General features: G+C 43.0%; 4 protein-coding genes across 7 annotated transcripts; all 4 read right to left on the reverse strand.

Moving 5' to 3' along the window:
• Positions 1-5,947: 5,947 nt before the first annotated feature.
• On the reverse strand, positions 5,948-43,834 carry LOC106601927 (transcription factor MafG). Of its 3 annotated transcripts, none has more exons than XM_045715684.1 (3): positions 43,620-43,834; positions 13,455-13,527; positions 5,948-13,119 (listed from the first exon to the last, which is right to left on the reverse strand). In XM_045715684.1, exons 2-3 carry the CDS (start codon positions 13,488-13,490, stop codon positions 12,664-12,666), a joined length of 492 nt encoding a protein of 163 aa, XP_045571640.1. In that variant the 5' UTR covers positions 13,491-13,527; positions 43,620-43,834; the 3' UTR covers positions 5,948-12,663. The 3 variants fall into 3 exon arrangements, with proteins under 3 accessions (XP_045571640.1, XP_045571639.1, XP_045571638.1); XM_045715683.1 differs by lacking the exon at positions 43,620-43,834 and adding an exon at positions 42,963-43,574; XM_045715682.1 differs by lacking the exon at positions 43,620-43,834 and adding an exon at positions 34,542-35,163.
• Positions 43,835-49,216: 5,382 nt separating this feature from the next.
• LOC106601844 (pyrroline-5-carboxylate reductase 1, mitochondrial) lies at positions 49,217-60,024 on the reverse strand. Of its 2 annotated transcripts, XR_006769262.1 has the most exons (9): positions 59,874-60,024; positions 59,430-59,515; positions 58,419-58,489; positions 57,981-58,160; positions 53,439-53,660; positions 52,755-52,847; positions 51,947-52,110; positions 50,004-51,156; positions 49,217-49,923 (listed from the first exon to the last, which is right to left on the reverse strand). XR_006769262.1 is itself a non-coding variant. In XM_014194249.2 (8 exons), exons 2-8 carry the CDS (start codon positions 59,494-59,496, stop codon positions 50,991-50,993), a joined length of 963 nt encoding a protein of 320 aa, XP_014049724.2. In that variant the 5' UTR covers positions 59,497-59,515; positions 59,874-60,024; the 3' UTR covers positions 49,217-50,990. The 2 variants fall into 2 exon arrangements, 1 of the variants encoding a protein (XP_014049724.2); XM_014194249.2 differs by having other exon boundaries at positions 49,217-51,156.
• Positions 60,025-60,731: 707 nt separating this feature from the next.
• LOC106601897 (myeloid-associated differentiation marker-like protein 2) lies at positions 60,732-65,711 on the reverse strand. Its single transcript, XM_014194327.2, has one exon. It carries the CDS (start codon positions 64,451-64,453, stop codon positions 63,530-63,532), a length of 924 nt encoding a protein of 307 aa, XP_014049802.1. The 5' UTR covers positions 64,454-65,711; the 3' UTR covers positions 60,732-63,529.
• A 927-nt stretch (positions 65,712-66,638) lies between these two features.
• LOC106601896 (palmitoleoyl-protein carboxylesterase notum1a) lies at positions 66,639-94,009 on the reverse strand. The gene is made up of 10 exons (XM_045715685.1): positions 93,293-94,009; positions 79,957-80,105; positions 72,906-72,966; positions 72,749-72,807; positions 71,910-72,012; positions 71,413-71,604; positions 70,627-70,724; positions 70,327-70,474; positions 69,938-69,985; positions 66,639-69,566 (listed from the first exon to the last, which is right to left on the reverse strand). Exons 1-10 carry the CDS (start codon positions 93,616-93,618, stop codon positions 69,260-69,262), a joined length of 1,491 nt encoding a protein of 496 aa, XP_045571641.1. The 5' UTR covers positions 93,619-94,009; the 3' UTR covers positions 66,639-69,259.
• Between the last annotated feature and the right edge of the window lie 50,170 nt (positions 94,010-144,179).

The raw sequence follows: 144,179 nt of genomic DNA on the forward strand, positions 1-144,179 counted from the left end.
ATATCTACTTTGTGCATGACACAAGTAATTTTTCCAACAATTGTTTACAGACAGATTATTTCACTTTTAATTCACTGTATCACAATTCCAGTGGGTCAGAAGTTTACATACACTAAGTTGACTGTGCCTTTTAAACAGCTTGGAAAATTCCAGAAAATGATGTCATGGCTTTAGAAGCTTCTGATAGGCTAATTGACATCATTTGAGTCAATTGGAGGTGTACCTGTGGATGTATTTCAAGCCAACCTTCAAACTCAGTGCCTCTTTGCTTGACATCATGGGAAAAATCAAAAGAAATCAGCCAAGACCTCAGAAGGAAATTGTAGACCTCCACCTGAAGGTACCACATTCATCTGTACAAACAATAGTACACAAGTATAAACACCATGGGACCACACAGCCATCATACCACTCAGGAAGGAGATGCGTTTTGTCTCCTAGAGATGAATGTACTTCGGTGCAAATCAGTCCCAGAACAACAGCAAAGGACATTACATTTTAGCAGACGCTCTTATCCAGAGCGACTTACAGTAGTGAATGCATACATTTAATTTCATACATTTCTTTCCCCGTACTGGTCCCGCGTGGGAATCGAACCCACAACCCTGGCATTGCAAACACCATGCTCTACCAACTGAGCCACACGGGACCTTGTGAAGATGCTCGAGGAAACAGGTGAAAAAGTATCTATGTCCACAGTAAAACGAGTCCTATATCAGGAGTCTTGGGGATAAAAACTGTTGAGAAGCCTTTTGGTCCTAGACTTGGCACTCCAGTACCGCTTGCCATGCGGTAGTAGAGAGAACAGTCTATGACTAGGGGGGCTGGGGTCTTTGACAATTTTTAGGGCCTTCCTCTGACACCACCTGGTGTAGAGGTCCTGGATGGCAGGCAGCTTAGCCCCAGTGATGTACTGGGCCGTACGCACTCCCTCTGAAGTGCCTTGCAGTCAGAGGCCGAGCAATTGCCGAACCAGGCAGTGATGCAACCAGTCAGGATGCTCTCGATGTTGCAGCTGTCGAACCTTTTGAGGATCTCAGGACCCATGACAAATCTTTTTAGTTTCCTGAGGGGGAATAGGCTTTGTCGTGCCCTCTCCACGACTGTCTTGGTGTGTTTGGACCATTCTAGTTTGTTGTTGATGTGGACACCAAGGAATTTGAAGCTCTCAACCTGCTCCACTACAGCCCCGTCGATGAGAATGGGGGCGTGCTCGGTCCTCCTTTTCCTGTGGTCCACAATCAACTCCTTAATCTTGGTTATGTGGTGGGATAGGTTGCTATTCTGGCACCACCCGGCCAGGTCTCTGACCTCCTCCCTATAGGCTGTCTCGTCGTTGTCGGTGATCAAGCCTACCACTGTTGTGTCATCAGCAAACTTAATGATGGTGTTGGCCATGCAGTCGTGGGTGAACAGGGAGTATAGGAGGGGACTGAGCACGCACCCCTGGGGAGCTCCAGTGTTGAGGATCAGCGTGGCAGATGTGTTGCTACCTACCCTCACCACCTGGGGGCGGCCCGTCAGGAAGTCCAGAATCCAGTTGCAGAGGGAGGTGTTTAGTCCCAGGATCCTTAGCTTAGTGATGAGCTTTGAGGGTACTATGGTGTTGAACGCTGAGCTGTAGTCAATGAATAGCATTCTCACATAAGGGTTCCTTTTGTCCAGGTGGGAAAGGGCAGTGTGGATTGCAATAGAGATTGCATCATCTGTGGATCTGTTTGGGCGGTATGGAAATTGGAGTGGGTCTAGGGTTTCTGGGATAATGGTGTTGATGTGATCCATTAGCAACCTTTGAAAGTAATTCATGGCCACAGACGTGAGTGCAACAGGTCAGTAGTCATTTAGGTAGGTTATCTTAGTGTTCTTGGGCACAGGGACTATGGTGGTCTGCTTGAAACATGTTGTTATTACAGATTCAATTAGAGAGTCTCAATCTTAGCACTGTATTGACGCTTTGCCTGTTTGATGGTTCGTCACAGGGCATAGCAGGATTTTTTGTAAGCTTCCGGGTTAGAGTCCCACACCTTGAAAGCGGCAGCTCTACTCTTTAGCTCAGTGCGAATGTTGCCTGTAATCCATGGCTTCTGGTTGGGGTATGTTTGTACAGTCACTGTGGGGACGACGTCCTCGATGCACTTATTGATAAAGCCAGTGACTGATGTGGTGTACTCCTCAATGCCATCGGAAGAATCTCGGAACATGTTCCAGTCTGCGATAGCAAAACAGTCCTGTAGTTTAGCATCTGCTTCCTCTGACCATTTTTCTATAGACCGAGTCACTGGTGCTTCCTGCTTTAATTTTTGCTTGTAAGCAGGAATCAGGAGGATAGAGTTGTGGTCGGATTTACCAAATGGAGGGTGAGGGAGAGCTTTGTACACGTCTCTGTGTGTGGAGTACAGGTGATCTAGAATTTTTTTCCCTCTGGTTGCACATTTGACATGTTGATAGAAATTTGGTAGAACTGATTTAAGTTTCCCTGCAGTTATACACTGAGTATACTAAACATTAGGAACACCTTCCTAATATTGAGTTGCAACCCCCTCCTTTTGCCCTCAGAACAGCCTCAATTCATCGGAGCACTCTACAAGGTGTTAAAAGCGTTCCACAGGGCCCATGTTGACTCCCACAGCTGTGTCAAGTTGGCTAGATGTCCTTTGGGTGGTTAACAATTCTTGGTACGCATGGGAAACTGTTGAGCGTGAAAAAAACAGTAGCATTGCAGTTCTTGACACAAACTGGTGTGCCTGGCACCTACTACCATAGCCAGTTCAAAGGCACTTAAATATTTTGTCTTGGTCATTCACCCTCTGAATGGCACACATACACAATCCATGTCTCAATTGTCTCAAGGCTTAAAAATACTCCTTTAACCTGTCTCCTCCCCTTCATCTACACTGATTGAAGTGTATTTAACAAGTGACATCAATAAGGGATCATAGCTTTCACCTGGTCAGTCTATGTCATGGAAAGAGTGCGTAATATGTTGTACACTCAGTGGGTACTGCTACAACATGCAGTAATTTCCCTCTCTCTCTCTGCACTTCCTATCCATGTCCAGCAGAGGGAGCAAAGCTCCACCATATAATATTGTACACATGCTATCACACTATGTAGGTACTCAGAGTAGAATGACGATTACTTGAACATATTGTGTTTAGTAAGCACATAGAATAATACATAGCTTTGTCCTTGCCTTTATTAACACAACACATTATGAAAACCTAAATGGTCCATATTTTTTGACTGCTGCATTAGAATAGAATAATATATATTTTCCATGATATCCATTTGCAATGATATAGGTATATCTGACACAATACCCAACACATTACACACCGAACACGACAAGCTAGGGAGTAGCACAGCTTCAGCCACAGCCCTCCCTAAAAAAAAAGCCGGTTTGCACAGGCATTCGAACCGGCAACCCACTCTAACCTCAAGGCTACCACCACCCCCAAGAGCAGAACCAGACACCATGGGGCTTGAAGTATTGCTCTGAGGTCTACTGCCTGGACTGCTGATGTTTTGTGCAGCTATCCGTCATGCAGCACATTACCAAAATAAGTGAGTGGATACCAATGAGAGAACATTCAAAGAGTTTGTATCATACATTAAAAATAATGTATGAAATGTATGCATTCACTACTGTAAGTCGCTCTGGATAAGAGCGTCTGCTAAATGACTAAAATGTAAATGTAATTCAATGTACCGGTATACTGAACAGAAATATAAATGCAACATGCAACAATTTCAAACATTTTACTGAGTAACAGTTCACATAAGGAAATCAGTCAATTTAAATAAATGTGTTAGGCCCTAATCTATGGATTTCATATGACTGGGCAGAGGTGCAGCCATGGGTGGGAGCCAGGCCCAGCCAATCCGAATGAGTTTTTCCCCACAAAATGGCTTTATTACCCCCCACCCTCCCCCTCGGACGATGCCACAGGTGAAGCAGCCGGATGTGGAGATCCTGGGCTAGCGTGGTTACACGTGGTCTGCGGTTGTGAGGCCGGTTGGACATACTGCCAAATTCTCTAAAATGACATTGGAGGCAGCTTATGGTAGAGAAATTAACTTTCAATTCTCTGACAAAAGCTCTGGTGGCCCTTCCTGCAGTCAGCGTGCCAATTGCATGCTCCCTCAAGACTGGAGACATCTGTGGCTTTTTATTGTCCCCAGCACAAGGTGCACCTGTGTAATGATCATGCTGTTTAATCAGCTTCTTGATATGCCACTCCTGTCAGGTGGATGGATCATCTTGGCAAAGGAGAAATGCTCACTAAGAGGGATATAAACAAATGTGTGCACAACTTTTCAGAGAAATAAGCTTTTTGTGTGCATGGAACATTTCTGGGATCTTTTATTTCAGCTCATGAAACATGGGACCAACACGTTACATGTTACGTTTATATTTTTGTTCAGTGTAGTTTGCAGTTTATGGACAACCCTAATAATAACTATTTTTAATAGATTTGTCCTCTAAAACGATGACATTTGGAGGAAGTGGCACCATGCTAAGCTTTGGCAGTCGGGCATGGTGGTAAATTAACACCACGGCTGATGGGGATGGTGGTAACATTAATTGTGTGGTCGGCGGCAGCGGGCATCAGGCGGGTTTAGGATCTAGGACAGTGCACCTGCTACACAAGTGTCCTAGATTGCCCACCAGATCACTTTAACCCAACCCGCCAAATTAATCAAGTCTTCAGAGGCCATAAAGCCCGTTTGGGGCAGCCATCAGGGGAGGGGGAGTAAAGCATCTGATGAGGACAGAGAGACCGTCTGGGGAAGCCATCAGGGGAGGGGGAGTTAAGCATCTGATGAGGACAGAGAGACCGTCTGGGGCAGCCATCAGGGGAGGGGGGAAGGGAAGCATCTGATGAGGACAGAGAGACCGTCTGGGACAGCCATCAGGGGAGGGGGGAAGGGAAGCATCTGATGAGGACAGAGAGACCGTCTTGGGCAGCCATCAGGGGCGGGGGAGTGAAGCATCTGATGAAGACAGAGAGACCGTCTGGGGCAGCCATCAGGGGAGGGGGAGTGAAGCATCTGATGAAGACAGAGAGACCGTCTGGGGCAGCCATCAGGGGAGGGGGAGTGAAGCATCTGATGAAGACAGAGAGACCGTCTGGGGCAGCCATCAGGGGAGGGGGAGTGAAGCATCTGATGAGGACAGAGAGACCTGTATGAGCTAATAGGAGGGAATGGTTGTACAAAGAAGCAATGCTGGGTTACACATGACAGTTACAATGTTGGCACAATCTTCCTGTCCCCAACCACACTGTGCTGGTGTGGATATGTACCTTTCACTGTGCTTTCCGTCACAGTTCCCGCAACTACAGCGGATGGATATGTAACCAGGCCAGTGCAGTACCAACAGCTCTGCTCAGTTTGGTTCAGCTCAGTAGCCTAGTGGGAAAAAGGTATTAGTCTAGACAGAACCATTAGTTCTTTGCTAACCATGTTCCCCACATTAAATATGTTCTGAATGTGAGTCAAGGTATAGGCATTCATGTGATGGGTGATGTCTGATGTGATGAACCATGTGTTAATACACTGAGGGGCCCAGGAGGCCCCGAGGGACAGGGGATGACTAACTCACTACTCTTCCTAATCTAGGACAGCTACGCACACCGCACATCCTTCATGACTCTCATGTTTTAGTCGTGTTGGGCCAAAAATATGTCCGCCGAGGTTAGTCAAACTGGGTCGCCCGCCCGATGGCTTTTTTTGGATCACAAAAAAAAGAGGAAATTGTGCCATCTAAATGATCGCCGCCTCCTGAAAACCCACCCTGGACAGCAAAAAGCCTTCCCCGTCAGTTTATTTTTACTAGCATCAAAGTGGGTCAATGACGCCACAGAAAAACATGACGAAACCTCATTTAAACATTTCAACAGTGTCTGAATGGGCCACCACAGGAAGAGAGGGTCACATTTAATAGTCCTTTTCAAAACCTTTTTATTGGTCATATAGAAAATAAAGTAAGCTGTATCAACAAACATACTATATATACACACACATCAATAACTTAGACATTTCAGAGAACCACGGTTAAAACCACAGTCATTATATATGAATACATCATATTACTTATCTACAGATTGCAAAAAAGTACAATAATTTACAAATAGTTACAATTAACTATTCTGTTTTCCATACAAAGTACTGCAATATCTTATTACAACCCATACAGAAAAATAACAAAAACAGATTAATAATAACTTTATATACCATTCAGACACTTCCAACAGCTTTATTTTCAGACTTAATACCTTTGAAACATAGACCTATACTCGAGTGAGAAATACCTGCACAGTCAAATGTTCACCAAGCATCATTTGATTCAAAAAAGCCTACATATCTCTACTAGAGCTAGCAAACCGTCACACAAGTGCTGAGAAGTTCTTCATCCTCTCCAATACAACTCGCTTTTAAACAAAAAGCCATAACCAAGTAAAAATGAGATCAGCTGCAGAACAAATTAATTCCAGTGTTAAGATCAATATCAGATACACGTTCAACAAACAAAGACAAACAAATGGACTTTCAGGAGACAATGAGCAGTAATGATTGAATTAGCAGCATGGTAGGAACCAAACTAACCAAACCACAAATGACAACAGAAATTGCAAGTGGCCCTTATGTTACTCAGGATTGTGTTCCTGGTCACGTCTTCTACTTCAGGACTTAACTTCAGCCCTGTTTTACAGATTGTATAATCACACATCTATAGACTGTATAATGTAGAATATCTGTAGGTTTAGTCTTTAGGACAGGTAATACCAGTCTTCTAATCTATGGAGTGATATTTGTGACAACAGAAATTCAATTTGTGAATACATATTCAGTTTCTGCTGGTTCTAATATCACTCCATAGTCTTCGGGTTTAGGGGTTTTGGTCAGGGGAAGTCTACTGCTTGAGAAGGGTTTAGTCAGGCGTTGGGCTACTTCCCCTAGACTAGAATCCCTTTAGACAGGCATTACAGTGAGTGAACATCTGGGGTGTGTCCAGTGAGGGTGGAACGCTCAACAACGTTGCAGATAAAAATATAAATGAATGGATCTGACACAATTCCCAATTCTATCATGACAGGTAATCATATCTGTTCTACACAATATATTTCTATCTGAACAGTTGTACCCTCTAGCAGTTCCCATGGTTTTCATCTCCTTCACCAACATAAACTAAGGGCCAACTGCAGTTTGGTGTGTGTGGGGTAAAAGAACAACAACGCCACAAAAACCTTCAAAGAATTCCAATCCAAAACACAGGAGCTGTTGGTAAAAAAATCATTAGACCACAGTCACGTGTCACTATTACAACAATATAGACTACTCTTCTAGCTTTACTCTCAAGCCTGTCCACTGAGTTTGCATATGTATAAGGGTCACTTTTTCACGACGGTCAACACTACCTACCTACTATACACCTTAGTGTGTGTGTGTGTGTGTGTGTGTGTGTGTGTGTGTGTGTGTGTGTTATTCCCTCTCCAGAAGAGATACATGTACAGTGAGCACCATAATTCATTGGACAGTGACCATTTTTTGTTATTTTGGTTCTGTACTCTAGCACTTTGTGTTTGAAAGGAAACAATGACAATGAGGGTGAAGTGCAGACTTTTAGCTTTAATTTGAGTGTATTTTCATACATATCGGATTAATCGTTTAGAAATGACAGCACCTTTTGTACATGGTCCCCCCATTTTAAGGTACTACAAGTATTTGTTGAATTGGCTTCACAGATGTGTGCTGTTAGGCAGGTGTATTTATTTGTGTCATTAGTGAATGCAGGAGAGCTGTTGATGAATAGCATTGATTCTACACTTTGCTATTGCTTTTGGAGGTTGTTGTTGGGGTGTGACAACATGAGGAAGACAGCAGTATAGATGCAAATGAAGCTGGCCGTCATAAGGCTCAGAAATGAAAATCAATCAATTATCAACATTGCAAAAACCCTGGGCATGCCCAAGTCAACAGTTTGGTTCATCATTAACAAGACAAAAAACAACCGGTGAACTCAATTATGTCAAAAGACCCGGTAGACTGAGGACGACCACTGTAGTGGATGACCGGAGAATACTCTATGGTGAAGAAATCACCCCTGACAACAGCCCAACAGATCAAAAACACTCTCCTGGAAGTAGGTGTAGATGTGTCAAAGTCTACCATACGTAGAAGACTACACCAGCAGGACTACAGAGGGTACACTACAAGATGCAAACCACTGATAAGCCTGAAGAACAGAAAGGCGAGATTACAGTTTGCTAAAAAGCACCTAAAAGAGCCCCAAGAGTTCTGGAAAAAAAGTATTGTGGACAGATGAGACAAAGATTAACATGTACCAGAGTGATGGAAAGAGGAAAGTGTGAGAAAAAAAAGACATGCCCATGATCCAAAGTATACCACCTCATCCGTGAAACATGGTGGAGGGGGTGTTATGGCTTGGGCCTGTATGGCTGCCAGTGGAACAGGCTCACTTGTCTTCATCGACGATGTGACTGCAGACAGAAGTAGAACAATGAATTCTGAAGTCTACAGAAATATTTTATCTGCTCAGATAAAACCAAATGCCTCCAAACTCATTGGACGGCACTTCATCATGCAACAAGACAATGACCCTAAACATACTGCTAGAGCAACGAAGGGGTTTTTGATGGCCAAAAAGTGGAAAATCCTTGACTGGCCGAGTAAATCACCGCATCTGAATCCAATTGAATATGCATTTAACATGCTGAAGAGGAGACTGAAGGCAATAAGTACCCGAAACAAGCAGGAACTGAAGATGGCTGCAGTACAGGCCTGGCAGAGCATCACCAGGGAAGATACCCAGTGTCTGGTGATGTCGATGTATCGCAGACTGAAGATGGCTACAGTACAGGCCTGGCAGAGCATCACCAGGGAAGATACCCAGCGTCTGGTGATGTCGATGCATCGCAGACTTCAAACAGTCATTGCATACAAAGGATATGTGACCAAATATTAACAATGATTACTTTATTCTACATTATGTTAAACTGTCTAATGTTTTTTGATGCCCGAAAATGGGGTTGACTATGTACAAAAGCTTCTATAATTTCTAAACAGTTCATCCGATATGTATGAAAATACCCTCAAATTAAAGCTAACAGTCTGCACTTCACCCTCATTGTCATCATATCCTTTCAAACTCAAAGTGCTAGAGTACAGAACCAAAATAACAAAAAAATGGTCACTGTCCAATGAATTATGGTGCTCACTGTACGTATGCGAGACAGGTCATAGGTCAGGATGCCTTTTTAACATTGTAAAGACACATTAAGGTTCACTCCACAAGACTGCCACAGCAACAAGAACGACAACACCCATACTGGGGAATGTCAAAAGTCATATATATCCATGGATTATCTTCCAGTCAATGGAAATATCTAAGTGTGTTCAGAAGACATAGTGAGGATGTTTTAGCGTACATACACTATATACTAGGGCTGTGTCTGATGGCACCCTATTCCCTATTTAGTGCACTGCTTTTGATAATGCACGGAAGTGTCCATTTCAGATGCCCCCTGATCTGATGTGAGCTCAGAGGTGTGGGGAATAGCATATTAGACAATGGAATGCAGACCTATTCTCTCCTGTTCAGGTCTACCTACCATACAACTTCATGTGCTCTGGGTTCCTCCTGCCTTCCTTGACTATTCTAGCTATAGGCTAACAGTCTGGATCGTGGATAATTTGGACACATCCAGCTCTCTGCTTCCTAACCTCTTCCTCTCAGCTGCTCTGTTTTAAAAGGATACGTTCAGTAACTCACAACTTAATGCTAGTGGTATCCTGACCCTGATAGAAGTCTATGAGCCAGGAGAAACTGGAATGATTGGGTTTTACATTACTTAAAGGTGATTTGGCATCATTTTTTGAACATTTGCCCCCATCACTCCCATTGATTTTTAGCTGACAGAGGATAAAGTTAGCTGAAGTTTATATTGGCTGTTTAAAGAAATTTCAACCATGGAATACAGTTTCTCCAGGCTCATATAGACTATATTTAGGGCAAGGAACCATCTGACATGAAGTTGTAAAATACCAAACATATCCCTTAATGTCATTACAAAGATACTGTCACCTTTTAAGGTACAACTGCTTCCTTTAACCCCTCTTAAAGGATCAGAAGACAGGGTTGACACTTGGCACGTAAGCAGCATTACTGGCAGCAGGTTCATCTTCCCACATCTTCATTTGGTGTCTGAACAAAAAGCCCTTTTAGAAAAATTTTCAATGAGCAACTATCAACATAAGTGCCATCCCCAACAGCTTCTTCTCAGAGCTGTAATGGTTTATTTTTAGGGCAACCTTGTTTTCTCCTGAGCAGAACAAGCTGGAGGTTAGTGCATGTTTACCCTCACACAAACCATGAACACAACCTGACAGTCAGGAGATGACCTGTTGTTAGTCACCTGTATAAAGCTGCATGCTGAGCCTCCCTTCTCATAGTTAGAATGATAAGTTATTTCTTCAAGGAGAACTTTTACAATGCTTGGATATATGGTAAGAGAGAGTCAAATATTTCGATTTTGCTTAGTCTTAGAAAGATTTAATTGTGAGGCTATTATCCCTTTGCAAATTGCAAGTAGTCCCCTTTGGTAAATGGATAAGAAAATAAAAGTTGAATCTAAATCAGAGGTGATGTCCCACTAGAATTGAAACCAAAGAGAGGTGAGGAGGGTCACTTAACTGGGATTCAAAATGAACCAAGGGCATTATCTTACCCCATAAAAATGAACCAAGGGCATTACCTTAGCATTATCTTACCCTACCTATGCCTGCTCGGTCGACAGTAATAACGTTGACAGTAATAACGATGCAATGACAAAAACATTTGTGAATCACAGCTAGTGGAAGAGATATCACAGATGCCAATATGGATGAAGACAATAGATGATGTTTACACCAGCTATATTATCTCTATTACAGATTCCTATAGAAAATACCACAGCATGACATCTATACAGTGAACAACACTGCCAACTGTCACTTATACACATCACGTCACGCGCTACCCCACACAGTACGCGCCTAGTCACTAGAAAAAGCTACCAGCCTTCAATAGTAAGCCACTTTTGGTACAATTGCAAAAAGGATATCACAGGTTTTTTTGTTTGAAGTTTTCTTTTCCAGTGTTTCTATAAACAATGCCAGATGCTCGTCTATGCATCAATACAAATCAAGAGCTCTAAGTCAACGACTTCTAGAATACACACACGTTGACAATTAAACAGTAAAGCTTGTTGTGTGAATATTATTTTGGAATATGTGACCAGCCAGTTCATGTTATTACATACGCACAAAAAAACTAGCTACAAAACAGTATCAACTTATTTACTCCATGGAGCACAAATTGAGTTTTAAAATGTTTTGAGGATAAAAAATATTGTCCCCCCAAAGCATAATCATCACAAGATCTTGTGAAAACATTCTGGTTCTCAGATACTGGAGAAAGAAACAATCTTGTAATCCTGGAATGGCATTGTCAACTCTAACATCACAGCTATTATTATCATCATCATCATCATCATCCCATACCAAGTAGGCTATGGTATTATTTTGCTGATCAGATTGACTCATTTCACTTACATGAAACTATGTAAGAGACATTTCCTATTTTTCAGTGCATGTGTGTATTATTGCATCTCCTGTTGGTAGAATTTTGTGACAGGCTGAACTGAACCTAAATAAATGCTCAACTTAAACAAAACTAAACAGGAAATTCTGTTACCAACTAAAATCACATGAACTGGTCTGATGGTTGAGTTACTAGTCCTTACTGAAGGTTGCTCACAATACATCAATAACATACAGCGCATTTCCCTCTTCTCATAGTGGTCAGTGCATTCTAACAGGCCCAGGCTTGTTGCTAAGTGCAATCACTCTTTCTCCACTTGTGTTACGGACAGAGGGCTAAGAACTTGACGCATAATGCCAACCGGGTGTGGCTAGACTGTTGGTGGCTAGTAGTTATGAAAGAGTGCATTTCCACATCAAAATCCCGTGTCGGGACGGAAAAGACTCAAAGGGCCATCTGGAGGAAACAAACAAACACTCAAACACTTAGTACCATGTACAAAAACACACAAATCAATCGACAGCTCGACTTCCAACACCAAATGGAGTGACATCAATTATGGATTGGGCTGTGTCGTACGACCTTCCTGGACTCACGTGACGTTTAACCTTTTGGAATCCAGTATGTGAAAATACACTATAGAGGATGTGTATAGTCCAGCGAAGGCTCATTGTAATGGCTGGAATGGAATTCATGAAACAGAGTCAAACATGTGGTTTCCATCTATTCCATTCCAGTCATTACAATGAGCCCGTCCTCCTATAGCTCCTCCGACAAGCCTTCTCTGGTGTATGTATTTCTGCTTGTACAGTGCCAAGGCAGAATGGAAGTATGGTTTATCCTACTAAAGGCTGTCTGATAAGGGTTGATGTGGCCTCTGCTGCTGGCCAATTGAAAGAGTGTTACTAGCTGGTACAAAGGTCTGGGGGGGGTTGTGTTGTGTGTTCTGGCCCAAAAGACAGACAAGGGAACTAATCCTGTGCTCCGTGATGATACACTGACTATAGTACACGTTGCTTCATTAGTCTGATAACTCTCCACGCCACCCAGCCCCGATACTACGACCTGGCTCCCGTCTTGGACTTGATGATGGTGATGACGCTGGTGGCCGTGGCCACCTTCCCAGGGACCAGGGGCCCCATGACCCCCCGACCCCCTGGGGTGAAGGCTACGGCCGGGCTGCGCGCCACAGTCCTGGCGAAGCTCTGCAGGGCCTCGTACTTGGAGCGCAGCGAGTCCAGTTCCACCTTCATGGTGGCGTTCTCTGTGGCCAGCTTGTCCACCTCCAGCTGCAGCGCCGTCTTCTGCTTCTCTAGCTCCTCCTTCTGGGTGACCCGCTTGACGCGGCAGCTGGCGGCGTAGCCACGGTTCTTCAGGGTGCGCCGCCGCTGCTTGAGCTGCAGGATTTCGTCCTTGGTGAGGCCGCGGAGGTGAGCGTTGAGCTCCCGGACAGACATGGTCACCAGTTCGTCGTCCGTGAGGCTGGTCCCATTCTCCCCTGGCTCCTTCTTCACCTGAGAGGGAAGTGAAGGAGGGATGATTTGATTTATTTTGGAGGTAAAAAAAAATTCTGTAAAAAGTACAAAGCCCAGAGGATAACTCATGAAAGCATTATACAGCCGTTATTTTCAATGTGGTGCAAAGAGCAGGGCAAAGGGGGGGATGTGGTCAGGAGAAGGAGGAAGAAGGGGGGACAAAGAGAAGGAGAGGAGGAAGAGGGGTGATGACAAACAAACAATTATAACTAGAGTACAGATGGTAAGAAGAACATACCTTTTCTCCCCACACTGACAGTGTGAGAGAGACAAAGGTTAAGGTAGGGGTCTCTGTACTTCTGTCGTAAGTTTACCTTCAAGGCTTTGTTTCCCTTGTTTGTAGTAGTCATGCCACGAGAGCCGCTTCCAACTACACCACTTGTTGGTCTGTGGAAGAGAAGAGCAATAAGAATCCATATAGCCAGAGGAGAAGAACAGTGAGGTTTCACTGAGAGTTCACATCAAATATAGAAGAACAGGAAAGGTGCTCAAAAAAATTATGTTCCTCAAACTCAAAATCCATTGGAGGAAAAGGTCAGAGAGGAAGGACCTGGGAAATTCCCCAATACGGTTGAGAAGGAATCAAGGAGATAGATTGTGCGGAATAGAGGAAAGGCACATTGTGACGAAGCCATTAGTTTTCAGAGATGGAGCAGAGACTGCAGCTCTTCTGCTAACAGTAACAGGCAGGCCAATCAGTAACAGGCAGGCCAATCAGAAACAGGCAGGCCAATCAGAAACAGGCAGGCCAATCATTTGAGCAACTGTGAACTAAAGGACAGTTGGCATTTGACAGTTTGGCACAACTACAGCAGTAGCGACTGTCACTTTGATTTATTAGAAAACAAAACCCTCAGCGGGGAACTTCCTCAACGAGCAGCCACCAGACAGGAAATACCTCAACTGAAAAAGTCACCATCCTACTGTATGTACCTGATAGGCTTGAAGTCATAAACAGTGCAATGCTTAAAGCACAGCAAAGAGCTGCTGGCAAATGCACGAAAGTGCTGTTTGAATGAATGCTTACGAGCCTGCTGCTGCCTACCACCGCTCTATCAAATCAGACTTAATTATAATAACACACAGAAATACGAGCCTTAGGTCATTAATATGGTCAAATCCAGAAACTATCATTTCGAAAACAAAACGTTTATTCTTTCAGTGAAATACGGAACCATTCCGTATTTTATCTAATGGGTGGCATCCATGAGTCTAAATATTGCTGTTACATTGCACAACATTCAATGTTATGTCATAATTATGTAATATTCTGGCAAACTAATTATGGCCTTTGTTAGGATGAAATGGTCTTCACAAAGTTCGCAACGAGCCAGGTGGCTCAAACTGCTGCATATACCCTGACTCTGCTTGCACAGAACGCAATAAAAGTGACACAATTGCCCTAGTTAAAAGAAATTCATGTTAGCAGGCAATATTAACTAAATATACAGGTTTAAAAATATATACTTGTGTATTGATTTTAAGAAAGGCATTGATGTTTATGGTTAGGAATATTGGTGCAACGGCAGTTCTTTTTTTGCGAATGCGCTTGTTAAATCACCCATTTGGCGAAGTAGGTTGTGATTCAATGACAAATTAATAGGTCCCGCATCCTTTATATGCAACGCAGTACAAGCTAGATAAACTAGTAATATCATCAACCATGTGTAGTTAACAAGTGATTATGTGAAGATTGATTATTTTTTATAAAATAAGTTTAATGCTAGCTAGCACCTTACCTTGGCTCCTTTCTGCACTCGCAGTCTCCTCGTGGAGTGCAATGTAAATCAGCTATAATCGGTGTCCAAAAATGCAGATTACCGATTGTTATGAAAACTTAAAATTGGCCCTAATTAATCGGCCATTCCGATTAATCGGTCAACCTCTAGTAGGGTTGCAAAGGGTCGGAAACTTTCCCGGGAAATATCCGGAAATTTTCCATGGGAAGTTAAGCCCTGGAATTTTGGGAATTTTGCTTAAATTCTTTTTTTTTTTTTTTAAGTCAGCTTATAACAGTGAACCTTTTTTGTGGGATACACATAAGGCAATTCCAGATCTTGTGGCATATTTTGGTTAAACTATCTCCAATTCAATGGAATTGCAACCCTCTGCATGTACAGTGCACTCTTCCATCACATGTACAGCTGATTCTCAAGATCTTGCACACAAATAAGATGCTATTGAGTCCACACCAATACACTGTCTGAGCCAAGGACTACATGCTTTCTGGTAAGTTTTGATTACAATAATGGGTGGGTGAATATATTTTATATGACATACATTATATTTTTGTTAACTAGTAAATAGTAGCCTACAGCAAAGTGTGTTTAAATAATTTCTAACTTGTGAACAATTTCTGCTAGCTAGTTTTTGCTACATTGTGGGTTTTAGCTTGCTTGAGCCTGCTAACTGAGGAGTGTTAATTCACCTGTTTCCATACACGTTTAATTTTTAACCTTTCTGGGACCGGGGGCAGTATTGAGTAGTTTGGATGAATAAGGTGCACTATGTAAACTGAAGGTTACTCAGGCCCAGAAGCTAGGATATGCATATGCATGGTAGTATTGGATAGAAAACACTCTAACGTTTCCAAAACTGTTAAAATAATGTTTGTGAGTATAACAGAACTGATATGGCAGGCGAAAACCAGAGGAAAATCCATCCAGGAAATGCTATTATTTTGAAATGGCTGTTTTTCCATTGAAAGCCTATCCACCATACAAAGACTTATGACCCAGTTCACGATCCCTATGGCTTCCACTACATGTGGCCAGTCTTTAGGCATTGTTTCAGGCTTTTACTCTGAAAAAATGAGGGAGAAACACCACTTTCAATGAGAGGACAGTGGAAATTTCCAGAGATGTGTCCTGCGCATGACCGGTAGCACGCCTTTCTTGTTTTTCCTTTTCTATTGACGAAGCTATTGTCCGGTTGAAATATGATCGATTATTTATGACAAAAACAACCTGAGAATTGATTATAAACATCGTTTGACATGTTTCTACAAACTTTTATGGTACTTTCTTGATTTTTCGTCTGCCTGCTGTGACTGCTCTTTGTGCCAATGGATTACTGAACAAAACGCACCAACAAAACTGAGGTTTTTGGACATAAAGAGGGACTTTATCGAGATAAAAAAACGAACATTTATTGTGTAACATGGAGTCTTGTGAGTGCAACCATATGAAGATCATCAAATTTTATCGCTATTTTGTTACTCCTCTACTTGGCTGGTTACTGTTTGTAATGATTTGTCTGCTGGGCGCTGTTCTCAGATAATCGCATGGTATGCTTTCGCCGTAAAGCCTTTCTGAAATCTGACACAGTGGTTGGATTAACAAGAAGTTTATCTTTAAGCTGATGTATAACATTTGTATCTTTTATGTATGTTTATTATGAGAATTTCTGTTTTGTTGAGTTTCACGCTCTGCAATTTCACCGGATATTATTTGAGACAGTGGATTACTGAACAAAACACTCTAACAAAACTGAGGTTTTTGGATATAAAGAGGGACTTCATCGAACAAAACAAACATTTCTTGGGTAACTGGGAGTCTTGTGTGTGCAACCATATGAAGATCATCAAAGGTAAGTGATTAATTTTATCGCTATTTCTGACTTTTGTTACTCCTTTACTTGGCTGGTAACTGTTTGTAATGTTTTGTGTGCTGGGCGCAGTTCTCAGATAATCGCATGGTATGCTTTCGCAGTAAAGTATTTTTGAAATCTGACACTGTGGTTGGATTAACAAGAAGTTTATCTTTAAGCCCTCATGGAATAGCCTAACACTTGTATGTTTTAGGAATTTTTATTATGAAATTTCTGTTGTTTGAATTTGGCACTCTGCAATTTCACTGGCTAGCGGAACACCTATCCCTAATAGGTTTTAAACAACTCCTTTTGTAAGATAGATAAAACATTTAACTGCTTAACTATTTATCTGTACATGGAATTGTATTGGTTCGTTTTTTTACTCGATTTTTCTAACCTTTACAGGAAAATGCCACAGGCACTATCTGATGTCTGGAGACATTTCACTGCAACTAATATAGAAGGAAAAGCTGAGTACATTTGCAAATACTGTGCCAAATCATATGTGAAGAATGCAACAAAGATGCAGAATCATCTGGCCAAGTGCATAAAGTTCCCTCAGCAATCACAACAAGCAACCTCTTACAAAAGTCCCTCTACTTCTATTCGAGGTGAAAATTATGAATCAGACACCTTATCGATAGCAACAGCTCATGGTCCTCCTGGAATCACAAGTTTTTTTGACTCAATGGAGGAATGTAGTCAGAGAAATGCTGATGAATGTCTTGCTTGAGCTGTGTATGCAACTGGTTCACCTCTGATGCTCACAGGCAATGTGTATTGGAAGAGATTTCTGAATGTTCTTTGCCCAGCATACACCCCTCCAACCAGACATGTTTTATCTACTCATTTGCTGGATGTAGAATTCAACAGAGTTCAGGTGAAGGTCAAGCAAATCATAGAGAAAGCAGACTCTATTGCAATCATCTCTGATGGGTGGTCGAATGTTCGTGGGCAAGGAAAAATTAACTACATCATCTCCACCCCTCAACCAGTATTCTACAAGAGCACAGACACAAGGGACAACAGACACACCGGTCTCTACATTGCAGATGAGCTGAAGGCAGTCATCAATGACCTTGGACCACAGAAGGTATTTGCACTGGGGACAAACAATGCAGCGAACATGAAGGCTGCTTGGTCTAAAGTGGAGGAGTCCTACCCTCACATCACACCCTTTGGCTGTGCTGCTCATGCATTGAATCTACTCAAGGACATCATGGCACTGAAAACAATGGATACACTCTACAAGAGAGCCAAGGAAGTGGTTAGGTATGTGAAGGGTCATCAAGTTATAGCAGCAATCTACCTCACCAAGCGAAGTGAGAAGAATAAGAGCACCACATTGAAGCTGCCCAGTAATACCCGTTGGGGTGGTGTTGTCATCATGTTTGACAGTCTCCTGGAGGGAAAAGAGTCTGCCGATATGGACAGCCCCCATCAAGAGGATCCTCCTGGATGATGCATTTTGGGAAAGAGTGGTAAGCAGCCTGAAACTCCTGAAACCTATAGCAGTAGCCATTCCGCAGATTGAGGGAAACAATGCCATCCTGTCTGATGTTCAGACTATGCTTGCAGATGTAAGAGAATAAATCCGTACTGCCCTGCCCACTTCACTGTTGCTCCAAGCAGAGGAAACTGCAGTTCTGAAATACATCAAAAAGCGTGAAGACTTCTGCCTGAACCGCATACATGCTGCAGCGTACATGTTGGACCCCAAGTATGCTGGCAAGAGCATCCTGTCTGGTGCAGAGATCAACAAGGCCTATGGTGTCATCACTACCATGTCTCGCCACCTTGGCCTGGATGAAGGCAAGGTTCTTGGCAGTCTGGCCAAGTTCACTTCCAAGCAAGGGCTTTGGGATGGAGATGCAATATGGTAGTCGGGCCAACATATCTCATCAGCCACCTGGTGGAAGAGACTTTGTGGATCTGAGGCTCTTTCCCCTGTTGCCACCATCATCCTCCAAATCCCACCAACATCAGCCACCTCAGAGCACAACTGGACCTTGTTTGGGAACACACAAACCAGAGCACGCAACAGATTGACCAATACAAGGGATGAAAAATTGGTGGCCATCCGGGCAAATTTGAGGCTTTTTGAACCTGACAACGAGCCATCCTCAACAAGGTTGGAAAGTGACAATGAAGGTGAGGCCTCAGAGTTTGATTTTCAAGAGGTGGATATTGAGGAGGTCCAGGGAGAAGACATGGAAGCCTGAGAGGAAGACAACCAAAGCTTTAGTCTATAAACTATCATTTTACAGATGTATGTTGAAAACATTTTTGGGAGATGCAATGGATCATTGGGGATCATTCAATATTCCCTTTCTTTTGTTGTTCAGTGAAATCATCCCATGTGAAGAGTCAACTCATTTAATTAAAGTTCAATTCGTAACTAAATTGTTTTTTTTATTTCTATTGAAAGGATTTAATCATATGCAATTATGTCTACTTATGATAAGGTAAAAGGTTTCTGTTTCCATATGATATGGTAAATATATCCAATGCAAAAAACATCATTTAAACGGTATTAATATTAATTCCCATATATTCCTGATAAATCCCATGGAAAGTTTCCACCTATGAATACATCCTAATGTGTAGTATTCCGGAACCCCTTCCAGCTGAGCTGGTCCACAGTCAGTGTGAGCCTTGTCACAGTGTCAGAGGGTAGCAGGACACAAGCTTGTGACTGAGTAGAGCAGTGGCCCTTGACGAACTGCTTTACTCAACACAGAGAAAAAGCTGTGTCAGCGCCACGGCATGCCGAGCACAGCCAACACACACACACACACACACACACACACACACACACACACACACACACACACACACACACACACACACACACACACACACACACACACACACTCTATAAGCTCATTTACACAGGGTGTGTGAGAGTAGCGCTTGGCTGCATGTGTGTGCGTGTAATCGTGATGGCTAACACCTCAGTTTTGCAAATAGCTGTAAATATGTGAGACGAAGCGTGAGAGGATGTGTAGACTACACACAGCAGAGACGATGGAGAAACAGAAAGAGAAACAGAGAGATGAGTAGTCGTACTGAAGTGCGGCCAAGACGTTGCCATGGCAACAACGGGGTGGGGGGCTACAGGTGGAAACGACAGCTCACCTGAGCCAAACGGGATGAGACAGGCCACTTGTTAAAAATGACCTGGATACGACACAATCACACAGGCAGTGGAGGAATGGAACACAGGGTCACATTGTGGCTCGCATTCTTGATGCTTCCCTTTCAAATACCCTCATGGAATAGCCTAACAATGTTTTCTCTCCGCTAGCTAGTAGGCTAACCCCTAACATTCCATTCCACAGTCAGTAGAAATAGATAAGGCGTATTTCCATCTAGTTGTGGCTATAAATAATAGTTCCTCTACTGAGTCCCCACCAGGAAGCCTTCCAAAATACTACAGAGATAATGGGATATAGAAATATGATTAGGGTTGCAAAGGGTCGGAAACTTTCTGGGAAATTTTCCATGGGAAGTTAAGCCCTGGAAATTTTCTTAAATTCTTCAACAACAAAAAGTTAGCTTATAACAGTGAACTTTTTTTGTGGGATACACATAAGGCAATTCTACAGAAAGTTTCCACCTGAATATTCCCCAAAATGTGCAACCCTAAATATGATGCACAGATAGACTAATGGATGATGAGAGACAGTCAAGTAGCCTATAGTCCTAGTCCCACGGGCCCAGGCTACCTTCTCTTTACAGCTGGTGTAGCTTGGCTATACTAGTAGGGTTAGTGATGAGACTTAAAGTGAAAGGCTGCCAAATCTACAATCTGTGTACTTTGCACAGGTAACATTGTTCAAAAGCAGAGAACAGAGCAGAATTGTCTTGAAGGCAACACAAGTGGACAACTCTGTCGGCCTGTTTCCAAGTTGAGGAGAATTTCGTGACACAGCTGTGCAGGGTGACAGGCCAGCACCTCATTCAGCCACACAACTGCAGGGTGACAGGCCAGCACATCGTTCAGCCACACAACTGCAGGGTGACAGGCCAGCACATCGTTCAGACACACAGCTGCAGGGTGACAGGCCAGCACCTCATTGAGCCACACAGCTGCAGGGTGACAGGCCAGCACCTCATTGAGCCACACAGCTGCAGGGTGACAGGCCAGCACCTCATTGAGCCACACAGCTGCAAGTTGGCAGTGAATTTGAAAAATGTATGGAATCATTCCACTAAAACTGGCCGGCTAGCATACAGTGCAGAAAAATTATTCAAATTAATTTTACACAATATCTTATCACAGCACTGGCAAACCATGGTTGACCAACTCCTTGACCAAAATGGCTGACCTTTATCCCCCGTCATAAGAAGGTTCATGTCCATTCTAGTTCCATTGGTCCAAATGACCTTACATGGAAGTGCAAAAAAAGTCCACACGCGCTAGCAGGCGCACACAAAAGACAGCAAGTGATTGGACTGGGACTAGGCGGCAACCTTGCATCTGACAGGTTCACCCTCTAACATTCACAGCAGAGGACGGAGCATTGGGCACCAACGTCCTCCTCACACACAAATGATTTACCTCCCATAAACGACTTCACCTTGTGTGTACGCCAAGAGAACGGAGGCAGAGCCACGGCTCAGGAGAAGGGATGGGGGTGGCGGGGGAGGGGGAGGGACGGATGGGGGACACGGAGTGTCTTTTGTAGGCGCACGCTGCATTTTTATGAATCGCCCTGGAAGAATGCTGACAAAACCAGAGCTGATTGCTTGTTGCTCGTAGAGGAGACATTACACCCACAGGAAATGGAAAGCGCTGAGTGTGGCCGCTCAACCCCAGTGAAAGGAGGAGAAAGAGAGATTGGGGAGGAGAGACAGAGACACTGAGCAGAGAGAGCGAGAGAGAGGTATAAACAGCCTTGTGAAAAATGCACTCTCAACACATTTGGAGGAACTGAAAAGAAGATAAAAACCCTGATCTCAGCAAGGACCGACCAAGGAGCCAATTAGGACAGTTAAAGAAGTTGAACTATCGCATATATCCCAAATGGCACCCTATTCCCCATGTAGTGCACTACTTTTGACTAGGTCACATAGGGCTCAGTTCAAAAGGAGTACACTGTATAGGGAATAAGGTGCTATTTGGAACACCACCAGTCCAACCTTCAAAACACCCATCAAGACTGTCTGCCTCTCCCTAAATCTCATCATCTCTGCATCGTATGATCACTTCTGTGACAGGAGTTCCAATAACTAACTGAATAGCTGGTTTTACTCCACGGGCCGGCAGGCTGCCTGAGATGTGCAGGAGGATTTCCTCTGCCTACGTTCCAACAGCGCCTACAGGAATCACAACCACGCTTTGTGGGTTGTTTGGGATTAGTACCTGTACCTGTCCCTTTAGCTGCAATAGGAGCTATTTTGGGTGCTTGGGCCGCTCTCACACCAGAGAGCAGCATGGACATGAACTGCACACCCTTAGGTAGGACTGACTGTCCGTCCGTCATGCTATCCATATGCTAGTCTTTTATTTTTTTAGCTTGAAGTTCAGATTGCAACTTCTCTATTTTGCGCTCTGATGTCTGGGATTTCACAGTGGTATTAAGCATATTAGTCGCTAGTTTGCTGTGTCGCAATTCGCCCCCCCGAGTAAAAACACAACAAGCTCTAGAACTTGCTTCTTAAAAGTTTTGCCAATATATTGCCTAATGGAATCTAATGTAAGACCATTCGAGACTTTTTGATCAAATTATTAATACGAGATGATTGCCATAAATCAAAAATATTCATTCCTTGCATATTCGTCATCACGTAAGCTACGTATTTCGCCATCGCGTAAGCTACGTATTTCGTCATCACGTAAGCTACGTATTTCGCCATCACGTAAGCTACGTATTTCGTCATCGCGTAAGCTACGTATTTCGTCATCACGTAAGCTACGTATTTCGTCATCGCGTAAGCTACGTATTTTGTCATCACGTAAGCTACGTATTTCGCCATCACGTAAGCTACGTATTTCGCCATCGCGTAAGCTACGTATTTCGTCATCACGTAAGCTAAGTATTTCGTCATCGCGTAAGCTACGTATTTTGTCATCGCGTAAGCTACGTATTTTGTCATCACGTAAGCTACGTATTTCGTCATCGCGTAAGCTACGTATTTTGTCATCGCGTAAGCTACGTATTTTGTCATCACGTAAGCTACGTATTTCGCCATCACGTAAGCTACGTTTTTCGTTACATAAATCTGTGAATCTATTGGAATAAACAGAAATTTAGTCAAAAATGAAAGCATGTTGTGTTCCTTTGCCTAGCTACCGCAGTAAACAACTATCAAGCAGTAGTCCTGCAGTTGCAGTGCATCTACACATACATGACATTCGCTAACCTAGCATGGATCTCAAAGTCACTACTCATCACTGGGTCTCGGATTCACTTTAGATGTCCACACTCACCAAGAATGACATTTGGTAGTTCATTACAGCAGAGATGGTGGCTTTTAGCATAGTTTTAGCATCTCTGTAAAGCGGATAAAAAAGGTATAGCCAGAGCACTGTGTTTACTAAGCTACAGATCCTGCTAACTTTACAGCAGCAAAGGGAGCATGTTGAAGGAGGAAGGAGATGGAGTCACAGATTAAGGTAGAAAAACATTTGTTCATAATAGTCCATTTACACTACTGCTATTGGGTGTATTGGATATATTTAATATAAAAGGTAAGCCAAATATTTTCTAAAATGTATTAGAACAGTTATATAAAAAAGAATGGTCTTCATCCATAAAATCAGCTGTTACACAGTTCTACAATTACAGTTCCAGACCTACTGTAGGTGGCCATGTTGATAAACCTACAGAGGACAGTGAGTGGTGTGAGGGGGGTCGGCCATGTTGATAAACCTACAGAGGACAGTGAGTGGTGTGAGGGGGGTCGGCCATGTTGATAAACCTACAGAGGACAGTGAGTGGTGTGAGGGGGGTCGGCCATGTTGATAAACCTACAAAGGACAGTGAGTGGTGTGAGGGGGGTCGGCCATGTTGATAAACCGACAGAGGACAGTGAGTGGTGTGAGGGGGGGTCGGCCATGTTGATAAACCTACAGAGGACATTGAGTGGTGTGAGGGGGGGTCGGCCATGTTGATAAACCTACAGAGGACAGTGAGTGGTGTGAGGGGGTCGGCCATGTTGATAAACCTACAGAGGACAGTGAGTGGTGTGAGGGGGGTCGGCCAGGTTGATAAACCTACAGAGGACAGTGAGTGGTGTGAGGGGGGTCGGCCATGTTGATAAACCTACAGAGGCCAGTGAGTGGTGTGAGGGGGGTCGGCCATGTTGATAAACCTACAGAGGACAGTGAGTGGTGTGAGGGGGGTCGGCCATGTTGATAAACCTACAGAGGACAGTGAGTGGTGTGAGGGGGGTCGGCCATGTTGATAAACCTACAGAGGACAGTGAGTGGTGTGAGGGGGGGTCGGCCATGTTGATAAACCTACAGAGGACATTGAGTGGTGTGAGGGGGGGTCGGCCATGTTGATAAACCTACAGAGGACAGTGAGTGGTGTGAGGGGGGTCGGCCATGTTGATAAACCTACAGAGGACAGTGAGTGGTGTGAGGGGGTCGGCCAGGTTGATAAACCTACAGAGGACAGTGAGTGGTGTGAGGGGGGTCGGCCATGTTGATAAACCTACAGAGGCCAGTGAGTGGTGTGAGGGGGGTCGGCCATGTTGATAAACCTACAGAGGACAGTGAGTGGTGTGAGGGGGGTCGGCCATGTTGATAAACCGACAGAGGACAGTGAGTGGTGTGAGGGGGTCGGCCATGTTGATAAACCTACAGAGGACAGTGAGTGGTGTGGGGGGGGGGGAGCTATTGGTTACCCTACACAGTATCTAGCCTACACCATGGCCCCCTTGATGAATATTTATCACTGTCATTCCCTGTGTGTGTGTGTACGCGCACGCACGTGTCGCTCAATACGTGTGCACACACCTGTGTTATAGTGAGTAAGCTGTATGTATATATGTTGTGTGTATAACTGTCCGCGGGAAAAAATATATATATGGTCGCCCGAGAGTCGTCTGTTCTATTAACCAAATCGATTGGTAGAAATTGTTAAACGTGTTTTGTTCCAAATATAGGCACATCCTGTATTTTAATCAGATCAACTACAGTATATGCACAGAGCTTGTCTGACGCTTTAAGCGCACTGTTCGACTAAATCATTAAGACACAAATGACTAGAGGGAGTCCGACCGCAATTGATTTGATTGTGCTCAGACTTGCTGCACTGTGTTAAAAAAAAGAAAAAAGGACAGCGTGTGACCAGCACCCATTGTCTCTCTCCTCCACACTGCAGAGACCACTACAGAACATCAGTGTTTATCACCATGTCCATGTTGCTGAAGCTGAATAATTACAGCCATTTCTGACTGAAAAGTTCTGTTACCAAAATCCCTCATTTGTTTAGGGAAAAACATTCCCTATTCCCTCAACCCTTACTCTTTTTACGTGACACAGGTATGCATCGCATGCACGTGATCAATAGGGCTTGACCTATAGCATATCATAATCCCATCAATAAATTGTTTATAAACAAACTCCGAACACGTGACAGCAAAATGGATGCAGAGGACATGACAAAAACTGGAAACGGGAATGTTTACTGGTTGCTTATGAGATAAAAGGGGAAGTCAGATTTGTGGAATAAATGTGACAAGTTGTGGAAATACAAGAGATCAAGAAAAATAAGGTAAGGAGCAAGTGCTGCGTGCATATTAAGTACGCCAAACAGGTGAAGTTATATTACAATATAATTTGTCTGACCATTTGGAATAGAGGTCGACCGATTATGGTTTTTCAACACCTATACTGATTATTGGATGCCCAAAAGGACCGATACCGATTAATCGGACGATTTTTCCCATTTATTTATTTATTAGTAATAATGACAATTGCAACAATATTGAATGAACACTTATTTTAACTTAATATAATACATCAATACTATCTATTTAGCATCAAATAAATAATAAAACGTGTTCAATTTGGTTTAAATAATGCAAAAACAAAGTGTTGGAGAAGAAAGTAAAAGTGCAATATGTGCCATGTAAAAAAGCTAACGTTTAAGTTCCTTGCTCAGAACATATGAAAGCTGGTGGTTCCTTTTAACATGAGTCTTCAATATTCCCAGGTAAGAAGTTTTAGGTTGTAGTTATTATAGGAACTATAGGACTATTTCTCTCTATACGATTTGTATTTCATATACCTTTGACTATTGGATGTTCTTATAGGCACTTTAGTATTGCCAGTGTAACAGTATAGCTTCCGTCCCTCTTCTCGCTCCTACCTGGGCTCGAACCAGGAACACATCGACAACAGCCACCCTCGAAGCAGCGTTACCCATGTAGAGCAAGGGGAACAACCACTCCAAGTCTCAGAGCGAGTGACGTTTGAAACGCTATTAGCACACACCCCGCTAACTAGCTAGCCATTTCACATCGGTTACACCAGCCTAATCTCGGGAGTTGATAGGCTTGAAGTCATAAACAGCGCAATGCTTGAAGAATTGCGGAGAGCTGCTGGCAAACGTACGAAGGTGCTGTTTGAATGAATGCTTACGAGCCTGCTGCTGCCTACTATCGCTCAGTCAGACTGCTCTATCAAATCTTAGACTTAATTATAACATAATAACACACAGAAATACGAGCCTTTGGTCATTAATATGGTAGAATCCGGAAACTATAATTTCAAAAACAAAACGTGTATTATTTCAGTGAAAAACGGAACCGTTCCGTATTTTATCTAACAGGTGCCATCCCTAAGTCTAAATATTCCTGTTACATTGCACAACCTTCAATGTTATGTCATAATTATGTACAATTCTGGCAAATGAATTATGGCCTTTGTTAGGAATAAATGGACTTCACACAGTTCGCAATGAGCCAGGCGGCCCAAACTGCTGTATATACCCTGACTGCTTGCACGGAATGCAAGAGAAGTGACACAATTTTCCTAGTTATAAGAAATTCATGTTAGCAGGCAATATTAACTAAATATGAAGGTTTCAAAATATATACTTGTGTATTGATTTTAAAGAAAGGCATTGATGTTTATGGCTAGGTACATTGGTGCAACGACATTGCTTTTTTCATAAAAGTGCTTGTTAAATCATCACCCGTTTGTCAAGGTAGGCTGTGATTTGATGAGAAATTAACAGGTACCGCATCGATTATATGCAACTAGTAATATCATCAACCATGTGTAGTTAACTAGTGATTATGTTAAGATTGATCGTTTTTTATAAGATAAGTTTAATGCTAGCTAGCAACTTACCTTGGCTTCTTGCTGCCCTCGCGTAACAGGTAGTCAGCCTGCCATGCAGGCTCCTCGTGGAGTGCAATGTAAGGCAGGTGGTTAGAGCTTTGGACTAGTAACCGGAAGGTTGCAAAAACGAATCCCCGAGCTGACAAGGTAAAAATCTGTTGTTCTGCCCCTGAACAAGGCAGTTAACCCCCCGTTCCTAGGCTGTCATTGAAAATAAGAATGTATTCTTAATCTGACTAGTTAAATAAAGGTGTAAATATATATATATATATATATATATATATATATATATATATATATATATATATATATATATATATATTTTAAAAAATGTAAACCTAAAAATAAATGTTAAAAATAACAGCAAATCGGTCTCCAAAAATACCGATTACTGATTGTTATGAAAACTTGAAATCGGCCCTAATTAATTGGCCATTCCGATTAATCGGTCGACCTCTAATTTGGAACAATGTAAACACTAAATAAATAAGCGTACCAAAGAGTCTGTTGTAACGTTGAGTTTTTTTTGTAAAGCCTTTATGACAGTACAGACTAAATGAATGCAATTTACGAAATGGAACGGTTTATTTATTGTTTACGCAAATTATTCAAGGGTCGCTTTAACTTTTTTTGTTACGAAAATGCTTGGATAGCATTTCAAATCATGAATGACTCATATGCTGTGTGATGACATGAACAGATAAATGACTGATTGATACAGTAGCCTATATAAGGCCTATAAGTTATGGTATTTTGAACTAAAGCTCGATGGTTGTTATACAAGGCTGCTATACTAAGCCTACTAATGATAACATGACTTATCAAACCAAATTTTATTGCTCACATACACATGGTTAGCAGATGTTATTGCGACAGCCCGACAGGATGCGCTCAACTGTGCATCTGTAGAAGTTTGTGAGAGTTTTTTACAAGCCAAATTTCTTCAGCCTCTGGGGCCCCACAAGGGTGCGTTCTCAAATTAAACAACTTCTTTGCTCACTTTGAGGACAATACAGTGCCACTGACACGGCCTGCTACCAAAGCCTGTGGGCTCTCCTTCTCCGTGGCCAACGTGAGTAAAACATTTAAACGTGTTAACCCTCAGAAGGCTGCCGGCCCAGAGGACATCCCTAGCCGCGTCCTCAGAGCAAGCACAGACCAGCTGGCTGGTGTGTTTACGCACATAATCAATCCCTATCCCAGTCTGATGTGCCCACATGCTTCAAGATGGCCACCATTGTTCCTGTTCCCAAGAAAAAAAAGGTAACTGAACCTGTTGTGGATAGGGGGCAGTATTTTCACGGCCGGATAAAAAACGTACCCGATTTAATCTGGTTACTACTCTTGCCCAGAAACTAGAATATGCATATACTTAGTCGATTTGGATAGAAAACACTCTAAAGTTTCTAAAACTGTTTGAATGGTGTCTGTGAGTATAACAGAACTCATATGGCAGGCAAAAACCTGAGAAGATTCCATGAAGGAAGTGGCCTGTCTGACAATTTGTAGTCCTTCTGTTGCATCTCTATCGAAATTACAGCATCTGAGCTGTTACGTGACACTTTCTAAGGCTTCCATTGGCTCTCTAAAGCCTTCAGAAAGCGGATTGACGCGTCTCCTGTCTCTGGGCAGATAACAGGAGCAGAGTTTGTCAGTGGTCTGCCTGGGGACAGAGAAACTGGAGATGCGCGTTCACGAGACCTCGCCATTTTTTTCTTTCCCTCTTTGAACACAACATTGTCCGGTTGTAATATTATCGCTATTTTACGAGAAAAAAAGCATAAAAATTGATTTTAAACAGCGTTTGACATGCTTCGAAGTACGGTAATGGAACATTTTGAATTTTTTTGTCACGAAATGCGCTCGCGCGTTACCCTTTGGATAGTGACCTGAACGCACGAACAAAACTGAGGTATTTGGATATAACTATGGATTATTTGGAACCAAAACAACATTTGTTTTTGAAGTAGAAGTCCTGGGAGTGCATTCTGACGAAGAACAGCAAAGGTAATCCAATTTTTCTAATAGTAATTCTGAGTTTAGTGAGCCCCGAAGTTGGCGGGTGTCTGAATAGCTAGCCTGTGATGGCTGAACTATGTACTCAGAATATTGCAAAATGTGCTTCCGCCGAAAAGCTATTTTAAAATCTGACACAGCGATTGCATAAAGTAGTTCTGTATCTATAATTCTTAAAATAATTTTTATGTATTTTGTCAACGTTTATAATGAGTAATTTAGTAAATTCACCGGAAGTTTTCGGTGGGTATGCTAGTTCTGAACATCACATGCTAATGTAAAAAGCTGTTTTTTTATATAAATATGAACTTGATTGAACAAAACATGCATGTATTGTATAACATAATGTCCTAGGAGTGTCATCTGATGAAGATCATCAAAGGTTAGTGCTGCATTTAGCTGTGGTTTGGGTTTTTGTGACATATATGCTTGCTTTGAAAATGGCTGTGTGATTATTTTTGGCTGGGTTCTCTGACATAATCTAATGTTTTGCTTTCGCTGTAAAGCCTTTTTGAAATCGGACAATGTGGTTGGATTAATGAGAGTCTTATCTTTCAAATGGTGTAAAATAGTCATATGTTTGAGAAATTTAAGTTATAGCATTTTTAAGGTTTTTGTATTTCGCGCCACGCTCTACCATTGGATATTTGGCGAGGCGTTCCGCTAGCGGAACGTCTGTCCTCAACAGGTTAAACGACTATCGCCCCATAGCACTCACTTCTGTCATCATGAATTGCTTTGAGAGACTAGTTAAGGACCATATCACCTCCACCCTACCGGATACCCTAGACCCTAGACCCACTCCAAGAGGTCCACAGACGACGCAATCGCCATCAAACTGCCCTATCCCATCTGGACAAGAGGAATACCCATGTAAGAATGCTGTTAATTGACTATAGCTCAGCATTCAACACCATAGTACCCTCCAAGCTCATCGTTAAGCTTGAGGCCCTGGGTCTCGATGTGGATAGGTCTCAACCCCTATCCACATCGACGGGATAGCAGAGTACAGTCTGCACAACACATCACCGGGGGCAAACTACCTGCCCTCCAGGACACCTACAGCACCCGATGTCACAGGAAGGTCAAAAAGATCATCAAGGACAACAACCACCCGAGCCACTGCCTGTTCACCCCGCTATCATCCAGAAGGTGAGGTCAGTACAGGTGCATCAAAGCTGGGAACGAGAGACTGAAAAACGGCTTCTATCTCAAGGCCATCAGACTGTTAAACAGCCATCACTAACAGAGTGGCTGCTGCCAACATACTGACTCAAATCTCTTGCCACTTTAATAAATGGATTTAATAAAGCTATCACTAGTCACTTTAAATAAACCGCACTTTAATGTCTACATATCATACATTACTCATCTCATCTGTATACACTGTATTCTACACCATCTACTGCATCTGGCCTATGCCACACGGCCATGGCTCATCCATATATTTATATGTACATATTCTTATTCATCCCTTTACATTTGTGTGTATAAGGTAGTCGTTGTGAATTTGTTAGATATTACTGCACTGTCTGAACCAGAAGCACAAGCATTTCGCTACACTCGCATTAACATCTGCTAACTATGTGTATGTGACAAAAACAATTTGATTTGAGTTTCCTAAGGACTAGAAGCGAGGCAGCCCTCTGTTGGCGCCATCTTAAATCATTATCATTATAATCATAATAATAACAATAAGGAGATGAAGAAAAAGGAGGGTTATTATTATTAGAAAATGTTGTTTTTCTGAAAATGTGGAAGCGTAAACACTAAATAAGTAATACCAGAGGCTGTTCAAATAATAATAATAAAAAAGTTAAAGGCTTTATTACACAACAGCAAAGATTAAAAACAGACGAATTTGTGAAATTGTTTATCCGACATGTGGTTGTGTGAGGCTTGGTGCTCAGAGAATCTGTATGCTATTAAACAAACACTCAACCAGCCAACAGAAGCAGGATCTGTCTTATTTCTGTAGATATACAAGCTACACACAATAACCCCATAATCACAAAGCAAAAACAGGTTTAGAAATGTTTGCACATTTATTAAAAATAAAAACACCTTATTTACAGAAGTATTCAGACACTTTGCTATGAGACTCGAAATTGAGGTCAGGTGCATCCTGTTTTCATTGATCATCCTTGAGATGTTCCTACCACTTAATTGGAGAACACCTGTGATTGGACAGGATTCGGAAAAGGCACATTTGTGTATATAAGGTACCACAGTTGACAGTGCATGTCAGAGCAAAAACCAAGCCATGGAGTCAAAGTAATTGTCCGTAGAGCTCCGAGACAGGATTGTATCGAGGCACAGATCTGGGGAAGGGTACCAAAACATTTCTGCAGCATTGAAGGTCCCCAAAAACACAGTGGCCCCCATCATTCTTAAAATAGAAGAAGTTTGGAATCACCAAGACTCTTCATAGAGCTGGCCACCTGGCCAAACTGAGCAATCGGGGGAGAAGGGCCTTGGTCAAAGAGGTGACCAAGAACCTGTTGGTCACTCTGATAGAGCTCCAGAGTTCCTCTGTGGAGATGGGAAAACCTTCCAGAAAGACAACCACCTCTGCAGCAGTCCACCAATCAGGCCATTATGGTAGAGTAGCCAGACGGAAGCCACTCCTCAAAAAAAAAGGCACATGACAGCCCGCTTGGAGTTTGCCAATAGGCACCTAAAGGACTCGAGAAACAAGATTCTCTGGTTTGATGAAACCAAGATTGAACTCTTTGGCCTGAATGCCAAGCATCACGTCTGGAGGAAACCTGGCACCACTCATCACCTGGCCAATACCATCCCTACGGTGAAGCACGGTGGTGGCAGCATCATACTGTGGGGATGTTTTTCAGCGGCAGAGACTGGAAACTAGTCAGGATTGAGGGAAAGATGAATGGAGCAAAGTACAGAGAGATCCTTGATGAAAACCTGCTCCAGAGTGCTCAGGACCTCAGACTGGAGCAAAGGTTCACCTTCCAATGCAGGAGTGGCTTTGGGAGAAGTCACTGAATGTCCTTGAGTGGCCCAGCCAGAGCCTGGACTTGAACCCGATCTAACATCTCTGGAAAGACCTGAAAACATCTGTGCAGCGACGGTTGAATGGGAAGCCATTCAACCTGACAGAACTTGAGGATCTGCAGAGAAGAATGGGACAAACTCACCAAATACAGGTGTGCCAAGCTTGTACCCAAGAAGAATCAAGAATGTAGTCGCTGCCAAAGGTGCTTCAACAAAGTACTGAGTAAAGGGTCTGAACACTTATGTAAATGTGATATTTCAGTTTAAAATGTTTAATACATTTGCAAAAATGTCTAAAAACCATTTTTTTTCTTAGTCATTATGGGTAGTGTGTGTAGATAAAAAAATAAAAAATAGAATAAGGCTGTTTGTGTTTCCCCGCTCCTCACTTCTTAACAGCACATGCCTTAATTGTTTTTCTCATCTCCTATCTCCGCCACATTTTCCTCAACACCAATATGCTAGTTGACTTTGCTATTATACACATGGCAACATGGTCTAGGAAAAGGCGCCAATTCACGTTTCAGAACCGCGGACAGCGACCGCTATCCAACGAGGGAGAAAGCGCATTCGTTATACATTTTTTCACATTTTTGTCTTGCACCATTGTTCTTATCTAACCATTTACAATTTCAGCAGCAAATGTCTTAGTGATGGACTGTGCCATCTCCACTGCCTCCACAATGGAGTAGTCCACCCTGACAGGTGTGAATCAGACAGGTGTCTTGTACACCATTAAATTGTTATTTTTTTGCTTCTGCTTGACTAAAGAAATCCCGATGGACCAACAGCCTATAGACCGAACATTCGACTAAATGTGATCAGCCCTAGTTGTGTGTCCATTGAGCAGAGACACACCAAGAGACATGCAGGAGGGTCATTCTTCAAGGATACCTCCATCATCTGCTCTGCTGGCTCAAAATGGTGCTACTTGGGATGGGGGGTTAGGGAGGTGAGGTTGAGTGTTAGGGAGGGGGGGGATTGAGGTGGTGGGGTTGGAGTTAGAGAGGTGGGGATAGGGTTGTGGGGTTGAAGAGGTTGGGGGAAAGCCACGTCCTCCACTTGACAGCAGTGTAACAAGATTATCAGGGCTGTAAGAGCAAACAAAAACCTGCGGCAACCCGCTTTGGAATCCAGATTACAGCAGCACCTCCCTCTCTGAATACTAAGCGACACTGAGGGGGACTATCGTAACGGGGGCGCGGGCTTTGTTCAGATGCTGAGAGAAGACGTTATTCGTAATAGGCCTATACAGACTCAGCCGACGGACTCACCAACACACACACAAAGATATTCACTACGGAAACATGCACTCAGACAAAATGTATTAAAACAAACAGATGACTCACTAAAAACGCACAATGCATGCACACAAACATTCCACGCACACCCACCCACCCAATGATTTAGCCTGTCACTGCTGATTCCTGAAAGGAAGCGTGGTGGCGGTAGGCATCGGCAGCTCCCTAATGAAGTGGATAAACTAGGCTGTGGAGGTGCATGCTGATGAAAGACCAACAACCAGCGGCACAACAGACCAACAGCCAACGAGCGACACAACAGCCAACGAGCGACACAACAGCCAACGAGCGACACAACAGCCAACGAGCGACACAACAGCCAACGAGCGACACAACAGCCAACGAGCGACACAACAGCCAACGAGCGACACAACAGCCAACGAGCGACACAACAGCCAACGAGCGACACAGCAGAGGCAGTAAAGATCTGAGAAATGAACACCTATCTTAAATGGTAGGCTCTCTCACCTAGTTAGGCTAAATAATGATTCTCCACACCTAGGTAATAAGATCACCTGCTATAATTCATGCTTGTAGATACTTAAAAAGGTACTCAGATATGACGTAGATGCACAAAGTAAACAGTGGGTCAATTTCAACAACAAGTAAGAATGTTGAAGCGCAACGCTAAATTTTACTGCTGTTTTGGTCCGGTTGCTACCACACTGTTACAGGGTGAAGTGAACCCGTGCACATACTGTGTGAGAAGTCTTGCATCTTGCAATATCTGTGGTGCTGCTTGTGGCAACGTCATTTCGGTGAGTCTACCTTCAAGATATAATTATATCTCATCTGCTTAAATTCATGCTCAACACTGAAGATAAAATGATATTGCACCAAGCAGCTGAAAAATCATGCTTCTCCGCATCAAGCTTAAAATAAATCTCACCTGCACAAAATCATGCTTCTCTGCATCAAGCTTAAAATAAATCTCACCTGCACAAAATCATGCTTCTCCGCATCAAGCTTAAAAATAAATCTCACCTGCACAAAATCATGCTTCTCCGCATCAAGCTTAAAATAAATCTCACCTGCACAAAATCATGCTTCTCCGCATCAAGCTTAAAATAAATCTCACCTGCACAAAATCATGCTTCTCCGCATCAAGCTTAAAATAAATCTCACCTGCACAAAATCATGCTTCTCCGCATCAAGCTTAAAATAAATCTCACCTGCACAAAATCATGCATTAAGACTAGATGGAATGATCTCACTCGTTTACAACCCCTGCTTCTCCAGTATGTGTACACTAGGCCTAGACCGGGCGGTCTGCTCCACTACATTACTGCTTTTGTTCCTCCCGTACGTCCTCTAAAACACTCACACAATGTATCTGCAGGTTACCACAAGCATCAGGAAGAACTGAGACTATTGCAGCGCGATGCAAGAAGATGCACTAACACAATGTAAACGGGTAGTTGACACTATGCTGCAACAACGTGATAGCTGCCAGACAACAGCAGAGAAGTTTAGCCTCGCGCTTCACGCTCTTAGTTGCTGCAGGAGTCTGTCCGGTACTACTGTTTAGAGAGTCACTGACTTTTCCTTTAAGTATAGTCAACATTACATCCTGATAGGAGTGCCACCAGTTCCACTCCCTCCTTCCTTTGAAGAAAATTATAAGATATTCTGACCTAATCATCCCTCCCTTCAGCTGAGTGAAGTCAATTATCAACCAAGCTGCATGTGTCGAGCGCCATTTAACTGCAAATTAAAAATCTGACTCTGCTGGTAGCTCAGGAAGAGTTACCAGGAGGCTGGCTCAATTTATGCATATAGGAAAGAAAGAGAAAGAGGGGGAGGGAGGGAGAGAGAGGCAACGAGAGAGAGGTGTTATTCAGAGCGTGAAATAAGAGTGACAAAAGAGAGAGGGTAAATCGTTCAGCGGCTTTCAAAGGGAAAATGTGTGAGGCGCTATCAATGGTGGGAAAACATTAAGCCAACACCTTCTCCCATTAAGAGGTTGGAGTGATGATGAGACATTTCCTAACATAACCAGAAATTGTTTGCCGAAATAAAGATGGCACCTTTTACAAGGACTGTCCCTGTAGTAGTGGGCCCTTGTATAATGATATGTCACCTACGCTGCCCTGCTTTCCCATGGGATAGATGACTGGTTGTTTGCAGAGACTACAAGGGGACATTCTTCCTACTGCCTCTGAAGATCTAAATGAGTTCTAGAACCTGAGCTCGTAGTGGTTTATAAAGCGTCTCAGAGTAAGTTCTGCTGATCTAGGATCAGGTCCATCCCAGTCCTTGACCAATGTAGGCTAATCTTATTCATCATGACGTACAAGGTAAAACTGATCCTACAACAGCACTCTTAGTCTGAGCGACTTTATGAATACAGTCTCTGGAGTCCATCAGGCATGAGGCTCACGTGAGTGGGCGAGGACAGACATTTCAGAATCATAGCCAAGATCTAATCTGATTTCCAAGAAGACTGTTTAATAAGATGTATTTGGATAGCTCTCAAAAGGCTGTCAGAGTTTGGGCCTGTGGTATAGACTAATGTTATGTCCCAAATGGCACTCTATACCCTATATAGTGCACTCCTTTTGTCCAGAACCCTATGCAGGGAATAGGGTTCCATTAGGGATGAACCCCATGATTACCAGAAACTGAGAACACGTCATCACACTTCAAATTGAGGAATAAGAAACGGGTGAGTTTCTCCACCTGAAAGAGGAACGACAGTCTTCATACGGAACAAACCTTATCTAGAGTAAAAAGACTTCCTGCATGCTGGTTGTTGCCACAGATTAAAACAAATAAATAGTCAACATGTTATTAAGTCCTAAAGCTTTTTTTACATAGGCTATGCTGTTTTAGCAGAATCAACATGTAGAACAGTTGGAAAAGTAACAGAATGTCAGCCGATATTCTTGTCAGAGGCACTCGGTTGCAATCTGCTGTCCATCATTCAGTGTTGTACTTTAGGCCTACACCCAAGCTACACCACAGGTTAGGCAACATTTTTGTGTGAGGAAGCTGTCAGTTGTTAAGCGTATATGTTGACAGAAAATGGGAAAGCAATTTCAGCACACTCTTAGTACCTGTGATTTGGTGTTTTCTAAAATAAGCCAAACTTGGCTAGGCTTATTTCCAAGTTGAATACAGTGCCGCTGTGGTCTATTGAATCGATATTGTGTCGAGAGCCGCAGTGGGACTCGGAGGAGAGCGAGGACTTCATTGGCCTTCAACGCTCTATATGCCTGGAGGACTTGATTAAAAGGGAATCGCTCTTGATACATCAGCAGCCATAGCCTAACGCTGGCAGAGGGAGGCAAGGAGGATAGCAGGCAGCCCACACACACACACACACACTCTCACTGGTGAAATGTTTCAATCCATGAACTACCATTACTGGATCCTATATGTATTACTGACCTTAGGACTACAATAGAATACAACTGTACTGTCCATATTGAACAACGGAAATGTGTCCAATTTCTCTACAACATGAGAGTAGGATTCTCTGGAACAGGAATAATTCAGTCATTTGTAGTTAATTGGCTCTGTATGGTTAAGAGCTCATCAGTGTCGTCACTGTAAGCAAACAGGAGGCTAGGCCTACTCTGTCTGTCCAATCCACTGCTGCTTTGGTAGATTCATTAAACAAGAAGACAATGTTGTTTGGCTACCACTGTAATGTTATGCTACAAAAATCAATACTCTGCTATTTGTAGGGTTTTCAGTGATTTAGTGGACCATAAAACAACTGACTGCATTGAAAACAATTGTCTCATTGTGTAGATAGTAGCCTATGTACTACGTGCATGCGTACACACGTGGAAAAAGTACTCAATTGTTATACTTGAGTAAAAGTAAAGATACCTTCATAGAAAATGACTCAAGTAAAAGTAACCCAGAAAAATACTACTTGAGTAAAAAAGTATCTGGTTTTAAATGTACTTAAGTACAGTGGTGGAAAAAGTACACAATTGTCATACTTGAGTAAAAGTAAAAAAATAAAATGCTTTACATCAAATTCCTTTTATTTTGTAAACAAGACAGCATAATTCTTATATATTTTTTTTATTTACAGAAAGACTGGGGCACACTGCAGCATCATTTAGAAACACCGTTTTTGTGTTTATTGAGTCTGCCAGATCATAGGCAGTAGGAATGACAATGCATTATTTTGATTGGTGCATGAATTGAACAATAATTCTGTCCTGTCTGAGCATTCTAAATGTAACGAGTGCTTTTTGGTGTCAGGGAAAATGTATGGAGTAAAAAGTACATTATTTTCTTTAGGAATGTAGTGATGTAAAAGTAAATCAAAAATATAAATTGTAAAGTACAGACACCCCAAAATACTACTTAAGTAGTACTTTAAAGTATTTTTACACCACTGCACACACAAGGCTAAACGTCAGCATTCATAATGAGTGTGAAGACTGGTTCAGAGTGGTTGATGTTTATGTAAATGAAGCACACGTTTTTCATATGGTACAAGTAACATTGACAAGTCAAATATTGGAAAAGTAACATTGACAAGTAAAATATTGGAAAAGTAACACTGACAAGTCAAATATTGGAAAAGTAACATTGACAAGTAAAATATTGGAAAAGTAACATTGACAAGTCAAATATTGGAAAAGTAACATTGACAAGTAAAATATTGGAAAAGTAACATTGACAAGTAAAATATTGGGAAAGTAACATTGACAAGTAAAATATTGGAAAAGTAACATTGACAAGTAAAATATTGGAAAAGTAACATTGACAAGTAAAATATTGGGAAAGTAACATTGACAAGTAAAATATTGGAAAAGTAACATTGACAAGTAAAATATTGGAAAAGTAACATTGACAAGTAAAATATTGGAAAAGTAACATTGACAAGTAAAATATTGGAAAAGTAACATTGACAAGTAAAATATTGGAAAAGTAACATTGACAAGTCAAATATTGGAAAAGTAACATTGACAAGTAAAATATTGGAAAAGTAACATTGACAAGTCAAATATTGGAAAAGTAACATTGACAAGTCAAATATTGGAAAAGTAACATTGACAAGTCAAATATTGGGAAAGTAACATTGACAAGTAAAATATTGGAAAAGTAACATTGACAAGTAAAATATTGGGAAAGTAACATTGACAAGTAAAATATTGGAAAAGTAACATTGACAAGTAAAATATTGGAAAAGTAACATTGACAAGTCAAATATTGGAAAAGTAACATTGACAAGTCAAATATTGGAAAAGTAACATTGACAAGTCAAATATTGGGAAAGTAACATTGACAAGTAAAATATTGGAAAAGTAACATTGACAAGTAAAATATTGGGAAAGTAACATTGACAAGTAAAATATTGGAAAAGTAACATTGACAAGTAAAATATTGGAAAAGTAACATTGACAAGTAAAATATTGGGAAAGTAACATTGACAAGTAAAATATTGGGAAAGTAACATTGACAAAGCCTCATTTGATGTCACAGATGTTGCCTACTTAAAACAGGTCAACCAAGTAAAGCACATGAAAGTCAAAATGACAACGCTTTGCCTGCTGTGCCTGGAGGATGAAAGAACAAAGTGCTACTTTTTCACAAGTCCAGAGAGGTAGCCTATATCGCAACACTCAGCAATCATAATCCCCTTCCGACGACGCTTTGCAAAGAGTTTCATCACCAACAGCCCCTCCTTCCATTAAACAGAAAACCCTATATTCTCTCTCTATGTAGCTACAGCTGCACTTACGTTTCCCCATGTAGCTACAGCTGCACTTCCGTTTCCCCATGTAGCTACAGCTGCACTTCCGTTTCCCCATGTAGCTACAGCAGCACTTCCGTTTCCCCATGTAGTGAAAGCAGCACTTCTGTTTCCCCATGTAGTGAAAGCAGCACTTCTGCAGACAAGAAGAAACCCCATAACACATGCTGTGTATTTCCGAAGGGAAATTCATTTCTCCTGATTAGGTATAACTAACTAACTAACTAAATAACTAAATAACTGCTCTGTGTTGAGTCAGCCATACAATACATAGGCATTTGCAGAGGTGTTGGTTCATTGTCTGTGAAGCTGTGCAGCAGTGGATTCTTGCCCAGTGGTTCTTCACGTGGGCTGGGCTGGTCGGCCTGTCCTAAACATTGCCAATGGGTGTTGCTGTCAGTAATAGCCCTCAGACGATGGTGCCGACCCAAACTGTACCGACTCGGATGGAGTATCAACGACGGTCCTTTCCAGCACAGAGCCAGCAACTACGATGGATGTAGCCATAACCAGGCCAGCTCCACTCGGCTCAGTAGAATGACATTTTTTATTTTACCTTTATTTAACTAGGCAAGTCAGTTAAGAACAAATTCTTATTTTCAATGACGGCCTAAGAACAATGGGTTAACTGCCTTGTTCAGGGGCAGAACGACAGATTTTTACCTTGTCAGCTCAGGGATTCGATCTTGCAACCTTCCGGTTACTAGTCCAACGCTCTAACCACTAGGCTACCTGCCACCCCAAATGGGCTTTACAGTCCAGTAGCTGTGTGCACCATCCAGCCACGTTCACCTCTAACAGTGTCCAGCCTTGTTTTATCTTGGCCACCTCTAGAAGGGCCATAAATCTCTGAGCTGATCTCACCTCACCATACCAATCTCATCCTGCCTGCCACCTGCTGTGGCGCTATACAAGGCCCCCTCATCTGTTCTCGTTACCTGCTGTGGCGGGACGGGAGACAAGAATTGAGCTTTATTGCAAATCTGGGTCTCTGACATGGGGCTGTAGCTAACTGCGCAGTATGTCTACCCAAACACGCTTTGCTTGCCTGCACCAACGAGGATGATGAAATAACTTGGAAATCGGAGCAAGAGAGAAACTTCAGAGACTCTACGCAGATCCTATCTGTGTACCCCTCCTCGCCCATTTAGGCTACTCAACAGTTTCCAAGGTGAGGGGGAAGTAGAGCTGGACAATATAGCAAATGAATTTGAATGTATGTTTTTGTGAGATATTACAAATGCCTACATCACACTAATCATTTTTTGATATTTTTTTATGAGCGTTTATGTCCGAATGTTGTCTTTTTGGTCTCGTCTCCTTCGCTCCTTCTGTGCACCTAACCATTTACCCCAGAGATCTGTATATAATGACGAGATGCTCATGTCTCCGTCCATAACAATGGGAGTCGTTGTCCCAAAGACGCGAAAGCAGGTGACAAGCTTAGGTCCAAAATAAACCCATAGAAACGTATTGGCCTTATTTGACAGATTTTGTCAAGTGAAACTTCTCGCGTCGCCTCTTCCTCTCTGTTTACACACACACACACACACACACACACACACACACACACACACACACACACACACACACACACACACACACACACACACACACACACACACAAAACCCCTTCCCCTCCACTCACAACAACAAAGATGAGAGATCACTTATTCCTCTCTGACAAGAGGTTTCAACTTGCCATTTGGTCCAACAAAATTTGTCATAGGGATACCGAAACAAATTGTAATAGAGGAGAAGTTAACCTTTCTAATGATGCCCTTTTTACATCTCAAATACTCAAATTGCACACAGGGCAGACACCAGTAAAACAGGAGTATCAATGAACATTGATTCTGGAAAACGAATGGTCAGTTTGTCACGTGGAACAGATAGCAGCATCTTAGCCAGACCGTTATACTCGCTGTCTAGTCTGTTTTATAAAACGTGCAATAAGCTTAAAAACACTATTATATAAGGAATTGGCAACTCGTTCTCATTCTGAGAAATAAGGTAGGTCACATGATTTCAACATCTAAACAAAGTGGCCAGGCTAGCACGCTGTTCAAACAGTTGGAGATGGACAGAAGGGTGTGTTCATAACTGTTCTGCCTTGTTAGCTAGCAGATAGATCCACGTTGGCTAAACTTGAAATATAAAGATTAGATGGCTACTCCACTAGCACTTGTTTATGAGACCTGTGTTAATGTTCTATAATGCCTGCAACAAATTAGTCATTATTAGTGAATGTGCATTATGCATGGTTCTGGTTAAAATATGTAACAAAAATGGCATTTCCATAGACTGACTTGAAATCCAGATAAGTGATTATTGCAAAAAAGCAAGTTAAATTATTTTGATAAAATAATTAAATTATTAGTGGGTCTTATGGTGGTGGAAGGCTTATATTTTGCCTAGGTATAATTTCACAAGCCCTAAATTCATTAGATTATTCCTGACTGTTTTAAAATGCAGTGTATTTGGTCTTTAAATTGTAACACAAAGCTTAGAGAATTTTATCGATATCGATGTGATTTGTCCACAAGTTTGAAAAGAAATGAAAATAAGGAGATATGATTTTTAGGCCAAACCGCCCAGCCCTACTGAGAAGTAAATAAGTAACTCAGCCTCTGAGCAACAAAAAAGGCAAAAGCATATTTTCACTGCCCACCACTAAAATAGCACCATGGCACTTAAAGTAAAAGCTATTCAAAGTGCACCATTTAGAGTTGCTGGCAACCAATCAAAAAACGTCTACATGTAACACAAATTAACCATCATTACCTAAAATAAGGACATCAGTATTAGATTAGCCTATATGCCACCAAATCATCCCATGTACATCCCATGTCCAAAGCATATAGGCTAACATTATTCAAGCAACATAAAAACATATACAGCAGTGATTGACAGTGCTGGATTATATTTTCTGAAACAAAAGGCATTCACTACAGAACGGCGGGTTTAATCTAAATGTGACCCAGTTTAACATTACTTGACATGGTGAATAGCAAAGCGGGCTGAAAACAGTGGGGATTCTTTATGTATGAAATACATGTTGGTCAATATAATAGATACAGGATATAGCACAAAGAAATCCTATTAAATTACTTTTTTTGAATTGTATTCTTAGAATACTAGATGTTAGAATTGTATGATAGCACACTTGACTGCTTGCTGGTGGATCCTAAAGAGAGCATTACAATACAGAAAGCTGATCTATTTCTCCTCATCAGAATGCATTGCAGCCAGAGAACAAGGCAAATTGAATGATTTATGCTCATCCCCATCATTCCACGAGCAACAAGAGGACTGCAAATCAACACTTGACCATTTCACTAGACATAATGTCTAGGATGACGCCTGACGGCTCGCTGATAAATATCAACCATCCTTCTCCGCCCAGACCTTTGTCCGCTGGTGGGGCCATGTTTCGGGTGGTTTCTTTCTCAGACGTCTAAATACATCATTGTGATGATTCAGCAACGTGATAAAAATACCTAGAATGCGTTTAACTACGAACGTCAAACAAAACGTACAATGTGTAACGCTAGCTATCCTGGTGTGTAAACACTGGACATTGACAGCGGAGGCTTGATAAGACATCGCGCGTGGTTACCAGTGGCTAAATGACTTCGGCAGGTGAACCAGTTTGCTAACCTCTACCGCCATCGAACACGATCGGAAATGCCAAGCAATCGACTGTTGAGCAATGCAAACTTGTAGCTATCAATCACTAAGCTGTGCACACACACACACACACACATATATATATATATATATATATATATATATATACATATAGTATCACAAAATACTGTCGAGTCCTTGTTTTATCGTGCGGATTTATGTCACAAATTAAGCCACCAACCTGATCGCGCTCCGACAACCGTTGCTTCGGCTCGCGCTTCCCTCAGCTCTGCAAGGCACGCTCGCTACGATATGAAGCAGCAGGTTTGAACAGCTCCAGACCTAGTTACAGTATGTGCATGACTAGGCAAACTACAACAAGCTAAATAAACAGTTGGATTGCAGGCTATCCATTTAGCAGAAGCCACCTATATCTGGTTATACATTTTCTTTCTCGACAACCCCCAAGCTGTCACTACTACACTACACCACTGCTTGCGCGTGACTAAATACCAGTATATGTGTAGCAGCCTACAGACTCCCGCCTGCTGAACAAGCAAGGGAATCCCCATACTCAGCTACTTAGGAATTACAAGATACGCTTTTTTGGGGGGGACACATTCTAGGATTCAAAAAAGAATAATGTAACATGTTCGTCTAATTACAAACCATGTCGTCATTCACACACAGAGGCTAACAAGAGTTGAGACGTATACTAGAATAAATTACTTGATAGTGAACTGAGTTCAGCCAGCTGCTGGAAACCTGAGAAATTAGTTTACAGGCTGGCCAGTTAGTTACAGCATAGAAGACACGCATTGAGCAAGCAAAACTCAGCATATCGGAGGTAATGGCATGCACGCACACTCAGCATAACACGTTTCGCTTTTCAACTCACCTTGATGTTTTTCTATAGTTCTTAACGTCCTCTATTGTGTAATAAAAAGGCCAACTTGAATGTAGCTGCTACAATTGTGACTGCCAGACAAGCATGCGTTTTAAATCCCCCTTGTGCTCTCCTTGTTGATTCCTTTCTCTACATTCCCTTGTATCGCGGAGCCAGACGTCACGTGGGTTCATTCATGAAGTATCAACAGAAGGACACTAAAAATCCTCTTTTCATGTATGCAATCTCTTGCATGATGTTGCAACGCATCTGTAAAATTAAAAATTAAAAAAAGAAGGAAAAAAGAGCTTGTTGTAACGCATATGGTTGATTTTGCAAATATGGACACTTTGATGTTACATGTTTTTGAATATAAAACCTCTTGAAACTGCTTTTTAATCTATCTGATTTTTTTTCTTTACTCTGTCCGCAAACAAGATCTAATAGTGGCTGAGACCATACTACTTAAGAATATAAAGATTTGGATCGGTTTCCCCAAATACCTGAGTTACAACGTCATAAAATGTGCTATTTTAGTTGAAAAGGAAATTACCGAAATTGTGCCTATATACAGTTGAAGTCGGAAGTTTACATACACCTTAGCCAAATACATTTACACTCGGTTTTTCACAATTCCTGACATTTAATCATAGTAAAAATCCCCTGTCTTAGGTCAGTTAGAATCACCACTTTATTTTAAGAATGTGACGTCAGAATAATAGTACAGAGAATGATTTATCTCAGCTTTTATTTCTTTCATCACATTCCCAGTGGGTCAGAAGTTTACATACACTCAATTAGTATTTGGTAGCATTGCTTTTAAATTGTTCAACTTGGGTCAAACGTTTCAGGTAATCTTCCACAAGCTTCTCACAATAAATTGGGGGAATTTTGGCTCATTCCTCCTGACAAAGCTGGTGTAACTAACTGAGTCAGGTTTGTAGGCCTCCTTGCTCACACACACTTTTTGAGTTCTGCCCACAAATATTCTATATGATTGAGTTCAGGGCTTTGTGATGGCCACTCCAATACCTTGACTTTGTTGTCCTTAACTTCTCTAGGGCCAGTGGGACGATTTCGTCCCACCTACGTAACAGCCAGTGGAATCCCGTGGCGCGTTATTCAAATACATTAGAAATGCTATTACTTCAATTTCTCAAACATATGACTATTTTACACCATTTTAAAGACAAGACTCTCGTTAATCTAACCACACTGTCCGATTTCAAAAAGGCTTTACAACGAAAGCAAAACATTAGATTATGTCAGCAGAGTACCCAGCCAGAAATAATCAGACACCCATTTTTCAAGCTAGCATATAATGTCACATAAACCCAAACCACAGCTAAATGCAGCACTAACCTTTGATGATCTTCATCAGATGACAATCTTAGGACATTATGTTATACAATACATGCATGTTTTGTTCAATCAAGTTCATATTTATATCAAAAACCAGCTTTTTACATTAGTATGTGACGTTCAGAACTAGCATACCCACCGCAAACTTCCGGTGAATTTACTAAATTACTCACGATAAACGTTCACAAAAAAACATAAATTATTTTAAGAATTATAGATACAGAACTCCTCTATGCACTCGCTATGTCCGATTTTAAATTAGCTTTTCGGTGAAAGCACATTTTGCAATATTCTAAGTAGATAGCCTGGCATCACAGGGCTAGCTATTTAGACACCCACCAAGTATAGCCCTCACCAAAGTCAGATTTACTATAAGAAAAATGTTATTACCTTTGCTGTTCTTCGTCAGAATGCACTCCCAGGACTTCTACTTCAACAACAAATGTTGGTTTGGTTCAAAATAATCCATAGTTATATCCAAATAGCGGCGTTTTGTTCGTGCGTTCAAGACACTATCCGAAAGGGAAAAGAAGGGTGACGCGCCCGACGCGTTTCGTGACAAAGAAATTCTAAATATTCCATTACCGTACTTCGAAGCATGTCAACCGCTGTTTAAAATCAATTTTTATGACATTTTTCTCGTAAAAAAGCGATAATATTCCGACCGGGAATCTGTGTTTTAGAACAAAGAGAGAGAAAATAAAAACATGGGGTCGCCTCGTGCACGCGCCTCAGTCTCATTGTCCTCTGATAGACCACTTACCAAAGGCGCTAATGTTTTTCAGCCAGGGGCTGCCTCGACATCATTCAGCTTTTTCCCGGGTTCTGAGAGCCTATGGGAGCCATAGGAAGTGTCACGTTACAGCAAAGATCCTCAGTTTTCAATAAAGAGAGTCAAGAAGAACAAGAACTTGTCAGACAGGCCACTTCCTGTAAGGAATCTTCTCAGGTTTTTGCCTGCCATATGAGTTCTGTTATACTCACAGACACCATTCAAACAGTTTTAGAAACTTTAGGGTGTTTTCTATCCAAAGCCAATAATTATATGCATATTCTAGTTTCTGGGCAGTAGTAATAACCAGATTAAATCGGGTACGTTTAAATACTGCCCCCTAGCCCTAACAGGTTTTAAGCCATTTTGCCACAACTTTGGAAGTATGCTTGGGGTAACTGTCCATTTGCGACCAAGCTTAAACTTCCTGACTGATGTCTTGCTTCAATATATCCACATAATTTTCCTCCCTCATGATGCCATCTATTTTGTGAAGTGCACCAGTCCCTGCTGCCACCCCTGTGCTTCACAGTTGGGATGGTGTTCTTCGGCTTGCAAGCCCCCCCCCCCCCCCCCCCCTTTATCCTCCAAACATAACGATGGCCAAACAGTTCTATTTTTGTTTCATCAGACCAGAGGACATTTCTCCAAAAAGTACGATCTTTGTGCCCATGTGCAGTTGCAAACCGTAGTCTGGGTTTTTTATGGTGTTTTTGGAACAGTGGCTTCCTCCTTGCTGAGCGGCCTTTCAGGTTATGTCGATATAGGAGACATTTTTCTGTGGATATAGATACATTTGTACCTGTTTCCTCCATCATCTTCATTTTTACATTTTTTTTTACATTTTAGTCATTTAGCAGACGCTCTTATCCAGAGCGACTTACAGTAGTGAATGCATACATTTCATTTCCTGCATTTTTTTTTTTGTACTGGCCCCCCGTGGGGTCAGTACAGGTCCTTTGCTGCTGTTCTGTGACTTTTTTGCACTTTTCGCACCAAAGTACGTTCATCTCTAGGAGACAGAACGTGTCTCCTTCCTGAGCGGTATGACGGCTGTGTGGTCCCATGGTGTTTATACTTGCGTACTATTGTTTGTACAGGTGAACGTGGTACCTTCAGGTGTTTGGGAATTGCTCCCAAGGATCAACCAGACTTGTGGAGGTCTCAATTTCTTTCTGAGGTTTTGGCTGATTTCTTTTGATTTTCCAATGATGTCAAGCAAAGAGGCACTGAGTTTGAAGGTAGGCCTTGAAATACATCCACAGATACATCTCTAATTGACTCAAATTATGTCATTTAGCCTATCAGAAGCTTCTAAAGCCATGACATCATTTTCTGGAATTTTCCAAGCTGTTTAAAGGCACAGTCAACTTAGTGTATGTAAACTTCTGACCCACTGGATTTGTGATACTTTGAATTATAAGTGAAATAATCTGTCTGTAAACAATTGTTGGAAAAATTACTTGTGTAATGCACAAAGTAGATATCCCAACCGACTTGCCACAACTATAGTTTTTTAATAAGAAATTTGTGGAGTGGTTGAAAAACAAGTTTTAATGACTCCAACCTAAGTGTAAGTAAACTTCAGACTTCAACTGTATATATAACCTTTCATATTAATTACTTCTTTTTTTTACTATTTGGAAGTTCTTAATTATATGTATTCATCATTTATGTCAATGTCCATATATATCTTGATGATACTCAGAAACATGTATCTACCACATCAAAATCTTCACATTTTACATTGTTCTTAAGATAATTCCTAAAATAATCATGGAAGGTTCACATATGGGAAAGTCAACAATATCAATTGTAATTTAATACACCTTTGCCTCAAAAATATGTACCGTGATGGTAAAAACTTAGTGTTGTGGTAATAAATAAAGGTTAAATATATATATTTTGAAATGACAGTGTGGTGGAAATTCCATTTCATATAAAACTGATGAAAAATACCATTAAACATTTGAATGTCACAGTTGTACATGTTTAATTTTATTGAAGATATATAACAGACCATTTGTTCCAAATCATCCCAAAGGTGTTCGATGGGGTTGAAGTCAGGGTATTGTGCAGGCCAGTCAAGTTCTTACACACCGATCTCAACAAACCATTTCTGTATGGACCTCGCTTTGTGAACGGGAGTATTGTCATGCTGAAACAGGAAAGGGCCTTCACCAAAAATGTTGCCACAAAGTTGAAGGCACAGAATTGTCTAGAATGTCATTGTATGCTGTAGCGTTAAGATTTCCCTTCACTGAAACTAAGGGGCCTAGCCCAACCATGAAAAACAGCCCCAGACCATTATTCCTCCTCCAAACTTCACAGTTGGCACTCTACATTGGGGCAGATTTCTTTCATCGGACTGTCAAATGGTGAAGCATTAGGTGCCTTTTGGCAAACTCCAAGCGGGTTGTCATGTGCCTTTTACTGAGGAGTGGCTGCAGAGATGGTTGTCCTTCTGGAAGATTCTCCCATCTCCACACAGGAACTCTAGAGCTGTCAGAGTGACCTATTGGGTTCTTGGTCACCTCCCTGACCAAGGCCCTTCTCCCCTGATTGCTCAGTTTGACCAGGCAGCCAGCTCTAGAAAGAGTCTTGGCAGTTCCAAACTTTTTCCATTTAATAATGATGGAGGCTACTGTGTTCTTGGGGACCGTCAATGATGCAGAAATGTTTTGGTACCCTTCCCCAGATCTGTGCCTCAACACAAATCTGTCTCAGCACTCGACAGACAATTCCTTCAACATCACGGCTTGGTTTTTGCTCTGACATGCACTGTCAACTGTGGGATATAGACACACGTGTGTACCTTTCCAAATCATGTCCAATCAATTGAATTGACCACAGGTGGACTCCAATCAAGTTGTAGGAACGTCTCAAGGATAATCAATGGAAGCAGGATGCACCTGAGCTCAATTTCATGTCTCATAGCAAAGGGTCTGAATACTTACATAAATAAGGTATTTCTGTTTTTTATTTATTTGCAAAAATGTCTAAAAACCTGTTTTCTCACTTTGTCATTGTGGGGTATTGTGTGTAGATTGCTGAGATTTAAAAAAAAATGTAATCCATTTTAGAAGGCTGTAACGTAACAAAATGTGGAAAAAGTCAAGGGGTCAGAATACTTTCCCGAAGACACTGTATATATAGTTTCCATTTATTTAACTTTTTTTTTTTAAACAGGTGCATTAAATATTTTCTAATTATCAAGACTTTTGTAAGTGTAATGCATAGTAGAATGTCAAAAGCCTGGGTGTGAGACAGGACAAAAACTGTGAATTCCAGACATGAAATGCTTTATAAAATAAAAAAAGAATATTGAAAGCTGAAAGAAAAAGTTTAGGTTATAGTCTCTGGATGTGAAGAATTTTTTTTTCTTCTAAATTAACATTTTATCTTAATCTAACCCTGGGACACAAAAAGGCCAGTATTTGCAAAATCACCCATACATGCATACAGGCTACAGAAAAAAAGTTGAAATATTTAATTATGAATGTTCTGGAAATAACATTTAATAAAACAGATCTAGACTTTACACATTTTGTTCACAAAATATACAAACTCTTACACGTTCAGCATATACATGTATTTCACTTTGTATAGGCCTAATAGTACCATTTCCACCTTGTAACACAGTGATATGCCAGTCAAATATGTAAACGTAAAATGTCTTATGTAAAATACTGTAGTCTACCTACTGTGTATGTGTAACAATGATTGCTACCATCTTGAACAAGTCTCTAACACAAAGGAGATTTGTTTGTGTGTAGCAAGTTCGTACGTAACAAGTCTATCTTGCAAAGGAGATTTATCTACACTGAACAAAAATGTAAAAGCAACATGTAAAGTGTTTCATGAACTGAAGAAAAAAAATCCCAGAAATGTTCCATATGCACAAAAAAAAGCTTATTTCTCTCAAATGTTTTGCAAACATTTGTTTACATCCCTGTTAGTGAGCATTTCTCCTTTGCCAAGATAATCCCTCCACCTGACAGGTGTGACATATCAAGAAGCTGATTAAACAGCATGATCATTATACAGGTGCACCTTGTGCTGGGGACAATAAAGGCCACTCTAAAATGTGCAGTTTTGTCACACAACACAATGCCACAGATGTTTCGAGTTACCATCTTGAACAAATCTATTTTAAAGAAGATATACATCAACAAGACAAACCTGGATAAAGAAAAACCTTTCTTTTAAACCTTTCTTTATCCAGGTTTGTCTTGTTGATGTATATCTTCTTTAAAATAGACTTGTGTTGCTCCTTCTACAAACTGAAAAACAACGTTTTCCCTCCCTCAGTCAGGCTAAAATTATTAACATGCTAAAGCTGTAATATAATCTCTCAATCAAGCAAAGAAAATAGCCAGAAAATGAAGAGATAAACAACAATAGAAAACAGGGGCCTTTGCTGTTTAGCAAGACAGACCAAAATAGTTCCAGTAAGACTGTACATAATGTATGACCTAACAATCTGTCTAACGGAACATTCTATGAAACAGAAGCTATAGATAGCTAAGCACATAAAACATCCAACTCCACATCGGCCTCTGTGTTTCTACTGAAAGGGAGTGGGCGGCAGGTAACCTAGAGGTTAAGTACGTTCGGACAGTAACCGATAGATACCTGGTTTGAGTCCCGAGCCGACTAGGTGAGAAATCTGTTCACGTGCCCTTGAGCAAGGCACTTGACCATAATTGCTCCTGTAAGTCGCTCTGGATAAGAGCGTCTGCTAAATGGCTAAAATGTAAAGGAATTGTGACCTGTTGCTCATCACCATGTTGGTCCATCTTAACTGTCTAGTGTCGTCGTCTTCCCCCGGTCACCTCCTACCTCTTTTCTCCTTCATCTGCACTGATATGACAACACTAGACAGGTGAAAGCCATAATGCCTATTAGGAACTTGCTTTTACCTGTCCAGATGTTTCTAGTCAGTGAATATGGAAGGAGACCAGGAGAAGTGTCCCTTCACCCTACATACTCTATTGCTGCTCTAAGTTTATCCTCAGGCTATAACCATAACACATTTTTTAGGGTTGAAATAATATGTTCAGCAGTGTTTCATTCTTTTGAGGGTCTCTACCTGGGGTGTATCACTAGGAAGCAAACAGACCGAAACAGGGAGGAACTACCTGAACTTGTCCGCTAAGAAACTTGTTTTTGTTGCAAAATGTTTTGATATGGTCTGCAATGCACTAATGAATACACCACTGTTCTGTGATCAGAGCCACTCAGTTCAATTACTTCTTATGCCTGGGGTTGCTGCTGCTGAACAGGCTGATCCCAGATCCCGTCCGGACACTCACCCCTGTTCCAACCCCTGGCTGCTGCAGAACCTTGTCCAGCGTAGTCTTCTTGATGGCCGCAGGAGAGATCTTCTCCTGGTCAGCCAAGAACTGGAGCTCCCTGATTGAAAGAAACAAAGAAAGAAAAGAAAGAAATGTACATTACCTTTTACTCTTAACAGAGGCTGTTATCCCAAGTGACCTCAAGTCAAATATTCACACACTGACACTCCCGTTTGAGCCACATTATTTAAAAGAGATGGGACTTCGCTCATGGAGTGTGTCTACTATCTGTTAGTTACAAAAGGTTCAGACATATGCATCTAGCACCCTCTGCTGTCTAAACAATAGCATCCAGCCATACAACAGAGCACTATGACACAGACATTAAACACAAACATTCAAATTATTATTATTTTTACACAAAACATATAGGTCTGGTTTCCTGAACCCAGATTTAGATCAGTCCTGGACTAAAAGCACACTCAATGGAGAATCTCCAATAAAAGTGCTTGTAGGCTGGTTGAATCTGGGTTCGGGAAACCCGACCCATAGTGTAACTGCCATCAGTGCTACATCAGCATTATGTGGTTATATCGAAAAGCCACATTTTGTTAAATACTATGTCCAGAGACCTACTGGCCTCACTATACCACCAGCCAGGGCTTATCCACAAAGATCCAACATATTGAATGTTGCAGATAGAAATGTAACACAGACTTGACATACTTCACGACAGGGGATCATGTCTACTCTACAACGCAGATTTCTATCTGCACATTCCAGTTTGATTTCCAGGACACAAGACTTAGCCTAGTCCTTGACTAAAAAGCATTTTCTATGGAGATTTTCCATTGGAAGTGCTTTTTAGTCCAGGAAACTGTCCCTCTGTAAAGTGGTGCCCAGCCTACCTGGTCCTGATGCAGGAGGCCTCTACAGCGTTGATGAGCAGGGCGCGGAAGCCCCCACTCTCCATTACGTGCAGGGCGTGAATGGTGGCACCCCCTGGGGAGCAAACGTTGTCCTTTAGCTGGCCAGGGTGCTGCTCCGAGTCCAACAGCATTTTGGCTGCTCCCTATGGGAAAGACGAAATAGAGACATGAACATACTGTGGTGAATTTGGGCGTAGCCTCGACCGGGGAACTGGAACCCGGGTCCCTGTGAGCGACAGTAACACATCTTGACCGTTACACCAAGAGATCCGAACCCATTGACGAGGTCGCTAGGTAAACCAAGGTTGCTTCAATACGGTACACTCTACAGTCAAGCAAACGTTTGCAAGGCTCATGGTTATAAAATGTCAAACTCAACAGAAGAATTCTCCACATTTTCGCTCAGATACAATAGATTTCTTTCAAAATGTTCCCAGATCAAAATCTGATGTATAATAAAAAAATGAAAACATTCACAAGCAGTCCTCAAAAGAGATTTCTGACAGATTATATTCAGGGCTTGCCTGATTGCTAGTCTCTGTTCAGCATTTACATTCCCCTCATTGTACTGTGTCATTTGCCAAAGATAGCTGTGGGAGTTATCGAATCAGGATCAAATCCTCTGATCTCCTCAAGCTCATTAATGATAGAATGTTCATATTTGAAGAAAGACCAGTCTCTTTGGTACATGACACGGTGTGCAAGGAGTGTAATGTTACAGAGACTGGTACCAAGACTAATTCAGGGCTAGACGTTCATAGAAAATGCATGTAGATGATGTTCTCACCAGCAGGGCCTGTGCTCCTAGCCGTATAGCCAGTCTCCTGGGCAGACCCATTTTCACTCCCCCGTCAGCAAGCGCTTCCACAGCTGTAAATGCCTATAGGGAGACAAAGACGAACATGCACTTATCATATGCACACTCATCACATGTGTAACACACATTTCAAAATGGGCTCTGGAGATTATACAATATAGAAGAGTTAACAGAAATGACTAGCCAGCCAGTAGTTTAAGCTGCATAGTAGGCGTTCTCCTAGGGGCAAGGCAAGGTCCAGTTCTTAGAACTCATTATTTGCATGGATGATCATGAAAATAATGAGCTAAAATAGTTTTACAACCCAAAGGTATGGTTGTAGCCCACTGGGCTAGCCTAGGCATTAGCTTGGGGAGCTAGTCTTCTGGAGTCAGGAGAGGTCAGTCAGCCCACAAGCAGGGTTTACTGAACCAGCTCAGTTACAGTGGCAGACATGCAAAGCACAACTCAAAAAAAGCACATCAGAGTTATCTTGTTGCAGGTGTGTGGGTATAAAGTGGTATCTAAAAAGAAAGGAGAAACCTGCACACTACTACTCCTGCTCGTACTGTATCACTTTTAACCACAGTTTATTCAAGCATGTCGGCCTCTTGGCCGTCAGAGCTTTTGTGATAGTCAATGTAAAATACAAACTACAATAACGTAACCACTCACATAGGCGGGTCCACTGCCACTGAGTCCGGTGACGGCATCGATCAGGTCCTCCTCCACCTCCGTGCAGTAGCCCACACTGGCCATCAGCTGCTCCAGCAGCCTCCCGTCCTCTAGCTCGGCGTGGGTACCCGTGGCGTAGACCGTGGCTCCCTCCCGAACCACCACCGGGGTGTTGGTCATGCATCGCATCACCTTGGGGAACGGGCGGTACTGGAGCAGCTTCTGCAAAAGGCAGGGGAGAATAACACAGAAGTTAAGATTACTTGATAGAAACATGAGAAAAAGCTTCATGAAAATGGTCTCTGCAGTCTAACGTCCTTTTTGAATACGTTTTTTTAACTTGCAATGATTTGGATATGTGGTTGTGTGGGGGCCAACCCAGATACAGTGGGGGGGAAAAGTATTTGATCCCCTGCTGATTTTGTACGTTTGCCCACTTACAAAGAAATGATCAGTCTATAATTTTAATGGCAGGTTTATTTGAACAGTGAGAGACAGAATAACAACAACAAAAAATCCAGAAAAACGCATGTCAAAAATGTTATAAAATGATTTGCATTTTGATTAGGGAAATAAGTATTTGACCCCTCTGCAAAACATGACTTAGTACTTGGTGGCAAAACCCTTGTTGGCAATCACAGAGGTCAGATGTTTCTTGTAGTTGGCCACCAGGTTTGCACACATCTCAGGAGGGATTTTGTTCCACTCCTCTTTGCTGATCTTCTCCAAATCATTAAGGTTTCGAGGCTGACGTTTGGCAACTCGAACCTTGAGCTCCCTCAACAGATTTTCTATGGGATTAAGGTCTGGAGACTGGCTAGGCCACTCCAGGACCTTAATGTGCTTCTTCTTGAGCCACTCCTTTGTTGCCTTGGCCGTGTGTTTTGGGTCATTGTCATGCTGGAATACCCATCCACGACCCATTTTCAATGCCCTGGCTGAGGGAAGGAGGATCTCACCCAAGATTTGACAGTACATGGCCCCGTCAAATGATGCGGTGAAGTTGTCCTGTCCCCTTAGCAGAAAAACACCCCCAAAGCATAATGTTTCCACCTCCATGTTTGACAGTGGAGATGGTGTTCTTGGGGTCATAGGCAGCAATCCTCCTCCTCCAAACACGGCAAGTTGAGTTGATGCCAAAGAGCTCCATCTGACCACAACACTTTCACCCAGTTGTCCTCTGAATCATTCAGATGTTCATTGGCAAACTTCAGATGGGCATGTATATGTATTCTTGAGCAGGGGGACCTTGCGGGCGCTGCAGGATTTCAGTCCTTCACGGCGTAGTGTGTTACCAATTGTTTTCTTGGTGACTATGGTCCCAGCTGTCTTGGGATCATTGACAAGATCCTCCCGTGTAGTTCTGGGCTGATTCCTCACCGTTCTCATGATCATTGCAACCCCACAAGGTGAGATCTTGCATGGAGCCCCAGGCCGAGGGATATTGGCAGTTCTTTTGTGTTTCTTCCATTTGCGAATAATCGCACCAACTGTTGTCACCTTCTCACCAAGCTGCTTGGCGATGGTCTTGTAGCCCATTCCAGCCTTGTGTAGGTCTACAGCCTTGTCCCTGACATCCTTGGAGAGCACTTTGGTCTTGGCCATGGTGGAGAGTTTGGAATCTGATTGATTGATTGCTTCTGTGGACAGGTGTCTTTTTTACAGGTAACAAGCTGCGGTTAGGAGCACTCCCTTTAAGAGTGTGCTCCTGTAACAGTGTAGGTTCCGTCCCTCTCTTCGCCACAACCTGGGCTCGAACCAGGGACCCTTGCACACATCAACAACTGACACCCACCGAAGCATCGTTACCCATCGCGCCACAAAAGCCGCAGCCCTTGCAACGCAAGGGGAACAACTACTTAAGGTCGCAGAGCGAGTGACGTCACAGATTGAACCGCTATTAGCGCGCACCACCGCTAACTAACTAGCCATTTCACATCGGTTACACTTCTAATCTCAGCTCGTTATCTGTATAAAAGACACCTGGGAGCCAGAAATCTTTCTGATTGAGAGGGGGTCAAATACTTATTTCCCTCATTAAAATGCAAATTAATTTAACAATTTTTGACATGCGTTTTTCCTCAACATTTTTATTGTTATTCTGTCTCTCACTGTTCAAATAAACCTACCATTAAAATTATAGACTGGTCCTTTCTTTATCAGTGGGCAAACGTACAAAATCAGCAGGGGATTAAATACTTTCCCCCCCACTGTACAAGTATGTGGACACCCCTTAAAATTTGTGAATTTGGCTATTTCAGCCACACCCGTTGCTGACAGGTGTATAAAATCAAGCACACAGCCATACAATCACCATAGAGTAACATTGGCAGTAGAATGGCCCGTACCGAAGAGCTCAGTCCTTTCCAACAAGTCAGTTCGTCAAATTTCTGCCCTCCTAGAGTTGCCCCGGTCAACTGTAAGTGCTGTTATTGTGAAGTGGAAATATCTAGGCGCAACAACGGCTCAGCCGCAAAGTGGTAGGCCACACAAGCTCATAGAACAGGACCACCGAGTGCTGAAGCGAGTAGCGTGTAAAAATCCTCGGTCCTCGTTTGCAACACTCACTAACGTGTTCCAAAATGCCTCTGGAAGAAACGTCAGCACAAGAACTGTTCGACGGGAGCTTCATGAAATGGGTTTCCATGGCCGAGCAGCCACACACAAGCCTAAGATCACCATGCGCAATGCCAAGCGTCGACTGGAGTGGTTTAAAGCTCGCCGCCATTGGACTCTTGAGCAGTGGAGATGCGTTCTCTGGAGCGATACATCACGCTTCACCATCTGGCAGTCCGATGGACAAATCTGTGGGGGAAATCAACTCCATATTAATGCTTCTGATTTTGGAATGAGATGTTTGACGAGCAGGTGTCCACATCTTTTGGACATGTAGTGTACATCCTTACTCATCTTTGCTTACAATCATATCATAAATAACCTGCCTAATGACTCACAACTTCAACATGTTCTAAGAGTAGGCAAGTGTTTTCCATCATTCTCTGTGCCCCAGATAACACAGGACACAGAATTCTCAGAGGCCTCATCTCGTGACAATCCAACCTTGAACAGTCTCAAACTGCTGAATCTCACTCTATGTACCGAAAGTAGCAGATGTCTCACTGTTACCATGTTCAATTGAAAGTTGTATCAGGTTCATATCAACCAACGTCTGTAATGATGCATGTACACAGCATTCAGAATGACTATATAATGTTGACACTCAGAAGAATCATTTGCCTTTGAGCAATCTTGCTTTTGGCCTTTTTCACATGACCACATGACCAGAAAGCTCTGTATTAAAACATTTACTTCCACCTGATGCTAGAAGTCTAGTCTACTCTTTTACCTTTTCAATGTCAACTTACTACTGCAGAATTACAGCTTACGGTTGTTTTTAACCTACCACTCGCACACTGACTGGAAACTGCTCTGGATAAGAGCATCTGCTAACGGACTAAAATGTAATCTAAATGTCACTAAGACAAGGGTTAAGTTAACGACAAATACCACTGAGCAACGGAACTACGGTATGGAAGGTAGATTTTAGTTTAGAAGTAGTGTATTAGGCATATCCAGTAACTTGCAGGTGCAGCGTACAAAGATGAAAGACAATATGGAAAGATAAGATACCCACAAACAGTTGAACGCTTCCCCAGTTTTATTGTGCAACGGTTTGAACCAAGACCTTTCCGGCATTACAAAAAGCTTGATTTTGCCATTTTGTGGTCTGGTTCTCTCAAATAGCACAGTAAAAATCTATCCTGATTCTCTATTTGTCAGTCTCTTGTGAAAGAGCATGACTGTTCATCAGATTGCAGTGTGTGGCAGCTTTCCCAGTATCAGGACAGAGGGCTGAGGTATTTTCAGTGAGAACAGAATGGAAGGGAGATTCATGTTGTAGCAGCTGGAAGTTGCTATGTCCTAGGGCTATGTGAGACCAGAGCATGGTAGTGACTGAGGGGGCAGGGAGAGAATCTCAATGGTATTTCATTGATTTCTTGCATCCTCTCACCTCCTTCAATTGAGGTTCTCCCAGGTAGAGGAGAGGGACTTCTGACCTCATCCAATGGGTTTTGAGGACGATGAGAGGAATTAGGGAAATGCAATTTATATTCTACCAGGGAGAGGGGAAGTCAGTCTGTCTGTGATACAGAACTGGAAACCTCAGGTTAGGCTATAACAGAGGGCTGTAGCTTCATTGATCTGACAGGATGGAACAAGTTATTTCAAAGCAGGATTCCACCAGAATGCTTTCACCTATCCAATCACATCAGGGGCTTGTTCAATAGGCATCAACTGTAAGAAAACCAGTGAGATACTTGTCCAACAAGAAATATACATTTCAGTTCTGTTGCAAAACATTCTGTTCTGTGCGCTAATGAACACGACCCAGATCCATAGTTCAGTACTGAGGAGAGAGAAAGCGATTTTGTATTTTTGTCACTCTTCCGTTTTCTGTTGCAAAACATTTCTAAAGATCTGTAAAACAGTAGAGAGAGAAAGCTCTAGCTAAAGTCGACTTTCACTGGACTCCAAACTGACCTTCTCAATGGAGCTGATGGTGACACCAGCTGCACAGGACACAATGAGGTGGCGGTCCTCAATGTCCGGTCCGATCTCATCCAACACGAAGGGGATGATGTGTGGTTTGACAGCCAGAAACAGAACGTCACTCTTGTTCACCACCTCCTTGTTGCTGGTTGTGAGATTGACACCCATTTTCTGTGTAGAAGAGCACAGCCATTGTGTTGATTGTTACCCCTCAGAATGATAGTACTTCTAAAATATAATTGAAATTAACAAATGTATTATTCTGTGCCTTTCTCTCGCTCTGTCTTTCTTTCTCTATGTATCTCGCTTGTGTGTGGGGGATTTCATTTGAGTGTAGCTGATGTGAGATGGTTATAGATATGCTGTAACTGAGGAAACTTATTCCCACAAACATCCAGCGCACCCCAATGACTGATCCATTCTACTCACCCGCAGTCCAGACACTGTGGGAAGATCTGTGTCTGGGGAGCTGGCTGTAATCCTCTGGGTGGCAATGACACCTGCAGGGATGGGAGAGGGGAAAATCAACCGGAATACCCTGTTGGCTGTGTTTTGGACACTGGTGGCCAGCCGTGACTGTGTTTTTGCTGGTGACCAGCCTTTGCAGTGTTCTGGACACTGGTATAATCTAAAAATGAAATATTTGTATACAACTAAAACAAAAATAAAAACTAGCAAATCAGGCCTGAAAACTAACAAACTATAATAACCTTGGATCGGTGTGGTCAGACCAGCTTGACCAAGACCATGGTGGCCCAGCTTGGTCACCAGCATAAGATGGTATGTGTCAGAAACACAGCAAAGGCTGGTCACCAGTGTCCAAAACACAGCGAACGGCTGGTCACCAGCAAAACCATCTCTAGACCATGCTGGTAAACCAGCATAACCAGCTAGACCATGCCAGTCAGACCAGCTTGACCAGCACCAGACCAGCTAAACATTTGGGCTGGTCTATGCTGTTTTTTCAGCAGGGCACTGAAGTGGTTAACACAGAATACATTTCAATCATGAAATCACTATACATTAATTCAGAGGTTCGACAATTCATATATGACAATATAGAATGACTCAGGCTCCTCAAGGCATAGCCAGCAGACCTGACCCTCTTGCTTACAGCCTTAATAGGGTCGGACAGCATTCCTGTGTATATTAAGACACCGTGGAGCCAGCGTGAGCTAGTACCTCAATCCAGAGATGAGAAATGCGCTGTCCTCCGAACTGTCCTGTTATCCCAACGGTTACACAGAGAAGATTGAACGACTGCTCATAGGAACATTCAGAGTAAAAACTCGTTTCTGGATTGAGGTATGTTTTCTGAGCCATATCTCGCTCCAGCTCTGCAGTGTCTTAATATACACATGAATGCTGTCCGACCTTAGTGCAGCTGTTAGCAAGTGGCTCGGATCTGCCAGGTACTAAAAGCAATGCTTAGATGGTTACCTGCAGCGCTGAATCCCTTCACCAAGGCATGGGTCAACTGACCCGCTCCGATGAACCCCACGCTCATTCTGAAGTTTCTGATGTTGCTGTGAAGGCAAATCAAATCAAATGTATTTATAAAGCCCTTCTTACATCAGCTGATATCTCAAAGTGCTGCACAGAAACCCAGCCTAAAACCCCAAACAGAAAGCAATGCAGGTGTAGGTGTAGAAAGCAAAGGACACTGGTAATATCAAGAGACACACAGGTATATGCCATTCACATAACCTGTCCACCAGCCTTGTGTAAACAAAGAGTATGTACCATTTACAGTAAACCGTAGTTACTTCCTTATAACACATGGAATCACAACACATGCAGTTATGACACAGTTGAAACAATGCCGACAGCTGCCTGCAACGAAGTAACGTTAGCTTAAATATCTGACAGACGAATCAAACTTACGGATGTTGAGACGAATGTATAAATTGTTTCCTTTCCAATGTTGCCGCCAAACATATAATTCAACAGAGTTACAGTTGTAACCGCGTTAATATGGTTTCCACCCCAAAAACCGACTATGATAATGACATGCAACGTGACCAATAGACTGAGAGAGTCGCTAAACGTCTAACCAATAACGGTGGCAGCATTCATTTATTGCGCAGTTATGGGTGGGTTCTGTAAGCTGTGTACAGCCAGTTGCATCAGCCTTGGAAGTAGAGTGGGCGTGGAGAAGAAACCTCCAGGTTACGTTCTAGATCATGCCCTTCTAGTGGCTGAATCCGGAAGAGCATTCATTATTACAGTGTAAAGTCGCTGTTCTTTTATTTACTGCCTTAACACATCGATTTGTTAGTGATAACATGTACTATCAAGGTATTAGCTTCTCTATTTCAGGACACTAATCCCAAAAGGCAGAGGCCTATTATAATTCACTCGTACATTAAGGAATTATAATGTTGAGATGGTGTTTTCACCATTTAAACGGTAGCCTAGTACCAGCTTTGTTTTGGGTGTCAGTTGAGGACAAATGAGGACAGAACAGTTTGAACAGAGCCATCATGGTTTCTTGGCCCCCATTAATCCTAGTCCATTTTCATTTAAAGGGCATTTTAGTCCAGTAAAGCAGTCCATACATCACAGGCTATAATGCTATAAAATGTAAGATCACAGATCCTCTGACGGCAGCATTTTGTGACAGAAACATAACCTAATATATCTGATTGACTAGATCAGTAATGTTTATGCCTATTACTAGCTAGTCTGCAGCCTACTGATCATGAAGGGAGAGACAATGGGAGAGAGATGAACAGGCGCACAGACTAAACAATTTGTTCATTTTAATGACATTTTGAATATTCACAAGTTTCAGAACTTTTCTATCGGTTTATATCATTGAGTACATCGCATGGTTTTCATTACAATACAGTGTTCAGGGATGTTTTGCAGTGCAGACATCACATATCAAAAAGTGGTAGCTGTACCTATGTAGTCAATTCCATAACCCCCCCCCACACACACACACACACTCACACTCATGCACACACACCCTCACACATACTGTATATTCCCAATTTTGTATTGACAGTTGATACACTGAACATTCAGCTCATAATGAATCTACACACTGACTGAACTTGGACTAAAACAAGAGGAGTTGAAGTTGAAACAAGCAGTTGGGTGTTAGTTTAAACACCAAAAGTACTCAGTGATGGAAAGCCAATTCAACACACTACACATTACATTTTGTATATATTATTGTCATTATTAGAAAAAACCTCTTAGTTAAGATAAAAGTTTCTTGAAACACAATAAATAAAACAGACTATTTCAAGACATGAAAACAACCCAATGATGATTTACGACGTCCTTCAATACATAATGGGCGACATGTTCATAGTACAAAAGCAAAGTACAAAAATGACCATGAACCTCGTTATAATCTTGAAAATGTTTTTCAACAATGTGCATTATTAGTAGGCGATGTGCATACATTTTATCGATTGCTCGGTTTACTAAACCTTATAAATAATAGCTTCTTTATAATGCAGATTGTAGAGGAAAAGTTTCAGTTTAAATCACACTGCCAGATTATGAGGTTTACAGATTTCTATTGCATTTAGCACATCGCTTTTGCACTACGAAAATGTCGCCCAACATGTTCAAAGCTCTGAATTAAACCAATGTACTGCACCATAAGACAGAGTGCCTACAACAGTACTGGCCCTTGTCTCAGGTTTCTCTTAGAGATTATAATACTGATACTACTGATAGTAATGTTAAGACATAACACTGATGTTAAGAAAGACACAACACTGATGTTAAGACACAACACTGATGTTAAGACACAACACTGATGTTAAGAAAGACATAACACTGATGTTAACAACACTGATGTTAAGAAAGACACAACACTGTTGTTAACAACACTGATTTTAAAAAAGACACAACACTGATGTTAACAACACTGATGTTAAGAAAGACACAACACTGATGTTAAGAAAGACACAACACTGATGTTAAGAAAGACACAACACTGATGTTAACAACACTGATGTTAAGAAAGACACAACACTGATGTTAACAACACTGATGTTAAGAAAGACACAACACTGATGTTAAGAAAGACACAACACTGATGTTAAGAAAGACACAACACTGATGTTAACAACACTGATGTTAAGAAAGACACAACACTGATGTTAACAACACTGATGTTAAGAAAGACACAACACTGATGTTAAGAAAGACACAACACTGAGGTTAAGAAAGACACACCACTGATGTTAAGAAAGACACAACACTGATGTTAACAACACTGATGTTAAGAAAGACACAACACTGATGTTAACAACACTGATGTTAAGAAAGACACAACACTGATGTTAAGAAAGACACAATACTGATGTTAAGAAAGACACAACACTGATGTTAAGAAAGACAGCACTGATGTTAAGAAAGACACAACACTGATGTTAAGAAAGACACAATACTGATGTTAAGAAAGACACAACACTGATGTTGAGAAAGACACAGCACTGATGTTAACAACACTGATTTTAAGAAAGACACAACACTGATGTTAACAACACTGATGTTAAGAAAGACACAACACTGATGTTAAGAAAGATACAACACTGAGGTTAAGAAAGACACAACACTGATGTTAAGAAAGACACAATACTGATGTTAAGAAAGACACAACACTGATGTTGAGAAAGACACAGCACTGATGTTAAGAAAGACACAACACTGATGTTGAGAAAGACACAATACTGATGTTAAGAAAGACACAGCACTGATGTTAAGAAAGACACAACACTGATGTTAAGAAAGACACAATACTGATGTTAAGAAAGACACAATACTGATGTTAAGAAAGACACAATACTGATGTTAAGAAAGACACAGCACTGATGTTAAGAAAGACACAACACTGATGTTAAGAAAGACACAACACTGATGTTAAGAAAGACAGCACTGATGTTAAGAAAGACAGCACTGATGTTAAGAAAGACACAACAAGGTACAAAGCCATAACATCATTGAGGCGATATGTAATCTGTAGTAGGCATGGGGCATTCAGAGGTACTTGAGTGGAGATGCTGTGTGTCATTTCCAGTGTGGTCTCTGTCTGTCTCTGAGGGCCAGGGGTGCAACTCAAAAGTCTATACCCTCTACTCCTCATCTCCCTCTCCACGCCTCCTCATAACGTCAGAGCGAGGCAGAAGTCCATTCAAATATCGTATCTCCTCTTGTCTTCTCCAATGCTCTCCTCCCTTACCTCGTACGCCGTGTCCAATGACGAACCGAGGAAAACACTTTTGAGATTCACCCTAGGAGTGAGGAGGGTAGAGGGATCCCCAGGAGTGAGGAGGATAGAGGGGTCCCCAGGACTGAGGAGGGTAGAGGGGTCCCCAGGACTGAGGAGGGTAGAGGGGTCCCCAGGACTGAGGAGGGGTCCTCAGGCATCAGAGTGGAGTGAGGAGGGTAGAGGGGTCCCCAGGAGTGAGGAGGGTAAAGGGGTCCCCAGGAGTGAGGAGGGGTCCTCAGGCATCAGAGTGGAGTGAGGAGGGTGGAGGGGTCCTCAGGCAGCAGAGTGGAGGGTGGAGGGGTCCTCAAGCAGCGGAGTGGGAGACAAAGCGGATCCTCTGGGAGTAGATTAGGTCGCTGAAGTACAGCACCATGTTGACATGGGTGAACACCGCCACCACCAGCTTGCTGTCCCAGGGACAGTTCTCCCAGGGACAGCCGTCGGGGCGACCCGGCGTGCCATACTTCCTGTCGAAGCTAAAGATGGGCCACACCAGGGCGGCGCTCAGGTACAGCAGCGTCGCCAGGAACGTGTAGATGATCACGAAGCGGTCGAAGGGGAAACGCAGGGGCAGAGCCGAGGCTTTTCCCGACACGGTCACAGCGATCACGACCACGGTGATGGAGAAGCACAGGCTGTAGACCACCACGCAGTAATGAGTGGGGATGTGGCGGTTGTACTCGCTGCCGTTGGCCAGGGCCCCGAATATAATGCAGGCCACGAAGGCCTGGACCACTTTGAGCAGGCCTGACATGGTGGCCATGTAGCCCACCACATGGCCGGGTTTGGCCCGGGTCAGGAACACCTCAGCCGCGTAGGCGAAGCAGCAGAAACTGGAGCACACGGTGACAGCGATGCGGTAGTTGCGCACCTCGCAGCCCCCGTCGGATTTGGAGCACTGAGAGCGCAGGAAGTAGACGGGGTAGACGACGGAGGCGGCGACATACATGAGTGTGGCGAGCATGGCGAACGCCACGGTGAGGTTGTCCCAGGAAATGGGCATGCAGCAGGGGAGGCGTGTCACATCCATGGTGAACACCAGCAGGGTCATGGCGAAGCAGAAGCACCACACAAACATGCAGTAGATACCATAGGCGTGGTTGTATCCGGCGCTGTGGGCCACCAGGGCTATGATGGTGCAGCCCAGGAGGAGCTGGAGCATACGGGCCGCTCCTAGAGGAGACAGCACCGCCGCCTTGTTCAGGTAGTGTCCGCCTTGGGGGTCCATGGTCACACCTCCTGTCCCCTAATTGTCAAAAGCTGTCTGGGTGTCTCTTCTTCCCAATGATGACTCCAGGCAGCCTCCTTCCCTTCAGGTTAGGTGTCGTTGCTGTCTGGGTCTGGGTGTCACTTACACTCAACAATGCCCCCAGGCAACCTCTTTCCTATGCCTCCGGTTGGCCTCCTTCCTATGCCTCCGGTTGGCCTCCTTCCTATCCCTCCAGTTGGCCTCCTTCCTATCCCTCCAGTTGGCCTCCTTCCTATGCCTCCAGGCAGCCTCCTTCCTATGCCTCCAGTTGGCCTCCTTCCTATGCCTCCAGGCAGCCTCCTTCCTATGCCTCCAGTTGGCCTCCTTCCTATGCCTCCAGGCAGCCTCCTTCCTATGCCTCCAGACAGCCCCCCTCCCTCCCTTCAAGCTGGGTGTCCTTGGCCTGACTCTCCCCCTTTAACTCTCTCTGTGTGGGGACCTCGCCCTTTGCCTGGTTCTTTTTATAGACAGGTCTAATTACAAATCTCTCTCCATGTTTCCCTGCATACACCTTGTAATTACTGCAGTGTGTTGGAGATCAGGTTACAGTCGGCCACAATGGTGTTCAACTTACAACGCAGTCAGAGCCTTGAGCAGTGCTGATTTCATCTTCCCTGTCAACAGTTTAGCAATTTTGGATTCTCAAATAACATCAGATCTTGTAACTTCTTTGCTTCTCTAACGGTAATAATTTAATGTTGACCCAAGTGATCTGTCTAGTTTCTTACAGATGCTTGTATCAATAATCCCATATCGAGATAAAGTCACAGATCAGATTGCCGGTGGCCAGATATAACATTACCCTTGTGTTTTAACTGAGAAGTCCAACTCAGTCACAAAGGGTCTTGTCGTTCACTTCTCCTTCAGGTTATGGAAGAGCAACAAGTTCCTTACTCCCAACACGTCACTCCAGAGATCCAGAGACCAACAATCCATCAACAGGCTCATCCAAATGCAGTACAGTTACATGAACATGGGGGAGTGCTCCAATAATAACCCACTATAGAGTTAGGTTGTTGTTCTGGTTGTAGTCCTGTGTCCCATGCAGGCAGCTGTACTAGGCTTGTCAAGGTCCAACACTGATCAGCTCTGTCCTTGTAATCCTTCCACTGCCAGGACCTAAACTCCCTGGAAAAGTCCTCCTCACTGTCTGATCTCTGTCTCGTGTCCCTCTTTCTCCCTCTCTTCTTCTCTGTCTCTCTCACACACTATTTCTCTCTCTCTCTCTCCCTCCCTCTCCTCTCTCTTTCTCTCTCTCCCACTGCCTCTCACCCCCTCTCTCCTGATGTGTTCTCTCTCTCTCTCAAATACACACACACACACACACACACACACACACGCTCTCTCTCCTATATGACAGTATGTGCCCCATAGGCTGCCAGGGAAAGTTATTTAAATGACTGCTCTGCCCAGCCCAGGGTTATGGGCCAGGCCAGGTCTATAAATAGGGGACTATATTCCACAGAGGAATGGGGTGGGAGCCCACATGTCCAGGTCCGCCCCCGTCAGGCACCGGCATGGGGAGTCGTGTTTCTGGGACAGAGGGAACTTACTTAGTCAGACTTTCTCTCTTTCTCAGTCTCTCTCTCGCTCTCTTTTTCTATCTCTCTCTATCATGCTCTGTCTCTCACAGGGAGACTGCCTGGCATTTATCCCCAACGTAATGACAGGGGAGAGCCCAAGACAGCCATTTGGGCCAGCAGTTATACAGGTCTTAGGGATGATTATACATGAGATACTAGTAGCTAGCAGTTTTGAGTTTTATGTGTGTAAAATGGAGGTTTTAACTAATTACCAGTTTGGGGAAACACTGAAGCAGGTTAATATTCAAAAGATTTTGAGTTGAGTTTTGGGTTTGAGTTTCATGTGACAATCAATGTATAGTAATTAATTGAAATTGATTTGTAAATAAAATAAAAGCCTGATAAGATGTTGAGTTTCTACATTTGAATCATTTATCAGACACTTAGCCAGAGCTATGTAGAAGTGCATTTAAAATAAGGTAGATAGGGAAAATAAAACCTTCTTCAAAATAGACACTATCTACACTATCAGTTTCTACCCTAATACATATGTGCGTGTACTGTGTGAGTCAAGGAGTCCACTATTGGTACTGTAGATTGAGGCAGAATGGCAAAGACATCAAAAAGGCAACAAGAAAACGTTTCTTTTGAAATAATTGTATTGTGTCCTTTCTTTAAAGTCTGATACAAAGACATGCAATCAACACAAAGAGAAAAAAAACAGCAATATATTTACAATTTACAAAAAAATCACTTCTCTGTGAATATAGCACTTATAAATATGATTTACATAACAAAATAAATATGTAAATTACCAATGTAGCTTGAGTTTTCTCTGTTAAAAATATGTTACAGAACAAAATGACAATGAATAATACCTTTCCTTCTCTGGTGTCTGCTGAAAGAGGTCCTTTAAAACATAGTTGATACGACTTAACGTTGAGCATTACAGTACATACAACATTATCATTATATTAAAAAGTGATTTTCTAACAAAAATATAAAGGAAAGGAGTTACAATAGTGAACACTTAAAAATAACCTGTACAAACACTCAGACAAAAAGAATCCAGTATGTGATATTCTTCTCCATTTGAATGGAAATTGCATTGATTTTACAGTTTGTTGTTCAACAAAGCCCATCTAACGTGTAGTTCACCTTCTGATGCAATGATATACTGTATGCATGGAAACTGTCATGGCTGACTAAAAAGGAGTATAGTTGATGATTCTGTTGAGAGGTAAAGAGGACTACATGCATTGGCACTGTGGTATAGATGAACTATTAGTGGGCCTGTGTGAGTGACCTACAGAACCTGGATTCATGCAGTTTTTGTTTCATTTTCAGATACTTTGAGTGTTTGATTGAGCCTGCGTGGAGGAGTGCTAGATGGGGAGGGTGAGTGGCTTGCATTTTTGGCACTATTCTATTGTTTCCATTGTGCCAGACATGCTAAATCAAGGCCCACCAGCACTGAGACCCATCTGAGCACCACAAATCAGGGAGAGCACCGTAGAACTCTAGACTGGCACGGTGTGGACATGAGATCCTACTTTATGGTGAATCATAGAAACAGAATTCCTCTAGAATTCTGTTTCTGTGTTCAATACCTTTAGGATCTAAACCATGTCTACCTGTGTCAAGGTAGGGACTGTAGTTACCTGTATAATGGACTCTTCTCTACCACAACCATCTGAATCATAATTTCTTTAGTTGGAAGCCCCATGAGAAACCTGTTTGAACTTTCATGATGTTCCTCCAATTGCCAATAGGTGGCACCCAATCACTACCTTTGGTGGTTGTGTCAAAGTTCTCATTGGTCCTCATACAATTCCTGCGGTTTTCAAATGAACCTGAACGTGTACTGCTACAGATCATTATATAAAGGTTCATTCCGGTCTCTCAATCTGACTGGTCAATTCCGGGTTGCAGCCGTGATGTTATGCCTTTATGATACTGTGTCAATCCATAGAGTAACAAACTGTCAGCCAGCTGGTGATTTGTTTAACGTGTTGCCTAGCATCACATTAAGAACAGTCTGATGTTGTTGTTGTTACAGTGTGCTGTGGTGATGATCAGGGGTGAGAGCTGGGTTGCTGCATTCTCCCTTCCTCATCCTCCCTCTCTCTTTCCACTCTTTTCCCATCCCTCCACTGCCTTGGAGATGAGACGGGGGTAAATACTGACCCCGTTCAGGAGGGTGCAAGGGTTACAGAACGTTCAGATAGATATGTGTTGTGTAGAGTAGATGTGATATCTGCCAAGTTCCTATTGGGAATCGTGCCTGATCTATTCGTTCCATTTCTATCTGTAACATTCTGAACGTTTCACCTCACTGAATAATTCCATGTTATTGTTGCATCCCAAATGGCACCCTAGTGCCTGGTGGCACCCTAGTGCCTGGTCAAAAGTAGTGCACTATATTGGGAATAGGGAATAGGGTGGCATTTGGGAAGCAGTCACTGCCTCCTTAGAGAAGGACTACTTGTCCAGTGCTTTCCACACCGTTAATGTGTGTGCCTGTTCTTGACTTGAGGAGAAAATACTGTGGTAGAAGAGACCCACAGTTAGACAGACTTAAACATTGTGTTTACTTCATATACTTTACATAGACTCCTTTCAAAAAAACTTCCTTAAGTCATTGCTGCCTTTTTTAAACAATGACACAATTAAAAACTATCAACACAGGATTAAAGTTAAGGTAAAAAAACTAAACGAACAGAGCAAATAGCAACTAAACAATGAGCATCCTTAAAACTGGATTACATTCGTGATTTTTCTTTTTCTTTTACAACCAAAATATAATTTAAGGAGAGTAGCAGAGAGGTGTGCCTTGTCTGTGTGGCGTGTTTGCCCCAGTACTCCTAACAGTACTGGGTTGTGAGAGGCTCTGTCGGGTGGGTTGGGGGTGAGGGTTTAGGGGTCAGACTGTAGCCCTTAGGTGTGCCAGAGATTAGGGCTGAGGTGAATGGGATGGGGACAGGGAACATGGGGAGCAGAGCTGGAGGTATCAGATGTGGGGACCAGACTTGGTGTCGAATCCTACCTTGAGATCCACACAAAAGTCTGTTGCTTAAAAGGCTACTTCAAGTTGAACCCCCCCCCAAAAGTGAACTACCCCTTTAAATCAAACATTGATGTCAATGGGAGATTAAAACAAGTATTTATAAAAAGGATTTTTTTTTCTGGGATCTCAAAGTCAGGATTTGGCCCCATAGCCCCCTGGTTTAGTCTACTGTACTAAGACTTTACTCCTGTCTCCTTAGCTCCCGCTGCTCAGCATCCCCAGTAGCTTGCTGGGGTCCATGCCCTGCTGCTGGGCCATCTTCTGCACGTCAAAGCCCATGTGCATGAGGAACTGGATCACGTTCATCTCCTGGCCCGTGAATTGGTCCCGGATGGTGGGGCAGGTGGGGTTGCAGTGTGGCCAGGGGCAGCTGTCAATCAAATGGACGGGGCAGCCCTTGGGCGGGGCCTTGTTGTTCCGGCTGTTGTCTTGGAGACTGCGGTCCCAGCAGTGTAGGGCTCTGGGAAGGGAGGTGCCTTTGACCTGAACGTCGATCCAGTAACTGTAACAGACCAGCCACAAGAGGACACTGTTAGATCACAGCGAGTCACAGAATAAACAGCTAGCTGACACATAATTATCTCTCTCTAATTAGAGTGGTGTTCAGTAGGGAAAAAGCAGGGAAAGGGGGAGGTACTATTTAGATTTGTCCAATAACAACACAGATTTCCATTTTTTGTTCCAAAATGTTTTTTTGTATATGGTGTGCCCTACTGAACACGACCCAGGTTTGAAGAAAGTTGAAAAACCAAGTGATAAATGTGTCCAATAATAACACAAATTTCAGTTTCCTGTTGTAAAACCTTTATATATAATGTGCCCAACTGAACATGACCCAGGTGGAAGATGAAAGACAGAGAGATTGATACTTACTTCCTTGTGATGACTTCATGTGAGAGGCAAGCTGGAGCAAACATGGCCCTGAAAATGTATGCAAATACATGAGACTTGTTGAACACAGTTGGCAGCATAACCTTGACACACTGTCTGTCTGTCAATCTTCACAATTCATTTAAGTTTTCTGTTAGAGTTACTGTAAGTTTGCTGTAAGAGTTCATGCAGGTTTGCTGTATGAGTTACTGTAAGTTTGCTGTAAGAGTAACTCTAAATTTGCTGTAAGAGTTACTGTAAGTTTGCTGTATGAGTAACTGTAAGTTAGCTGTAAGAGTTCATGCTGGTTTGCTGTATGAGTTACTGTAAGTTTGCTGTAAGAGTAACTCTAAATTTGCTGTAAGAGTTACTGTAAGTTTGCGGGTGCTTACGGGACATCTTTGAGCGTGTTCCTCAGCTCGATGCCTAGGTTCTGGATGTACCGCCACTGCCCCTCCTGGACAGGCTGACCGGTCAGATGGATGTTGTCGACGGTCAGCTGGGCCTCGTCAAACAACCACTGGACCACGAACACTGGGCCTGCGTGGAGGGAGGTTGTAATGTATGCACAAGTGAACACACACACAAACGCACGCACAGGCTGTCCATAATGAACTCGCTGACACACAGAGACATACACAGATATCTGTGCAAATTCACAAATGAATTCCTTAACCTTTGCTAGCACTCACTCTTTATGGAGGGGAACACTCTGTAGCCAAAGAAACAGTTCCACTCCTCCCCCAGGTGGGCCTGTCTACACCTCTCTGGCACCACGCTGCCCCAGTACCTGGTGACAAGAGGTCAGAGGTCAACATCTTACAGTGTCAGTTCGTATAGGACCTGAAGAATAGGCTACTAAGGCTGCGTTTACACAAGAAGCCCGATCAGATCAAATCCCTAAGGCTGTGTTTACACAAACATCCCAATCAGATCAGATCGCTAAGGCTGCGTTTACAGAAGTATCCCGATCAGATCTCTAAGGCTGTGTTTACACAAGCATCCTAATCAGATCAGATCTCTAAGGCTGTGTTTACACAAGCATCCTAATCAGATCAGATCTCTAAGGCTGTGTTTACACAAGCATCCCAATCAGATCAGATCTCTAAGGCTGCGTTTACACAAGCATCCCAATCAAATCAGATCTTTTGCCAATTATTGGGCTGTCTGTGTAAACGCAGCCTAAGGTGAGGGGGTTCAATATTTTCAATCCATTTAACAATGAAGTGACACATTACAGTACAACTAGGGCCTATAGCTTATCCTGGTCGGGCCACTGAGCCATGGGAAACACTCTGGCCCTAACCACTCAGAAAGCAGCTCAGAATAGGAGTGCTGATCTAGGATCAGTCCCCCCTGTCCATATGATCTTATTGAATATGATCTAAAAGTCGGAAAACTGATCCTATATCAGCACAATTTGAGATTGTGAATATGGTCCCAGAGGCTGCAGCTACAGTGGTGGAGTGCTCTCTTACTTGATGCCTCTCTTGATGGCCTCCGTGGGGGCACAGCTGATGGTGTCGTGACAGTCAGTAGATCGGTACTGCTTGTTGTCCAGGAACCAGCCCGAGTCAGCCAGACCTCTCACCTGGATCCCAGGGTGCCCCAGCCCCTCCAGCAGCTCAGCCACAGGGTCCACGTTCAGCAGGACCCCCGTCCCCCCCGCACTGTGGGGTAGAGAAGAGACACACAGATAGATAACACACACACACACAGGCATGGATACACACACCCAGACAGGCATGGATACACACACTCACACAGGCATAGATACACACACTCACACAGGCATAGATACACACACTCACACAGGCATCGACACACACACACACACATCGACACACACACACACATCGACACACACACACACACACACACACACACAGGTACAGACACACTCACTTACTCTAATCTTATATTTACATTACGTTAACACACAGACACACCCACACCAACATGTGGCCCCACCCACCTGCTGCCAGCCAGAAGTAGAACCTTGGCGTTGTCAAGCCCCTTGGTCAGCAGATCCTTCACCACCTCCTGAATGATCAGAGACCCCATGAAGGCGTAGCCACCTGCACACAGACGGCACGCAGGCAGACAGACAGTCAGTCACCAACACAATACATTCAGTGAAAGAGTGACCAACACAATGCACACAACATGCCTACCTATCCTATGTGTATCATGGATGACTCAATGAAATAACCAATTTCCCTCTAGGAAAATATGTTTTAAGTTAATTGATTGATTGAATGATTGATTGATTAATTTCTTGGTTGGTTGGCTGATTGGTTGCTTGTTTTATTGGTTGCTTGGTTGATTGATTGGTTGGGTGATTGATTGGTTGGGTGATTGATTGGTTGGGTGATTGATTGGTTGGGTGATTGATTGGTTGGGTGATTGATTGGTTGGGTGATTGATTGGTTGGGTGATTGATTGGTTGGGTGATTGATTGGTTGGGTGATTGATTGGTTGGGTGATTGATTTGTTGGGTGATTGATTGGTTGGGTGATTGATTGGTTGGGTGATTGATTGGTTGGGTGATTGATTTGTTGGGTGATTGATTGGTTGGGTGATTGATTTGTTGGGTGATTGATTGGTTGGGTGATTGATTGGTTGGGTGATTGGTTGATTGATTGGTTGATTGATGTATTGGCTGATTGGTTGATTTATTGGTTGGGTGATTGGTTGATTGATTGGTTGATTGATGTATTGGCTGATTGGTTGATTTATTGTTTGGGTGATTGGTTGATTGACCTCATTAGAAAATGCAAACACACATTAGTATGGCCAATAGTGATGTCTTACTGTGGTCCGTCTTGGCTGAGGCACCACTCCACACATCACTAGAGCAGTAGGGGATGAACCTGGAGAGGAAACACAACATCAATGTCAGGTCTTCTTACACCTTTATAAAGATCAACTGGAACACACACACACACACACACCAAATCCTGGAACTTACACCATGTTGGCGTTCCACCAGTGAGGGTTTTCCTCTGGGAGTGGAGACAGGATCCCTGTGCCTAAAGAGAGGAACGACACGGCAATAGAGAACATATTACATTAACCATCATGCCACTCCCAGAAACATCCCCATCTTCCTCATAATCACTGCATGAATGATGGTCCTGACAACACATTGAGAGAGAGAGGCACTTCCCCTTTCACAGGAGCAGGCAGCAGATAGCTCTGTACAGTAGTATGTTATGACTGTCTCAATAACACTGGTCAAGACTACATAGATGACTGTCTCAATAACACTGGTCATTACTACATAGATGACTGTCTCAATAACACTGGTCAAGACTACATAGATGACTGTCTCAATAACACTGGTCAAGACTACATAGATGACTGTCTCAATAACACTGGTCAAGACTACATAGATGACTGTCTCAATAACACTGGTCAATACTACATAGATGACTGTCTCAATAACACTGGTCAAGACTACATAGATGACTGTCTCAATAACACTGGTCATTACTACATAGATGACTGTCTCAATAACACTGGTCATTACTATATAGATGACTGTCTCAATAACACTGATCATTACTATATAGATGACTGTCTCAATAACACTGGTCAAGACTACATAGATGACTGTCTCAATAACACTGGTCATTACTACATAGATGACTGTCTCAATAACACTGGTCAAGACTACATAGATGACTGTCTCAATAACACTGGTCAAGACTACATAGATGACTGTCTCAATAACACTGGCTATTACCACAGATAGCTATATCTCCATTGTGACTGGGTGTAAATCTCAATAACACTGGTTATTACCACAGTTAGCTATATCTCCATTATGACTGGGTGTAAATCTCAATAACACTGGTTATTACCACAGATAGCTATATCTCCATTGTGACTGGGTGTAAATCTCAATAACACTGGTTATTACCACAGTTAGCTATATCTCCATTGTGACTGGGTGTAAATCTCAATAACACTGGTTATTACCACAGTTAGCTATATCTCCATTATGACTGGGTGTAAATCTCAATAACACTGGTTATTACCACAGATAGCTATATCTCCATTGTGACTGGGTGTAAATCTCAATAACACTGGTTATTACCACAGTTAGCTATATCTCCATTATGACTGGGTGTAAATCTCAATAACACTGGTTATTACCACAGTTAGCTATATCTCCATTATGACTGGGTGTAAATCTCAATAACACTGGTTATTACCACAGATAAATATATTCCTGTGCTTTTTATAACTGACATCCAACAGTTTGTCAGTTTGTTCATTGTGTGAATATTGGCCCTGGTCTGTATTTTGTTCATTGTGTGAATACGGGCCCTGGTCTGTACTTTGTTCATTGTGTGAATACGGGCCCTGGTCTGTAATTTGTTCATTGTGTGGATACGGGCCCTGGTCTGTAATTTGTTCATTGTGTGAATACGGGCCCTGGTCTGTAATTTGTTCATTGTGTGAATACGGGCCCTGGTCTGTACTTTGTTCATTGTGTGAATACGGGCCCTGGTCTGTATTTTGTTCATTGTGTGAATACGGGCCCTGGTCTGTACTTTGTTCATTGTGTGAATATGGGCCCTGGTCTGTACTTTGTTCATTGTGTGAATATGGGCCCTGGTCTGTACTTTGTTCATTGTGTGGATACGGGCCCTGGTCTGTACTTTGTTCATTGTGTGAATACGGGCCCTGGTCTGTACTTTGTTCATTGTGTGGATACGGGCCCTGGTCTGTACTTTGTTCATTGTGTGAATATGGGCCCTGGTCTGTACTTTGTTCATTGTGTGAATATGGGCCCTGGTCTGTACTTTGTTCATTGTGTGAATACGGGCCCTGGTCTGTACTTTGTTCATTGTGTGGATATGGGCCCTGGTCTGTACTTTGTTCATTGTGTGGGTGCAGAGCCAGAACAGAGAGCACTATAGCCATTTTCTGTCTATAACATGTGGTGGGGCTCAGTTGGTAGGAGCACACCACTAGCAACAGAAGAGTGTATGCACTTACCATACAGTAGGTTGCTTTAGATAAGTGTCTGATATTTTCTGTTACATTCAGTTGACAGTAAGGTACTGTTTCCCAGACACAGATTAGGCCTAGTCCCAGACTAAAAATCATTTTCAAAGGAGAATTAACGACACGCAATAACATAAAGACGACATTAACCATACGTAATAACACAAAGACAACATTAACCATATGTAATAACATAAAGACGACATTAACCATACGTAATAACATAAAGACGACATTAACCATATGTAATAACATAAAGACAACATTAACCATATGTAATAACATAAAGACAACATTAACCATACGTAATAACATAAAGACAACATTAACCATACGTAATAACATAAAGACAACATTAACCATACGTAATAACATAAAGACGACATTAACCATACGTAATAACATAAAGACAACATTAACGATACACAATAACATAAAGACGACATTAACCATACGTAATAACATAAAGACAACATTAACCATACATAATAACATAAAGACGACATTAACCATACGTAATAACATAAAGACAACATTAACGATACACAATAACATAAAGACGACATTAACCATATGTAATAACATAAAGACGACCTGTTAGGGCTAGGGGGCAGTATTTGCACAGCCGGATAAAAAAAACATACCCGATTTAATCTGGTTACTACTCCTGCCCAGTAACTAGAATATGCATATAATTGTTTGATTTGGATAGAAAACACCCTAAAGTTTCTAAAACTGTTTGAATGGTGTCTGTGAGTATAACAGAACTCATATGGCAGTCAAAACCCTGAGACAAATCCTGACAGGAAACTGAAATCTGATGTGTGGATATCACTTCAAACATTTGCCATTGAAACACACAGGGGCATGCAATTCATTTAGCACTTTCTATGGCTTCCACTAGATGTCCCCAGTCTTTACAAAGTGGTTTGAGCCTCCTACCATCAAAATTGACTGAAAGAGAGGATGTTTACCTTGGTCACAGGGGATGGGCCATTACCATTGTGACGTCGGCGCCCATGGGTACTCTCCCTTTTCGAAACGTTTTGAAAGACAATGCAACCGTCCCAATGGAATATTATTGAAGCCCTGGTTGAAAAAGCCCCTAAAGATTTATGTTATACAACGTTTGACATGTTTGAACGAACTTAAATATATATTTTTTGCTCATTCCTGACGACAAGTCAGACGCACACGGTACATTTTTACTAGCCTTCGGAGCGCGCTAACACTATTGGGACATAAATTATTAACTGTTTTGAACAAAACTACATTTGTTATGGACCTGGGATTCCTAGAAGTGCCTTCTGATAAAGATAATCAAAGGTAAGGGATTATTTACAATAGTATATTTGATGGTTGATCGTTCCAAGATGGCTCCAACATAGACTTCTTTTCTGGGCATACCACGTCGTTTATTGCAAAGTGTGATTTCCCAGTAAAGTTATTTTTAAATCTGGCAAAGAGATGGCATTCAAGACATGTTAATCTATAGATCTTTGAATGACAATATTACATTTTAACAATGTTTTCGAATAGTCATTTTGTAAATTGTAGCGCTGATCATCGGAAGCATTTGAGGGAAAAGATTTTCTGAACGTCATGCGCCGATGTAAAATGCTGTTTTTATACATAAATATGAACTTTATCGAACAAAAAATGCATGTGTTGTGTAACATGATGTCCTAGGAGTGTCATCTGATGAAGGTTGTCAAAGGTTAGTGCTGCATTTAGCTGTGTTTTGGGTATTTGTGATGCATGCTAGTTGCTTTGAAAATGACTGTGATTATTTCTGGCTGGGTACTCTGCTGACATAATCTAATGTTTTGCTTTTGCTGTAAAGCCTTTTTGAAATCGGACAACGTGGTTCGATTCAGGAGAGGTGTATCTATAAAACGGTGTAAAATAGTCATATGTTTGAGAAATTGAAGTTATAGCATTTATGAGGTTTTGCATTTAGCGCGACGCGATTCCACTGGCTGTTGATTAGGGTGGGACGCAAGCGTCCCACTGGCCCAGACAGGTTAACCATACGTAATAACATAAAGACAACATTAACCATACGTAATAACATAAAGACGACATTAACCATACGTAATAACATAAAGACGACATTAACCATACGTAATAACATAAAGACAACATTAACCATATGTAATAACATAAAGACAACATTAACTACACGTAATAACATAAAGACAACATTAACCATACGTAATAACATAAAGACAACATTAACCATACATAATAACATAAAGACAACATTAACCATACATAATAACATAAAGACAACATTAACCATACATAATAACATAAAGACAACATTAACCATACGTAATAACATAAAGACAACATTAACCATACGTAATAACACAAAGACAACATTAACCATACGTAATAACATAAAGACGACATTAACCATACGTAATAACATAAAGACAACATTAACCATACGTAATAACATAAAGACAACATTAACCATACGTAATAACATAAAGACAACATTAACCATACGTAATAACATAAAGACAACATTAACCATACGTAATAACATAAAGACAACATTAACCATATGTAATAACATAAAGACGACATTAACCATACGTAATAACATAAAGACAACATTAACCATACGTAATAACATAGACAACATTAACCATACGTAATAACATAAAGCCAACATTAACCATGTGTAATAACATAAAGCCAACATTAACCATATGTAATAACATAAAGACAACATTAACCATGTGTAATAACATAAAGCCAACATTAACCATATGTAATAACATAAAGACAACATTAACCATACGTAATAACATAAAGCCAACATTAACCATATGTAATAACATAAAGACAACATTAACCATACGTAATAACATAAAGACAACATTAACCATACGTAATAACATAAAGACAACATTAACCATATGTAATAACATAAAGACAACATTAACCATATGTAATAACATAAAGACAACATTAACCATACGTAATAACATAAAGACAACATTAACCATACGTAATAACATAAAGACAACATTAACCATATATAATAACATAAAGACAACATTAACCATACGTAATAACATAAAGACAACATTAACCATACGTAATAACATAAAGACAACATTAACCATACGTAATAACATAAAGACAACATTAACCATACGTAATAACATAAAGACAACATTAACCATACATAATAACATAAAGACAACATTAACCATACGTAATAACATAAAGACAACATTAACCATACGTAATAACATAAAGACAACATTAACCATATGTAATAACACAAAGACAACATTAACCATACGTAATAACATAAAGACAACATTAACCATACGTAATAACATAAAGCCAACATTAACCATATGTAATAACATAAAGACAACATTAACCATATGTAATAACATAAAGACAACATTAACCATACGTAATAACATAAAGACAACATTAACCATACGTAATAACATAAAGACAACATTAACCATACATAATAACATAAAGACAACATTAACCATACGTAATAACATAAAGACAACATTAACCATACGTAATAACATAAAGACAACATTAACCATACGTAATAACATAAAGACAACATTAACCATACATAATAACATAAAGACAACATTAACCATATGTAATAACATAAAGACAACATTAACCATACGTAATAACATAAAGACAACATTAACCATACGTAATAACATAAAGACAACATTAACCATACGTAATAACATAAAGACAACATTAACCATACATAATAACATAAAGACAACATTAACCATACGTAATAACATAAAGACAACATTAACCATATGTAATAACATAAAGACAACATTAACCATATGTAATAACATAAAGACAACATTAACCATATGTAATAACATAAAGACAACATTAACCATATGTAATAACATAAAGACAACATTAACCATATGTAATAACATAAAGACAACATTAACCATACGTAATAACATAAAGACAACATTAACCATACGTAATAACATAAAGACAACATTAACCATACGTAATAACATAAAGACAACATTAACCATACGTAATAACATAAAGACAACATTAACCATACGTAATAACATAAAGACAACATTAACCATACATAATAACATAAAGACAACATTAACCATACGCAATAACATAAAGACGACATTAACCATATGTAATAACATAAAGACAACATTAACCATATGTAATAACATAAAGACAACATTAACCATACGTAATAACATAAAGACAACATTAACCATATGTAATAACATAAAGACAACATTAACCATACGTAATAACATAAAGACAACATTAACCATACGTAATAACATAAAGACAACATTAACCATACGTAATAACATAAAGACAACATTAACCATATGTAATAACATAAAGACAACATTAACCATACGTAATAACATAAAGACAACATTAACCATACGTAATAACATAAAGACAACATTAACCATACGTAATAACATAAAGACAACATTAACCATACGTAATAACATAAAGACAACATTAACCATACGTAATAACATAAAGACAACATTAACCATACGTAATAACATAAAGACAACATTAACCATATGTAATAACATAAAGACAACCTGCTGAATTTGCGAGGCACAAATGAAAATGTGGCACTGACTAAGGCATGGATTGATGTATCAGTATTGTTTCAATGAAGAGTTTGGCATTCGACTAGCCATGCGCGACATGCACGCGCAGTTATAAGCCTGCTAGAGTTAGCGGAAGGCAGACGAGCAATATCAACCGTCGTAGTACGGATGAAGTCTGAGCTGGAATGTGAAGCTAACTGGAGCTGGCTACTTTTACAAAACCCAGAGTAGATGTGACTTGCTTCACAGGATACCGTTCAGGACTAAGCTTAATTTGTGTCTTAGAGTAGTAGTGGTGGGGATTGGTGAACCGTAACAGCCAGACAGACACAGGCGGGTACTGTAGGCAGAGATTCTGACCTGTTTTGGTTTGAGGCCACTTGGAAGAGCTCATCAGTCTCCTCATGGTGTCGTATCGGCTGTCACAGTTGTCTTTGTTGAAGCAGTACCAGCCGCCCTCCAAGAATATCAACCACCGTCTGCTCCCTCGGGACTCTTTCATGTAGTACCTAGAACAGAAAGAAAACCATTCTATTTTAGAAACACAATCTCACAAACCATGGACAAGAATCATGTATCCTCACGCAAAACACTCAAGTTGCCCTCACCGCCTCCAGGCATCAGTGACTGTGCCAAACAGAATAAACCTATGACCTCATGTACATATTATGTAATCAAAGAATACAAGACATGGTGTCACTTTGAAGATCTTTATCTCTGTTAGCAAAACGAATCTAAAGCTAAAACTACTTCCCCCAGATTTGAACTCACCTAAACAATGTTTGAGTGCTGGTTACACACACATCACACACACACACAAACACACACACACACACACACACGATCCTATCATGTGATAAAACAACAGATAGGAACTCATCCAGGTTCCTCCACCCTGGATGACTTTTGGAAGCACCCTAGGAGTTACCAGTGCCCTAACAGCCCGTGGCTGGCAACAGTGATAAGGAAGTGCAGTACCATCATATTCCCTGTTACTACTCTGCTGAAGTCACCGTTCTTTAACAGTGGTCTCATACATAGGCCCTCCATCTCAGGCTGGATAAAATCTCCACTACCCTCAGTGCCGGCCATGCAGAAATGAAAAACAGAGAGGAGATGACGTGCTGCCTGCAGCCTGCTGCAGCCAGGGATGAAAACCATGGTGAGGTCTGTGCAAACACACACACACACAGACAGACACATCTCTGTTGCCCAGGACCCATATTCACTACATCCACCCAGAGGAATGCTCCCTTTGATGCGTTACAACATCCTACAGTGGATTAAACAGCACGACCTGAACCACCTTCTGAACACTGAGATCAAACACAGAGATCACTGTCTGAACCAAAACAATTAAAACAACTAACACCCTTGTCTTTCTTGGTTCTAACACTCACACTGTCTCTTCTCACTAGCACTGATTCTGCTGATAGATGCTTTATTGAGGAAAAGCTGTCCTTATTATTACTGTGATAGGAGGTTGTCTCACCTAGCTTCATCTTAAGATGAATGAACTTACTGTAAGTCGCTCTGCATAAGAGCGTCTGCTAAATGACTGAAGTGTGATTGTGGCTGAAATGTAAATGCGGCTGAAATGTAAATGCGTCTGAAATGTAAATGTAGCTAAAATGTAAATGTTTTCCTATTCAATTCTATGGATCTGAACCTGAACTAAACTGGTCCGATGTTTTCTTTTCGGGTTGTCCTTTTCAGCACAGATCCAGCAACTACGGTGGGCAGTTAGTTTCTGCTTGGTTTGGCTGAGCTTAGCTCAGTAGTGTAGGAAATATTCACTCTGAAGAGTTTTTCAATCTGGATGCATGGGTCATTCACTTCAGGAGATCTGTTCATCCTCTGCCCACAAGAGGGCAATGCTATAATTCATCCCCATAGTCTCACAACTGTGAAGTGTAGAATCATCAATTCACTGCAATTGTATAAGTCTACAGTTCTGTCAAGGCATTGTAATACATTGCATCAGCATGCTAACAGATACCCATGGACTTCCAGTCATAGTGCTGACGTTAGTTAGCCTTGGCTCACAAATCTACCTCTTAACTTCCTTCATACTGGAAACAGAGACATAAACAGTTGTTCATCTGACTCTGGGGAAGTAGATAAAGGGCCTCATTGCCAAAACCCCAAAGTATCCCTTTAACTTTCTGTCACCCAACAACATTTCTACCATTTCACAGGATCAGACTAGCTGACACTATAAAAGACCGTTAGAAGCAGGCATGATTCTCACAATGTTTCTGTGATGGCTAGGCTTTAGCTCAGCGGACTAACACAGACTTGTAGCACCCAAGAGGCCTGGATTCAAACCCAGTCGGCCATACAAGCATGCATGATGCTATTCTATTCCCCATTTGCTTCTGCAATGTTCTGCGATGTACAGAGACTGTTATTTCAGCAACAGACATGTTAGCCTGCTGAGCTAAAGCCTAGCTTCTAAGGGAGCTTTGTCAGGCAGCTAGAGGGAACAGCGGTATCTGCACGCTCCTCTTTACCGACGACGATGCGGCTGCAGCTGAGACAGTCGGCTTCTCGGACCGGAAACTCTGGCGGCTGCCAGGCATATCTCATCATTGGAGCTCCTGAGTGGCGCAGCGGTCTAAGGCACTGCATCTCAGTGCTGGAGGCGTCACTACAGAGTGGTGTGGTGTTGAGCAGACTGAGTGGTGTGGTGTTGGGCAGGCTGAGTGGTGTGGTGTTGAGCAGGCTGAGTGGTGTGGTGTTGAGCAGGCTGAGTGGTGTGGTGTTGGGCAGGCTGAGTGGTCTGGTGTTGAGCAGGCTGAGTGGTGTGGTGTTGAGCAGGCTGAGTGGTGTGGTGTTGAGCAGGCTGAGTGGTGTGGTGTTGAGCAGGCTGAGTGGTGTGGTGTTGAGCAGGCTGAGTGGTGTGGTGTTGAGCAGGCTGAGTGGTGTGGTGTTGAGGAGGCTGAGTGGTGTGGTGTTGAGCAGGCTGAGTGGTGTGGTGTTGGGCAGGCTGAGTGGTGTGGTGTTGGGCAGGCTGAGTGGTGTGGTGTTGAGCAGGCTGAGTGGTGTGGTGTTGGGCAGGCTGAGTGGTGTGGTGTTGAGCAGGCTGAGTGGTGTGGTGTTGAGTAGGCTGAGTGGTGTGGTGTTGGGCAGGCTGAGTGGTGTGGTGTTGGGCAGGCTGAGTGGTGTGGTGTTGAGTAGGCTGAGTGGTGTGGTGTTGAGCAGGCTGAGTGGTGTGGTGTTGAGCAGGCTGAGTGGTGTGGTGTTTGCCAAGACACCGACTCACTCACACTCTCGTCCTCAGGGATAATCTTTCATGATATGATCAACTCATGACATAATAAACTACGATTAAGCTTAGAATACCCAATTACGCTACATTTGGAGGGTACCAGCAGCATGGAGCAGACCACACTATCACTGCAACATCTATGGAGGTTACCAGTAGTACAGGGCAGACCACAATATCACTGCAACATCTATGGAGGTTATCAGTAGTACAGGGCAGACCACAATATCACTGCAACATCTATGGAGGTTATCAGTAGCACAGGGCAGACCACACTATCACTGCAACATCTATGGAGGTTACCAGTAGCACAGGGCCGACCACACTATCACTGCAACATCTATGGAGGTTATCAGTAGCACAGGGCCGACCACACTATCACTGCAACATCTATGGAGAATACCAGTAGTACAGGGCAGACCACACTATCACTGCAACATCTATGGAGGTTACCAGTAGTACAGGGCAGACCACACTATCACTGCAACATCTATGGAGGTTACCAGTAGTACAGGGCAGACCACACTATCACTGCAACATCTATGGAGGTTATCAGTAGCACAGGGCAGACCACACTATCACTGCAACATCTATGGAGGTTACCAGTAGTACAGGGCAGACCACAATATCACTGCAACATCTATGGAGTTTACCAGTAGTACAGGGCAGACCACAATATCACTGCAACATCTATGGAGGTTATCAGTAGCACAGGGCAGACCACACTATCACTGCAACATCTATGGAGGTTACCAGTAGTACAGGGCAGACCACACTATCACTGCAACATCTATGGAGGTTATCAGTAGCACAGGGCCGACCACACTATCACTGCAACATCTATGGAGGATACCAGTAGTACAGGGCAGACCACACTATCACTGCAACATCTATGGAGGTTACCAGTAGTACAGGGCAGACCACACTATCACTGCAACATCTATGGAGGTTACCAGTAGTACAGGGCAGACCACACTATCACTGCAACATCTATGGAGGTTACCAGTAGTACAGGGCAGACCACACTATCACTGCAACATCTATGGAGGTTACCAGTAGTACAGGGCAGACCACACTATCACTGCAACATCTATGGAGGTTACCAGTAGTACAGGGCAGACCACACTATCACTGCAACATCTATGGAGGTTATCAGTAGCACAGGGCAGACCACACTATCACTGCAACATCTATGGAGGTTACCAGTAGTACAGGGCAGACCACACTATCACTGCAACATCTATGGAGGTTATCAGTAGCACAGGGCCGACCACACTATCACTGCAACATCTATGGAGGTTACCAGTAGTACAGGGCAGACCACACTATCACTGCAACATCTATGGAGGTTACCAGTAGTACAGGGCAGACCACACTATCACTGCAACATCTATGGAGGTTATCAGTGGCACAGGGCAGACCACACTATCACTGCAACATCTATGGAGGTTACCAGTAGTACAGGGCAGACCACACTATCACTGCAACATCTATGGAGGTTATCAGTAGTACGGGGCAGACCACACTATCACTGCAACATCTATGGAGGTTACCAGTAGTACGGGGCAGACCACACTATCACTGCAACATCTATGGAGGTTATCAGTAGTACGGGGCAGACCACACTATCACTGCAACATCTATGGAGGTTACCAGTAGTACAGGGCAGACCACAATATCACTGCAACATCTATGGAGGTTATCAGTAGCACAGGGCAGACCACACTATCACTGCAACATCTATGGAGGTTACCAGTAGTACGGGGCAGACCACACTATCACTGCAACATCTATGGAGGTTATCAGTAGTACGGGGCAGACCACACTATCACTGCAACATCTATGGAGGTTATCAGTAGTACGGGGCAGACCACACTATCACTGCAACATCTATGGAGGTTATCAGTAGTACAGGGCAGACCACACTATCACTGCAACATCTATGGAGGTTACCAGTAGTACGGGGCAGACCACACTATCACTGCAACATCTATGGAGGTTATCAGTAGCACAGGGCCGACCACACTATCACTGCAACATCTATGGAGAATACCAGTAGTACAGGGCAGACCACACTATCACTGCAACATCTATGGAGGTTATCAGTAGTACGGGGCAGACCACACTATCACTGCAACATCTATGGAGGTTATCAGTAGTACGGGGCAGACCACACTATCACTGCAACATCTATGGAGGTTATCAGTAGTACGGGGCAGACCACAATATCACTGCAACATCTATGGAGGTTATCAGTAGTACGGGGCAGACCACACTATCACTGCAACATCTATGGAGGTTATCAGTAGCACGGGGCAGACCACACTATCACTGCAACATCTATGGAGGTTACCAGTAGTACAGGGCAGACCACCCTATCCTCTCCTTGCTGTCTGTGGATGCTGGAGACAGAGGTAGAGCTCTAAATACACCTGACTAGGGACCCTGGTTTTACGTCTCTTCTTTTAATATGCAGTCTGGGATCATGTGCACTTATTCTACAAATTCGTAACATTTCAAACGAATTGCAATTTAGTTATTTATTTTATATTTTTTGGGCAGGACGTAACATGTCATACTAAATGGATGATGTAATACACAATTGTGCATAATTTTCAGGGGACCTTTTTTGGCTCATGAGCACTACTTCCAAAACTACTGACTGAAATGATTCAGAACCTCTGGAGCACCACTTTAAGTGTATTTGGGTTTGGAACAGTGTTCCCTAACCATGCAGAGCTCTGTTGCTCCCTGCATGAAGAAGTGCCTGAAGAAGTCTGGCCAACATGTGGGTTTTAGGTGGTGTCAGCATGCAGACCTGGGTGTTTCTTCAGGGCCATTGAGCCCTGCCGCCAAGAAAACTGATCAAGGGTAAACGTCGCACTGTAACATCTACCATGGCAGACACACCACTAACTAACATCTACCAGGGCACACACACCACTAACTAACATCTACCAGGGCAGACACACCACTAACTAACATCTACCAGGGCAGACACACCACTAACTAACATCTACCAGGGCACACACACCACTAACTAACATCTACCAGGGCAGACACACCACTAACTAACATCTACCAGGGCAGACACACCACTAGCTAACATCTACCAGGGCAGACACACCACTAGCTAACATCTACCATGGTAGACACACCATAGCTAAATCTACCAGGGCAGACACACCACTAACTAACATCTACCAGGGCAGACACACCACTAACTAACATCTACCAGGGCAGACACACCACTAGCTAACATCTACCATGGTAGACACACCACTAGCTAACATCTACCATGGTAGACACACCACTAGCTAACATCTACCAGGGCAGACACACCACTCCATCACTATAAGTCTCTTTATTATGTTGGAGAAAATATTTCCTGAGGCTCTAGAGAGGTATCACAATAACTATAAACTACAGATTTATCACTATACAACACAGGAGGTTGGTGGCACATTAATTGGGGAGGACGAACTCATGATAATGGCTGGAGCAGAATTAGTGGAATAGTATCAAATACATCAAACACATGGTTTCCATGTGTTTGATGCCATTCCATTTGCTCCGTTCCAGCAATTATTATGAGTCGTCCAACACTCAGCAGCCTCCACTGCTATACAACTACCTAAACTATCACAATCACTATAAACTACAGATCTATCACTATACAACTACCTAAACTGTTACTATAACTATAAACTACAGATCTATCACTATACAACTACCTAAACTGTTACTATAACTATAAACTACAGATCTATCACTATACAACTACCTAAACTGTCACTATAACTACTACAGATCTATCACTATACAACTACCTAAACTATCACTATAACTATAAACTACAGATCTATCACTATACAACTACCTAAACTATAACTATAAACTACAGATCTATCACTATACAACTACCTAAACTATCACTATAACTATAAACTACAGATCTATCACTATACAACTACCTAAACTATCACTATAACTATAAACTACAGATCTATCACTATACAACTACCTAAACTATCACTATAACTATAAACTACAGATCAATAACTATAAACTACAGATCTATCACTATACAACTACCTAAACTATAACTATAAACTACAGATCTATCACTATACAACTACCTAAACTATAACTATAAACTACAGATCTATCACTATACAACTACCTAAACTATCACTATAACTATAAACTACAGATCTATCACTATACAACTACCTAAACTATCACTATAACTATAAACTACAGATCTATCACTATACAACTACCTAAACTATCACTATAACTATAAACTACAGATCTATCACTATACAACTACCTAAACTATCACTATAACTATAAACTACAGATCTATCACTATACAACTACTTAAACTATCACTATAACTATAAACTACAGATCTATCACTATACAACTACCTAAACTATCACTATAACTATAAACTACAGATCTATCACTATACAACTACCTAAACTATCACTATAACTATAAACTACAGATCTATCACTATACAACTACCTAAACTATCACTATAACTATAAACTACAGATCTATCACTATACAGCTACCTAAACTATCACTATAACTATCACTACCACTATCATGAACACTATCACTACCACGATCACTACTACTACCACTACCACTATCACAAACACTATGACTATCACTGTCACTATCACTAACACTGTCATTATCACTAACACTGTCACTATCACTATCGCTAACACTACCACTATCACAACCACTATCACTCTCACAAACACTACGACTGTCACTATCACTAACACTGTCACTATCACACTATCACTAACACTATCACTGTCACTATCACACTATCACACTAACACTATCACACTATCACTAACACTGTCACTATCACTGTCACTAACACTGTCACTATCACTAACACTGTCACTATCACTAACACTGTCACTATCACTGTCACTATCACTATCACAAACACTGTCACTATCACTATCAAATCAAAGTTTATTTGTCACGTGCGCCGAATACAACAGTTGTAGACTTTACAGTGAAATGCTTACTTACAGGCTCTAACCAATAGTGTAAAAAAGGTATTAAGTGAACAATAGGTAAGTAAAGAAATAAAAACAACAGTAAAAAGACTGTGAAAAATAACAGTAGCGAGGCTATATACAGTAGCGAGGCTATATACAGACACCGGTTAGTCAGGCTGATTGAGGTAGTATGTACATGTAGATATGGTTAAAGTGACTATGCATATATGATAAACAGAGTAGCATTAGTGTAAAAGAGGGGTTGGCGGGTGGTGGGACACAATGCAGATAGGCCGGTTAGCCAATGTGCGGGAGCACTGGTTGGTCGGGCCAGTTGAGGTAGTATGTACATGAATGCACAGATAAAGTGACTATGCATATATGATAAACAGAGAGTAGCAGCAGCGTAAAAGAGGGGTTGGGGGGGGCACACAATGCAAATAGTCCGGGTAGCCATTTGATTACCTGTTCAGGAGTCTTATGGCTTGGGGGTAAAAACTGTTGAGAAGCCTTTTTGTCCTAGACTTGGCACTCCGGTACCGCTTGCCATGCGGTAGTAGAGAGAACAGTCTATGACTATCACTGTCACTATCACTAACACTGTCACTATCACTAACACTGTCACTATCACTAACACTGTCACTAACACTAACACTGTCACTATCACTAACACTGTCACTATCACTAACACTAACACTGTCACTAACACTATCACTGTCACTAACACTAACACTGTCACTATCACTAACACTGTCACTATCACTAACACTAACACTGTCACTAACACTAACACTGTCACTATCACTAACACTAACACTGTCACTAACACTATCACTGTCACTAACACTATCACTGTCACTATCACTAACACTGTCACTATCATTATCACTAACACTGTCACTATCACTAACACTGTCACTATCATTATCACTAACACTGTCACTATCACTAACACTGTCACTAACACTGTCACTATCACTAACACTGTCACTATCACTAACACTATCATTAACACTGTCACTATCATTAACACTATCACTGTCACTATCACTATCATTAACACTGTCACTATCACTATCACTGTCACTATCACCGTCACTATCACTAACACTGTCACTATCACTATCAATAATACTGTCACTATCACTAATAATATCACTAACACTGTCAATATCACTAACACTATCACTGCCACTATCACTAATAGTATCACTAACACTGTCAATATCACTAACACTATCACTGTCACTAACACTGTCACTAACACTATCACCATCACTATTATTAACAACAACAACAATAACAACAACAATTACCAGGGAGGGGCAGAGTTAACCAGGAAGGGACAGGGCAAACCAGGGAGGGACAGAGTGAACCAAGGTGGCACAGGATGAACCAGGGAGAGACAGAATAAACCGGGGAGGGACAGAGTAAACCGGGGAGGGACAGAGTAAACCGGGGAGGGTTAGAGGGAACCAGGGAGGGACAGGGTGAACCAGGGAGGGACAGGGTAAACCAGGGAGGGACAGGGTGAACCAGGGAGGGACAGGGTAAACCAGGGAGGGACAGGGTGAACCAGGGAGGGACAGGGTAAACCAGGGAGGGACAGGGTAAACCAGGGAGGGACAGGGTGAACCAGGGAGGGACAGGGTGAACCAGGGAGGGACAGGGTGAACCAGGGAGGGACAGGGTGAACCAGGGAGGGACAGGGTGAACCAGGGAGGGACAGGGTGAACCAGGGAGGGACAGGGTGAACCAGGGAGGGACAGGGTAAACCAGGGAGGGACAGGGTGAACCAGGGAGGGACAGGGTGAACCAGGGAGGGACAGGGTGAACCAGGGAGGGACAGGGTGAACCAGGGAGGGACAGGGTGAACCAGGGAGGGACAGGGTGAACCAGGGAGGGACAGGGTGAACCAGGGTTGAGCAGGGTGAGCCAAGGAGGGGCAGGTTGAACCAGGGAGGGGAAAGGTGAACCAGAGAGGGGCAGGGTGAACCAGGAAGGAGCAGTATGAACCAGGGAGGAGAAGTATGTACCAGGAAGGAGCAGGGTGTACCAGGGAGGAGCAGGGTGAAACAGGGAGGGACAGGGAGAACCAGGGAGGGACAGGGTGAACCAGGGAGGGACAGGGTGAAACAGGGAGGGACAGGGTGAACCAGGGAGGGACAGGGTGAACCAGGGAGGGACAGGGTGAACCAGGGAGGGACAGGGTGAAACAGGGAGGGTGAACCAGGGAGGGACAGGGTGAAACAGGGAGGGTGAACCAGGGAGGGACAGGGTGAACCAGGGAGGGACAGGGTGAACCAGGGAGGGACAGGGTGAACCAGGGAGGGACAGGGTGAACCAGGGAGGGACAGGGTGCACCAGGGAGGGACAGGGTGAACCAGGGAGGGACAGGGTGAACCAGGGAGGGTGAACCAGGGAGGGACAGGGTGAACCAGGGAGGGACAGGGTGAACCAGGGAGGGACAGGGTGAACCAGAGAGGGGAAAGATGAACCAGAGAGGGACAGGGTGAACCAGGGAGGGACAGGGTAAACCAGGGAGGGACAGGGTGAACCAGGGAGGGAGGGTGAACCAGGGAGGGACAGGGTGACCAGGGAGGGACAGGGTGAACCAGGGAGGGACAGGGTGAAACAGGGAGGGTGAACCAGGGAGGGACAGGGTGAACCAGGGAGGGACAGGGTGACCAGGGAGGGACAGGGTGAACCAGGGAGGGACAGGGTGAACCAGGGAGGGACATGAACTGGCTGTGAGGAATTAGTGTTAGAATCTGGTTATTTATAGACATAAAGGTGACTATTACAGAGACGACATCTGCCAACCTCTGGCCTGCTGGCCAGGTCTAAAAGCCTCTGTGTCCTCACTCACACTGTGATCCTAAAGAGCTAAGAGCTTTACGGGCTGGATGGGCCACTCTCTATGTGCCTGTCCCAAATGGAACCCTATTCCCTATGTGGTGCACTACTGTTGACCAGGGGCCATAGGGAATGGGGGACATATATGGAATAGGGTGCCATTTGGGATGGAGGATAGGAGTCACTCTGAGGTTTAATTATTACACTGGATTTATACAGGATGCTAAATCCAGAGAGAGACATCTACATCCTCCATCCAGTCAGTCACACACTGACATTAAAGACCCGTGTATAGACACGGTACTGTAGCCTACTGCCCAGCGATATGTCTAAGTCATAACACATTTCATGTGTTTTGTCTGTTGGGTATAAGCACAACAATCTGATATTAGGAGACATACTGTACTGGACATGCAGACTTGCATCATGCTAGCGCTCCATAGCAGTGTATTACACTCTGACCTTAAATGGATCCCTCATCATTGCAGTGGGTTAGAATAGCATTAACCTCCCAATAGAGCATCTACAGGCATGCTCGCTATAAAACAAATATAGGTGATAGGGATTAGAAAGTAGGGTATGGAACATCGAGAGTACGCGGATTAGAAAGTAGGGTATGGAACATCGAGAGTACGGGGATTAGAATGTAGGGTATGGGATATCAAGCGTACGGGGATTAGAATATAGGGTATGGAACATCGAGAGTACGGGGATTAGAAAGTGGGGTATGGAACATCGAGAGTACGGGGATTAGAAAGTAGGGTACGGAACATCGAGAGTACGGGGATTAGAAAGTAGGGTACGGAACATCGAGAGTACGGGGATTAGAAAGTGGGGTATGGAACATCGAGAGTACGGGGATTAGAATGTAGGGTATGGAACATCGAGAGTACAATAATTACAAAGTAGGGTATGGAACATCGAGAGTACGGGGATTAGAAAGTAGGGTATGGAACATCGAGAGTACGGGGATTAGAATGTAGGGTATGGAACATCAAGAATACAAGAATTAGAAAGTAGGGTATGGAACATCGAGAGTACAGGGATTAGAAAGTAGGGTATGGAACATCGAGAGCATGGGGATTAGAATGTAGGGTATGGAACATTGAGAGTACATGCATTAGAATTTAGGGTATGGAACATCGAGAGTACGAGGATTAGAAATTAGGGTATGGCACATCGACAGTAAAAACAAACAGATATATAGTATTCAATAGATACTGTATGTATTAGCCTTTCAAAGACTTGATGTATACTACACTATACCATATTAACCAATGACTAGATGTATACTATACCATATTAACCAATAACACTGAATCTGTCTGGCAAAAAAATATATTTGCCTTTGTACATGTGTATAGTTTATTATACTACACAAGCCACACAACCCAACATTAAAGCAGTTCCCTTTGCTAAGATTTGGAGGCTCTAACCCAATGCAACCTGTTGAGTAGTGTCTCTGCATGCACTGTGCCATTGAGTTCAGCATTTGGCTTAACCATGTCTATGCCCTCTGGTTGTCTTTGCTGCAATAACAGACACAGTTAAATATCCAAATGCTTTTAGTCCCCCTGCTTATCCCTCATTAATGGAAAAAAAACATGAAGGCTTTTCCAGTGCCAAATGGATTTTCTCTTAATGACAGACTACTTAAGGTCTTTGGAGAGAGAGAGAGAGAGAGAGAGAGAGAGAGAGAGAGAGAGAGAGAGAGAGAGAGAGAGAGAGAGAGAGAGAGAGAGGAGAGAGAGAGAGAGAGAGAGAGAGAGAATATTTTTTTTTGAATTATATTTTAGAAATACTACCATACTGAGGCTAATGAGCAACACAATGGCTGTGCTTATCTATGCAGAAAACAGGTGTCAATTTCACAACCATATTACTGGTGAATAACAGTTATTAGCCTATATTCCTTCATGGGAAATTGTTTATGTCATTTTGACATTGGTTTGGATGAACATAAAAACAATATAAAGATCAATATAATATTTTTCCATTAAAATTGGGATTGAATTTATATGACCAGGTATGTTTTCCAATATTATCTTCATTTAAAAAATACAATGTACATTAAAAAAAACCTCTATACACATTTTGGTGCGTCGCGCACACGTAAAGATAATGGACCAATGCGATTTGCAATGATTGTAGAGAGATTCCAAATGTGGAAAATGTATACATTTTGATCACTTCCGCATCATGAGATTAAGAAGCCCACAGAAATCAAGCACTATGCGCATTATGCACGTGCCAGGCCGCAACTATTCGCTGAATAGCTGCCATTACGCACAGCAGCTGTCTTGGACATCTGTATGACACACTTAAAAAAAAAAATGGTTTTCATGTTCCTTTTGTGATCCTCTAATCTAAAGTAGATATCTCAATCACAAAAAAAATCTATATTTAAACTTTAAGGATAAGCAAAATCCAATGGGCAATCATGTTTGGAGTGTGCTTTCAACATGCTATATTTCTGGAAACCTCGACTGTATGAAAGAAAAAAAGTCACGCATGAGATGAGAAAAGAATACAATACCCTGCTGGAGTTCCATCGTTGCACGTGACTGAAGTATTTTCCAAAAAGTGCAGCTTCATATCATAGTCGAGCTTCTGCGCCGAACACGGGTAGAGGGACTGCGCCAGGTTCTTCACCTGCGTCATGAAGTTGTCCATGTTCTCTTCAACGGCGGTGAAATCCAAAGGAAAACTCTCCGTGGTGTCACCCCGGTCCCGGTATGTGGGAGAAGGCGGTGTCCGTCGTGGTTGCGGGTTGCGACCACCTCGGAATCTTCTTGCGGCAAAAACTCCGGACTGCATAAACACCAGCAGCAAAAGCCAGGAAATCAATCTCATTGCCGTCATCTTTTCCGCGAGCCACCTGCAGTTTAGGTCTTCCTTTGATGGTTTCCGAGTTTAAGGTTTTCCTTCCGAAGAATTCTTGCTGTTTGGTGATTGGATTGGAATAAGAAGCAGAGAATTACGCACGGTTCGAACTGTTGCACTGCTATCCTCCGAACTAGGCTAACTGTTTTGTATCAGATGATCAAGGAAAATACTTTTTAAATCTCCTTTCAGATCAATGATGTTCAGTAACAACATGTATTTATTAAAAACAATTCAGTGGCTTCTATGGGTCGATGTGAAAAAGGTGTAAAATAGAAGCATTAGTTTCCTAGATTATCTTAATCGAAGTCGTAAACTGTTCTGTTCTCAAACCACCACCGCACTGTCACTGCTATTGAACCAATTTTAGGGTTTGAGTTAAATGACAATACTCATCACATGCTCTGGAATTTTATTCAAACTTTCCCCCCTTCTCTCACCCGTCATCCAATCAGAGAGGAGGGCAGGACTCTGGGCTGGGCATGATCAAGCGTAGCAGACTCCCCCCTTTTAATTTATTGAGGGGGAAAAATGTCCGTGCTTTGGCTCTTTTGATCCGCGATGTTTCATTTGATGTGGTGTTTTTTTTTATTGACTTTGAAATGCCTATTTCCCATTCCACACACATTTATAGAGTAAGAATAAGCCCCTTGTTACACACTAGCCTAAAACTCAAGAGGGGAAAAATACACAACACAAAATCTAACTCTGGCCGGAGATTAACAACCCAGTAGTAAACTATTATGTTAGACATAGATGCAACATGTTTTACACTTTGATTTAAATGAAATCGAAATTATTAGTCAATTATTATTATTATTATGACTATGATCATGATTATTGTTAAGATTATTATAATAATCATTTTTACTATGTCTCTTATTGAATTGTTGAATAGCCCTGTACCTTTATTATGAATTAATGCACGGATACTGTCTTTGATCTCACATACTTTTTCTCTGAAAGCAATACTAACTTCACGCATTCTTTAATTTCCTCAAAGGTTATTACTGTGGTGGAGATCTTTTACAGATTGCTATATACCGACTTCCTCTTAATTCATTTTTAATATAGTGAAATGGTGCCCACAGGTGTTTCATGTTGCGAGTTGAAAGCCTTCCTGTGATGTCTTGTGGCGCGCGCGGACACCCCTAGAGCGCAGGCAGTGGGTAAAGTAGGCTAGCGCAGAAGCTATATGAGTTGCTATTGATGTGAATGATGGAGTGACACAAAATCTCACGCTAGTCGCAGTTTACTCCTAAACGACTTCTTATGCCATAGCCTTCTTCGATATCAATTGAACGCAGAGGACGTTTTCATCACTTCAATTGCTCCTATTTGGCTATAATAACTGTAATGTCATGATATCATTTTAGAAAAGGCTATTATTCTATTATTCTAAGAATGTGTGGCATGATTTCATTTTGACGACTAAATATCATTGCTCAAGCTATCTATCGTTAACATCTTCAGCTTTTACATGTGTTGTTTAAAAATGCTTATTTCGATTAGATTTCTAAATAATTCAACATTACCTAGGTGTGCGCGAGCCTTTATTCCTTATGAACGACAGTTTCAATATGTTGGATTTAGGGCAACTCTGAGCATGTTGTGTTTATCTGCGCGAGTGGACGCGGACCCTTTTTTTATCTACAAGGGCCCCCTAAAGATCAAAGCAGCCATCACTCTTTCTTTCTCTCCCCTCTCTCCCTCCCTCCCTTCGCAGCCCTGCCAGAACCCTTGCTCTACTGTATATTTTAAATCAAGTTAAGCATCCTGAAGGGAAGCCCTCACCTTAACGCTGGAATGCCCGGTTGCGGTTAAAGTGTTTTTTTTAAAGGTTGGTCCCTCTCTGTGTCTGAGGATCAAATCCTTCATCTGATCCTGTCCGCAAGCGGCTTGCCTTGGATAAATACAATGCGTGTCATGCCATGTCGTCAACACTAGGCAATAGGGGATGCTTATTTATTTGCCTTGACGTATGTATTTGTCTTTAAGATCGTCTATAGGTTAGGCACGGCAATCACATTATAACATAACAGGAAGAATTTGGCAACAAGCCCCTGTCCTTTTTAACCCAATCGCCAAATTGAAATGCGTCACATTTGTTACTTTCCAAACTTCTTTTAAAATTGTTATTCGACTGCATAAAAGTCATTATACAAAATGTTGGCAGTAGGCATGTAGGCTATGCACTAAAATAGCCTACTCTAATGCAAGTGTAAAATAGATTTGTATCCCTGTCTGCCTGCTGTTGGTTATCTGTCCTTTTATTTCTGTCAACGGATGTCCCAACAAATGTTGGAATAAACAATAGCCTACTTATAATATCAGAAATGTAACTTCGCGTAATTAGGCTATATACATCAGTTGGGCTCGACATTAGCCTAAATAAAACGATCAATAAACACCTAATTTGCATGCAAAGTTGTGTAAAAAGACAGACCTATTTAGGGCACCCGACACTTTCTCAGGATAATTGATATGGTAATTGATTTATTCCCGCTATGCGTGGAGGGGGGTTAGCTATGATGTCTTAATTAACCGTCACGCGCAATAAACACATAAAGGTATTAGTGTTTTATGGACTCTGTGGGATCCTCGGCTGGAGAGCTTTATCATCTATAGGGGCGGCGAGACTAGAGAGAGCCGATGGGCTGGGACACTTAACTCTGCAGAACCCTCCCTGTTGCGCCTAACTACCGCCCCATCCGCGTTTATATAGCAACGCGGTAACTGGGGAACTCGCGCGCTTGTGACAGTGATTCAATGATTGACACACCAAGAGATGCCCCTTACTTCTTCTTATTATTATATCTTTTTAAGAGATTCTCCTTATATTGGAACGCAAAACAGGGCTACTAGTGGAACATGCTCATGGATCGTCCTGTTTTCCAGACAGATATAGGCTACAGCTTCACGATCTCCATGGCCCTCTGTGTCAATACTTTTCAAGAGTGTCTATCAATTGTCCAGCGAGAGATTTATTGGACGCTGCCATTTCAATCAGGCCTAGCCTACTATCTCCATAGCATCCTTTGAGCTCCATGAGCATCATATGTGCCTGTTGATGCCTTGGAGGTGCTAAGAAAAGGCGTTATGGAAACTACCATTCTCATGGTGCTCTTTGTCGTAGCCTACTTATGTTCTGCTATTGCATTTGTACTACAGGTTAATATATTTTCTGTAAACAGATCAATGTATGACAGGACCTGAGGTTACAGTGAAGCAGCAATTGAGACAACGCCATACAACAGTATTCAAGCTGGTAATGTTTACAGCTCAATGTCATTTCTAAACTCAATCACAGGTCTATCAGAAAAAGGACACCATTCTGTTGTGAAAACAGGTGAGTCATTTACGTTGATAAATCCTTAATATGCTTTTCCCTTTTTCAAAATGTCTCCCTACCAGAAAAGTCCTTTGGAATACAAAAGTGAGTTAAGGCTTCTGCATGCTTCGGTTGAAGCATTCTGGCGCCTACCTTAACTCAGATAGGCGAACCGAACGAGTGTGCTGGCATACCTTCGACCTTCGCTTGAAAAGACCTTTGTTTGAAAAATGAGAAAAAAGTGGTAATAGTACTGTTTGTCCATATTGAGATGCCGTAGCATGAATACACTTCCTCAAAATAGTCATAATTAATCTAAGATTACTCAATAAATCTGGCATTAATTTTGACGTTTATGTCGAGGAGATCTTAGTCACGCAATTTTACATCTAACTAGGATGTTTGGTGCAAAATTTCTCAAGTGAAATGACAACAAACACTTCATTGAAGAATCCCCACTGTTGACCAATCACAGATGAAGGGTATAGACTTCGAATTCAGGCTTGCTTCGAGAGAAAAAATGTTGTGTGCATGAATAGCCATAAAACCAGTGAATGTTAGTAAATGGTTGTGGAAATATATATATATATATATATATATATATATATATATATATATTGCTAACATAAGAAATGCACAAAGTGTTCCGGATGGGAAGCATGTGGACACCTTTAACCTCCAAAGTGTGTACAAAGGTGAACAACAAAGCATAGACCAGGAAATGTGGAGGTATCTGAAATTCTAGACAGATGAATAATACCAGTAAAGAATGAAAACTCTGTCCCATGGGGGAGAAAGGACATCATTACAAAGCAGACAAGAAAACAAATGTACGGGTCCATGCAACAAGGACTTACAGACCCATATCGATGTACTACTGCTAAAGTGATCGGCAGTCCCAAATGACAACCTATTCCCTATGTAGTGCACTACTTTTGACCACAGTCCTATGGGCTCTGTTTGGGACGCAACTTTGGAGTAGGCAGCCAATTAACCTGGATATGAAATCACACTCACCAGCAGGACTGATGGTATTCATTGGGCAACTTCAAACGGATGCTTGTGTAGATTAGAACATGTGCTGCGAGGGCCTGTAGAAAGGAGAGGGTCTGTCACAGATTGAGTCTAGTCACTTTGACCAATACTCCCCGAAATGTTATTCAATGTCATCCCCGGAAATGTAACTCTTAAGTCACTCACAGATGGACCGTGGCCCCTCTGACACACTACAGAGAAGAGAGGTGCCTTGATGGAGCTTCAAATGGCCTCATGACAAGCTGGTTGAACTAACACGTCTGTGGGCTTACTGTTATATGGTGTTTTTACTGTTGTGTTGTACTGCAAAAACTGGGCACGAAACTGAAAACGTTGTGAAAATGAGCGTTTCGTATTAGACAAGCCCAGGTAGTCCCTCCCTCTTTGTTTAGTCCGTTTTCTTCTGCTTGATGAACACAACCCAGGTGTAGCTGATTGACAGGTAACCGCCAAAATAAAGGAAACACCAACATAAAGTGTCTTAATAGGGTGTTGGGCCACCAGGAGCCGCCAGAACAGCTTCAATGCACCTTGACATAGATTCTACAAGTGTTTGGAATTCTATTGGAGGGATGTGACACCATTCTTCCATGAGAAATTCCATAATTTGGTGTTTTGTTGATGGTGGTGGAAAACGCTGTCTCAGGTACCACTCCAGGATCTCCCATTAGTGTTCAGTTGGATTGAGATCTGGTGACTGAGACACACACACGCACGCACGCACGCACGCACGCACGCACGCACGCACGCACGCACGCACGCACGCACGCACACACACACACACACACACACACACACACACACACACACACACCTTTTAAACCCCTTGTGCTCCTTTGAGACCCCTATTTCAAAGTCACTGAGATCTCTTCTAGCCATGGTAGCCAAAATAATGGGCAACGTGTCATTTTTATACATGACCCTAAGCATGATGGGATGTTAATTGCTTCATTAACTCAGGAATCACACATGTAGAATCACCTGCTTTCAATATACTTTGTATCCCTCATTTACTCAAGTGTTTCCTTTATTTTGACAGTTACCTGTACATTGTGTATTATAGGTCTGTACACAGTCTGAAACCCTAAATGACCAAGAACTGACACCTGAGTACTCCACATGCATTCACAGGTTTGGAGACTGGTCATATTTTTGTCTGCGGTTTCACAGTAGTCTCCACTGCCTTTCATGCTCTAATTTTCCAATCTTCATCTGGGTTTCAAACCAGGAGGGCCAGGAACAGGTTACTCTTCAGACATATTACAGTTGTCCTCTCTCTCTCTATCTCTCTCTCTCTCTCTCTCTCTCTCTCTCTCTGTCTCTCTGTCTCTCTGTCTCTCTGTCTCTCTGTCTCTCTATCTCTCTATCTATCTATCTATCTATCTATCTATCTATCTATCTATCTATCTATCTATCTATCTATCTATCTATCTATCTATCTATCTATCTATCTATCTATCTATCTATCTATCTATCTATCTATCTATCTATCTATCTATCTATCTATCTATCTATCTATCTATCTATCTATCTATCTATCTATCTATCTATCTATCTATCTATCTATCTATCTATCTATCTATCTATCTATCTATCTATCTATCTATCTATCTATCTATCTATCTATCTATCTATCTATCTATCTATCTATCTATCTATCTCTCTATCTCTCTTTCTCTCTCTCTCTCTCTCTCGTTCTCGCTCTCTCCCGCTCTTTCTCTCTGCTCCCCCACCCTCTCCCTTTCCCTCTGTCTCTCATCCTAAGCAGAAATACAAAAACAATTACACATAAGTGGGTTTGGAGGCTTTGCTCAATTTAGTTCTGTAATGTGCAGTTCAGTCAGATGCCCTTGCAGAATGCACATCTTACCTGTTGTTTTGCTGGAAATTCATGAAATTTGAATGCATTTTGTGCCAAAGCAATGAAAAATGATCCACAGTTTAGCCCACATAGACTGCTGTTGTGCTCACTGTGTGAAGAGTTTTGAAAAAGTGACCTAAGTATTGAGAAATGGGTCCTAGAGATTGTAAAAAACTGTAATCCAAGAATTAGGACATTCAATTGACCCAGCTGTTCCGATGGCAGCCAGTCCCTCAGAAGTGCCCCCGTAGCCCTGTTAGCCCCAGCCTCAACCCCCCTTCCGGCTCCAGCCCTCCTATGAAAGTCAAAGCCCTGTCTTTTATCTGCGATCAGTTGCATGTGCCCTCCACAGATCCACAGGTTTTACTGTTTAATTCTGGGCTGGCAGGGCCCATCATGTGATCTGAACGTCTGCCTGTTTGTCTGTGTGCCTGTCTGTCTATCTATCTGCCTGTCTGCCTGTCTGTCTGTCTGTCTGTCTGTCTGTCTGTCTGTCTGTCTGTCTGTCTGTCTGTCTGTCTGTCTGTCTGTCTGTCTGTCTGTCTGTCTGTCTGTCTGTCTGTCTGTCTGTCTGTCTGTCTGTCTGTCTGTCTGTCTATCTATCTATCTATCTGCCTGTCTGTCTGTCTGGCCGTTTGGTTCAGAGTTAAGACACATCACAACAATATGAGCGCACTCAGTCTGTGCTAACCCTCCTCCTCCTCCTCCTCCTCCTCACACATCAACCCCCTCCCCTTCTTCCTCCTGCTCCTCTTCCTCCACCTGATCCTCCTGATCCTCCTCCTCCTCTTTACACATCAACCCCCTGCCCTGCCCTCCTCTTCCTACTTCTCTTTCTCCTCCTCCTCCACCTCCTCCTCCCCCCTCCTCCTGCTCCTCCTCCCCTACCCATCCACGACTGTTAGTCTTGATTTGCACATGCTGTTGTCCGGCGTCCATCCGTGATCATCAAATCCTGCTAGTTGGAACTGTTAGGTCAGGTTACATCAAAGAGATCAGGAGGGATCAGGCTCTTGAAAGGGACAGGCTGGGGCTCACATCATCAGAAACAGGTGGAGGTCCTCCTTCCAAGAACAAAGGAGAGATCACCATCTATAAAACCTTTGTATTTCACACAATAGTTGCTTGAAATTCCTTTAATGTGGCACCCCTCGCTTTTTTCTCTCCACATAGTCCACGAGCTGTTACAGTAGGTACCAGCTTAAGGCCGTTTCTCTGATATCAGGTTTGGACGTTTCCAGTTTAGCCTCCCTACTAAAACCCTCTGGAGGTCACAGTCACACTTCTAACCTGTGATTTAGTGGTACTACACCACAGAGTGTTAAAGTGTGGAAATCTGATAAAACTCTTGGAACTAAAAGAAAAACGGAAATCTGATTAATGCACTTCAGGTGTTACGAATTAGTTGTAAAGTTGTTGAAACATTCATAGACTTTATGGGTAATATGATAATTGACACTTCATTTCCCAGCTGGCTCACATTTCAGAGCTCTTCTTTTGAATGTCATTGCACTTTCGAAAGAGGAACACGTTCTTGTTGTCATCCTGTCATAAACTGTAACTCATGATCTTGTTAGGATTGTTTGCTCAAAATGCATTAAAAAAATCTTTAGAATCTATTGCTATTGTGGTCGTGTAAGGGAAACATTCAGAATTATTGTTTGCAAATTCTTTATCTTTGAAATTACCATATGTTTTATAATTTCTATGTCTGTGACACTGAATGAAATGGACATGCTGTCGTGTTAGTGAGAAAGAAACGTGTGTAATTAGGGTTGCAAATTCCCTGGTTTTCCAGAAATCCTGGTTGCGTGATTCCGGATTCCTGCTTATTCCCTCCTGATTCCGGGAATCTTCCAACCGGGATTTCAGGAATACCAGGGAATTTATTGAAAGTTCCCGGAATTTTGCAACCCTATGTGTGATGCACCTACGTGCCCACTACATTTTAGGTTCCTTTAAAACATCGTAGCTCCTTCCAACACATTCTCTCAACTCAGAACATTTCTGGAATCCGGTTCCTTTAAAGTCCATTTGACATTTTAACCACTGTTAAAAAAAAAAAGAATTAAAAAAATACAGAAAACATGTAGAGAGTTTTGGGTGTTAACACTGTGCCTTTCATGTACCCCTTCACCACATGTTCTCTATATTACCTTGAGAATTAGTCATCAACCTTGATCCTGACTTGAGTCAAGAGGTGCCATCTAAGATGTGGACTTCAATGGAGAGTAAGAGGAGAGGCTGAAGACATCTGTCCAACAGGCTCCTATTTTGTAAGAGGAGATCTTATATTGGTTTCAGATGATCTTGGGCCTGTTAGATAAAAACAAAGTATTTCAAGATAGGACAGCGTCCATTAGTGGTCTGCTGGGTCTCCTTGGTTACCAAGGGGTGACCCAATAGTCACATGGACAGGTTTGCGTAGCATTGAAGATTTTGCAAGTGGGTTTGGAGGGTTCTTGTGCCAATGTTTCTTTTTGTCCCTTTCTCAGCATCAATATGATGTAATGGCCATGTTTTAGCAGGTGTCCTTTTTATGAATTCTCACTCCTAGATTCTCTGGCTATTCTGAATGGATCTGTGTCTCTGTAGATTTGGTTGCCTTCTTTACCAGTTTTTTTCCTGTAATAATTTTGTGTTTTCAGATTTCATGTGTGTGTGTGTTTGCAAGCTGCAGGTATGCATGCCATGTGTGTGTGTGTGCGTGTGTGTTAAAGATAGCTCAGAGACACCAATCCGGGAGTCCTGGAGTCCCCCCTCCTTATACTCCTCCTCCTCCTTCAGTAGTTTCCACTACACTACATGCCTGGTGCCTGAATCACCGGAAGCCCCTGGGATGCCCTCTCCTACAGTAGGTGGGGATAGGGGAGGGAGTGGAAACCAATTATCATCCACAACATGCTGTTATTATCTGACAGGAGGCTGCCCTCCTTCCCCTTTACCTTCCCCTCCATGTCCCAAATGGCACCCTATTACCTGTGTAGTGCACTACTTTTGACCAGTACATTATAGAGGGAACAGGGTGCCACTTGGGATGCAACCATCTCCATAGAGATGGAGGGATAATCAGGTCTCTTTGTTTTGGAAAGGCAGGTTTGTACCGTGATGTTAGAGCGCCAGCAGACATGGAAAAGACCTCTATTACACTTTATAATTACAGGTCAGGATGACAGTAGCCACGTAAGAGCTTATTAATAATATCCCTGTGTTTGAACTCGTACAGTTCATCCCCCCATGAAAATACAAAATCGTTTAAAGTTATAGCACTGCAGAAGGTTAAGATGATTTCATACCTTAGACTACAGTTTAGTCCTACAGATGTAGGATCTTAATTTGATCACTTTTTTGTTGCTGAGAATTTTCCTGCACCATAGGAAAAGCAGATGAGATTCATGATTTACATAAATTCACTGAAAACCCACACTAACACACGGTTATATTAACAGTATTGCACTTTCATGTAGGCTACTTTTGGCCAGCTAATAGCCTAACCACAGATCAAGCAACAGCATGATTCTTTTGCTTTGACAATATAGGTCAAAATAAGATCCTACATCTGTATGCATTCAACAGAACGTCCCACACCCAGGTACAAAATGGAGTCAATACGAGCATAGTGTGGTGGATGTGAATCTTGCCTGTAGCATGTTGGCTGTAGTACATGAGTGACGTCAACCCAAAGTGCTGTCGCCGAACCCAGGAAATGCTTTGGAATGGACAGTGTTTATCGGGTGGCATGTGTTGTGCAGAAGGTTATAAGTTTGAGCCCCGCTCGGGTCAGAACAGAACTCTGTTACAGTACATTGAACAGTTGGTTGGCACAATCAGCCCCCCATTCCACCCAACCATTCCATCCACTTTACACCAACCAAGTATTTTTTCTTCCTTCAGTCCGAGGATGAAGAAGGATCCAGTAATCAAAGAAGACAATGAGCATTGACAGCCTCTTCTCCCTACCCTGGCATATTATTGTGGTGTAGCGGCGCACTCCGCAGCATCCTGTGCCAGAGCACGCCCATCCCAGCCAACTGTCTGACAGCAAGCCTTTTATCAGGATGACATCACTGGGCTACTTGATTACTTTCCACAGATGCTTCCAGGTCTGGGAGTTTTCTCCCAGGAATCTGGAATGATCATCCCTGGCTATCTCTCGCTTTTCCCTTTCAGTGTGTCGAAACATCAAAAAGGGACCATTGCGCTCTCCCAGAAGTTTGGTCGGTGCATAAAACCCGTGAATTCAGATAAATAAAATGGTGTGATGGGTCCGACACTCAAAAATATGTTGCATAAAGCTTACTTCATCTTTCAATTACTTTTATTCTTTCCACTGCATCAGGGATAGCGTACAGAGATGTTTCGGATTTGTAGGTACAAATCTTTTCAATTCAAAACAGCATTTGTTTGGACACAGGTCAGCAAATGATGAGCAGCAGGTGCTTCTATTCAGGGATGTGGCTTCTCTGGTCTACCTGTATACAGTCACAAAGAAAATACAGAATTATTGGGTATGGGAGCGGGCACGAAGGGAAAATAAAAACTTAAGTCAGATTTAAGTCAGTCAAATTTCTGCTAAATTTCCTCTTGTGCGCCACGGAGTGGGCAGTGATAAATTACAAGGTAAGAATCTGAAATGTTTTCTTTCAGAGGAAATTGCTGCATGAGGTGGATATTTATATCCTCAGTTGGTGTTCTAGGTCAGGTCAGGCCAGGCCAGGCCAGGCCAGGCATGCAGTGTTCCCTCTGTGTCCAGCCTCCTCACAGGCCTGTCTGTCTTCACCTATGTGGAGTAGTAGTAATAGTAGTGTGGACCGCACTGGCGTACATGAGCCATGGCAAACATTTTAAGAATGACAGGAAATTTGCTGTAAAACTGCCACATTTTATCTCAGCCTCATTGCAAAATGAGTAGAATAGCATGAGATTAGCTATAAAACTGCCAATGTTTTTCTCTGCCCCATGGCAATATGTATAGAATTGCCGGAAATTATGTAAAGAAATACAAAATTCTCTCAGCCTCATTGCAAAATGTGTAGAAGAGCATGGGATTAGCTATACAACTACTAATTTTTCTCTCTGCCCCACGATAATATGTGTAGAATTGCAGGAAATTTGCATTAAAACAGCAACATTTTCTCTCAGCCTCATGGCAAAATGTGTAAAATAGCATGAGATTAGGAGGGGTAAGGATACTGGTCAGGATACTGGTTACTGAACCACCTCTGGAACACATGGACTCTAGTTTACAATACAATAGAACAGAATAGAATAACTCTGTCATGCTACAGGAGGCATACGGCATCTTACACTGTCACAAAAAGACAGAATGACATGCTTCTGCACTGCTTTCTGCATGAGTAAAGCCTCCTAAATTCTTGTGGGTTTTGTGCCTTCCTGAAAATATCTTACCTTTGCTCTTAAGGCCACCTGTGGTTACCTAAAGGAAACATTTATTCAAAACAAGATGATATATATTTTTGTATATACAACAGCACCCACTTCCCTTTTCTCCTGTGGCAGGAAGAGGAGGGTTATTTGCGGGAAGAAGAATGTTACTCAGGCTTTACTCATAAGAGTAGCCAACGTCAGACCACATCCATTTGCTTTGAGGTGACTAATAGACAGATTGCGGAAGGAATCTCTTCACATCTTCAATATCTGGCTTTAATCCGACCGGAGATCAGTGCGAGCACCTGGAAAAGGAAATAGGGGTTCTCTTTGGAACTTGTCCAGACAAACAGGTCCCTCTTACAGTAAGGTTAAAGTGAGGATGATATTTACTGTAAAATATAGACATTAACACCATGATCACATAGGTCCAATACCGGTTTGAGTCTGTTTTCAGTTTATTACCGGTTTGAGTCTGTTTTCAGTTTATTACCGGTTTGAGTCTGTTTTCAGTTTATTAACGGTTTGAGTCTGTTTTCAGTTTATTATCGGTTTTATACTACTTTTCAGTTTATTGAAAAGTAATGTAAAATAGATGCCCAATTTTCAGTTGTTGAATTGGAATTTCAGTTTAGTTCCTGAGTTGACAGCCTTTAATTCTAATTCCAATTGACCCCAATTCTGCTAGGTTCCATTGGAGACAAATTCTATGTAGTTTATTGTGACTAAAGTCCATATGTATCTGTTATACAGGTGTATTTTCATATCTCTTTGTAAATCTTGCACAAAGAGTTTACCTGATTAGTTGTGTCCTTCTGGAATTGATAGAGGTGGAGTCTGAGTTTAAAGGGAAGTCCTGCAATGTTATTCCTCTAAAATGAAAGCACACCAACAGACCAGGCCAGCATAGAGGAGAGAGAGAGAGACAGAGAGAGACAGAGAGACAGAGAGACAGAGAGACAGAGAGACAGAGACAGAGAGAGAGAAGAGAGAGAGAGGACAACTGTAATATGTCTGAAGAGTAACCTGTTCCTGGCCCTCCTGGCTTTGAAACCCAGATGAAGATCGGCTGGCCGCGGCCCTGAAGTCATTACACCTTCAAAGGTAATTAACACATGGCTTTTGTTGGGGCCCCGGCCGATGAGGCCCAGATTGTCCAGGTACAGATGGTCAGAGAGGGGGGAGCAGACGAGGGGTGGACGACAGATACGAAGAGCAAGGTGTGCTTGGATGTGCTTTTGATGTCAGCAGGAAGGGCTTGACCTTTACTCCACTCCCCTCCCCGACCTTGAATCCAGCCTGTCAACGCCACTTCCTGGAGTGCCCTGTAAAGATGAACATGTGGACAGACCGAGACAGGGGGCTGCCGGACCCCCTTAGGATAAGCGAGGAAACCCAGCTGGTATGGCTGCTTTTTAAAACATCTCTTATCACCTCCACTACTGTCTGTGTACCTCACATAAGTAGCCTATGTCAAAATAACAGTTTTGATATTTTGTCATGACTGTACAGTATATTTGTAGTAAATGTAGAATTTGGTCAATAGACGTTGACTTAACTGGGTGAAGTGGACATTACAGAAGGACACTGGGTGATGTTTTACTCCTTACTAAAAACCTCCACCTGGTGCAATCAAAGGGAGAGGGGTTGCAGTCTGGCCTTGAGAGAGAGAGAGAGAGAGAGAGAGAGAGAGAGAGAGAGAGAGAGAGAGAGAGAGAGAGAGAGAGAGAGAGAGAGAGAGAGAGAGAGAGACCAGAAATATCTTGGAGTCCTGTATTCTAGAGATAAGAGAGAGAGAGAGAGAGAGAGAGAGCGAGAACAGACCACTACTAAAGGTACCACAACAATGTATTCTCCCTTGGTGTCCTGTAATTCTATGAGTAAGGGATTTGTATTGAGTAAAGAGTTGCCCAAGGTCCTGTAACTCAAGTTCCCTCTAGACAAAGTGTTCAGATTTAACCAGGCTGTCACAGTGGCCGCATTGGAGGAGGAGACATATCTATGTCCGTAGACCTTTGTCCTGTGTCTGTTCAGTAAGGTGTAACGTTACAAAACAATCTGAAAAGTGCTGTGTAGAACAGATACAGTATGATTATCTGCCATGTGGAATTAGGAATCGTGTTAGCTCTATTCATTACATGTCTATCTTAATATTTCACATCACTGAATATAACCCCTGATCTGCCACAACCAAAGCTTTGAGTGTCTGCTATTACTGACAAGACATGCAGGACTGGGCTATGCCAACATGAGGTCACATACCCACTTCTACTCAGCACTGTGCCACAGTGGGAAGACATACAGGAGGACAACAATACAAGTGCACTGTGGATTGACGATAGGTCCCAAAAAGAAGCCACGAAGTCGGAGAAAGGAGCCCAGGAGTCTTGAGGAGCCCCAGGGTCCGCCTAGTGAGAACCCTCCAGAAGTAGAGTCCTCCACCTTCACCTTCACCCCATCTACACCTCCACCCCCAAAACCAGCAGCTTTGTGCCCTTTTCCAGGGCAGGCCACAGACTTAAAGGTCCTATCCTTTTCCAGGGCAGGCCACAGACTTAAAGGTCCTATCCTTTACCGGGGCAGACCACAGACTTAAAGGTCCTATCCTTTTCCAGGGCAGGCCACAGACTTAAAGGTCCTATCCTTTACCGGGGCAGACCACAGACTTAAAGGTCCTATCCTTTACCGGGGCAGGTCACAGACTTAAAGGTCCTATCCTTTACCGGGGCAGGCCACAGACTTAAAGGTCCTATCCTTTACCGGGGCAGGCCACAGACTTAAAGGTCCAATCCTTTTCCGGGGCAGAGCACAGACTTAAAGGTCCTATCCTTTTCCGGGGCAGGCCACAGACTTAAAGGTCCTATCCTTTACCGGGGCAGGCCACAGACTTAAAGGTCCTATCCTTTTCCGGGGCAGGCCACAGACTTAAAGGTCCTATCCTTTTCCGGGGCAGACCACAAACGTTAAGGTCCTGTCCCTTTCCGGGACAGACCACAGACTTAAAGGTCCTGTATTGGATGGTTCTGGAGGAGGTCAAGTCTCCAGTCGTGGAGTTCCACCAGAAGCCAAGCCTGCCAGAGGCAGTACAGACAGACACCAAGGAAGAATGTTCTGGAACGTGTGCTTGTACTGGCAATGGATCAAATAAGTGGACCTGGCTGGGGGTACTGTAGGACAGGAGAGGGTTGGGAAACACTGCCATAGACGGGCACAGGGGTGGGGTAGTCATAACGAGGCTTTCTGCTTCCCCGTCCCGCTCAGCTGACCACCCTGAAACGCTGACTTCCAGCACAGGATTGATGTGAGGCCGCTCCACCCATCTCCTCACCCTATCCTCACACAGCACAGGATGTCAACTCTACACAGATTTTTTCTTAGAACCCGCAAAGCTGAAGAGGGCCCTTTTCATGCTGCTGCTAAGCATTTGAAGTGTCCAGTTGCAAAGCACATACACTTGAAAAGGTCCGTGGCCTGGGCCTTTGATAGCTGGAATGTTCCTTGGGACTTTCTTGTACCAAAACGGCAGGTTGAAATGCACCGGAGCCTTGCTGATGTATTTTCCAGTTTCACATCCACCCACAGAATAAGAGTGACTTTCTTTCCTCTGCTGCCGTTGTGTGTATCTCCTGCCTTTAAATGCTGCTCAACATTAATGTGTCAGAAATAACACACCTTTTCCACCAAAGCGCTGCAGGCCTAATTAAATAAAACGTTCTGTTTAGTTTTGATGTAACTCACCGACTGCGTCCCAAAAGGCCTATTGCCTATATAGTGTACAACTTTTTGACCAGGCAATAGGGTGCCAATTGGGATGCACTCGCAGTAACACAACAAAAAGTAGAACTGCCTGACTGGCGTGCTAATCCACACCACGATACATCAGTGGCTTGTCGCAGATCGAAGATAAAGATGACTTTTAAGCTGCACTGCTGGGTAAAATGAAATTGAAGCCGTGTGGAGATTTCATGGTGTACAATAACAAAGCCGTTTTACGTCGCTCTGGGGAGCCCTCGACGTCGAAGACAGTCGTCTGAAGAACTTGCAATTTCTCTCGGGTTTTGCCTTGTTACATCATCGTCTCCCCCATCAGGATTTTCTACATTTTACACAGCAAATGCAAAGTCATCACTCTGTAAAGTCTACACAATATCCACAACCATGGTCATAGATGCACACTCGCTCATGCACTTTTGGCATTTTGTACACACTAACACACAGTACATGCCCACATAGCGACTTAAAAGATTCTTGTCTAGATTCTTTATGTCATTGGTTGGGAGCTCTGAAAGACAGAACATAAAGACTATTGCAGTAAGAGACAGAGGGACTATAGCAGTAAGAGACAGAACAGAGGGACTATAGCAGTAAGAGACAGAACAGAGGGACTATAGCAGTAAGAGACAGAGGGACTATAGCAGTAAGAGACAGAACAGAGGGACTATAGCAGTAAGAGACAGAACAGAGTGACTATAGCAGTAAGAGACTGAACAGAGGGACTATAGCAGTAAGAGACAGAGAGACTATAGCTGTAAGAGACAGAGGGACTATAGCAGTAAGAGACAGAGGGTCTATAGCAGTAAGAGACAGTCGGACCATAGCAGTAAGAGACAAGGGGACCATAGCAGTAAGAGACAGAACAGAGGGACCATAGCAGTAAGACACAGAGGGACTATAGCAGTAAGACTCAGAGGGACTATAGCAGTAAGAGACAGAACAGAGTGACTATAGCAGTAAGAGACAGAGAGACTTTAGCAGTAAGAGACTGAACAGAGGGACTATAGCAGTAAGAGACAGAGGGACTATAGCAGTAAGAGACAGAGGGACTATAGCAGTAAGAGACAGGACAGAGGGTCTATAGCAGTAAGAGACAGAGGGACTATAGCAGTAAGAGACAGAACAGAGTGACTATAGCAGTAAGAGACAGAGGGACTATAGCAGTAATAGACCGAACATAGTGATTATAGCAGTAAGAGACAGAGGGACTATAGCAGTAAGAGACAGAGGGACTATAGCAGTAAGAGACAGAGGGACTATAGCAGTAAGAGACAGAGGGACTATAGCAGTAAGAGACAGAGGGACTATAGCAGTAAGAGACAGAGGGACTATAGCAGTAAGAGACAGAGGGACTATAGCAGTAAGAGACAGTCGGACCATAGCAGTAAGAGACAAGGGGACCATAGCAGTAAGAGACAGAACAGAGGGACCATAGCAGTAAGAGACAAGGGGACCATAGCAGTAAGAGACAGAACAGAGGGACCATAGCAGTAAGACACAGAGGGACTATAGCAGTAAGACTCAGAGGAACTATAGCAGTAAGAGACAGAGGGACTATAGCAGTAAGAGACTGAACAGAGGGACTATAGCAGTAAGAGACAGAACAGAGGGACTATAGCAGTAAGAGACAGAACAGAGGGACTATAGCAGTAAGAGACTGAACAGAGGGACTATAGCAGTAAGAGACAGAACAGAGGGACTATAGCAGTAAGAGACAGAACAGAGGGACTATAGCAGTAAGAGACTGAACAGAGGAACTATAGCAGTAAGAGACAGAACAGAGGGATTATAGCAGTAAGAGACAGAACAGAGGGACTATAGCAGTAAGAGACTGAACAGAGGGACTATAGCAGTAAGAGACAGAACAGAGGGACTATAGCAGTAAGAGACTGAACAGAGGGACTATAGCAGTAAGAGACTGAACAGAGGGACTATAGCAGTAAGAGACAGAACAGAGGGATTATAGCAATAAGAGACAGAGCAGAGTGATTATAGCAGTCAGAAAGAGGGACGACAGCAGTAAGAGACAAGGAGACAATAGCAGTAGGAGACAGAACAGAGGGACCACAGCAGTAAGAAACAGAGGGAACATAGAAGTAAGAGTCAAAGGGACTATAGCAGTAAGAGACAGAACAGAGGGTCTATAGCAGTAAGAGACAGAGAGACTACATCAGTAAGAGACAGAGCGACTATAGCAATAAGAGACAGAGAGACTATAGCAGTGAGAGACAGAAGGACTATATCAGTAAGAGACAGAGAGACTATAGCAGTAAGAGACAGAAGGACTATATCAGTAAGAGACAGAGAGACTATAGCAGTAAGAGACAGAAGGACTATATCAGTAAGAGACAGAGGGACTATAGCAGTAAGAGACAGAGGGACTATAGCAGTAAGAGACAGAGGGACTATAGCAGTAAGAGACAGAGGGACTATAGCAGTAAGAGACAGAAGGACTATATCAGTAAGAGACAGAGGGACTATAGCAGTAAGAGACAGAGGGACTATAGCAGTAAGAGACTGAGCAGAGGGACTGTAGCAGTAAGAGACAGAGGGTCTATAGCAGTAAGAGACAGAACAGTTAGGGGGAGTGATGAGCTCTACAGCAGAGTCTCACAACTCAATCGCTGGTTGAAAACTGTTTTCTGCCCCTCCCAAAAGGTAGAATTTGTAGATAATTGGCCCTCTTTCTGGGACTCACCCACAAACAGGACCAAGCCTGGGCTGTTGAGGAGTGACGGACTCCATCCTAGCTGGAGGGGTGCTCTCATCTTATCTACAAACATAGACAGGGCTCTAACTCCTCTAGCTCCACAATGAAATAGGGTGCAGGCCAGGCAGCAGGCTGTTAGCCAGCCTGCTAGCTTAGTGGAGTCTGCCACTAGCACAGTCAGTGTAGTCAGCTCAGCTATCCCCATTGAGACCGTGTCTGTGCCTCGATTTAGGTTGGGCAAAATTAAAGATGGCGGTGTTCGCTTTAGCAATCTCACTAGTATAAAGACCTCCTCCATTCCTGCCATTATTGAAAGAGATTGTGATACCTCATCTCAAAATAGGACTACTCAATGTTAGATCCCTCACTTCAAAGGCAGTTATAGTCAATGAACTAATCACTGATCATAATCTTGATGTGATTGGCCTGACTGAAACATGGCTTAAGCCTGATGAATTTACTGTGTTAAATGAGGCCTCACCCCCTGGTTACACTAGTGACCATATCCCCCGCGTATCCCGCAAAGGCGGAGGTGTTGCTAACATTTATGATAGCAAATTTAAATTTACCCCCAAAAAACAACGACGTTTTCGTCTTTTGAGCTTCTAGTCATGAAATCTATGCAGCCTACTCAATCACTTTTTATAGCTACTGTTTACAGGCCTCCTCGGCCATATGCAGCGTTCCTCACTGAGTTCCCTGAATTCCTATCGGACCTTGTAGTCATCGCAGATAATATTCAAATTTTTGGTGACTTTAATATTCACATGGAAAAGTCCACAGACCCACTCCAAAAGGCTTTCGGAGCCATCATCGACTCAGTGGGTTTTGTCCAACATGTCTCTGGACCTACTCACTGCCACAGTCATACTCTGGACCTAGTTTTGTCCCATGGAATAAATGTTGTGGATCTTAATGTTTTTCCTCATAATCGTGGACTATCGGACCACCATTTTATTACGTTCGCAATCGCAACAAATAATCTCCTCAGACCCCAACCAAGAAGCATTAAAAGTCATGCTATAAATTCTCAGACAACCCAAAGATTCCTTGATGCCCTTCCAGACTCCCTCTGCCTACCCAAGGACGTCAGAGGACAAAAATCAGTTAACCACCTAACCGAGGAACTCAATCTAACCTTGCGCAATACCCTAGATGCAGTTGCACCCCTAAAAACTAAAAACATTTGTCATAAGAAACTAGCTCCCTGGTATACAGAAAATACACGAGCTCTGAAGCAAGCTTCCAGAAAATTGGAACGGAAATGGCGCCACACCAAACTGGAAGTCTTCCGACTAGCTTGGAAAGACAGTACCGTGCAGTATCGAAGAGCCCTCACTGCTGCTCGATCATCCTATTTTTCCAACTTAAATGAGGAAAATAAGAACAATCCGAAATTTCTTTTTGATACTGTCGCAAAGTTAACTAAAAAGCAGCATTCCCCAGGAGAGGATGGCTCTCACTTCAGCAGTGATGAATTCATGAACTTCTTTGAGGAAAAGATCATGATCATTAGAAAGCAAATTACGGACTCCTCTTTAAATCTGCGTATTCCTCCAAAGCTCCGTTGTCCTGAGTCTGCACAACCCTGCCAGGACCTAGGATCAAGGGAGACACTAAAGTGTTTTAGTACTATATCTCTTGACACAATGATGAAAATAATCATGGCCTCTAAACCTTCAAGCTGCATACTGGACCCTATTCCAACTAAACTACTGAAAGAGCTGCTTTCTGTGCTTGGCCCTCCTATGTTGAACATAATAAATGGCTCTCTATCCACCGGATTTGTACCAAACTCACTAAAAGTGGCAGTAATAAAGCCTCTCTTGAAAAAGCCAAATCTTGACCCAGAAATTATAAAAAAACTATCGGCCTATATCGAATCTTCCATTCCTCTCAAAAGTTTTTGAAAAAGCTGTTGCGCAGCAACTCACTGCCTTCCTGAAGACAAACAATGTACACGAAACGCTTCAGTCTGGTTTTAGACCCCATCATAGCACTGAGACTGCACTTGTGAAGGTGGTAAATGACCTTTTAATGACGTCAGACCGAGGTTCTGCGTCTGTCCTCGTGCTCCTACATCTTAGTGCTGCTTTTGATACCATCGATCACCACATTCTTTTGGAGAGATTGGAAACCCAAATTCGTCTACATGGACAAGTTCTGGCCTGGTTTAGGTCTTATCTGTCGGAAAGATATCAGTTTGTCTCTCTGAATGGTTTGTCCTCTGACAAATCAACTGTAAATTTTGGTGTTCCTCAAGGTTCCGTTTTAGGACCACTATTGTTTTCACTATATATTTTACCTCTTGGGGATGTCATTCGAAAACATAATGTTAAATTTCACTGCTATGTGGATGACACACAGCTGTACATTTCAATGAAACATGGTGAAGCCCCAAAATTGCCCTCGCTAGAAGCCTGTGTCTCAGACATAAGGAAGTGGATGGCTGCAAACTTTCTACTCTTAAACTCGGACAAAACAGAGATGCTTGTTCTAGGTCCCAAGAAACAAAGAGATCTTCTGTTGAATCTGACAATTAATCTGGATGGTTGTACAGTCGTCTCACATAAAACTGTGAAGGACCTCGGCGTTGCTCTGGACCCTGATCTCTCTTTTGAAGAACATATCAAGACTGTTTCAAGGACAGCTTTTTTCCATCTACGTAACATTGGAAAAATCAGAAACTTTCTGTCCAAAATTGACACAGAAAAATTAATCCATGCCTTTGTTACTTCTAGGTTGGACTACTGCAATGCTCTACTTTCCGGCTACCCGGATAAAGCACTAAATAAACTTCAGTTAGTGCTAAATACGGCTGCTAGAATCCTGACTAGAACCAAAAAATGTGATCATATTACTCCAGTGCTAGCCTCCCTACACTGGCTTCCTGTTAAGGCAAGGGCTGATTTCAAGGTTTTACTGCTAACCTACAAAGCATTACATGGGCTTGCTCCTACCTATCTTTCCGATTTGGTCCTGCCGTACATACCTACACGTACGCTACGGTCACAAGACGCGGGCCTCCTAATTGTTCCTAGAATTTCTAAGTAAACAGCTGGAGGCAGGGCTTTCTCCTATAGAGCTCCATTTTTATGGAATACTCTGCCTACCCATGTGAGAGACGCAGACTCAGTCTCAACCTTTAAGTCTTTACTGAAGACATATCTCTTCAGTAGGTCCTATGATTAAGTGTTGTCTGGCCCAGGGGTGTGAAGGTGAACGGAAAGGCTGGTGCAACAAACCGCCCTTGCTGTCTCTGCCTGGCCGGTTTCCCCTCTTTCCACTGGGATTCTCTGCCTCTACCCCTATTACGGGGGCTGAGTCACTGGCTTACTGGTGTTCTTCCATGCCGTCCCTGGGAGGGGTGCGTCACTTGAGTGGGTTGAGTCACTGACGTGGTCTTCCTGTCTGGGTTGGTGCCCCCCCTTGGGCTGTGCCGTGGCGGAGATCTTTGTGGCCTATACTCGGCCTTGTCCCGGGATGGTATGTTGGTGGTTGGAGATATCCCTCCAGTGGTGTGGAGGCTGTGCTTTGGCAAAGTGGGTGGGGTTATATCCTATCTGTTTGGCCCTGTCCGGGGGTTTCATCGGATGGGGCCACAGTGTCTCCTGACCCCTCCTGTCTCAGCCTCCAGTATTTATGCTGCAGTGGTCTATTTGTCGGGGGGCTAGGGTCAGTCTGTCACATCTGGAGAATTTCTCTTGTCTTTTCTGGTGTCCTGTGTGAATTTACATATGCTCTCTCTAATTCTCTCTTTCTCTTTCTTTCTTTCTCTCTCTCGGAGGACCTGAGCCCTAGGACCATGCCTCAGGACTACCTGGCTTGATGACTCCTTGCTGTCCCCAGTTGACCTGGCCGTGCTGCTGCTCCAGTTCCAACTGTTCTACCTGCAGCTATGGAACCCTGACCTGTTCACCGGACATGCTACCTGTCCCAGACCTGTTGTCCCAGACCTGCTGGAACCCTGACCTATTCACCGGACGTGCTACCTGTCCCAGACCTGCTGTTTTCAACTCTCTAGAGACAGCAGGAGCGGTAGAGATACTCTCAAAGATCGGCTATGAAAAAGCCAACTGACACTTACTCTTGTGTTACTGACTTGTTGCACCCTCGACAACTACTATGATTATTATTATTTGACAATGCTGGTCATTTATGAACATTTGAACATCTAGGCCATGTGCTGTTATAATCTCCACCTTGCACAGCCAAAAGAGGACTGGCCACCCCTCATAGCCTGGTTCCTCTCTAGGTTTCTTCCTAGGTTTTGGCCTTTCTAGGGAGTTTTTCCTAGCCACCGTGCTTCTACACCTGCACTGCTTGCTCTTTGGGGTTTTAGGCTGGGTTTCTGTACAGCACTTTGTGATATCAGCTGATGTAAGAAGGGCTATATAAATACATTTGATTTGATTTGATTTGAACAGAGGGACTATAGCAGTAAGAGACTGAGAGAATATAGCTGTAAGAGACGGAGGGACCATGGCAGTAAGAGACAAGGGGACCATAGCAGTAGGAGACAGAACAGAGGGACGATAGCAGTAAGAGACATGGGAACTTTAGCAGTTCGAGACCGCAGGACTATAGGAGTAAGACACAGAACAGAGGCAGAAAGAGACAGAGGGACAATAGCAGTAAGATAAAGCGAGACAATAGCAATAAGAAGCAGAACAGACGGATTATAGCAGTTAGAAAGAGGGACCATAGACGTAAGAAACAAAGGGACTATAGCAGTCAGAGACAGAGGGACTATAGGAGTAAGAGACAGAGAGACTATAGCAGTAAGAGACAGAACAGAGGGACGATAGCAGTAAGAGACCGAGGGACTACAGCAGCAAGAGACAGCGGGACTATAGCAGTAAGAGACAGAACAGAGGGACAAGAGCAGTAAGAGATAGAACAGAGGGATTATAACAGTAAGAGACTGTGTGACTACAGCAGCAATAGACAGAGGGACTATAGCAGTAAGAGACTGAGGGACTATAGCAGTAAGAGACTGAACAGAGGGACTATAGCAGTAAGAGACTGAACAGAAGGACTTTAGCAGTAAGAGACTGAACAAAGGGACTATAGCAGTAAGAGACAGAGAGACTATAGCAGTAAGAGACAGAGAGACTATAGCAGTAAGAGACTGAACAGAGGGACTATAGCAGTAAGAGACAGAGGGACTATAGCAGTGAGAGACAGAGAGACTATAGCAGTAAGAGACTGAACAGAGGGACTATAGCAGTAAGAGACTGAACAGAGGGATGATAGCAGTAAGAGACTGAATAGAGGGACTATAGCAGTAAGAGACAGAACAGAGGGACTATAGCAGTAAGAGACAGAACAGAGAGACTATAGCAGTAAGAGACAGAACAGAGGGACTATAGCAGTAAGAGATAGAGGGACTATAGCAGTAAGAGACAGAACAGAGGGACTAAAGAAGTAAGAGACTGAACAGAGGGACTATAGCAGTAAGAGATAGAGGGACTATAGCAGTAAGAGACAGAACAGAGGGACTAAAGCAGTAAGAGACTGAACAGAGGGACTATAGCAGTAAGAGATAGAGGGACTATAGCAGTAAGAGACAGAACAGAGGGACTAAAGCAGTAAGAGACTGAACAGAGGGACTATAGCAGTAAGCGACTGAACAGAGGGACTATAGCAGTAAGACATAGAGAGACTATAGCAGTAAGAGACAGAACAGAGGGACTAAAGAAGTAAGAGACTGAACAGAGGGACTAAAGAAGTAAGAGATAGAGAGACTATAGCAGTAAGAGACATTTCAGAGGGACTATAGCAGTAAGAGACATGGGAACTTTAGCAGTAAGAGATTGAACAGAGGGACTATAGCAGTAAGAGACTGAACAGAGGGACTATAGCAGTAAGAGACATTTCAGAGGGACTATAGCAGTAAGAGACATGGGAACTTTAGCAGTAAGAGAAGGAGTGACTATAGCAGTAAGAGACAGAGGGACTATAGCAGTAAGAGACTGAACAGAGGGACTATAGCAGTAAGAGACTGAACAGAGGGACTATAGCAGTTGGAGACTGAACAGAGGGACTATAGCAGTAAGAGACTGAACAGAGGGACTAAAGAAGTAAGAGATAGAGAGACTATAGCAGTAAGAGACATTTCAGAGGGACTATAGCAGTAAGAGACAGAACAGAGGGACTAAAGAAGTAAGAGATAGAGAGACTATAGCAGTAAGAGACATTTCAGAGGGACTATAGCAGTAAGAGACTGAACAGAGGGACTATAGCAGTAAGAGATTGAACAGAGGGACTATAGCAGTAAGAGACTGAACAGAGGGACAATAGCAGTAAGAGACAGAGGGACTATAGCAGTAAGAGACAGAGAGACTATAGCAGTAAGAGACAGAACAGAGGGTCTATAGCAGTAAGAGATAGAACAGAGGGATTATAACAGTAAGAGACTGTGTGACTACAGCAGTAATAGACAGAGGGACTAAAGCAGTAAGAGACTGAACAGAAGGACTATAGCAGTAAGAGACAGAGGGACTAAAGCAGTAAGAGACAGAGGGACTATAGCAGTAAGAGACAGAGGGACTATAGCAGTAAGAGACAGAACAGAGGGACTATAGCAGTAAGAGACTGAACAGAAGGACTAAAGCAGTAAGAGACTGAACAGAGGGACTATAGCAGTAAGAGACAGAGGGACTATAGCAGTAAGAGACAGAGGGACTATAGCAGTAAGAGTCAGAGGGACTATTGCAGTAAGAGACCGAACAGAGGGACTATTGCAGTAAGAGCCTGAGCAGAGTGACTATAGCAGTAAGAGACAGAGGGACTATAGTAGTAAGAGAGAGAGAGACTATAGCAGTAAGAGACAGAGGGACTATAGCAGTAAGAGACAGAACAGAGGGACTTTAGCAGTAAGAGACATGGGAACTATAGCAGTAAGAGACAGAGGGACTATAGTAGTAAGAGACAGAGGGACTATAGTAGTAAGAGACAGAGGGAATATAGCAGTAAGAGACAGAACAGAGGGACTTTAGCAGTAAGAGACATGGGAACTATAGCAGTAAGAGAAAGAGGGACTATAGTAGTAAGAGACAGAGGGACTATAGTAGTAAGAGACAGAGGGACTATAGCAGTAAGAGACAGAACAGAGGGACTTTAGCAGTAAGAGACATGGGAACTATAGCAGTAAGAGACAGAGGGACTATAGTAGTAAGAGACAGAGGGACTATAGTAGTAAGAGACAGAGGGACTATAGTAGTAAGAGACAGAACAGAGTGACTATAGCAGTAAGAGACAGAGGGACTATAGTAGTAAGAGACAGAGAGACTTTAGCAGTAAGAGACTGAACAGAGGGACTATAGCAGTAAGAGACAGAGGGACTATACCAGTAAGAGACAGAACAGAGGGACTATAGCAGTAAGAGACTGAACAGAGGGACAAAAGCAGCAATAGACAGAACAGAGAGACTTTAGCAGTAAGAGACTGAACAGAGGGACTATAGCAGTAAGAGACTGAACAGAGGGACTATAGCAGTGAGAGACAGAGGGACTATAGCAGTAAGAGACAGAACAGAGGGACTATAGCAGTGAGAGACAGAGGGACTATAGCAGTAAGAGACTGAACAGAGGGACTATAGCTGTAAGAGACAGAGGGACTATAGCAGTAAGAGACAGAACAGAGGGACTATAGCAGTGAGAGACAGAGGGACTATAGCAGTAAGAGACTGAACAGAGGGACTATAGCAGTAAGAGATAGAGAGACTATAGCAGTAAGAGACTGAACAGAGGGACAAAAGCAGTAAGAGAGAGAGGGACTATAGCAGTAAGAGACTGAACAGAGGGACTATAGCAGTAGGAGACAGAGGGACTATAGCAGTAAGAGACAGAGGGACTATAGCAGTAAGAGACAGAACAGAGGGACTATAGCAGTAAGAGACAGAACAGAGGGACTATAGCAGTAAGAGACTGAACAGAGGGACTATAGCAGTAAGAGACAGAGGGACTATAGCAGTAAGAGCCTGAACAGAGGGACTATAGCAGTAAGAGACAGAGGGACTATAGCAGTCAGAGACAGAGGGACTATAGCAGTAAGAGACTGAACAGAGGGTCTATAGCAGTAAGAGAGAGAGTGACTATAGCAGTAAGAGACAGAGGGACTATAGCAGTAAGAGACAGAACAGAGGGACTATAGCAGTAAGAGACAGAACAGAGGGACTATAGCAGTAATAGACAGAACAGAGGGACAATAGCAGTAAGAGACAGAACAGAGGGACTATAGCAGTAAGAGACAGAGGGACTATAGCAGTAAGAGCCTGAACAGAGGGACTATAGCAGTAAGAGACAGAGGGACTATAGCAGTGAGAGACAGAGTGACTATAGCAGTAAGAGACTGAACAGAGGGACTATAGCAGTGAGAGACAGAGAGACTATAGCAGTAAGAGACTGAACAGAGGGACTATAGCAGTAAGAGACAGAGGGACTATAGCAGTAAGAGCCTGAACAGAGGGACTATAGCAGTAAGAGACAGAGGGACTATAGCAGTAAGAGACAGAGGGACTATAGCAGTAAGAGACTGAACAGAGGGACTATAGCAGTGAGAGACAGAGGGACTATAGCAGTAAGAGACTGAACAGAGGGACTATAGCAGTGAGAGACAGAGAGACTATAGCAGTAAGAGACTGAACAGAGGGACTATAGCAGTAAGAGACAGAGGGACTATAGCAGTAAGAGACTGAATAGAAGGAAAATAGCAGTAAGAGACAGAACAGAGGGACTATAGCAGTAAGAGATAGAGAGACTATAGCAGTAAGAGACTGAACAGAGGGACTATAGCAGAAAGAGACAGAGGGACAATAGCAGTAAGAGACAGGACAGAGGGACTGTAGCAGTAAGAGACTGAACAGAGGGTCTATAGCAGTAAGAGACAGAGAGACTATAGCAGTAAGAGACAGAACAGAGGGACTATAGCAGTAAGCGACAGAGGGACTATAGCAGTAAGAGACTGAACAGAGGGACTATAGCAGTAAGAGACTGAACAGAGGGACTATAGCAGTAAGAGACAGAACAGAGGGACTATAGCAGTAAGCGACAGAGGGACTATAGCAGTAAGAGACAGAGGGACTATAGCAGAAAGAGACAGAGGGACTATAGCAGTAAGAGATAGATAGACTATAGCAGTAAGAGACAGAACAGAGGGACTATAGCAGTAAGAGACTGAACAGAGGGACTATAGCAGTAAGAGACAGAACAGAGGGTCTATAGCAGTAAGAGACAGAGAGACTATAGCAGTAAGAGACAGAACAGAGGGACTATAGCAGTAAGCGACAGAGGGACTATAGCAGTAAGAGACAGAGGGACTATAGCAGAAAGAGACAGAGGGACTATAGCAGTAAGAGATAGATAGACTATAGCAGTAAGAGACAGAACAGAGAGACTATAGCAGTAAGAGACATTTCAGAGGGACTATAGCAGTAAGAGACTGAACAGAGGGTCTATAGCAGTAAGAGACTGAACAGAGGGTCTATAGCAGTAAGAGATAGAAGAGAGGGACTATAACAGTAAGAGACTGTGTGACTACAGCAGCAATAGACAGAGGGACTAAAGCAGTAAGAGACAGAACAGAGGGACTATAGCAGTAAGAGATAGAGGGACTATAGCAGTGAGAGACAGAGAGACTATAGCAGTAAGAGACTGAACAGAGGGACTAAAGCAGTAAGAGACAGAGGGACTATAGCAGTAAGAGACAGAGGGACTATAGCAGTGAGAGACAGAGTGACTATAGCAGTAAGAGACTGAACAGAGGGACTATAGCAGTAAGAGACAGAAAAGAGGGACTATAGCAGTAAGAGACTGAACAGAGGGACTATAGCAGTAAGAGACAGAACAGAGGGACTATAGCAGTAAGAGACTGAACAGAGGGACTATAGCAGTAAGAGACAGAACAGAGGGACTAAAGCAGTAAGAGATAGAGAGACTATAGCAGTAAGAGACATTTCAGAGGGACTATAGCAGTAAGAGACATGGGAACTTTAGCAGTAAGAGATTGAACAGAGGGACTATAGCAGTAAGAGACTGAACAGAGGGACTATAGCAGTAAGAGACATTTCAGAGGGACTATAGCAGTAAGAGACATGGGAACTTTAGCAGTAAGAGACGGAGTGACTATAGCAGTAAGAGACAGAATAGAGGGACTATAGCAGTAAGAGACTGAACAGAGAGACTATAGCAGTAAGAGACAGAGGGACTATAGCAGTGAGAGACAGAGAGACTATAGCAGTAAGAGACTGAACAGAGGGACTATAGCAGTAAGAGACTGAACAGAGGGACTATAGCAGTAAGAGACAGAGGGACTATAGCAGTAAGAGACTGAACAGAGGGACTATAGCAGAAAGAGACAGAGGGACAATAGCAGTAAGAGACTGAACAGAGGGACTATAGCAGTAAGAGATAGAGAGACTATAGCAGTAAGAGACTGAACAGAGGGACTATAGCAGTAAGAGATAGAGAGACTATAGCAGTAAGAGACTGAACAGAGGGACTATAGCAGTAAGAGATAGAGAGACTATAGCAGTAAGAGACAGAACAGAGGGACTATAGCAGTAAGAGACTGAACAGAGGGACTATAGCAGAAAGAGACAGAGGGACTATAGCAGTAAGAGTCAGAGGGACTATAGCAGTAAGAGACAGAACAGAGGGACTATAACAGTAAGAGACAGAGGGACTATAGCAGTAAGAGACTGAACAGAGGGACTATAGCAGTAAGAGACAGAGGGACTATAGCAGTAAGAGACCGAACAGAGGGACTTTAGCAGTAAGAGACAGAGGGACTATAGCAGTAAGAGACAGAACAGAGGGACTATAGCAGTAAGAGACAGAGGGACTATAGCAGTAAGAGACTGAACAGAGGGACTATAGCAGTAAGAGACAGAGGGACTATAGCAGTAAGAGACTGAACAGAGGGACTATAGCAGAAAGAGACAGAGGGACTATAGCAGTAAGAGTCAGAGGGACTATAGCAGTAAGAGACAGAACAGAGGGACTATAGCAGTAAGAGACCAAACAGAGGGACTTTAGCAGTAAGAGACAGAGGGACTATAGCAGTAAGAGACAGAACAGAGGGACTATAGCAGTAAGAGACTGAACAGAGGGACTATAGCAGTAAGAGACAGAGGGACTATAGCAGTAAGAGATAGAAGAGAGGGACTATAACAGTAAGAGACTGTGTGACTACAGCAGCAATAGACAGAGGGACTAAAGCAGTAAGAGACTGAACAGAAGGACTTTAGCAGTAAGAGACTGAACAGAGGGACTATAGCAGTAAGAGACTGAACAGAGGGACTATAGCAGTAAGAGACTGAACAGAGGGACTATAGCAGTAAGAGACAGAACAGAGGGACTATAGCAGTAAGAGACATTTCAGAGGGACTATAGCAGTAAGAGACATGGGAACTTTAGCAGTAAGAGATTGAACAGAGGGACTATAGCAGTAAGAGACTGAACAGAGGGACTATAGCAGTAAGAGACATTTCAGAGGGACTATAGCAGTAAGAGACATGGGAACTTTAGCAGTAAGAGACGGAGTGACTATAGCAGTAAGAGACAGAATAGAGGGACTATAGCAGTAAGAGACTGAACAGAGGGACTATAGCAGTAAGAGACTGAACAGAGGGACTATAGCAGTAAGAGACTGAACAGAGGGACTATAGCAGTAAGAGACAGAACAGAGGGACTAAAGAAGTAAGAGATAGAGAGACTATAGCAGTAAGAGACATTTCAGAGGGACTATAGCAGTAAGAGACATGGGAACTTTAGCAGTAAGAGATTGAACAGAGGGACTATAGCAGTAAGAGACTGAACAGAGGGACTATAGCAGTAAGAGACATTTCAGAGGGACTATAGCAGTAAGAGACATGGGAACTTTAGCAGTAAGAGACGGAGTGACTATAGCAGTAAGAGACTGAACAGAGGGACTATAGCAGTAAGAGACAGAGGGACTATAGCAGTAAGAGACAGAGGGACTATAGCAGTAAGAGACAGAGGGACTATAGCAGTAAGAGACAGAGAGACTATAGCAGTAAGAGACAGAGAGACTATAGCAGTAAGAGACAGAACAGAGGGACTAAAGCAGTAAGAGACTGAACAGAGGGACTATAGCAGTAAGAGCCTGAACAGAGGGACTATAGCAGTAAGAGACAGAACAGAGGGACTATAGCAGTAAGAGACAGAACAGAGGGACTATAGCAGTAAGAGACAGAGAGACTATAGCAGTAAGAGACAGAACAGAGGGACTATAGCAGTAAGAGACAGAACAGAGAGACTATAGCAGTAAGAGACAGAGGGACTATAGCAGTAAGAGCCTGAACAGAGGGACTATAGCAGTAAGAGACAGAGGGACTATAGCAGAAAGAGACAGAGGGACTATAGCAGTAAGAGACAGAGAGACTATAGCAGTAAGAGACCGAACAGAGGGACAATAGCAGTGAGAGACAGAGAGACTATAGCAGTTAGAGACAGAACGGAGGGACTGTAGCAGTAAGAGACAGAGGGACTATTGCAGTAAGAGACAGAACAGAGGGACTATAGCAGTAAGAGACAGAGGGACTGTAGCAGTAAGAGACAGAGGGACTATTGCAGTAAGAGACAGAACGGAGGGACTGTAGCAGTAAGAGACAGAGGGACAGTAGCAGTAAGAGACAGAACAGTGGGTCTATAGCAGTAAGAGACCGAACAGAGTGACTTTAGCAGTAAGAGACAGAGGGACTTTAGCAGTAAGAGACTGAGGGACTGTAGTAGTAAGAGACAGAGGGACAATAGCAGTAAGAGACAGAGGGACAATAGCAGTAAGAGACAGAACAGAGGGACTATAGCAGTAATAGACAGAACAAAGGGACTATAGCAGTAAGAGACTGAACAGAGGGACTATAGCAGTAAGAGACAGAACAGAGGGACTATAGCAGTAAGAGACAGAACAGAGGGACTATAGCAGTAAGAGACAGAACAGAGGGACTATAGCAGTATTAGACTGAACAGAGGAACTATAGCAGTAAGAGAGAGAACAGAGGGACTATAGCAGTAAGAGACAGAACAGAGGGACTATAGCAGTAAGAGACAGAGGGACTATAGCAGTAAGAGACAGAGGGACTATAGCAGAAAGAGACCGAACAGAGGGACAATAGCAGTGAGAGACAGAGGGACTATAGCAGTAAGAGACAGAACGGAGGGACTATAGCGGTAAGAGACTGAACAGAGGGACTATAGCAGTAAGAGACAGAGGGACTATAGTAGTAAGAGACAGAGGGACTATTGCAGTAAGAGACCGAACAGAGGGACTTTAGCAGTAAGAGGCAGAGGGACTTTAGCAGTAAGAGACAGAGGGACTATAGCAGTAAGAGACAGAACAGAGGGTCTATAGCAGTAAGAGACAACAGAGGGACTATAGCAGTAAGAGACAACAGAGGGACTATAGCAGTAAGAGCAACAGAGGGACTATAGCAGTAAGAGACAGAACATAGGGACTATAGCAGTAAGAGACAGAGGGACTATAGCAGTAAGAGACTGAACAGAGGGACTATAGCAGTAAGAGACAGAGGAACTATAGTAGTAAGAGACAGAGGGACTATAGCAGTAAGAGAGAGAACAGAGGGACTATAGCAGTAAGAGACAGAGGGACTATAGCAGTAAGAGACAGAACAGAGTGACTATAGCAGTAAGAGACAGAGGGACTATATCAGTAAGAGACAGAACAGTGGGTCCATTGCAGTAAGAGACCGAGCAGAGTGACTATAGCAGTAAGAGACAGAGGAACTATAGTAGTAAGAGACAGAGGGACTATAGCAGTAAGAGAGAGAACAGAGGGACTATAGCAGTAAGAGACAGAGGGACTATAGCAGTAAGAGACAGAACAGAGTGACTATAGTAGTAAGAGACAGAGGGACTATAGTAGTAAGAGACAGAACAGAGGGACTATAGCAGTAAGAGACAGAACAGAGGGACTATAGCAGTAAGAGACAGAGGGACTATAGCAGTAAGAGACTGAACAGAGTGACTATAGCAGTAAGAGACAGAGGGACTATAGCAGTAAGAGACAGAACAGAGGAACTATAGCAGTAAGAGACAGAGGGACTATAGCAGTAAGAGACAGAACAGAGGGACTATAGCAGTAAGAGACAGAGGGACTATAGCAGTAAGAGACAGAACAGAGGAACTATAGCAGTAAGAGACATGGGAACTTTAGCAGTAAGAGACGGAGTGACTATAGCAGTAAGAAACAGAACAGAGGGAATATAGCAGTAAGAGACAGAACAGAGGGACTAAAGCAGTAAGAGATAGATAGACTATAGCAGTAAGAGACGGAACAGAGGGACTATAGCAGTAAGAGACATGGGAACTTTAGCAGTAAGAGACATAACAGAGGGGCTAAAGCTGTAAGAGACTGAGGGACTATAGCAGTAAGAGACAGAGGGACTATAGCAGTAAGAGACATGGGAACTTTAGCAGTAAGAGACATAACAGAGGGGCTAAAGCTGTAAGAGATAGAGAGACTATAGCAGTAAGAGCCTGAACAGGGGGACTGTAGCAGTGAGAGACTGAACAGAGGGACTATAGCAGTAAGAGACAGAGGGACGATAGCAATAAGAGACTTGGGAACTTTAGCAGTAAGAGACAGAACAGAGGGACTATAGCAGTAAGAGACAGAGAGACTATAGCAGTAAGAGACAGAACAGTGGGTCTATAGCAGTAAGAGACAGAACAGAGGGACTATAGCAGTAAGAAGCAGAGGGACTATAGCAGTAAGAGACAGAGGGACTGTAGCAGTAAGACACACAGGGACTATAGCAGTAAGAGGCAGAGGGAAAATAGCAGTAAGAGGCAGAGGGACTATAGCAGTAAGAGGCAGAGGGACTATAGCAGTAAGAGACAGAACAGAGGGTCTATAGCAGTAAGAGACAGAGGGACTATAGCTGTAAGAGACAGAGAGACTATAGCAGTAAGACACACAGGGACTATAGCAGTAAGAAACAGAGTGACTATAGCAGTAAGAGACAAAGTGACTATAGCAGTAAGAGGCAGAGGGACTATAGCAGTAAGAGAAAGGGGGACTATAGCAGTAAGACACACAGGGACTATAGCAGTAAGACGCAGAGGGACTATAGCAGTAAGACACAAAGTGACTATAGCAGTAATAGGCAGAGGGACTATAGCAGTAAGAGAAAGGGGGACTATAGCAGTAAGACACACAGGAACTATAGCAGTAAGAGACAGAGAGACTATAGCAGTAAGAGACAGAGAGACTTTAGCAGTAAGAGACAAAACAGAGGGACAATAGCAGTGAGAGACAGAGCGACTATAGCAGTAAGAGACAGGACAGAGGGACTGTAGCAGTAAGAGACTGAACAGAGGGACTATAGCAGTAAGAGACAGAACAGAGGGACAATAGCAGTAAGAGACAGAACAGAGGGATTATAGCAGTAAGAGACAGGACAGAGGGACTATAGCAGTAAGAGACTGAACAGAGGGACTATAGCAGTAAGAGACAGGACAGAGGGACTATAGCAGTAAGAGACTGAACAGAGGGACTATAGCAGTAAGAGACAGAACAGAGGGACTATAGCAGTAAGAGACAGAACAGAGGGACTATAGCAGTAAGAGAGAGAACAGAGTGACTATAGCAGTAAGAGACAGAACAGAGGGACTATAGCAGTGAGAGACAGAGCGACTATAGCAGTAAGAGACAGGACAGAGGGACTGTAGCAGTAAGAGACTGAACAGAGGGACTATAGCAGTAAGAGACAGAACAGAGGGGCTATAGCAGTAAGAGACTGAACAGAGGGACTATAGCAGTAAGAGATAGAGGGACAATAGCAGTAAGAGAACGATCAGAGGGACTATAGCAGTAAGAGCGTGAACAGAGGGACTATAGCAGTGAGAGAGAGGGACAATAGCAGTAAGAGAAGGAGGGACTAAAGCAGTAAGAGACAGAGGGACTGTAGCAGTAAGAGACAGAACAGAGGGACTATAGCAGTAAGAGACAGAACAGAGGGACTTTAGCAGTAAGAGACAGAGGGACTATAGCAGTAAGAGACAGAACAGAGGGACTATAGCAGTAAGAGACAGAACAGAGGGACTATAGCAGTAAGAGACTGAACAGAGGGACTTTAGCAGTAAGAGACAGAGGGACTATAGCAGTAAGAGACAGAGGGACTATAGCAGTAAGAGACAGAACAGTGGGTCTATAGCAGTAAGAGACAGAACATAAGGACTATAGCAGTAATAGACCGAACATAGGGACTTTGCATTAAGAGATAGAGAGACTATAGCAGTAAGAGCGTGAACAGAGGGACTATAGCAGTGAGAGAGAGGGACAATAGCAGTAAGAGAAGGAGGGACTAAAGCAGTAAGAGACAGAGGGACTGTAGCAGTAAGAGACAAAGGGACTGTAGCAGTAAGACACACAGGGACTATAGCAGTAAGACACAAAGTGACTATAGCAGTAATAGGCAGAGGGACTATAGCAGTAAGAGAAAGGGGCACTATAGCAGTAAGACACACAGGAACTATAGCAGTAAGAGACAGAGAGACTATAGCAGAAAGAGACAGAGAGACTTTAGCAGTAAGAGACAAAACAGAGGGACAATAGCAGTGAGAGACAGAGCGACTACAGCAGTAAGAGACAGGACAGAGGGACTGTAGCAGTAAGAGACTGAACAGAGGGACTATAGCAGTAAGAGACAGAGGGACTTTAGCAGTAAGAGACAGAACAGAGGGACTATAGCAGTAAGAGACAGAGGGACTATAGCAGTAAGAGACAGAGGGACTATAGCAGTAAGAGACAGGACAGAGGGACTATAGCAGTAAGAGACAGAGGGACTATAGCAGTAAGAGACAGAACAGAGGGACTATAGCAGTAAGAGACAGAACAGTGGGTCTATAGCAGTAAGAGACAGAACATAAGGACTATAGCAGTAATAGACCGAACAGAGGGACTTAGCAGTAAGAGATACAGAGACTATAGCAGTAAGAGCGTGAACAGAGGGACTATAGCAGTAGAGAGAGAGGGACAATAGCAGTAAGAGACAGAGGGACTGTAGCAGTAAGACACACAGGGACTATAGCAGTAAGAGACAGAGGGACTATAGCAGTAAGAGAGCAGAGGGACTATAGCAGTAAGAGACAGAACAGAGGGACTATAGCAGTAAGAGACAGAGGGACTATAGCAGTAAGAGACAGAGGGACTATAGCAGTAAGAGACCGAACAGAGGGACTATAGCAGTGAGAGACAGAGGGACTATAGCAGTAAGAGACAGAACAGAGGGGCTATAGCAGTAAGAGACAGAACAGAGGGACTATAGCAGTAAGAGGCAGAGGGACTTTAGCAGTAAGAGACAGGACAGAGGGACTATAGCAATAAGAGACAGAACAGTGGGTCTATAGCAGTAAGAGACCGAGCAGAGTGACTATAGCAGTAAGAGACAGAACAGAGGGACTATAGCAGTAAGAGACAGAGGGACAATAGCAGTAAGAGAACGATCAGAGGGACTATAGCAGTAAGAGCGTGAACAGAGGGACTATAGCAGTGAGAGAGAGGGACAATAGCAGTAAGAGAAGGAGGGACTAAAGCAGTAAGAGACAGAGGGACTGTAGCAGTAAGAGACAGAACAGAGGGACTATAGCAGTAAGAGACAGAACAGAGGGACTTTAGCAGTAAGAGACAGAGGGACTATAGCAGTAAGAGACAGAACAGAGGGACTATAGCAGTAAGAGACAGAACAGAGGGACTATAGCAGTAAGAGACTGAACAGAGGGACTTTAGCAGTAAGAGACAGAGGGACTATAGCAGTAAGAGACAGAGGGACTATAGCAGTAAGAGACAGAACAGTGGGTCTATAGCAGTAAGAGACAGAACATAAGGACTATAGCAGTAATAGACCGAACATAGGGACTTTTGCATTAAGAGATAGAGAGACTATAGCAGTAAGAGCGTGAACAGAGGGACTATAGCAGTGAGAGAGAGGGACAATAGCAGTAAGAGAAGGAGGGACTAAAGCAGTAAGAGACAGAGGGACTGTAGCAGTAAGAGACAAAGGGACTGTAGCAGTAAGACACACAGGGACTATAGCAGTAAGACACAAAGTGACTATAGCAGTAATAGGCAGAGGGACTATAGCAGTAAGAGAAAGGGGCACTATAGCAGTAAGACACACAGGAACTATAGCAGTAAGAGACAGAGAGACTATAGCAGAAAGAGACAGAGAGACTTTAGCAGTAAGAGACAAAACAGAGGGACAATAGCAGTGAGAGACAGAGCGACTACAGCAGTAAGAGACAGGACAGAGGGACTGTAGCAGTAAGAGACTGAACAGAGGGACTATAGCAGTAAGAGACAGAGGGACTATAGCAGTAAGAGACAGAACAGAGGGACTATAGCAGTAAGAGACAGAGGGACTATAGCAGTAAGAGACAGAGGGACTATAGCAGTAAGAGACAGGACAGAGGGACTATAGCAGTAAGAGACAGAGGGACTATAGCAGTAAGAGACAGAACAGAGGGACTATAGCAGTAAGAGACAGAACAGTGGGTCTATAGCAGTAAGAGACAGAACATAAGGACTATAGCGGTAATAGACCGAACATAGGGACTTTTGCAGTAAGAGATAGAGAGACTATAGCAGTAAGAGCGTGAACAGAGGGACTATAGCAGTGAGAGAGAGGGACAATAGCAGTAAGAGACAGAGGGACTGTAGAAGTAAGACACACAGGGACTATAGCAGTAAGAGGCAGAGGGACTATAGCAGTAAGAGGCAGAGGGACTATAGCAGTAAGAGACAGAACAGAGGGACTATAGCAGTAAGAGACAGAGAGACTATAGCAGTAAGAGACAGAGGGACTATAGCAGAAAGAGACAGAGGGACTATAGCAGTAAGAGACCGAACAGAGGGACAATAGCAGTGAGAGACAGAGGGACTATAGCAGTAAGAGACAGAACGGAGGGGCTATAGCGGTAAGAGACTGAACAGAGGGACTATAGCAGTAAGAGGCAGAGGGACTTTAGCAGTAAGAGACAGAACAGAGGGACTATAGCAATAAGAGACAGAACAGTGGGTCTATAGCAGTAAGAGACCGAGCAGAGTGACTATAGCAGTAAGAGACAGAACAGAGGGACTATAGCAGTAAGAGACAGAACAGAGGGACTTTAGCAGTAAGAGACAGAACAGAGGGACTATAGCAGTAAGAGACAGAACAGAGGGACTAAAGCAGTAAGAGACAGAACAGAGGAACTATAGCAGTAAGAGACAGAACAGAGGGACTATAGCAGTAAGAGACAGAACAGAGGGACTATAGCAGTAAGAGACAGAACAGAGGGACTATAGCAGTAAGAGACAGAACAGAGGGACTATAGCAGTAAGCGACAGAACAGAGGAACTAAAGCAGTAAGAGACTGAACAGAGGGACTATAGCAGTAAGAGACAGAACAGAGGGACTAAAGCAGTAAGAGATAGATAGACTATAGCAGTAAGAGACGGAACAGAGGGACTATAGCAGTAAGAGACATGGGAACTTTAGCAGTAAGAGACGGAGTGACTATAGCAGTAAGAGACAGAGGGACTATAGCAGTAAGAGACAGAGGGACTATAGCAGTAAGAGACAGAGGGACTATAGCAGTAAGAGACATGGGAACTTAAGCAGTAAGAGACATAACAGAGGGGCTAAAGCTGTAAGAGATAGAGAGACTATAGCAGTAAGAGCCTGAACAGGGGGACTGTAGCAGTAAGAGACTGAACAGAGGGACTATAGCAGTAAGAGACAGAGGGACGATAGCAATAAGAGACTTGGGAACTTTAGCAGTAAGAGACAGAACAGAGGGACTATAGCAGTAAGAGACAGAGAGACTATAGCAGTAAGAGACAGAACAGTGGGTCTATAGCAGTAAGAGACAGAACAGAGGGACTATAGCAGTGAGAGAGAGGGACAATAGCAGTAAGAGAAGGAAGGACTATAGCAGTAAGAGGCAGAGGGACTATAGCAGTAAGAGACAGAACAGAGGGACTATAGCAGTAAGAAGCAGAGGGACTATAGCAGTAAGAGACAGAACAGAGGGACTATAGCAGTAAGAGACAGAGGGACTGTAGCAGTAAGACACACAGGGACTATAGCAGTAAGAGGCAGAGGGAAAAATAGCAGTAAGAGGCAGAGGGACTATAGCAGTAAGAGGCAGAGGGACTATAGCAGTAAGAGACAGAGGGACTATAGCAGTAAGAGGCAGAGGGACTATAGCAGTAAGAGACAGAACAGAGGGTCTATAGCAGTAAGAGACAGAGGGACTATAGCTGTAAGAGACAGAGAGACTATAGCAGTAAGAGACAGAGGGACTATAGCAGTAAGAGACAGAACAGAGGGTCTATAGCAGTAAGAGACAGAGGGACTATAGCTGTAAGAGACAGAGAGACTATAGCAGTAAGACACACAGGGACTATAGCAGTAAGAAACAGAGTGACTATAGCAGTAAGAAACAAAGTGACTATAGCAGTAAGAGGCAGAGGGACTATAGCAGTAAGAGAAAGGGGGACTATAGCAGTAAGACACACAGGGACTATAGCAGTAAGACGCAGAGGGACTATAGCAGTAAGACACAAAGTGACTATAGCAGTAATAGGCAGAGGGACTATAGCAGTAAGAGAAAGGGGGACTATAGCAGTAAGACACACAGGAACTATAGCAGTAAGAGACAGAGAGACTATAGCAGTAAGAGACAGAGAGACTTTAGCAGTAAGAGACAGAGAGACTTTAGCAGTAAGAGACAAAACAGAGGGACAATAGCAGTGAGAGACAGAGCGACTATAGCAGTAAGAGACAGAGGGACTATAGCAGTAAGAGACAGAACAGAGGGACTATAGCAGTAAGAGACAGGACAGAGGGACTGTAGCAGTAAGAGACTGAACAGAGGGACTATAGCAGTAAGAGACAGAACAGAGGGACTATAGCAGTAAGAGACAGAACAGAGGGACTATAGCAGTAAGAGAGAGAACAGAGGGACTTTAGCAGTAAGAGACAGAGGGACTATAGCAGTAAGAGACAGAACAGAGGGACTATAGCAGTAAGAGACAGAACAGTGGGTCTATATCAGTAAGAGACAGAACATAAGGACTATAGCAGTAATAGACCGAACATAGGGACTTTTGCATTAAGAGATAGAGAGACTATAGCAGTAAGAGCGTGAACAGAGGGACTATAGCAGTGAGAGAGAGGGACAATAGCAGTAAGAGAAGGAGGGACTAAAGCAGTAAGAGACAGAGAGGCTGTAGCAGTAAGAGACAGAGGGACTATAGCAGTAAGACACACAGGGACTATAGCAGTAAGACACACAGGGACTATAGCAGTAAGACACAAAGTGACTATAGCAGTAATAGGCAGAGGGACTATAGCAGTAAGAGAAAGGGGGACTATAGCAGTAAGACACACAGGAACTATAGCAGTAAGAGACAGAGAGACTATAGCAGTAAGAGACAGAGAGACTTTAGCAGTAAGAGACAAAACAGAGGGACAATAGCAGTGAGAGACAGAGGGACTATAGCAGTAAGAGACAGGACAGAGGGACTGTAGCAGTAAGAGACTGAACAGAGGGACTATAGCAGTAAGAGACAGAACAGTGGGTCTATAGCAGTAAGAGACAGAACATAAGGACTATAGCAGTAATAGACCGAACATAGGGACTTTTGCAGTAAGAGATAGAGAGACTATAGCAGTAAGAGCGTGAACAGAGAGACTATAGCAGTGAGAGAGAGGGACAATAGCAGTAAGAGACAGAGGGACTGTAGCAGTAAGACACACAGGGACTATAGCAGTAAGAGGCAGAGGGACTATAGCAGTAAGAGGCAGAGGGACTATAGCAGTAAGAGACAGAACAGAGGGACTATAGCAGTAAGAGACAGAGAGACTATAGCAGTAAGAGACAGAGGGACTATAGCAGAAAGAGACAGAACAGAGGGACTATAGCAGTAAGAGACAGAACAGAGGGACTATAGCAGTAAGAGACTGAACAGAGAGACTATAGCAGTAAGAGACCGAACAGAGGAACTATAGCAGTAAGAAACAGAACAGAGGGAATATAGCAGTAAGAGACAGAACAGAGGGACTAAAGCAGTAAGAGACTGAACAGAGGGACTATAGCAGTAAGCGACAGAACAGAGGGACTATAGCAGTAAGCGACAGAACAGAGGGACTATAGCAGTAAGAGACAGAACAGAGGGACTATAGCAGTAAGAAACAGAACAGAGGGAATATAGCAGTAAGAGACAGAACAGAGGGACTAAAGCAGTAAGAGACTGAACAGAGGGACTATAGCAGTAAGCGACAGAACAGAGGGACTATAGCAGTAAGCGACAGAACAGAGAGACTATAGCAGTAAGAGACAGAACAGAGGGACTATAGCAGTAAGAGACATGGGAACTTTAGCAGTAAGAGACGGAGTGACTATAGCAGTAAGACACAGAGGGACTATAGCAGTAAGAGACAGAGGGACTATAGCAGTAAGAGACATGGGAACTTTAGCAGTAAGAGACATAACAGAGGGGCTAAAGCTGTAAGAGATAGAGAGACTATAGCAGTAAGAGACAGAACAGTGGGTCTATAGCAGTAAGAGACTGAACAGAGGGACTATAGCAGTAAGAGACAGAGGGACGATAGCAATAAGAGACTTGGGAACTTTAGCAGTAAGAGACAGAACAGAGGGACTATAGCAGTAAGAGACAGAGAGACTATAGCAGTAAGAGACAGAACAGTGGGTCTATAGCAGTAAGAGACTGAACAGAGGGACTATAGCAGTAAGAGACAGAGGGACGATAGCAATAAGAGACTTGGGAACTTTAGCAGTAAGAGACAGAACAGAGGGACTATAGCAGTAAGAGACAGAGAGACTATAGCAGTAAGAGACAGAACAGAGGGACTATAGCAGTAAGAGACAGAGAGACTATAGCAGTAAGAGACAGAACAGTGGGTCTATAGCAGTAAGAGACAGAACAGTGGGACAATAGCAGTAAGAGAAGGAAGGACTAAAGCAGTAAGAGACAGAGGGACTGTAGCAGTAAGCAACACAGGGACTATAGCAGTAAGAGGCAGAGGGACTATAGCAGTAAGAGACAGAACAGAGGGACTATAGCAGTAAGAAGCAGAGGGACTATAGCAGTAAGAGACAGAACAGAGGGACTATAGCAGTAAGAGACAGAGGGACTGTAGCAGTAAGACACACAGGGACTATAGCAGTAAGAGGCAGAGGGACTATAGCAGTAAGAGGCAGAGGGACTATAGCAGTAAGAGGCAGAGGGACTATAGCAGTAAGAGACAGAACAGAGGGTCTATAGCAGTAAGAGACAGAGGGACTATAGCTGTAAGAGACAGAGAGACTATAGCAGTAAGACACACAGGGACTATAGCAGTAGGAAACAGAGTGACTATAGCAGTAAGACACAAAGTGACTATAGCAGTAAGAGGCAGAGGGACTATAGCAGTAAGAGAAAGGGGGCCTATAGCAGTAAGACACACAGGGACTATAGCAGTAAGACGCAGAGGGACTATAGCAGTAAGACACAAAGTGACTATAGCAGTAAGAGGCAGAGGGACTATAGCAGTAAGAGAAAGGGGGACTATAGCAGTAAGACACACAGGAACTATAGCAGTAAGAGACAGAGAGACTATAGCAGTAAGAGACAGAGAGACTTTAGCAGTAAGAGACAAAACAGAGGGACAATAGCAGTGAGAGACAGAGCGACTATAGCAGTAAGAGACAGGACAGAGGGACTGTAGCAGTAAGAGACTGAACAGAGGGACAATAGCAGTAAGAGACAGAACAGAGGGACTATAGCAGTAAGAGACAGAACAGAGGGACTATAGCAGTAAGAGACAGAACAGAGGGACTATAGCAGTAAGAGACTGAACAGAGGGACTATAGCAGTAAGAGACAGAACAGAGGGACTATAGCAGTAAGAGACAGAACAGAGGGACTATAGCAGTAAGAGACAGAACAGAGGGACTATAGCAGTAAGAGACAGAGGGACTATAGCAGTAAGAGACAGAACAGAGGGACTATAGCAGTAAGAGACAGAACAGAGGGACTATAGCTGTAAGAGACAGAGGGACAGTAGCAGTAAGAGAACGATCAGAGGGACTTTAGCAGTAAGAGACTGAACAGAGGGACTATAGCAGTAAGAGACTGAACAGAGGGACTATAGCAGTAAGAGACTGAACAGAGGGACTATAGCAGTAAGAGAGAGGGACAATAGCAGTAAGAGAAGGAGGGACTAAAGCAGTAAGAGACAGAGGGACTGTAGCAGTAAGAGACAGAGGGACTGTAGCAGTAAGACACACAGGGACTATAGCAGTAAGACACAAAGTGACTATAGCAGTAATAGGCAGAGGGACTATAGCAGTAAGAGAAAGGGGGACTATAGCAGTAAGACACACAGGAACTATAGCAGTAAGAGACAGAGAGACTATAGCAGTAAGAGACAGAGAGACTTTAGCAGTAAGAGACAAAACAGAGGGACAATAGCAGTGAGAGACAGAGCGACTATAGCAGTAAGAGACAGGACAGAGGGACTGTAGCAGTAAGAGACTGAACAGAGGGACTATAGCAGTAAGAGACTGAACAGAGGGACTATAGCAGTAAGAGACAGAACAGAGGGACTATAGCAGTAAGAGACAGGACAGAGGGACTGTAGCAGTAAGAGACAGAACAGAGGAACTAAAGCAGTAAGAGATAGAGAGACTATAGCAGTAAGAGACGGAACAGAGGGACTATAGCAGTAAGAGACATGGGAACTTTAGCAGTAAGAGACGGAGTGACTATAGCAGTAAGACACAGAGGGACTATAGCAGTAAGAGACAGAGGGACTATAGCAGTAAGAGACAGAGGGACTATAGCAGTAAGAGACATGGGAACTTTAGCAGTAAGAGACATAACAGAGGGGCTAAAGCTGTAAGAGATAGAGAGACTATAGCAATAAGAGACTTGGGAACTTTAGCAGTAAGAGACAGAACAGAGGGACTATAGCAGTAAGAGACAGAGAGACTATAGCAGTAAGAGACAGAACAGTGGCTCTATAGCAGTAAGAGACAGAACAGTGGGACAATAGCAGTAAGAGAAGGAAGGACTAAAGCAGTAAGAGACAGAGGGACTGTAGCAGTAAGCAACACAGGGACTATAGCAGTAAGAGGCAGAGGGACTATAGCAGTAAGAGACAGAACAGAGGGACTATAGCAGTAAGAAGCAGAGGGACTATAGCAGTAAGAGACAGAACAGAGGGACTATAGCAGTAAGAGACAGAGGGACTGTAGCAGTAAGACACACAGGGACTATAGCAGTAAGAGGCAGAGGGACTATAGCAGTAAGAGGCAGAGGGACTATAGCAGTAAGAGGCAGAGGGACTATAGCAGTAAGAGACAGAACAGAGGGTCTATAGCAGTAAGAGACAGAGGGACTATAGCTGTAAGAGACAGAGAGACTATAGCAGTAAGACACACAGGGACTATAGCAGTAAGAAACAGAGTGACTATAGCAGTAAGACACAAAGTGACTATAGCAGTAAGAGGCAGAGGGACTATAGCAGTAAGAGAAAGGGGGCCTATAGCAGTAAGACACACAGGGACTATAGCAGTAAGAAGCAGAGGGACTATAGCAGTAAGACCCAAAGTGACTATAGCAGTAAGAGGCAGAGGGACTATAGCAGGAAGAGAAAGGGGGACTATAGCAGTAAGACACACAGGAACTATAGCAGTAAGAGACAGAGAGACTATAGCAGTAAGAGACAGAGAGACTTTAGCAGTAAGAGACAAAACAGAGGGACAATAGCAGTGAGAGACAGAGCGACTATAGCAGTAAGAGACAGGACAGAGGGACTGTAGCAGTAAGAGACTGAACAGAGGGACTATAGCAGTAAGAGACAGAACAGAGGGACTATAGCAGTAAGAGACAGAACAGAGGGACTATAGCAGTAAGAGACTGAACAGAGGGACTATAGCAGTAAGAGACAGAGGGACTATAGCAGTAAGAGAACGATCAGAGGGACTTTAGCAGTAAGAGACAGAACAGAGGGACTATAGCAGTAAGAGACAGAACAGAGGGACTATAGCAGTAAGAGACCGAACAGAGGGACTATAGCAGTAAGAGACAGAGGGACTATAGCAGTAAGAGACAGAACAGTGGGTCTATAGCAGTAAGAGACAGAACATAAGGACTATAGCAGTAATAGACCGAACATAGGGACTTTTGCAGTAAGAGATAGAGAGACTATAGCAGTAAGAGCGTGAACAGAGGGACTATAGCAGTGAGAGAGAGGGACAATAGCAGTAAGAGAAGGAGGGACTAAAGAAGTAAGAGACAGAGGGACTGTAGCAGTAAGAGACAGAGGGACTGTAGCAGTAAGAGACACAGGGACTATAGCAGTAAGACACACAGGGACTATAGCAGTAAGAGGCAGAGGGACTATAGCAGTAAGAGGCAGAGGGACTATAGCAGTAAGAGACAGAACAGAGGGACTATAGCAGTAAGAGACAGAGGGACTGTAGCAGTAAGACACACAGGGACTATAGCAGTAAGACACACAGGGACTATAGCAGTAAGAAACAGAGTGACTATAGCAGTAAGACACAAAGTGACTATAGCAGTAACAGGCAGAGGGACTATAGCAGTAAGAGAAAGGGGGACTTTAGCAGTAAGACACACAGGGACTATAGCAGTAAGAGGCAGAGGGACTATAGCAGTAAGAGGCAGAGGGACTATAGCAGTAAGAGACAGAACAGAGGGACAATAGCAGTAAGAGACAGAGGGACTATAGCTGTAAGAGACAGAACAGAGGGACTATAGCAGTAAGAGACAGAGGGACTGTAGCAGTAAGAGAAAGGGGGACTATAGCAGTAAGACACACAGGAACTATAGCAGTAAGAGACAGAACAGAGGGACTATAGCAGTAAGCGACAGAACAGAGGGACTAAAGCAGTAAGATACTGAACAGAGGGACTATAGCAGTAAGAGACAGAACAGAGGGACTATAGCAGTAAGAGACAGAACAGAGGGACTATAGCAGTAAGAGACAGAGGGACTATAGCAGTAAGAGACAGAGAGACTATAGCAGTAAGAGACTGAGGGACTGTAGTAGTAAGAGACAGAGGGACAATAGCAGTAAGAGACAGAGGGACAATAGCAGTAAGAGACAGAGGGACTTTAGCAGTAAGAGACTGAGGGACTGTAGTAGTAAGAGACAGAGGGACAATAGCAGTAAGAGACAGAGGGACAATAGCAGTAAGAGACAGAACAGAGGGACTATAGCAGTAAGAGACAGAACAGAGGGACTATAGCAGTAAGAGACAGAACAGAGGGACTATAGCAGTAAGAGACAGAACAGAGGAACTAAAGCAGTAAGAGACAGAGGGACTATAGCAGTAAGAGACAGAGGGACTATAGCAGTAAGCGACAGAACAGAGGAACTAAAGCAGTAAGAGACTGAACAGAGGGACTATAGCAGTAAGAGACAGAGTGATTATAGCAGTAAGAGACAGAGGGACTATAGCAGTAAGAGACAGAACAGAGGGACTAAAGCAGTAAGAGACGGAGTGATTATAGCAGTAAGAGACAGAGGGACTATAGCAGTAAGAGACAGAACAGAGGGGCTATAGCAGTAAGAGACAGAGGGACGATAGCAGTAAGAGACATGGGAACTTTAGCAGTAAGAGACATAACAGAGGGGCTAAAGCTGTAAGAGATAGAGAGACTATAGCAGTAAGAGCCTGAACAGGGGGACTGTAGCAGTGAGAGACTGAACAGAGGGACTATAGCAGTAAGAGACAGATGGACGATAGCAATAAGAGACTTGGGAACTTTAGCAGTAAGAGACAGAACAGAGGGACTATAGCAGTAAGAGACAGAGAGACTATAGCAGTAAGAGACAGAACAGAGGGACTATAGCAGTGAGAGACAGAGGGACTGTAGCAGTAAGAGACAGAGGGACTATAGCAGTAAGAGGCAGAGGGACTATAGCAGTAAGAGACAGAACAGAGGGACTGTAGCAGTAAGAAGCAGAGTGACTATAGCAGTAAGAGACAGAACAGAGGGACTATAGCAGTAAGAGACAGAGGGACTTTAGCAGTAAGAGACAAAACAGAGGGACAATAGCAGTAAGAGACAGAGGGACTATAGCAGTAAGAGACAGGACAGAGGGACTATAGCAGTAAGAGACAGAACAGAGGGACTATAGCAGTAAGAGACGAACAGAGGGACTATAGCAGTAAGAGACAGAACAGAGGGACTATAGCAGTAAGAGACTGAACAGAGGGACTATAGCAGTAAGAGACCGAACAGAGGGACTATAGCAGTAAGAGACAGAACAGAGGGACTATAGCAGTAAGACACACAGGGACTATAGCAGTAAGAGACAGAACAGAGGGACTATAGCAGTAAGAAACAGAACAGAGGGAATATAGCAGTAAGAGACAGAACAGAGGAACTAAAGCAGTAAGACACACAGGGACTATAGCAGTAAGACGCAGAGGGACTATAGCAGTAAGTCCCAAAGTGACTATAGCAGTAAGAGGCAGAGGGACTATAGCAGGAAGAGAAAGGGGGACTATAGCAGTAAGACACACAGGAACTATAGCAGTAAGAGACAGAGAGACTATAGCAGTAAGAGACAGAGAGACTTTAGCAGTAAGAGACAAAACAGAGGGACAATAGCAGTGAGAGACAGAGCGACTATAGCAGTAAGAGACAGGACAGAGGGACTGTAGCAGTAAGAGACTGAACAGAGGGACTATAGCAGTAAGAGACAGAACAGAGGGACTATAGCAGTAAGAGACAGAACAGAGGGACTATAGCAGTAAGAGACAGAACAGAGGGTCTATAGCAGTAAGAGACAGAGGGACTATAGCTGTAAGAGACAGAGAGACTATAGCAGTAAGACACACAGGGACTATAGCAGTAAGAAACAGAGTGACTATAGCAGTAAGACACAAAGTGACTATAGCAGTAAGAGGCAGAGGGACTATAGCAGTAAGAGAAAGGGGGCCTATAGCAGTAAGACACACAGGGACTATAGCAGTAAGACGCAGAGGGACTATAGCAGTAAGACACAAAGTGACTATAGCAGTAAGAGGCAGAGGGACTATAGCAGTAAGAGAAAGGGGGACTATAGCAGTAAGACACACAGGAACTATAGCAGTAAGAGACAGAGAGACTATAGCAGTAAGAGACAGAGAGACTTTAGCAGTAAGAGACAAAACAGAGGGACAATAGCAGTGAGAGACAGAGCGACTATAGCAGTAAGAGACAGGACAGAGGGACTGTAGCAGTAAGAGACTGAACAGAGGGACTATAGCAGTAAGAGACAGAACAGAGGGACTATAGCAGTAAGAGACAGTGGGACAATAGCAGTAAGAGAACGATCAGAGGGACTTTAGCAGTAAGAGACAGAGGGACTATAGCAGTAAGAGACTGAACAGAGGGACTATAGCAGTAAGAGACTGAACAGAGGGACTATAGCAGTAAGAGACAGAACAGAGGGACTAAAGCAGTAAGAGACAGAGGGACTATAGCAGTAAGAGAACGATCAGAGGGACTTTAGCAGTAAGAGACAGAGGGACTATAGCAGTAAGAGACTGAACAGAGGGACTTTAGCAGTAAGAAGACAGAGGGACTATAGCAGTAAGAGACTGAACAGAGGGACTATAGCAGTAAGAGACTGAACAGAGGGACTATAGCAGTAAGAGAACGATCAGAGGGACTTTAGCAGTAAGAGACAGAGGGACTATAGCAGTAAGAGACAGAACAGAGGGACTATAGCAGTAAGAGACAAAACAGTGGGTCTATAGCAGTAAGAGACAGAACATAAGGACTATAGCAGTAATAGACCGAACATAGGGACTTTTGCATTAAGAGATAGAGAGACTATAGCAGTAAGAGCGTGAACAGAGGGACTATAGCAGTGAGAGAGAGGGACAATAGCAGTAAGAGAAGGAGGGACTAAAGCAGTAAGAGACAGAGGGACTGTAGCAGTAAGAGACAGAGGGACTGTAGCAGTAAGACACACAGGGACTACAGCAGTAAGACACAAAGTGACTATAGCAGTAATAGGCAGAGGGACTATAGCAGTAAGAGAAAGGGGGACTATAGCAGTAAGACACACAGGAACTATAGCAGTAAGAGACAGAGAGACTATAGCAGTAAGAGACAGAGAGACTTTAGCAGTAAGAGACAAAACAGAGGGACAATAGCAGTGAGAGACAGAGCGACTATAGCAGTAAGAGACAGGACAGAGGGACTGTAGCAGTAAGAGACAGAACAGAGGGACTATAGCAGTAAGAGACTGAACAGAGGGACAATAGCAGTAAGAGACTGAACAGAGGGACTATAGCAGTAAGAGACATGGGAACTTTAGCAGTAAGAGACGGAGTGACTATAGCAGTAAGACACAGAGGGACTATAGCAGTAAGAGACAGAGGGACTATAGCAGTAAGAGACAGAGGGACTATAGCAGTAAGAGACATGGGAACTTTAGCAGTAAGAGACATAACAGAGGGGCTAAAGCTGTAAGAGATAGAGAGACTATAGCAGTAAGAGCCTGAACAGGGGGACTGTAGCAGTGAGAGACTGAACAGAGGGACTATAGCAGTAAGAGACAGAGGGACGATAGCAATAAGAGACTTGGGAACTTTAGCAGTAAGAGACAGAACAGAGGGACTATAGCAGTAAGAGACAGAGAGACTATAGCAGTAAGAGACAGAACAGTGGGTCTATAGCAGTAAGAGACAGAACAGTGGGACAATAGCAGTAAGAGAAGGAAGGACTAAAGCAGTAAGAGACAGAGGGACTGTAGCAGTAAGCAACACAGGGACTATAGCAGTAAGAGGCAGAGGGACTATAGCAGTAAGAGACAGAACAGAGGGACTATAGCAGTAAGAAGCAGAGGGACTATAGCAGTAAGAGACAGAACAGAGGGACTATAGCAGTAAGAGACAGAGGGACTGTAGCAGTAAGACACACAGGGACTGTAGCAGTAAGAGGCAGAGGGACTATAGCAGTAAGAGGCAGAGGGACTATAGCAGTAAGAGGCAGAGGGACTATAGCAGTAAGAGACAGAACAGAGGGTCTATAGCAGTAAGAGACAGAGGGACTATAGCTGTAAGAGACAGAGAGACTATAGCAGTAAGACACACAGGGACTATAGCAGTAAGAAACAGAGTGACTATAGCAGTAAGACACAAAGTGACTATAGCAGTAAGAGGCAGAGGGACTATAGCAGTAAGAGAAAGGGGGCCTATAGCAGTAAGACACACAGGGACTATAGCAGTAAGACGCAGAGGGACTATAGCAGTAAGACCCAAAGTGACTATAGCAGTAAGAGGCAGAGGGACTATAGCAGGAAGAGAAAGGGGGACTATAGCAGTAAGACACACAGGAACTATAGCAGTAAGAGACAGAGAGACTATAGCAGTAAGAGACAGAGAGACTTTAGCAGTAAGAGACAGAACAGAGGGACAACAGCAGTGAGAGACAGAGCGACTATAGCAGTAAGAGACAGGACAGAGGGACTGTAGCAGTAAGAGACTGAACAGAGGGACTATAGCAGTAAGAGACAGAACAGAGGGACTATAGCAGTAAGAGACAGAACAGAGGGACTATAGCAGTAAGAGACTGAACAGAGGGACTATAGCAGTAAGAGACAGAGGGACTATAGCAGTAAGAGAACGATCAGAGGGACTTTAGCAGTAAGAGACAGAACAGAGGGACTATAGCAGTAAGAGACAGAACACAGGGACTATAGCAGTAAGAGAACGATCAGAGGGACTATAGCAGTAAGAGACAGAGGGACTATAGCAGTAAGAGACAGAACAGTGGGTCTATAGCAGTAAGAGACAGAACATAAGGACTATAGCAGTAATAGACCGAACATAGGGACTTTTGCAGTAAGAGATAGAGAGACTATAGCAGTAAGAGCGTGAACAGAGGGACTATAGCAGTGAGAGAGAGGGACAATAGCAGTAAGAGAAGGAGGGACTAAAGCAGTAAGAGACAGAGGGACTGTAGCAGTAAGAGACAGAGGGACTGTAGCAGTAAGAGACACAGGGACTATAGCAGTAAGACACACAGGGACTATAGCAGTAAGAGGCAGAGGGACTATAGCAGTAAGAGGCAGAGGGACTATAGCAGTAAGAGACAGAACAGAGGGACTATAGCAGTAAGAGACAGAGGGACTGTAGCAGTAAGACACACAGGGACTATAGCAGTAAGACACACAGGGACTATAGCAGTAAGAAACAGAGTGACTATAGCAGTAAGACACAAAGTGACTATAGCAGTAACAGGCAGAGGGACTATAGCAGTAAGAGAAAGGGGGACTTTAGCAGTAAGACACACAGGGACTATAGCAGTAAGAGGCAGAGGGACTATAGCAGTAAGAGGCAGAGGGACTATAGCAGTAAGAGGCAGAGGGACTAT

Source organism: Salmo salar, chromosome ssa03 (assembly GCF_905237065.1).
Source record: "Salmo salar chromosome ssa03, Ssal_v3.1, whole genome shotgun sequence".
NCBI classification, from domain to species: Eukaryota; Metazoa; Chordata; class Actinopteri; order Salmoniformes; family Salmonidae; genus Salmo; species Salmo salar.

What these genes read in the sequence shown, in the direction of transcription:
- LOC106601927 (XM_045715682.1), bottom strand. An exon ending in AGGGAAACAAAGCCTTGAAG is followed by an intron (nt 13,120 to 13,454) that starts GTAAACTTACGA and finishes CTTCCCTCTCAG; the next exon opens with GTGAAGAAGGAGCCAGGGGA.
- LOC106601844 (XM_014194249.2), bottom strand. Translation starts at nt 59,496, where the DNA reads ATGAGCGTGGGGTTCATCGGAGCGGGTCAGTTGACCCATGCCTTGGTG. An exon ending in CCATCAGCTCCATTGAGAAG is followed by an intron (nt 53,661 to 57,980) that starts GTCAGTTTGGAG and finishes TGCCTTTTGCAG; the next exon opens with AAGCTGCTCCAGTACCGCCC. An exon ending in TAGGAGCACAGGCCCTGCTG is followed by an intron (nt 52,111 to 52,754) that starts GTGAGAACATCA and finishes TCTTTCCCATAG; the next exon opens with GGAGCAGCCAAAATGCTGTT.
- LOC106601897 (XM_014194327.2), bottom strand. Translation starts at nt 64,453, where the DNA reads ATGGACCCCCAAGGCGGACACTACCTGAACAAGGCGGCGGTGCTGTCT.
- LOC106601896 (XM_045715685.1), bottom strand. Translation starts at nt 93,618, where the DNA reads ATGACGGCAATGAGATTGATTTCCTGGCTTTTGCTGCTGGTGTTTATG. An exon ending in AACACGCTCAAAGATGTCCC is followed by an intron (nt 69,986 to 70,326) that starts GTAAGCACCCGC and finishes ATACATTTTCAG; the next exon opens with GGCCATGTTTGCTCCAGCTT. An exon ending in CATGAAGTCATCACAAGGAA is followed by an intron (nt 69,567 to 69,937) that starts GTAAGTATCAAT and finishes GGTCTGTTACAG; the next exon opens with TTACTGGATCGACGTTCAGG.